The 144179-nt window shown below is 41.7% G+C and overlaps 6 protein-coding genes and 1 non-coding gene across 8 annotated transcripts; 1 reads left to right on the top strand and 6 right to left on the bottom strand.

The window, feature by feature from the left end:
- Window positions 1–52811: 52811 nt before the first annotated feature.
- Window positions 52812–56195, bottom strand: cntd1 (cyclin N-terminal domain containing 1). The gene is made up of 7 exons (XM_070927668.1): window positions 56027–56195; window positions 54531–54606; window positions 54280–54451; window positions 54037–54199; window positions 53777–53921; window positions 53058–53154; window positions 52812–52925 (listed from the first exon to the last, which is right to left on the bottom strand). The coding sequence occupies exons 1-7, from the start codon at window positions 56193–56195 to the stop codon at window positions 52812–52814; spliced, it is 936 nt and encodes a 311-aa protein (XP_070783769.1).
- Window positions 56196–56619: 424 nt separating this feature from the next.
- Window positions 56620–58323, top strand: coa3a (cytochrome C oxidase assembly factor 3a). Its single transcript, XM_070927314.1, has 2 exons — window positions 56620–56815; window positions 57706–58323. The coding sequence occupies exons 1-2, from the start codon at window positions 56620–56622 to the stop codon at window positions 57807–57809; spliced, it is 300 nt and encodes a 99-aa protein (XP_070783415.1). The 3' UTR covers window positions 57810–58323.
- An 88-nt stretch (window positions 58324–58411) lies between these two features.
- On the bottom strand, window positions 58412–98813 carry wnk4a (WNK lysine deficient protein kinase 4a). 2 transcript variants are annotated; one of them, XM_070926713.1, is made up of 20 exons: window positions 98181–98813; window positions 82472–82644; window positions 81882–82102; window positions 81128–81285; window positions 77958–78046; window positions 77235–77454; window positions 75608–75956; window positions 74635–74786; window positions 73493–73566; window positions 71671–71806; window positions 71097–71213; window positions 68879–69052; window positions 66594–66648; window positions 66140–66271; window positions 64013–64866; window positions 63261–63348; window positions 61399–62026; window positions 60490–60695; window positions 60298–60395; window positions 58412–60182 (listed from the first exon to the last, which is right to left on the bottom strand). In XM_070926713.1, exons 1-20 carry the CDS (start codon window positions 98811–98813, stop codon window positions 60180–60182), a joined length of 4560 nt encoding a protein of 1519 aa, XP_070782814.1. In that variant the 3' UTR covers window positions 58412–60179. The 2 variants fall into 2 exon arrangements, with proteins under 2 accessions (XP_070782814.1, XP_070782815.1); XM_070926714.1 differs by lacking the exon at window positions 66140–66271.
- A 1433-nt stretch (window positions 98814–100246) lies between these two features.
- vps25 (vacuolar protein sorting 25 homolog) lies at window positions 100247–106197 on the bottom strand. Its single transcript, XM_070927251.1, has 6 exons — window positions 106114–106197; window positions 104188–104333; window positions 103162–103215; window positions 102966–103054; window positions 101231–101306; window positions 100247–101056 (listed from the first exon to the last, which is right to left on the bottom strand). The coding sequence occupies exons 1-6, from the start codon at window positions 106158–106160 to the stop codon at window positions 100944–100946; spliced, it is 525 nt and encodes a 174-aa protein (XP_070783352.1). The 5' UTR covers window positions 106161–106197; the 3' UTR covers window positions 100247–100943.
- A 769-nt stretch (window positions 106198–106966) lies between these two features.
- On the bottom strand, window positions 106967–127885 carry LOC139302879 (rho GTPase-activating protein 27-like). Its single transcript, XM_070926509.1, has 18 exons — window positions 127817–127885; window positions 126275–127128; window positions 115450–115917; window positions 114167–114406; window positions 113326–113406; window positions 113043–113165; window positions 112153–112239; window positions 111170–111237; window positions 110955–111042; window positions 110378–110479; window positions 109979–110077; window positions 109569–109674; window positions 109310–109444; window positions 109021–109119; window positions 108842–108919; window positions 108553–108684; window positions 108281–108386; window positions 106967–108118 (listed from the first exon to the last, which is right to left on the bottom strand). The coding sequence occupies exons 2-18, from the start codon at window positions 127079–127081 to the stop codon at window positions 107941–107943; spliced, it is 2997 nt and encodes a 998-aa protein (XP_070782610.1). The 5' UTR covers window positions 127082–127128; window positions 127817–127885; the 3' UTR covers window positions 106967–107940.
- Window positions 127886–129810: 1925 nt separating this feature from the next.
- Window positions 129811–129925, bottom strand: LOC139303879 (U5 spliceosomal RNA). Its single transcript, XR_011599001.1, has one exon. It is a non-coding gene; the product is annotated as a U5 spliceosomal RNA (small nuclear RNA).
- Window positions 129926–131569: 1644 nt separating this feature from the next.
- Window positions 131570–140532, bottom strand: mfsd13a (major facilitator superfamily domain containing 13A). The gene is made up of 9 exons (XM_070927225.1): window positions 140450–140532; window positions 138020–138282; window positions 137516–137595; window positions 136030–136479; window positions 135810–135930; window positions 135179–135275; window positions 134466–134637; window positions 133792–133985; window positions 131570–132696 (listed from the first exon to the last, which is right to left on the bottom strand). Exons 2-9 carry the CDS (start codon window positions 138185–138187, stop codon window positions 132446–132448), a joined length of 1533 nt encoding a protein of 510 aa, XP_070783326.1. The 5' UTR covers window positions 138188–138282; window positions 140450–140532; the 3' UTR covers window positions 131570–132445.
- Between the last annotated feature and the right edge of the window lie 3647 nt (window positions 140533–144179).

Genomic DNA, 144179 nt, shown 5'->3' with positions numbered 1-144179 from the left:
AACAGCGTTTAAGGTGCGCTCATTTTCAGTTTTACCTTTAAATAAAGTTGTTTAGATGCGTTGGATAAACTTTTGGCTGGTTTACAACCTGTCTGATTGCCCCTTCCAACATATTTTTAGCGATGTGACTGTGTTCCCAGATCTCATCATAACAGATAGAAATGATGGTTCAAGTTCTGATAAAATACAAAAGGTGATTTAAAATCAAGAATATCTGACTAAAAGCAACACAAAGCAAAGCATTTGGTACCAACTTTGAGAACTTGACACAAAAAAATTGACGTTCGATAAGAGTGAGTTGGTATGAAAAGAGCAGAACAAGCTCAGTGTTGTTTGAAATGTTTTGACTGTATCTCCAATAGCATGCCTGAATTTCAGTTCCAAAACTGAAACAATACTTGTTTGACACCTTGCTTTATGGATTATAATCATGTTTTATACAAAAACCCTGAACAAACGGGTCTAAAGTTCTCACATTTTAAATCAAAACATGAGCAGCCAAACAAAAAAAATGGTCTAAAATTGTCAAAATTCTGGTCTAAATCTGGTCTGATCAAAGAACATGTGGACAAGATTACAAACCTGACCGGGCATTCAGTATTTGACAGTTTTCTGTGGATGTAATGGGGGGGGGAAGAGAGGTGACATAATCAAGCAGAGATACTTGGTGTCATCAATAAACATGAAGACATAAAGAGCGACAGATATTACATGAAGAACACAGTGAGTCATTATTAGGAGACACTTGATCTTTCATTTCTGTCTCTCACATCATCTTCTCTTCTGACGGCCATCTGTCAGACACCATGGCCTCTGTAGTTCTCTCACGCTATTATTTATTTCAGTATCTATCTACAGTAACACACACACACACACACACACACACACACACATACACACACACACAGTGTCCATGCTTTAGGTGTGGCACGGTGCCGCCAAGACACTGATAGCTGCGAGAGCCCACTACCTGAGTCAAGGTGACACCGAGCACAGCAGCCACAACAGAGCAAACAAACCAGTCGGGGAGAGGGTTTGACACATGCTGCTGACTCCAGTCAAAAAAACACAGACACTCAATCACGTACTTGAACCCTTCACCTTTAAATATACACACTGAGACGCCTACACAGAGCTGCTGCTCAGACTTGCACTGTGAAATGAACATAATCCTGAGAAACAATTAACGGCTCACCCTGGATGAATAGTGGCGCTTTCCAAACCCAGTTTCCACCACTCCCCACATTCACAACTGAACTCACAGATTCCCATATCTACATCCGTGCAATCCACCCAACCATCCATCCACCCATCCATCCATCCATCCTCCCGCCCTGAATCATCCGGCTCACCTTTGTCAGTCGAGCGCCTCGTCTGCCCAGGCAATAAAAATCCTGCACCATAGTAAGGGAGATCCTCAACAAAAGGAGGAGATTGTAGGGGCACGGAGAGGAAAAAACAACGCGGGAAGGAAAGAAAGAAAAAAAAAGGCTGAGAGAGGAGGACAAAAGATAGAGGGAGGGAATAGAAGGAAAAAGAGGGAGCGAGAGAGAGAGAAAGGTAAAGAATGGCCCAGACAGGCAGAGAGCTCTCCACAATGTGAGCAGCGAGGGAGGGCGAGCGCCAGGTGTCAGCACGCATACACTCACTGAGCCGCCCATGCACACACACACACACACACACACACACACACACACAGGCAGACAGGCAACTCTCTCTCACTCTCATTCTCTCTCCCCCTCCTCCCCCTCCTCCTCTTCCTCCTCCTCCTCCACTCGCTCTCTGGCAGCAATAACTCTCCCTCATCCTCCTCTCTCTCTCTCTCTTCTTTCAGCCAGGGCAGAATTCCTTAACTCTTTCAAAGCCAGTGATCTCAAACAACGATTGATCTCGAGCTAGAGCCGAGCAATTCATTGATTTTATATCGAAAAAAAGCAATTTGAAAGAGGGCAATTTTCAAATTGCTTTAAGTGGCGATTGAGGACCTGCGTTACACAAAGTTCAAACATGTTAGCAAACCATTCGCGTTTTCAGTTCTTGTCGAACTCCTGAGATAAATATCTGGCTCTCAGGCTATTCAATGTGCCACTTTGTTCACCAGCTAGTTGCTGATTGCCGCGTACAGTCTGCGAGCTGAGCGTTTTCAAGCATTTATTTATTTTATAAATACATTTTTACATGAAGATTCATTCTCAGGATCTGACTACTGGTTTTCCTTCCTTGTGTTTTTCCAGTACAATCAGGATTAGTAAATGCAACACTGCCTTTAAGTGCACACGACAACATTACATGAAAGCATGTAGTCTGTGCTTGTACACAGGTAACAGGTACCACGCTTAGCTGTAGCTGAAACCATAAAGTCAATTTAGCGATTTTTAAAGCAAATATTACGTTTTCTCAATCTTCTATGATAGTAAATTGAATATCTTTGGGTTTTGGAGAAGACAAGACATTTAAAGACCCCCCCACCAAAACTAAGATGGACATTTTTCAGTATTTTTATAATTTATAGACTAAACAACTACTTTTTTCGCTTAATTGAAAAATGTAATGACAGATCAATTGATGGAAATAGTTGTTAGCTGCAGCCCTAAACTGATCAGTCAAAAATAAACATTAACGTCGAGATGAAACGGCATTTCGTATCGAGCTTTCGTAAAGTGACATATTTCCGGGTGAAACAGGATCAGCAGGCGGGACGTAACGTTGGGAGGAATTTGATTTGAACGTTGAAATGTGCGCGTGTCATAACCGACGTACTGCGCTGTTGCTAGCTAGCTCACTTATGAATCTTAGCTAAAAGTTGCAGACTGATTGACGGGTGGATGTCTTGATATTACTGGTCGATTCCAGCTTATGTAAGCACACGACATATTTTGTGTTACAGGACGAAAAGACGATTGGATTTTGATATAAGAATTCAAAGAAACTAACATTTTGTATTTTTTTTCCATATATTGTTAAATAGGGGCACAATATGCCCGGGGATGTGGTCTAAATGGGTTAAAAAGGCATTTTTAATTTCATCTTGACTTGAAAAAGCTACAGATAAGACGCAGTGTTTCTGTGTTACCACATTTTAATGGTTTTATGATCCTAAACATCCAAAAGTTGTGTGTCCTGCTCCGATAAGACACTGTTCACGGCAATTTACAGAAACAAGCCGAGCATTCACTCAAAGCGCAAATGCATGCACGAATAGACAGAGTTCACATATTCAAGGCTTATCACTTTCCATGATCATAAAACACTGCCAACATTATCCCTGCTCAGTTGCCACCTAAGAAAGGACGCCATATCTAGGTCACAGTAACGCCAACTGCTAAATATCAGTCACACTTCAGCCTTTAATCAAGCTGTCAACGTTAACACAGAGGAGAGAGTTGACACGGAGCCAGCATGAAGCATCGGATGCAACAAACGCTCTCATATTACAATCAGAGTCTGATTTTTGTACAACTTCCTGCCCGGCGTCAGCGTGAAAGACCACGAGGAAATGAAGGAAATGAAAAAGAGGAAAAGGCCATAGAGGGATATCAGGAAAGTAGAGCAAAAGGTAAGGGAAGGGAAACTGACACATCGAGACGAAGTGAGACTTCCCACTATTGACGTTGTGATCAGAGAGTGGAGGAGAGGTTAGACCAACGCTTCTTTACCCACGCATCGTGCTGCCCACTCCCTACTGCTAGAACTGGATTGCGCGGCTCCCTTTTACAAAAGAGCTGCATGGGAGAGACACAGCCACCGACTCCTGCGCCGGTCTCCATTTAAATGTCACCTTCCTTCACACAGCGAGTGAAATTGCCCGGGACATTGTGAGAACAGCCGTCAAAACCACCGGCAATGTCAGTGTCTGTCAGTGGGGTATTCAAGACCCCGCTGTGAGCCGGGTTGATGGATCAAGTCTTACATGCACTGTACTGATTTTAGACATGCATCCGGCCTTTAATACAGATTTTAAGATGGCAATCAAACTAGAACTGCTGAATAGAGAAGGCAGACTGGTGGCTCGACAAACGGAGACATGATTCACGCCATCTTTCAGAGCGTACTATAGCAAAAAAAAAAGTATAAGCGGATGTGCTTCACTGTGATTATTGCAATGACGATACAAATGGAACAATGTGCAGCTGAGTACCATTGGCAGCAGTGAGTGCTAGCTATTACAGCAAAGATAGCACTCAACAGTATTGTGTTTTTTATTCAGCAATTGAAATGCCTGTATACTTTCTTTAAAGCTTTAAAGTACTGCACGTACTGAGTAAAGGAGAGGTGACAAATTGAAGGAAAAAACAAAATACATGAGCAGCCATTTTGACTCGTCATAGCAGGAAAAGCACAGGTGTTACTAATTACAGTAGTGATGGCTGGTGTCCCAGTAAGCCGTGACGGTGAGCCGGCACGCACAACACCAGGACCCTGAAACTGAAGCAGCTAAATGGAATTCAGCCATCGTTCGTTTTATTATTCACACCTGTGCTCCTCCTGCTGTGACATGTCAAAATGTCCTCTGTGGAAAAGACACGTAACGACTGCAGGTGCTTCCAAACCAAAGAAAGAGGGCTCACTGAATGTTTTGACGAAGATGATGTGATTCATATGTTACACAGTCACAGTCACTCACTTCACATCACTCTCCACCACATTTGTGGAGATGTATTTCTCTAAAAAAATATTATTCTTATTATCTAGGGCTGCAACAAATCATCATTTTCATTGCTGATTAATCTCTTAATTATCAACTGATTCATCATTTAGTCTATAAAATGAAGATTGAAATTTCAGTTTGTAACCCACAGATCTGCAATTTAAAATGATATAACAGGGAAAAGAAAGACATTTTGACATTTGAGAGCTTTAAACAACTATTTCTTGATAAATTACCTCAATGATTAGTTAATATTAGTTATTTTTCCGTCAATCAAATGATCAATTAACTGACTAATCCATTCAGCACAACTTTTGATTACAAAAGTACTTAAGAAGAACGTAACATCCTGTTTCGGCTTTAACACGACCCTTTTAGATATAATAAAATACGTTTGAATCAGAGGCTTTTCAACCACTGCGTCTCAGTAACAATCAATACGGCTGTCTATGCTGCATGCATAACCGCTCACACATACCTACAACCCACCTACTGTTAGCTGTACGCGCTTAGTCTACGAGGGCATGGAGCTCAAGGGGACGTCACAGATTTTGTCGATGTAATGTGTAGATGTGAAGAGGACAGAATTGCTCAAAAGACCACCATTGGACACTACAGACTGGCAGTAAATCAAACACATAATAAAGTGACTGCACACCCAGAAAAGGGAACTTAAAGTTAAGATAGTCTTTAATATCATGACATTGACTTCCCCCACATCACCCTGCTTTAACCATGACTCTCAGGATCTCAGAAGAGGTTTCTGGCCGTCACATTCTTGAGCCTTAAGGACTTAAAGGAGGTAAATCAGTAGAGGCACATGGGTGGCTGTGACAAGGGCGGCATGTGCATCAAGTGGCGCCACTGAACCATAATGATGGACCCATAAGTGCCTCCCACACGCCAGATAGGGGAGTGCCACTGCTGACACTTGGTGCCCCGTCGTCTCTCAGCCACCAGGCCTCTCGAGAGTCCGTCTGAATTGACTTTGACCTTCGGCACACTTTCGCTTTGCTGTAGCTTTGTTACCATGGTTACCAAGTGGCGAGGCCACAGGTTGCCGGTTGATGAGGTCGGCTATTTTGTCTCCGACCCGACGCGAGGAGCAACTTCTCCCGCTCTTTGTTGTTTTGAGAGGATGTTGCCAGGAAGTGATGAGGTCTTCCTACTCACGGGACCTCACGGGACTACTCATGAGACCTTTACAGACCAACTCCACACCGAGGTTTGTCCATCAGACTTTTATAAATGACAATGAGCTTTTTCAGACAGGAGAAAATACACAAGACACTCCTCCGAGGAAAGAGACCAACTGAAGAGCCGAAAACAAGCCCTTTCCGACAGCTCCTTAAACACTTGATCTCACCAACTCTGATGAGGAAAACAGATTATAACCATGCATATATCTACATAAGAAGGCATCTCAAAGCTGGAACAGCATCTTGATACAGCAACTTTACTCTGGCAGACAGTATCTGGTGCAGCAGTCACCACTGCATAAAGGGACCTCAGAAATAAATGTCAACAGCTGAAGGAAAAAAAGCTAAATGACACGTTGCAGCAAAGCTCGGAGAGGTTGTAGACATCCGACTGTTGTCCTTAGTAACCAAAGGTCAAAGCTCCTCATGACGGCTGTGCACCATATTGATTCACAGATTCATTGTCTGCTTTGCGGTCTGCAGCCCGTGTTTATACAGCATCATAATGTTCACAGATTTTTACAGATGATATAATAGAACAAACCTGAGCTGAAATCATCTGCAACTATTTTGATAATTTATTAATCATTTATGTCATTTTTTAAAGCAAAAACTCAAAAGATTCTCCAACGTGAGGATTTGCTGCTTTTTTTCTTTCTCATATCATTGTAAACTGAATATCTTTGGTTTTCTGGACTGTTGGTCGTACAAAACTGAAAATTTGATGGGTATTTTTCACAATTTATTTTGGGCATTAATCAATTAACCAAGAAAATAATCAGCTGATTGATAATAATGACAATAAACATTAGTTGAAGCCTCAAAATACAGCATCGATCATTTCCGACAAAGTCAAAAGTAAAGACTTTTGGGTCTACAAACACATTTTGTAATCTGCAGTGAATGGGGCAAATGAAGAGCTGAATGTGGTATCCCTCTGCAGGAGTACACTGTCCCCGTTATCAAAACCTGGTCCACTGAAATCCCTCCATTCATTTTTTTTTTCCTCCCTTGGGTTCATTAATACAGGACGGAAGGGGACATTCTGTGGAGCAGTAGGTGCCAATCTGTCGCTCTGTGGAGATCAGCCAGACTCAGCACATGTTAAGCTGCTGCTGCTGCTCCTCCTGTAGCCTCTTACATCCATCTGATAGGTGGAATGATTAATTTCTACGCAGTCACTAATGTTCGCTGGATATTCCCCAGCTTGCCTTGCATGTAAGTAGCAATATATATGTAAATGCACAACATCTGCATATACATGTTTTGCCATTGCATTTATTAGATTTCAAAGTGCACTGACTACCGAACAGATCAAATCATTCATATATATATAAGCAAACATAAAAAATTAAATAAATAATGGGTGCAAGTGTGGTACCACTAACTAGATCTGCATATAACAGTTGATTTTTACAACAGAGGGATTGCTCATGAACTCAGTCCACATCTCCATAGACCTGTAACCTAAAAGTTATTTTAACAACCAGCTGTTTTTGAAGGTATTTCCAGAACATAGCAATTGCATGTTTGGTTTTAAATGAACTGAAATGTATCATGTATTTCTTTACAATAGTCCATACCTTCCAGTTTAGTCACAAAATGCAATAATGGTGGTCAAAGTGAGCCACTACCCGTGTCATATTCTACGCACAAAAGTTTCAATTTTCAATTTCCTTTGTACGAAACAAGGTGAGGGTAGCAGACTGACCCATATAAATATTCACATCTAAGTAATGAAAGCAAGGCAATAATAAAAACTACGACCCCTACAAATCGCAGTCACGATCATGAAAGATTATTAGTATATTATTATTATTAGAAGTTAAGATGTGAAGATAAATTAACAAAAGTATACTGATCCATTCTACTGCTTATAAAACAAATTAGGCCAATATGCTTTAAATCTACTTGCTTGAAAGGAGAATCTAAAAGTCCAAGTTGACTTTACGAGAATGACCCTGCGCTCTTATCTGCAGTTTAAGATTGACAATAATTACGCTCACACTGCATTAGGACGGGCTGTTGTCTCACTCCTCGTGCCTTAGCGCTCGAAGCATGTTTGCTGATCTGATGATCTCTAATTAGATTTCTCCACTGCTGTGGAAAATGAGCCATCAATTAGAGTGCTGTGATTAGAGGGACCGATTTGATTCCTGTCAAGCACCTGCTGCCTTCAGACTTGTCGAGTTACGGGAACGTTCCTCGTCTGACTGACGGGAGGAACATGGCAGCTTCTCTGCTGCAAGACGAAATTAAAGGTTTGTTCTGAGGGTATTCGAACATTTTTGAAAACAGGCCTTTTTATTTTGAAATGAAAAAAGGGTGTATAAAGTTAGTATATATATATATATATATATATTCCTGGTGCTAGAAGAAAAGAACAAGAACAGGTTGACAAGAGTGCCTTCTCTTCTCTCAGTGCATCAATAGCACAACACAGACTAGTGGTATTGTGATAGAAACAGTTTATGTATGAATAAATCAGAATAATTGCTTCCACACCTAACCCGTTTGATTCGGTTCAATCGAACTTCAGTGCGTTTGCTTGTTCATTTCGGTTTGATTGGACTCGTGTCAAAGCTGTCAATCGAACTGTAACAACCGGACCGAGACCGCGTCCAAGCGAACTCTGGTGCGGTTAATTTGTGGTGTGAAAGCAAAGCAGGCCAATCACAGGATTGTGTGAGAGAAGAGAAGCTAAATTTAACTACTATTAAATCCACCTGCTGACCGTGAACTGTCACTAAGTGACTTCCTGATCTGTATAAGCAACATGTAGCCTTATTATGAAAGATCTTTTTGTAACCGTGGTAACATGTATGTACGATGGCTTATTAGGGCCATTGTAGGTAAAAAAAAATAATAATTACGGAGCCAGGGAAGTGGGCCAATATGCAGAGAAAAAACTCCAAGATTAAAGTCGTAATTACGAGAAATAAACTTGGATATTCTCTGAGAGAAAAAAACACATTTGCACATTTTTAGATTCACGACTTTAATCTTAAAATGCCTCTTTTTGTTTGTCTGTTATTTATGACATACCAGGTCTAGTTGCAGTCTGGACTAATAATGCTCATAATCAGTAATCTTTTTAAACACCAGAGGAGATAAATAAAACATTAAGGCTCAGTAAAATGAAAATGACTTGCTGTCAGCCTCTGGAATTTTTATTCCCCACGTGGGCCCATTTAGCACTTTTCAGGTGAGTAAAGCTAAATCTCGTTAATCCAAATGAATTTCAGCTCCTGGTGCGAGCATGTGCGAATGTGTGTAAACTACATCTGGTCTGCTAGACTGCCACGCTCAAGCCCATCGCTCTCAGTGCTTATTAGTCATGCAACAGCTCCCTGTCCAGACACCCCAACCTCTCAACCCCATTTCTCATTTTCCAATCAGCCAGTGCCATAAACTGTAATTGCAGTGTCAGGCAGTTGACTTTGTTTCAAGTCTAGACCCACTGATGGGAGCAAGAAGGAGATGGCAGTCGAAATCTTACCCATAACACCACAGAAATGAAACACACGCCTCCACACTTTGGAGCTAGAAGGCACAATGTAATATCCGAGACCATGAGGGGACATTTTCCTTCTCATTCACATTTTAGCTTCCCAGACGGGTGTACTTGTACATGAAACTGCCATCGGCAACAGTAACAGAGGGCCGCTCTGTCACAAAGAAAGCCTTACATATATACAGACACACACACACACTGGTTAAAGTCTGATCTGCCTCTTAACGAAAAGACTCAGAGCAGATCTGATATCTAAACACTGCTGCTGCCGTAACTGCAAGACATTTGTCCCTTTTTGTTTAAACAGCCTGAATCTCAGAGTGTGAGATTAAACATGCACTTAAGTGAACATTCAGGCGTCTGATTAATCGCACGGAGAAGAATGGCAGCAAGTTACAGACGGACTCAACTATTAATGATAGTGTCTGAGAACAAAATGTTGTTTTCCTCACCGAGATAAATAAAACATAAAGCTCAGGAAAATGCACATGACTTTCTGTCAGTCTCTGAAACTTGATTTCACCTACGTTGGGTCCAGCGAGCAGCGATGATGATGCAGGATGACAGGCAGCAATGTATCTATGTATGAACCAAACTACGGGTGTGAAAATGTTTCTCATAGGACAAAACAGTGAAGCAGTGTCTTTGTAGCCTATTATATCTTTGAAAACAGACAAAACAGGCGACACAGGCGCAGTTTCCAGAGAGATAGCACCCTATTCCCTGAGTGTGCTGCAATAGGGATTCGTACAATTCAGCGTCACAGCAATCAGAGCAGCTAATCTGTGTTATTCAATTTGAAAAATGCCATTCACCAGCTTAGTAACTTGGGGGCTCACACAATTTATCCAGTGCAGATCAAGGGACAGCTGGCTCATCTGTTGTCTTCAGATTAGCGGGTATATTCCCCTTCAGAGCCCACTTGAAACCGCATCAAAACACGGAGGACGTCTTATCTCACAATCTCACATGTGAACTAAAGACCAATTTCAGCAGCCAGTGCATCCACACATAGGGGCTGTTTTTTTTTAGGAGTGACAAGTCCTCTATTTGAGCCAAGTGCTCCTCCCACAGTAGCAGGAGTAGGCTGAGCTTTCTAGCGCTCCCTGTCTGTCATGAGCTGATAAGTCAGGGTTGCTAGAACAAGTCCTCCAGATGTCCTTGGACGGCAGGGAGAACATGTACACATAGTATTTCTTGTGTTTTGTGTCTTTAAGTGAAAGTGGCGGTGGAGGCAGTGTGAGCGTGTACGGTGGGATACAGATGTTTCAGTGGAGCAGCCAGATTGTGAGATCAGCACTCGTCTGCAGGGAGGAGTGGATTCCCCGCAAAGTGACAGCAACAGATATCAAAACACTGCAGGGTACTCCAGTCATGTGCTAACGCTTGGTCTCCTCTCCACTTCACACATAAATACACAAACACACTGAAAGGCAGAGAGGGGGTAGGTTGTGTTAGCGGCAAGTTCCCTTCATCCTTGAAGCCTTACAGTGAAGGACAAGTGAATGAATCAAAAGATGCGCTGACTATATACTGTATGTATATGAATTCACTGACAAGAAGTCCCACCAGGGTCTCACGGTTTCATTTTGATTATTGACGCCCAAAATGAAGGAGCGGCTTGCTTTTTTTTTGTCATATTGTGGCCAAATGTTTATTGTTTAATGTCTCACAGCTGTGAGTAAAATGTGATTTCACAGACAATTATAATATGTAGTTATTGTAAAAGCTTGAGAGCAGCCAGTTTTATACAGTAGTTCATGAGCAGTAGTCTAGTAACAGTCAGCAACTTATAGATAACAAGAGCATTGTAGATGACCTGTGCTCCATGAGGAGGAAAAGGGGTTTTAAATCGAGTAAGACTGATAACAAACAGGAAGTCAACTGTCAAATGAGGGAAATGAAGCCTGGTCTCCTGAAGTCTAAGATAATGAATTAACACTCAAAAATCTTTTCCAACAAGTAAATCAAGCCAGTGAGCCTCCCAAACCACTGCAAAAAAGTTTCAAATTTTTCATAAACACATCCATTGAAGTCGTGAAGTTGAGATGATGAGGGATGGTGACATATTATAATGTGGGATATTTCCAGCTTTACAAAATTATTTCATGTGTGCAAATCGAGTGGGCGGCTGGACGAAAGCCCTTAGAAGACCGTAATAAAAGACCCTATCCTGGGGAGGCATTTAAGAGAGTGGAGGTTGTTACACTGGCTTGGCAATAACCCGAACTTTATTAGATTCAAATAAGAGCGACTGTACTGTTACAAAATGAACGCTCGCAGCTCTCCCAAGTGCTGCTTTAGGTCGGGATTATCTACCACATCAAAGGCCCCGTTCCTCTAAGTGAGAGCTTTGTTAGGCTCGAGTGACAGTAATGCATGTGTAGGAACAAAAGGTTTCAAGTGGCTTCACCGAGGACCTCGAAGTAACACGGCTACTGTGTTTTAATAGTTATTTCACCTGATGTACAGGTTGGTCTGTGAACCACAAGAAGAAATGGTTTTGATTCAGCTGTCTACGATGTGTAGCAGTGAGAAGCTGAGAAGTCGATAAAATGTAAGATTTTCTAATTAACATTAAATTAAACTTAATTCTTGATCATACCGGAAGAATGATGGGAAACCAGTAGGGTCAATAAGGGCTACAATTATTTATTAAGTACATGAATTTATTGACATTTATATCAAAGTTGTGTCAGTAATTCCCAGAAGTAAGTCACAATAATTCCTAGTAATATGATTAATTAATTAATGTGAACTGGACCCAAATAAGAGGCAGAAAATGGATGGCTGGATTAACCAATTAAAAGCCAATTAATTCATTTTAGTTACTTTACATTTTTACCAAAATTGGCACTGGCCCATTATGAGTGGATGAGCTTCCTAGCTACTGTAGCTAGCAGTAGTGAGAGTGTTTGCTACAGGTCCGATGGTACTGACTGAAAGTCCACAAAAAAGGACTCAATCCACTGCTGGAACAATCACCAGTTTATAAATGTATCACGTCTCCCGAAAGTCAGCAGATTCGGATACAAAGAAAATATAACTGTTACTGTCTACAGCAGGCAAGAAGAAATATTCAAATTAATGACATTTAAGACTTTTTAATACCTTCTAGGCCTTTGTTGAGGCCTTTTTAAGACTTTTTCAGACCTCCAGATACATGCACCCTATATAAACGTATAAAATCTGATCAGTTGGGAGGTTTGAGGTACATCCAACCTGCAAAAATGTACTCTCTGATGGGAGACTTTTATTGTAAGTACCAGTAGATTAACACTGCGCCCAAAGGAAAGCGATCATTAAACAGTGAGGTTCAAACCTCCAGCCTTACATTAAGTAGGTGTTAGAAAACGACTGACTTAATGTAAAGGGAGCTCGGTTGAGCCGGGACGACAATCAACTGCTGCGAATGTATAATGGAAACAAACATCTTTCTAGTACAGCATGACATTGCATGACCAAAGCATATTTTAAGTGCCACTCTCGCAGCAGGAGGTAAAGCTATTCAAGCAGCAGAACTGATGAGTTGGCTTGGATCTATTTTAAGCAGAAAACAGGTTTTAAGGGGTCTTCAGCAGTCACCGATTACTCTTTAAGAACTAAAATACATTTCATCTTCTGAGCTGCGTGTTCCTAAAAATACACCCACGGAGCGAGTGAACACCTTCTGTGTGCTGACAGGCAGCTGCGTCATTGTTTGTGGCGGGCATCAGAGGACACACTCACCACTGCTGCGACTCTTGCGGTTGGCCTTCCCTCCCGTCAGCAACATCTTCAAGCTGTTCCTAAACATGACTGCAGCAGATGCCCTGGACTAGACTACAGACGAATCTGTTGGGGAAAGAAAAGACAATAAATATTAATATTTCTGGGAGTACTGTGTGCTGTGAGATCTGACTGACGTTGTTAACAATAGAATTCAGTAGCATTAGAAGCATTACTGGAGATATCGGAGCAACACAAAAAAAAAACAAGATTGTCGAGACAGGAGAGAAAAAAGAACCTATAAAAGAAGTTAATGGGAGTTATGAGTCAGAAAACACTGAAATGGGGGAAATCCCATTCAAGTTTACTCAAGTATACTATACAAAAATATGCAAGATAAAATACTAAAATACCAAAAAAGTAAAATCAGGAGTGATTAGGGTTCAGTGTCTTGCTGTGGATTGGAGGAGGCAGGGATTGAACCGCCAACCCTGAAACGAATGGCTGACCCGCTCTACCTGCTGAGCCACACCGGACCCGTTCCTCCTTATTATATCCTTGTTATCAACAGTTATTAAGTGGGTTATTAATCCACTATTTACGTCATCAATCCAAGAAGCTTCCATTGAAGTATATTCTGGATTAGGAGAAAAAGTAGAAGGATAAGCAACAAGTCTTGCTATCTATATGCATACTGACAGGAAGCGATGATATGGAGGGGTATCATAAAAACTATGTATGTAATGCTAGCAAAAACTAGCATAAAAACATTCCCCGTGCTACAAGAGCAAAAGGGAATTTTAAAGGCAGCACAACTGCATAAAAAAGTGAATGTAAAGATGTGAGTGGACGCCAAGAGACATGCATTTCCAGGAGGTAAAGACGTGTCCGCACGAGTTAGAAATGTTTAGTCTTCAGCAAACAAAGACTACTTTCCATGAATGCACTGAGACATGAGGAAACAGTTGAGGGTCTGTAGAAAAACAACAGAAAGAGTTGTACTGTACTGCAGCGTAAAACTACAGGCTCAAACATGGAGATTCATAGCTAGCAGATAACACCATAAACCATAAGATTGGCTTCATTTCTTGACTGCAGCTCGGTCCATCCCACTAATTCCTCCCCTCGAACCCCCCCCCAACCCCCCCGAACAGGCGTACATATCTCTGCTGTGAGTAGTTAAGAGCATGGCAGCAGATGTTCTCCATTAGGTGGGAGTGACTCAGCAAAGCCCTGCAGACGAGCTCCAGCTGAGGAGCCAGCTTTGAACCCAAACAATTAAAAAAAAAAAAAATCTCTCAAAAAGACTCCCCCCTCCTCCCCCAACCTTGCTTAACCAATGCTTTTCACAATCCCCCCCTCCCCTGACCTCGAGAGGGGTCTAAAAGGCTTAAAGGCTTCCTGGATCAGACACTGCAGGGGACACTGGGGAAACGGTAATGGCAATGAGGCAACACACGATTTTATAGTCAGGTGGGATGAAAGTGAGCTGTACACCTATATTTGGCTTTAGGATGTTTTTGGGGGATCTGAAGTCTTCAGAGTAGTATAGGGTCAGGTCAAAGACTGTAATGCAGGTGCATTGTGCACAGGTTGCACCTTTGAACTCCAGCCTTCAGACAACATTTTTAAAACTTGTTGGACTTCATCAGACTGTGTCTGGGAGGCCTTTGTAGAATGAAGTCGTCTACAGTAAGTCTCAACAAAGATTGAAAACTCAGTCCTGGCAGTTGCCAATTTGGAGTTTAGCTCAAGTGTGAAGAAAAAGAGAAAGAACTGAAAGAGAAGGCAGCTTGAACAACAACAACAAATATACCAGGGGGAAATAATTGAGGGGGAGCTACTGTAGCTGCCAAAATGAGACCAGACTCAGCCTCAAATCACTCACATGCTTTTTGGAGATGACTCCAGCTGTGTTTGTTGTTTGTTTTGAAAGAGCTGAGTGGTGACGCCCTGACCATTTTTCCATCAGTGACCATTAAGATTATTTTCTAAATGTGTAATTATTCTTATTTTGCAAAATGTTGTTTTAAAGGCAGGAAGCAGAGAGAATCGTGCACTGTGTCGTTTATTTAGATTCATTTTTGGGATATAAGGTTGTTACTGTGTGTATAGTGTGCATACCTTTCCAAGAGTATGTATTTAGTGTATTATTCTTGCTGTGACTTCATGGCACACGTTGGTTGAAACCCGACCAATCATCGCCTGCCGTCTTTCACAACTGCGGGTTCACTGAGACTAAATGAAACATCTCAGAAGTTGTCAAGCAAGGTGAGAGAGTAAACAATTCGGAGGCATCCCAGATGCTGAGTTGATTGCCTTTTACTACGACAAACCACACGGGATTAAAAACGAGCAATTGTTCCCGCCAGATGCTCATTGTGGTTCTCGGCGCCCCACATCTGTCGGGTCAAGCCATTATCGGGCTCATATGAAGAGTAATCTCAGCTTTACTCTTCTAACCACAACACAGCCTCCAAAATATAATGAATTTTACGTCAATTCAGAGTGAAACACGTGCTGCACAGAAGACAGTGCATGCAGTAATATTACTACTATTATTATATGTCAAATTTGGCAATAAATATCTTTCTGGCAGTGACGATGATAAAAAATGAGCCCTGATGTGAATGAGTGGGTCTTCGAGGAAATGGGCCGACATTTTTCTCTGTAACGTTTTGGCCCAGATCCTGATGCAACTATTCTCTGGTGAACTAAAGAGAACCCCAACAGCATCTGAAAGAGAGCCTCCTACAGGGATGTCTATTATAAACGTGTTATCAGCACCTGATATGATTGTCTTGGCAACTGAGCTGAGGCAGTGAGTTAACTGACGCTACATGCAAATATACCCACAAAACACATGACACTTCTCTAAGTTAGGGAAGAGGGCAAAAAAAGTAATATAATGGTTTAGAATCATAGAACCAAGCAGGATCTTAACAAAAGGTTTGCTAATGAAATCCTGAAAATACTTCCTGCATTCCCATGTTAGGCTCCATGTGTCCAATTCTTTCCAGAGTTTTGCATGTATGTAAAGTAATCTGTGTGAGATGGGTCTCTATGCTGAGACACCGCCCGTCCTGAAGACGCTGATTGGAGACGCAATTTCGTCAGATAAACTATATATTTTCGGCCACGTTGTCTGTCGCCGTGGCTGTGATTTGATGCGTCTGTAGATCTGTCTATATTCCACACGGGTTAAACTACTGTATAGATTTTGTTTTGATGTGGAACTGAGGCGCTTGGTTAACTACCCGGAGACTGAGCCAGGTTTAAGCACACTTATACAAACTATGTTTAGAAACAGAAGCAGCTGCTTTAAATGTCTTTGACCTGCCTACTCTTACCTGTCCAAGAGCAGAGAGTTGAGGTTTTATTTTATTTAGAGTCAGAGAGAGTTAGAGAGTTTATTTGGTTTAAGCAGCCTCAGGCCCTTTTTCCTTTGTAGTTCGCCTTCTTTTTTGTTATCTGTAAATCTAAGTAAACTACGAGCAATCCATGCAATAAATATCTTCATTTTACCAAATCCATCTGGTTTTATGTTGTTTCCCTTTCCCCTACAGAGCTGGGTTGTAACATCCCACATTTGCTAGTGTTAAATATGACTGTATGATACTAGAATAAATAATTGACATTAGACCAAACGCTAAATGATTGGAAGTAATGGGGCTTGTAGCAGTAATAGTAAACCTTAAATGTAGCCTCTTCCTAGTGGAGGCTTCTATTAGCTGCTTGACCTCATAATATTTTCTATTTTGCATCACTTTTGCAATTTCCCTCTCCTTCTTCCTTCTCAGCTCTATACAGTCACTTCACTTCAATTGGATTAACTGGCACCCCTCCGCTGTGGGATAGAACTAGTTAAAAGCCAGCTTAATCACATCAATCATCGCGGCGGCTTTATGATACGGTGACACAAGTGATTCTTACACCTACCAGAGGGACGGATGAAAAGCATTAGTCACATGAAAAGCAGCAGTGCTGGTTCAAGGTGGCTGAGCTCATGACACATCCTGGTGTGGGCTGAATGGAATAGTCCAAGCTTTGTTTATTTATTTATTTATTTATGTGCCTTCCCATGACAAGCTGTAGACAGTGGTAAGGGAGTGTTGGGTGGCAGTGGGTCAGATCTATTGGCATGCATGCTCATCTGCAGAGATACAGCCAAGCCTGTGCAGGGGCATCTACGCGAGTATCCGTGCAACTTCACCTCAGCATAAAATATGAGCGGGGAGCAGCTTATTATGTCTGGTCTGGTTGGCCTACAGGCCAGAAGGCATTCTGTGATTATAATACTAAATCAAAATCTTAAGAAGCCATGACTCAGTAAGTACATATTGTAGCTTCCTGTCAGCTCTCCATAGTGAAGCTGAAAGGATTAGGGATGAAATACAGAGGACTTCACAGTCTAGCCCAATAAATCTGTTTCCATATGTGTATGTATGTATAGCAGTGAGCTAACCAGGCAAGACTAGAGCAGTTTACTAACTGCCAGAGCAGAAAATAGGGAGAGATGCTGCTGTCTGTTTCTAGAGGAGGCAATCAATGTATGAAATCTTAGAGGACAGGATACTGAGTAGGCAAGTGAGCGCACACACATAAAGACTCGCAGGTCGCCATAGAGAGACGGCCACGCACACAGAAAAATGTACCCGTATACACAGCTGAGGCAATGTTTCATCTGAGGGTGTAAGCATACACATCTCTCATTCCCACTCTCTCTGACCCTGTGTACCGGCCTTTGTGAAGGGAAGCCAAGAAGCAGCATGCTCTCACAGATAATGTGCGTAAGCGGATGCAGCCCATCTCAGGCTCTTCCACAGCTCGGACATAATGCTCCTCCAGTGTGTTAAAAACCACTTAAAGGCACATTCACCAGCCCTGCATGATGAGCCACTTTCACCCGAAGCTTGTTTGTTCTGATGAAATATAAAACACAGACTAAAATAGGTCTCAAATGTGCCTTTTCAGCTGGACAGACGGGCTTTAAACTTGCATTTAAACCTGCATAACAAGCCTTAGTCATTAAAATATGTAGGTTTAGCTATAAGCCCTGCTTGAAGAATTGCTTTGTCATGGTATAATTCAGGATATTAGAGGGGTAGCTTAGCTCTCTTCACACTGCAACCCTCCTGTAGAATGAATTAAATGTTTAATCACTAATCCCCATCTAAATTTTTAAACATAAAAGAAATCCAGCCGGCAGCAGGTGCAGGCATCCCCCCTCTGAGTCTAAGCCTGGACTGAGAACCGCTGCGACCCTCCATTAATTACAAAAGCTTATTTACAATCAATAAAGTATCCTTTAATGGGGCCAGCGATGGCAAAGGCCAGTGTTGCAGGGCATCCAATAGGATTTATCTCATGTTACCCCTGGCCTCCAAATTAAAGCGCATCTGAGAGGAAGCCACACAGACGCAGTCATAGAATTAGAGAGGACACACGTTTCCCATGGGAGTGCTCTTACTGTGATTACCCATAACACACAAGTCACAGCAGTGAAAAAGCAGAGAGAGGTTTTAAATTGGGAGGAAACTGTCCAGTTTTAAACAGGGCAATTCTTTAGTGACCACCGTTTAAATGTAATCTTTCAGAGAGGTGAATGACTTGGGACATTTCAAGGTAAAAATCTAATTTCTCCTAAAAGATATATTAAAACAGGTAATTAGGAGTCACGCATGACAGAAATACAGCTCAATATTTCTGCTGCAAGAGTGGAAATCCCTCAGCAGCCAAAGCACAACGAAGCATCAACAGTTTGACGATGACAAATGGACTTTGCCCCGAGGGACACACATTTCTTGGAGCAATTAGAGTAGAATCCGGCGGTCTGACTGGGGAACATGAATGTCAGACCTTAATCAAATAAGAACAGTAGCAGAGACAGCATCGTTTCAGAATATTTATCTTGAAACGGCAGTATAATTGAAGCTGAGTCATCCACAATCCATTGATTTCCTCCGCTTGTTTCTATACACTGTCTTGCTTTCAGGGCTCAGGGAGAAAGAGTGATGTGAGGAGAGTGGCACATGGACCTGTTCATTAAAACAAAGATCCTGCTGCAGAGGTGCATCTCTAAACACAGCAGCAGAGAAAATATTCAAAAAAACAGGACTGAAGCTGGAGGCTCGTTCAGTCAGAGCCTCCTCCCTCATCTCGGCAGCTGTACACACCCTGCAGCATCAGACGGGGATAAATCACACGCCCATCTCCAGTTTGAGGATGGCCAGGGGGGCGCGCTTCCATAAATCATACTGATATCAATAAAGGGAAGTGTCAGGGCCCGGCTCACGAGGTGAGAGCTGCACAGGGCGATGCAGAAACCACTTAAGGTTGCTGGTAACAAAGTTCCACTCCTGCCCCGCGGTAGATTATTTATTAATCTAGATTAATGCCACTGCACTCATTGCTTTGCAGGGGAAGGTGTTGATATCTGTATCACGATGCACCATATAAGGGTATGATCAGTCATAGATGAGACAGTTTTGGATCCCAGTTGTTGCCAAGATTGCCGTCTAAAAGTTCCTCAGCTTTCTATTACTGGTTCTACTCATAGTTCAAATCACACTTAAGAATGGTGTCACATACCAAAGTATAAAAGTTTCATTTTTCCAAGAATGGGAACATAAAACTAAAACAGTCTAACTGCAGATATCAAAGTGTCAAATGAAACAAATGTGTGCTGTATAAGAAAGACACCCCTTGTAAAATATGGAAAGTTCCCATTTCAAAGTATTGTTTTAAAAAATCATCAAACATGAGAGTCCCCTGGATAATAATAATACTGTAGGTTGTGGCCATGAGTTATAATTCAAATCATGGCTATAAACACTACGATACCCTTGAGCCCAGCCGTCTTTGCTATGGAGAAGAAGTCAGTCATTTGTCGTTTCAACTTGGATCAAAAACACCAAACCGGAGTTACTGAATTCATCCAAAAATGGACCCAGAATCTGACAATGAACCAATTTAAACTGCTGAATGTGTAATATTGATGTACCATGGGAGTCGTGGTTGACTCCTCTCTTTATTTTTCTGTACACACTTGACTTCTGACTTTTATTTCGATCTGAACATTGCTAGTGCTCCAACTGTCAATCACCTGACATTGTCTATGCACAAAACGAATGGTTCTTTTTACTTATGGACTCCTGAAATAACTCCTCCTGCTTTGCTCAAACTGAGAACCAGCCACTCATCTGCTCTCCGTTGACACATGAGCTGTCTTTCAGACCTCATGTCAGCACACCATCTGCGACCTCTAGCCTTGAGAGTTCAACGCTAAAGAGCACAGACGACATTTGGCACAGGTTTCAGGTTCCCAAGAGCACCTGAAAAGTGACACGTTCACACACAATATTTCCATGTCTTTGCTGTAAGCTTGGCTAATACTGCTCATCTGACTTTTTGAAGTAATGTTACAGAGCCACAGGTTGTGAGTCTCTGGTTTGTCCTCCTCTATACTGCTTAGGCAAAGTTGGGCTTAATGTGTTACTTCCCCACATATAGCCATATGAATTATTATGTGCTTTGGTTGTGTCATCTCCCTGCGGGGAAACATAAGTCCTCCTACACAGGCCAACTGGCACACCATTTCATTACCAAATCTATGCCCAGTTTAAACCAGCTTAGACCTCTCTCTGCCCTCTCGTTCAAATCTACTCAAAGGAAGCGACTGAAATAGCATGTCAACCTTTATCAGAGTCAACGAGAGCCAAATGAAGGAGGACATAATTCATTGCCTTTTATCTCCCTCTGTTTGTTTTAGTTGATGTCTGGGCAAGACCAAATCATCGGATGAAATGCTGAGAGCCATGTAGGCAGGTGTAGAAAATTCCCCTTGCCAGACAGAGGAGGGAAATAAATCATCTAAATGCACAAAACCTATTTATTCTCTCAGAGCTGCATGACCAGTTTTTTTTTTTTGTTTAAAGTTCAGTGGCATGTCTTCTTCGTAATCTCTCCAATGGCAGACAGTGCGGAAGTAGGCATTTGTCAGTGATTAATGAAAAAGAAATTTTCCCCCCGCAGACATCAAAATGACAACAGCAGCCGAGCTCTGATTCTAATATGTTGTGAATGTGCCACTTTAATGCTCCCTCGCTCTTGTTTCGTTGCTGCTGTGAACAACAACACAAGCAGCAGCAGTGAATGTGTAGAGTAAGCTTTGCCACAGAGCGGTGCTGGAGGAGGAGTGAGCTGCTGCACCATATTCCTAATTATGATGTTTTGGGACTATTCGACTGATCTTACCAGGTTAACACATAAGGGAGCGTTCTTAAATGTTGACCATTTCAACAGCAAATGAAGCTCGATGACGACGTGAAAGGTCAAACTCTGAGAGAAGGATGGCTAAATGAGACAGTTCGATCAAGCCCACCGACTGCTGCTTCCAGTCCTCCCTCCACTCCCCATCTTCATCCTGCCTCTTCATTCAGAGACCTCACTGCTACACCTGCTGGCCATTTGGAAGTGCTGCTGCACCAACTGCATTGACACACTGAGCAGAGGTGCCAGGAGTTATATTAATCAAATGATGGATCTAAACCTAATCTAAATAATAGCCTTTCATCTTTTGTTGCTGACATATGACACTGACATGTCCATCATCTAGTAGGCAGAATACACAGGAAATCTAGTTTTGCATTAATCCTCTCGGAGGCTCCCATTTGTATGCCTCAATGATCCTGTTCAAACAAATAGAGCAGAGCTTCAGGAGGAAGAATGGTTCAATGTTTGACAGGCAGCTTAAAGGGGCAAATAGAGTCATGACACGAGGAGGGAAGGTCGTTCTGCAGAAGGCCACTAACGGCAGGTAATCAACATTGGCAGAACTGCACATTTGCATTGAGATAGAGGCATTTAAAAATCAGCCCATGTCTCCGGTCCGGGCAGGCGCTGAAATTAAATTCTTAGAATTAAATAGGCTGAGGTCCTGCAGCATCGCCTGGTATCCCTCACTTAACTCGGATCTTCTTGTTGGTACTTGATAGATGCAGTCTCAATCCATGAGATAACAGAGTTACAGGGTAAATAAATGATTATCTCCATGAAGTTAAGTTCCATGCAAAAGGAGATAGGAGGAGAAACATCCACCCCTGACGTCTTGTTGTATTGTTTTACAACACTAAATCACAGTGAGTGCAATCAAGCTTCATTTGACACTGATTAACAGTTAAGTTCAATCTACGGGGCGGGAGCCAAATTCTCCCCCAGCACTGCAGAGACCCTAGATTTGATTTGTGGTAGCTGTACCTCTGGATTCTTTTTATTGGAAGACACAAATAACTGGCCATGTTCCTCAGTGGGAAGCCAGCAGGGGATCGTATCCTTGTCACTGCAGAAGTGACTCCTACAGGTTGGCCAGGGGGGCTGCACAGAGGGTGGTGGGACCTGGGAGAGAAACCAAGAAGCCCCAGTCCTGCTGTGTCAACTGGTTTGTGCTAATTAAGCTGATGTGCTTGAGAATCTGGACAACAGACATAATATCAACTGACACGAAAAGGACAGTTTTATTACCTAATCATACGGTCTTATCTTAAAAATTCAGTTTTAAGACCTTCATTATTTCAGTTTTATGCTTACATTAAGGTATTAAATCAAATTACCAATCAATACAGGGGATTTCAACACTCCAAATTGGGGTTACAAATTTAAATTAAGGACACCTAACATTTTGTTGATCAGCGCCAAATAATCCTGTGATTCAGTGTCGTGAAATAAAAGACAGACAGTCAAAGAGGTGTGAATCCGTCTTTCTTATAGGACCTATAAATCAAAGAATAAAATGGCTGTGAAAACTTCTCACAACATCCCCCCACATCTCGTCCTGCCTTAGCTGTCACGTGCCAGCCTGAAGCTGGTTTCACACAGGATTGTAACTGCCTCCTTCCCCCTGCGCTGTCAGTCCCGTCTGCCTGACAAAACTGGCCCTCAGATGATACCCAAATGGGTTGATTTGGCCACTTCAAGGGAGGCATTAAACAACTAGCACAAGCTCCCACTTGCTCTCGTTTCATGTCGACGTGTGTATCCCAGTTAAATTCATTTTCTTAAAATGCTTGACCACACAACACTTAGCCAGAGGCCTGTTGAGGGCTTGTAGTAACTTTGTATCTCTGAGCAGCAGAGCCAGATAGCGTGCTGGACTACCTTGCCTGGGGCTATTGTGTATCAAGTGCAGCTGAGTGGTTGGTAGGCTTAGCATGGCTTCTAAATGGAGTAAAGCCACGGGGAGACTCCTGGGTTGGTTTCCTTCATGAGTCGAGTTACAAAAGTCTTCATCTTTGAGTACCAGAGTAGAGACACTGCAGCTGTATGGGATGATATCTAATCTAACCCGCCGTACAGACATTTGCATGCAAAATGCTTTGACAGACCGCAAGTCAAAGCTTCAGCCATCATTGCAAAGCTCAGCTGCTTCAACTTGCATCGCTGCTTGTGGCGAGAAAATAGCACAGTGTCATATTTTTTTTTATGTTGCACTGCAGCAATGCAACTAACCAATCAGCGACAGTTGAATGCTCCGACTTGCTGTTTGCAAAAACAAACACACATGAGGTAACTGTAAAAAGTAATTAATTAGTAAGGTTAGCTATGACAAAAAGGACAATTTCAGGTAACTGTTGCTGGGCACTAGGACGTCAGATTCATTTCAAACCTGTCACCAGAAAAGAATGACTTTTGAATGAATTTTTAAATTCTTGCTTTTTACATGATCTGCACATGGAAACTACGGTATCGTTAAGTTAGAGTTTGGATTAGGCCTTAGGTTAAGGTTAGGGAAACATCGTGGTTATGGTTAATAGAAAGTTAAATGTTAATTGCAGCTCTGTGTTGGGATTCTTTGTCTTGGTATTAACTTTTCCATCGACTGTTGTGTGAGACAACAGAAATAGTTGTCTCTGAACGTCAGTCAGGTGAAGGTGAAAGAAACAGGATGACGATGCTTTCTATTTATGACATCTACAGATGGCAATAGTGACGTCAAGAAAAGCCACAAGGAGTCCGTGTACCCAGCATCTCCCAAAGGTGTGGGCAGAGAGTCATCAGACATTCAGAGGGTGGGTATGGTTTCAAAACCACAGGACAAGAACAGAACAGATCAATAAGGTATTGCCACCCATCCAAACAGGCAGAGAGAAGAGACGGAGCATCTAGGTATGTCAAAAGGGTAACCATAATGACATTTGGTGCTGACCAAATGAGTTTCTGTCCTCATCTGGGCCTCGCCGCTCATAAATGAGACAGAAAATCAGGTCCAGCTGCCAAAAGTGATTGTTGACAACGGCCTCGGTTTTGTTCATGTCTGGGGAAATATGTCTGTGAATTACACAGTGGTTTCATTTAAGCAGAGGCACACTGACTGAAACAGGAGATGAATCTGTTTCCCAACGAATTATGCATCGTTCCAGTCCTGTATTACCACCATGTACACCGCCATCATGTTCACATTCACTCTGAGAAGAACTTCATTGTCCACTGTGAATTAGCAGCACCTCTCATATCTGCTTTCATCTCATCATCCTCAGAGAGTGTCTACGGGAGATGTGTACGCCTTTAGGCTGCAAATGACTTCATATAACAGTGAAAAAGAGGTGCTGACAGGTTCCAGGAATGTGCTGTACTACTGTTTTTTATCAGTCTTGCTTGTGAAAAGCAAAAAAAACAGGATTTAGGTCTATAACCAACTCCAGCTTTGTCGTTACAAATAAGATGTGTGCCTTAAATTCATGTTGTCTGACATGTATCTCAAGCTTTAGAAATCTTCTTTTCTTTTTTCATCCAGACTCGCTATTAATTCCAGAGCCAGCGATACAATACCACAAAGAAAAGAACACATTAGTGTGCCTCACAAGGGCAATGATACCTTCAGGGTTGCTATTTGTGACTACGAATCTGGATCTAAGAAGATGGTATAAAAAAGGATAGAAGGGAGCGTGGGCGGCAGAGAAAACATCTTAAATTACTTGCTCTTCCAGTTCAACCCACCGCCAGATTGCTGTCAGGCCGGACTGACTCTTGATTGAAAGCGCAGACAAGACCACGGGAAACGGAGAACCAATTAGCGTGTTAGCTGGCTACCGACCTCTGATGGCAATTTGATGACCACCAGTAAATGTCTCTTACAATCCAGCCACCATCGCACCATGTGTCAATCACTCCGACTCAGAGTGATGGAGCTGCAGTTCACTCCCACACTCACATAGTACCATGAGCTTATAAGAAATGTTTGGAAAGAGAGTCTGGAGATGATATTAAGTCTCTCATAGAGATGTTCGCAATCATCCATGCTGTTCTCACTTCAGCAGCAACGTGTTTTAGTGGCTTTAATTGAAAAATACTTATCATAAGTCATTTCATTAATTGACTTTGATTGTTTTCATGTCACATTGCAATTATTTGTCTCTTGTTATTATGACTAATCCAGAGTGTTGGGTTGATGAGGATGTGTTGAGAAGATTAATGAGCTATACACACAAGAAAGGGCATCATCTTTCGGTCTAGTCCCCTTTTAATTTCACTTTAAACAAGGCAGTGCGTTCTTAACCGTAATGCTCCATCCTCTCCTGGGTGATAATCAGAACAGAACAACAGTCACTATGCATCTACAAGATGTCTGTATGTGTGTCCTCACACACAAGATGAAGACATGTGAACCTGCCAATCAGATAAGAGATGATTAAGTGGCAAATACAGGCTAGTCCTCTGCCGTGTTCAATAAAAGAACCCATCAGCCGGGAGCGAAGAGATATTATGTAGATGCAAACATGCAGGATCACCTCCAGTCCTTCCCCGCTGCTGAAGGTCACAAGCCGACAGATGAGTCTGCCTTTCGTCAGGCCTTCTGCCACGCACATTAGCAGGCTGAGCCAGGCCTTGCCCACATCAGCAAAAGAAAAAGGCTAGGTGCTATTGCCCTCTCGAGATACAACGTGTCAGCCTCACACTCGCTATCTACACTGAGTGTAAATACTGCAAAAACAGTGAGGCCGGGGGGAGCGTTTGTGGAGATAGGATGGAATTAAAAAAATAACCAAACGTCCACCAGTGACCCTATTGGATCAAACTACTGATACACAAGCATGCATACTGAATTAATTAAACAGTCGAAAGCTGCTTTCATTTTGATTTAAAGCCATGCAGAAGCCAGTTTATACTGTAGGCCAATTGCAGGTGATATGAAATTACAATTGTCTGTTTGATCAGCAGGAGCCTAAACCCATAATCGCAAGTGCACACTGACACTGAAAAACACAAAAGCACGTGGTATTCTTTTACATTTCTCTTTCCACAAAGTATCAATGATGTCTTTGAAACTGGCCTACTGAAGATGAGAATACAAGGTGACAATGTAATCTCAAAAAAAACAACTAACACATGAAAAGAAGTTGTGTTGTCGCCTCACGGTTTGGTTTCATTACTGAACTTTGTAGAGGCAGGCTGCCTAGGAGAGAACGCCTTCATAATGGACCCCCGCCAGGCACTTCGTCCACAAAATAATTGGCAGCGGCCACCACATGTATGTGTCTGCTGTGTATGTGGGTGGTTTCAGAAGTCATGTGTGTCACTGAGGTGAAAAGCTTTGGCTAAGTGAATCTCACAGAAATCTGGATGTCTCTTACGTCTGGATTCAAATCAAGCAAATCAGTCCATTTTATCATCATCGTCATCATTTAAAAATATATATATTTATAAATAACTGTTACTGCTTAAATGTAATTAATATCAAATCTGCCCTTGGACAGTGATGGTTAACCTGTAATGAATTGGGCTAAAATGTCATTCAACACTAAAATGATCTGTGAATTTGAGTCACTTTTCGAGAAAAAATGCCAAATATTACCAGCTTCTCAATGGTGACGATTTGCTGCTTTTCTTCATCTTTATCTTTTACACTTATGATACTTAACTAAATATCTTTGGACTGTTAGTTAATCGAATAATCAAGAAAATAAACGACATTAATTAATCAATAATGAAAATAACTCTTGCAACTCTAAACCTGACTAACAGGGACCACCCATGAATTCACAGCGGCTTTACAAAATAATTTGCTCCCCTACAAAAGCACGCTTGCTGGCAACTCTTTTTGTTTTCTAATGTATTAGATTCTGGGGGAGGGGAGAGGCAGCTGTTAGCCAGGCCCAGCTGTCAATGATGGCTGGCAGAGATGAGCGGGGAGGAGCTGATTTTGAACGAACCCGTGCATCCATGGTCCCAAAGGAGCGTCACTTTAAAGAATTCCCTCAAAAGCCCAGATGATAGCTGGATGTCTCTGTTTACCTCTGCGTCCGCGGCATAACTGCAATCCCACGCACACGTTTAATTATGCTAAATACTGTGATGGAGATAAAGAACGAGGCTCGACATGACATGTCTTAATAGTTTGCAATTTAAAGTCGATGGTTATGAAAATGTTCTTGAGATTTGGGAACCACTATACACCTTACCAAGTCCATTTACAAGAGACACCCACAAGCTGTTGCATTACGTCCAAACACAATACAACAAATTGCAGAGGAAAAATTGAGGTTGGGTTAGGCCAGGCATTGAATAGAGTATGATTTATAGGCCAAAACTGCAGCCCTGAACTTAATTTGACAGGGTTTTTGAGAGGCGGGGTGGGAAAGAAGTCCCAATTTTGACAGAATGAAAATTAATTCACAACAGTTTTGCTGGGCCGTATCTTCTACCCCCACAATTATTATGCATGAAGTGAAACGAGGAGGGAAAAAAAAAGTGGAAGAGGAAATTGTGGTTCAGCTCGGTCTAGACTACAATGCAGATTGGCTTTTCATGCAGTTCACGCCGTGTTATTTCTCAAACCATACATTAGCACAGACTGATTTCTGTGCCCTTCATTTCCTGTGTTGGAGCCCGGCAACTACGCTTAGCTGGGCTTTGCTATCCTTTAGCCACAGGCACTATTATACTTAATGACACGGCTTTAAGGTGGACAATTGAAGTCTGTTGTTAAATTGAAGGCTTTTAAGTTGTACTATCCTCCTGAAAAATGACTTTTGAAAATATTCTCTGCCACTGGAGCATTGGCAAAGTTATCTAACCATTAACGCAATCGTCTTCTGCCCATCGGAGCTGAAAATATGTACATTTGCATAACTCTACCGACAAGGCAAACACAGAATTCCTCATATATCCTTTCATGTGCACCTTTCAATATTTCCCCCCTGAAAGAGTGATTCTCTGCTCAAAGCCAATGCAGCTGCCTCCCCATCTCAAGCCACTGAGTCCAGAGCTAACCAATGTGTCCAGCTTCAAAGCCACCAGCCTGAAATGTTTTAATGAGCTGCATGACAATTAGACTAGCTTGTAGCTATAAGAATACAAACCAGAAGACACGTAGAGCATTTATTTTAAAACCAACAGCTTGTTTGAGATGTGACAGACAACACAGTGAGTCAGAAGCACTGGTTGGTTGGTTGGTTGGTTGGTTGTTCCCCCAGATAAACATGATACCGTTGTTTTTGCCAGCAAGGTACGTCACAGGAAGGTTGAGGTCATCCTGGAAGTTCAAGCTATTCATCCTGGATCCCACGCCTCTGCGTTCAGGCTGGAGACGTGAACGCAATCCGTCACTGGCTTCCCACTCAACTCCCAATGGTGGTAGCCCTACCGGGGTCTCTGTGGGTGAAGGTTTCGCCTATGTGTCACCCAGCCAAGGTCTGTCTAAGTGTTTTACATTGAACAAGACATAGAGGTACTAGATGCACCAGCCCCTTTTGACTATGAGGGCAGCTAGAAAGGTTTTCAAGCATTCCTCCGCCTATCTACCGTTAACAACAGGGAACATTTAGTGATCAAAGTCTGTGGCTTCTGTGTTATGTTTAAGATAAAGTAGCAGTGTGCATCCTACCCGAATCACGTTCCTTTAACATTCCAGCTACTCGGAAAAATAAACTATCTCGTCTCATCTGCTGTGAATCTTTGGCAGATTTGCGACAAGTCCTAACGGAGCCCGAAAGGGAAACTAGCCTACTCACCACCATACACAGATGACTTAAAAAAAAAAAAAAACACTAAAAGCAACAAGATCAAGCCAGGGAGGACAGCTCCCCCACAATTCAAACAGAATTTATCTCGCCTGTAAATTGGTTTTCGTCACAACTGGCTGTCAGTGTTGGCGTTTGTGGGTTTCAGCGTGTCAGATTTGACACAGCTCCCCTTCAATAGCTGGGGGCTATAGCTAACCACCCACACACCCCACTGGGGAGCAACCATCTTCTTCAGATCCCCCTCAACAACTTGACAACACTGATCACTCTCATCATCGTCCCCTCCAGTACTCAACAGAGATTTACTGCCTAAAGCATCTGATTGGTCAAAGCGTGACTAATACTGTCGGATGAAAGCCTATAAACGCGGTTGCTTTAACTGTAACGGGAACCTGAGGCATGTCGAAATTAGTAGCTTCTCCACGTTGAAAAATATACAGAAAACCACCACCACCAAAAGTTTCCAGAGGTTAACAGCACATCACATTTGATGACATGCACAATTGGAGGGCTAGAATCCAGTGCTTTATGTGCCTGGAGACACTGTCATGTCTCTGCATCGCCGCACCAGTGACCAACACAGGAGCCATGACCCGTCAATCACGCGCTGACAGATCAAGGCTGCATGCCAAAAAAGGGACAAGGCAGCCTTTCTCTGGTCCAGGACACTTGGGAATTACAGGATGTGTGCATCTTTGACTAGATGTCGAAGAACACACTGTATATGTGAAGCTGTTAAACAAGAGAAAGCTTGACAGAAACGCCTGCAGAACAAAATCCATTTGTTCCCCAGGCTGTGTAACGTGCAGGAGACGAGAAAAGGTTTAACGCACATAAACCCAATTAGCTGCTCAAACAAAGAAATTCCTTCCTCACCCCCCAAATGTGAGTAATGCAGACCTTTGCGCCAGTTTATGGTATGATTATAATTTATGCCACCTCCTAAGCGGCACTCGCAGACTGTGTCTCTTTTGTGTGGCCCCGGCTTTACGGCGGTGGAATCTCAGAGGAAGAAAAGAGCCAGTGTCATGCGGTCAGAAGGCATTTCAGTCAGACAAAAATTTGTGTCAGCACTTTCTGCCAGGGAGCGAGAGGCCAGCGTTCAGAGCTGTTAGCCTCTTTCTCAGAGGAGAGCCAGGGTTTAATGGGACTACTCTTCCACTCCATTTGCCGGCCCGCATCTTGCAGGCCACAGCTGCATACATGTGAGCTACCGAGTGTCACTCTGCATACCTCTCTGCAGCCTGCGAGCTCCACACTCCCTTGAACAGCTGACAGGAGTTGTTCGTCTTCAGACACACTCTTGCAAAGCTGAACAGACATAATGTGCGTGGCTGACACAATGTTGAACCCTGGTAATGAGATTGCAGAGGTCACTGGCAGATGCTTTTGTGAACTCCTTACCTTATTTATCGGCCGAGCCAATTATCTTACAAACTCCTGGTGCTGCCACAGTCATATTCATTCTGATTATGGCAGAACCAGAAGGTTTTTGCTTTAAAAAAAACTTCTTATGAAATGGCTTTGGATCTATTTCAGAGCCAAACAACAATTTCATGGCTGGCCAGTCACAAAGTAATTACATATGGCCCCAAGCCGACACATCGATCAGCACTCGGGACACTTCTTAAAAATAAGACTTTTTCTGACAGACAGTTTCTTGAAGAAACGACAGCAGCTCCGCAGTACACATTGTAGAAATTCACAATGAAAATAGAAGCAGGCAACATGAATTTATTTCCTGATGATGAGTTTTCCTGGATAAACAGCAGAAGTCTCCTGCAGCACCGGCTTTCCTCTCCCAAAAAGATGCATCACGATTAAGTACATGTTCAAGGTAAATTCTCCAGCCTGTTTCACAAAAAGTCTCTTTTTCAATTTGGCAGCACTGCTGATAAGCATTGAAATAAGTTTCTTAATTATCTTGAATGATGAAAAAGCTCAAGCTTAAATTAAATTCAGAAAAATAGCAAATGGAAAAGTAAAAGTTATTTCTAGTCCATTTCTATCATGCTAAAAGCTTCTTTTCTTTGATGACGAACAGTATTTTTAACAAATGATAAAACATTAATAAGGTGTATCTAAGTCCTGCAAATTTACCCATGCAGAACTCAATTTACATGACATGCTTAAACAAGTTCAAATGTTTTCCTAAAATGTCTAGATGGAATTGAGTGATAAGGCAGCCACACAGTATGTTTTACCTTAATCTAAAAGGTTAAACAATCATTTTAAAAAGGTAGCCTACTCGTGGCTGCTAATTATAGGGCTGAAAAAAGAAAAGAAAAATAAACACAGTCAAACATGCAAATGCTGCACGTTTACTCATGCATCCATCAGAGCTCATAACAATGAATGTTATGTACATGTATTCTTGTCCTTTGCGTACGTGCAAAACACAAAGTCAACAATGCGTCTATTGTTCTGTGAATGTTACTACCACCTTGGTGTGACGCAGCAAAAGGTGTAAAGAGGTCGCCACGATAAACACTGGTTCAAGTGCCGTGAAACTCGAGAGATGACTCACCATGAGTAGACAGCAGGCAGGTCTCCAAATCCGGCTTTTGAGGGCAGCGAGGCGCTACATTTCGCTGGGCTGACCCACAGTCCCGATCCCTCTCCAGAGGGGACACCCAACAGATTTCTACAAAGGCAACCACAGTGAAATAAAAAAAAAAAAACTTTAACTTCAGGCGAGCAATGGACTGAAAGAGGCTTGTATTGACACAGAAGCAGAAGCAGCAGACGCAATTTGACATCCGGCTCAGTGGTGTGGAAGTCTGTGACTGTCTGGCCCGTCGCTGTTCACTCTGCTGATGATCTTTTTTTCCAACAGAGAACAACAACAGCGGTTGGTGATGCAAACAACGCCGTTTGGGGTACGTACGAGGGCTGGTTGTCAAAGGGCAGACTGGGACAGTAGACAGTTGTCACCCTCTTCAGGGGGCGGATTTGAACATAAAGTGCTGCTGTCAAAGCTGTGATGCAGAGCCACCGAGTCTCTAAACACTCTGACCAAATGTGTCATTATGTCATTAAGGACGGGGGAGAGGGGGAACTCAGATTTCTGTGTGGGAGATGTCATGTGATCAACACTAAAATGAGGGGGAAATGGAATACTGAAATGTTACGTTTGGTTGGTTCCTTCTAAACAAAGTCTATCAAAGGATTTTAGACATTGAGCCTCTAATTTGGTTCCTGGTCACAAAACAGTCTTTGACGTGTATCTTTCATATTCTCTTTCATCCTGCGCAATAAAGCAAATAATGCCAGAAAATAATCTTTATAAAGATTGACTAGTTAAAGCTGCACCGACAGAAACATATGTTCAGGTTTTCAGGCAGTTACATAAACACAATTGGCAGTTATGTTGCTCTATAGAGAATTAATTAACCCACACTTTTGGGAAAGAGGACATTTTACTTTGTTTAAAATTAACTTGAGAGCAATGCTCGAGCATTTGTTAAACAAACAATTCCTTAAGTGTCAACACCAAACAAACATCTCCCAGTGTAATTCAAGAAATGAAGCTTCGCAGAGTCCTTGCACCGACCCGCAACGTCCTCCAGTGTCAATGAAGCTGATTTCCTCATAAAGGACAACTAAGACGTAGATTTTGAAAAGGAGGCAGAATGTCATTTCTGCACAAAAGAAGTCTTCAATAAACAAGTTTCCTCAAGGGTGTCGCGTGGACTTTATACTTTTTGTCCTTCTCTAATTATAGTTTGCATGCTGCTCTCTGTAGGGAACACTTTATAAGACTTAATCTGAGTTTCACACTGCCACTGCCAACACATTAATTAAGCTGAGCCAACCGATGGGAGTCTAAATAAGTTACAGCAATAATAACTCTCAGTTTGATTGTATTATATATTGATTATATATTGAAATATTGCTGTTTGGGGCTTTGAATGCTTGGAGGGGGGGATTTTAATAGCTCCTGTGAAGCCATGCTTTGGCTTTTTTAATTCAAAGAGAATAAAATGTTCGTGGAGTCCCACACAGTGATCTTTTAATGAAATGCCATCTCCTCAATCAAACACTATTTCCGTCTATTTCGGAATATCTTTTCTTGGTTTGCTTAAACAAAAACATGTCTGAAAAGGTTTGGTTATGCAAGTTTTTATATGTGTATGTGTGTATAAAACTCTTTACTGGATACTGGAGAAGATAGCTAAAGGTTTGGGGTTAAAGAAATATGGCACGGAACATTTCCCGAGGTCGACTCCCCTTGTCACTTGAACCTAGATGGGTCACAAAGGCCGGACAGCTGTCCCCCCAGCAGATGATGATTAAAAGAGAAGCAAGGGCAAAAGCACTCCCTGTGCTGTTCGTCTGGTTTACGATGATATGGGAAAAAAATAGGGCATTAAATTGGAAAAAAAAACATCCATTGAAATCTCAGTCCCATAGAAAGTCTATTCAAATCTCAATCATGTGGCAGAATGCATAATTCTCATTTGTCCACTGGGTTTCTGTATTATTAACTGAAAAGGCCAGAAATAAGATCAAAACAAATTGTGCGACCAACACTCAAAGTCCCCATTTCACTGATACGGCATTTAAGCTTTCCCTCTCATCTCCTTCTCAGAGGCCATGAGTGTTTAAGCTTTCATGTAATACAAATGCCTCTGTGTAAAGTCTAGCGGTTCATGTTTGCCTTTTCACGCTGGCCAAAGCGTTCTGGCTTCACATCATGAAGAAACCACTGCTCTGTCTCACGACTCTTCCTGCCAGTTTGAGAAATAGGTTCTCGGACAAATTGGCCTGCTTAGACCAGACTCAGAACAAGGTGTCTGAGATCTCCCCTGGCCATATTTTCTCTTCGCCGAAAGGTCTGGGAAATAAAACACAGGGCACGGCGGACCAATTACTTACATTAAAAAAAAAGAGAGAAATCACCCACCATTGTTATCATCAATTAATTACATTGGCCAAAGGCGGGATATCAAGAGGACAAGCGAAGATATATTTGTTGGTAATAAGACTCCTTGAATTGTGTAGTGAGAGTAAAATCAATGCTATCTTTATTCCATGTCTCAGGCTGAGGTCATACAAGAGGGAATAAGTTTTGGGAATAAACAAGCTTTAAAAATCTCCTCCATGAAAATGCTTTTTTTTTGTAAAAATATAAGAACCAAGCAGAGGAGGGGAGAGCGTTTTCAGAAAACCGTCATTACTCCTCATCCCAGAGCTGTGAGAGGGGCTTATTCACTTATCGTGAGGTATTTCCAAGTGAAACAGGAAAGGCAGGTGGGACATAAAGTTGGGAGGAACCGCGCTGTTGCTAGCTAGCTAACTTATGAATGTTAGCTCTGAATGCTATAAGTTGAAGATTGATTGATGGGTGGATGTCATGATATCATTGGTTGAAATTGGTTGGTTCAAGCTTATGTAAGCTTTGTTTTATAGGACGAAAACATGATTGGGTTTTGATACAAGAATACAAAGAAATTTTATCTTAACTTTATGAATTTTTCAAGAAGCGTCTGGTCACTTTGACCAACATCAAGATTGAATATTTTTCTGAGTTTAATTCATTTTTGTTTTAAACTTGCAGGTTTTACTTACAATTAGTATCTACCATCATTGAATTTAAATGTTTACTGTGTGCTAATACTGTTCTATCTATCACTGTAACTGATAATCTCTGATAATAAAGTTTATTGTTCAACTGTAAAATATCTTGCCCCAGACATGTCTATCACTCTTAAATAATCATTTTCTCAATGGCTTCCTTACTTTTTTGATGACTTATTTACATAAAAAAACAAATATCTGCTGATAAATTATCATTGGTATCAGCCACAAAGCTGAATGTTACGTTGAAAACCCAAGTGAACAAATTGCTCAACATCGCCTCCGCCATTTCTCATTAATCGTTGGCAAACACTGTGTACATAAACAACCTGCAACGTCCTCCAACAACTTACGTGACATTGTACCCAGCAGCACTTTGTTTTTGTTTGCATCTGTTATCTTGAAGGCAAGGGACAAGCAAAGACGGATCGCAGGAACATTGACTAAACTTCCTGACCCACCACTGCATCACTTTCCTGTTGTCAGTTTTTCAGCTAATCACCAAAGAGCTTCCTGGCAAATTTCACCCTCATTTGCATTGAGTTTTTCAGCGTCCACCCCTCCCTTTTATTCGCCCCGCTTCACCTGCTGTCCCACAATGTTTTGAGAGGCGGCAGTGTACTCCATGTACAGGGTAATCATCTGTTCACATTCAGCATATTGGAAATGAATGCAGCAGAGGTGACACTGCCTACCGTGTGTCAAGCCCATTAGTCTATTAGCTATGCAGATCTACTCATCAGCGGACACAAGGTATCTGCTGCTGAGCTGCTTGCCCCGTTCCACGACCAAAAACGCAATTTCCAATGTAACCGTCTAGCCTTCACCCCTCAACCAACGCAACCAGCTCTTTTTCACCTGCTTCAGCCTCCTATAGTGCCCAATCATCAGAGGCCCAGAATGAGAAACGCTCGTGCTTGTTCCGAGACCGTGGCTCATTAAAACATGTTGCTAATGTTACCGTGCGTGGGGAGCCAGCAGAAAGAGGCTGAAAGGCACTCTGCACCATCCAAACACAAAGGGATTTTTTGGACTGCCAAGGCTAAGAAAATCAGTATAAGCTCTTGAACAACAACAACCACCTCCAACACTTTAAGAACCCAACCTCAAATGTGCTTACAATGTTATCATAAGAAACGAAAATAGAACATCTGAGCAGCAGCCTGGCAGGTGTCTGTGCTTTAAGTGGCAGGTACAGGTTTGAATGACAATGTGTCGAGCCATTATCCGAGCACGCTGAATTAACAGGGATCGACTTTAAAACAATACTAACCTCCTTAACAAACACTTACCAGCTGCCAGGCTTCACTCGACAAAAGCATGAAAAGTCTGCAGTTGCCTTACTGCCTCTGCTATTTTGAGCACTAGCTTGAGCTTATTCCGTGTTGATCAAGATGAATGAAGCGTTTAGGCAAATACAGTCTGAAAGCTGTCGTGGCAGAGGGGCTGGAGCCTTCAAAGCGTGGAGAATGGGATATGGTTAGGGAGCTGGTTTAAAGCATTGCCTAAGATTAGTCCCTTTCTTAAAGCCCATCTCATTACAGCAGTTACATCTCATAAAAGAGTGGGAGATGATGGGAATATTACTCAGTCCTTAATACTGCAGCTAACATGGTAGTAAAGCCTCCAGTGAAATGTGTTTCTTTCTCTCTTTTTATATCTAGATCCCAGACATACAGCATGAGGAGGCATAGGAAATATGGCTGACCAGAAGCAGAAGAACATATTAACGAAAAAGAGCAGCTAATTTTCTGCTACTTTCACTGGTGGATCTAACATCATAATAAACACAAAAGGAGAGATACTGAGTGTGTATAAATGTATTGTGTTTGTGTTATCCGCCTCTGAAAACACTGACAATCTCACTAACCAACCACTGTGTCATTACCTCTCATTACCTCTGTGACTCCGTGTTAAAAAATGTATGCTGCAGGGCCTCCTATGTCTTGTTGGCTAAATGAAGAGGGGACATAATATAGTTTCCTTGGAACTGGCATTAACACTCTGTGGGGCTTTCAGCTGGATATCAATTAGAGGCTCATTAGGCAGTTAGAGATGGCAGTCCCTCTGGCTTCCTGTCGCCCACTGCGAAACTGGCTGACCCTGACTTTGAGGGAAGGCTGGCGCTCTCTACCTCTTCTCAGCCCGGGGAGAACAGCTATCAAGTAACTGCATCCGGCATGCTTCCTTCAAATCTTGTATTACGGAAAACATATTGTTTAAAAACATTTTAAAAACACGTAGGAGGTTAAGAGGAAGAGCAACCTATGACACGCATGCCGGCACGCACAGCCTTCTCAGCGGCATGTGAGAAAGCAAATGTTACATATATTATAATATTGACTTAATTGATTGACAGATTAAAGCAGCATGATTAATTGATATGTCTGCATTTAAGAACAGCGCTGGCCTTGAGCTGCCGTACAACAGTGCAGGTGCTGTTGCCAGTAACCACCTGGAAAAAAGGAGCTCACACACCAATTTGCACGTGACATGGTGAGCATATCTAGCGGGCCTTTTCAGCCCAGTTGGACAACAGAGTTTGGTTGCGTTGCATGAAGAGACCAAGCCGAGTTTGTGCATTTTTCTGTGAAAAAAAGTCAAAGCGTCATTTCGAAACTAAGCATGAGATAAGCTTCAAAGATGAGTCCGATAAAGCTGAGTCAATCAAGAGGGCAGTGTCAAAACATGCTATTTGATGTGCCACCAGATAAAGACACCATCATATTCAGGATTAAAAACTTGCCCACGTCCACAAGAACTGTCGAGAGCCGCATTACTGAAAACCAGACATAGTGCGACTGAGAAGGAAAGGCAGGGATCGTAAGCCCAGTTTGCATTTTACTTATTAGCAGCCTACAAGTAAATGAGATAAGGGGATCCTGTGCAAATAATAGGCCTATAATTCTAGCACTCTTATTATAAATTTACAGTAATACTTTAACAAACGTTAATAAATGTTCAACACTTTTAATAGAAAAGGTTGCAGACCGCTGCGTTAGAATAAATAAAGATAGACCAGTTTGGAGTTGGCTTTTACAAATTCTGACATCTGATCATTTTGATTTGAAAGATGAAACCAGCCGCCATGTTTGCTGTACTCTCACCACAGAGGCTCCAACAGGCATCTGAATTACTGGCTTAGTTCTTTATATTTTCCCTCTTGCAGAGAAAATGCATTTAGCTCTGCTTAGTGCTGCATGTTTGCATGTTTACTCATCTAGCCCCGTGCCACTCCTCTTTATTCTTGCCCCTTGGTGTGTAGTTCGGGGCAGAGGTGGTATGGAGTATTTTTAGACGGACTCAGAGGGGACTCTATGTTCTGACTGCTAACACAATGAACTCTCATGCCTGAACAAGGACATATTTTGGTGACTGGAGGCTAAGCAGTAGACCACTCCCCTACCTTAAAAACACGCCACTGTTGAAGAAAGCCATTCACTGAAGCTGGCCCTGGTGCTGTGCATGGAGTCCATCAACAAGGCCATTTATCTTTTCATATCACAGAAAAAATCCTTAAAAAAGGGTTTAATGTTTGTGTTTTGAAGAGCAGAACATTCTGCATTTTCAGAGGCATACAGGATCTTTAAAATACTCAGTCAGACAAAGTGCATTGGACTTACATTACACTAAGTGCCACCAAGGGGTACAGTACATTAGATCCCACAGCAGAGCTAGAGTGGAGACTTTTCATTTGCAAAGGACAAACCCATGCAGCTGCAAGCACTGTGGTCAGTAATCTGACATTCGGTTGAACTGAGAAAACCAGAGTGCATCTTTTTGATCTGCATGCGCTTTCCTTTTTGAAATTTACAAGTGTGTGTGTGGCTTGAGTAAAACCATCTTGGCCTCAGTAAAATACAATAGCTTGACTAAAAGGAGTCTTAAAAATAGGCTGCATACTGTGCCACGTAGCACTACAAGGCTCCAGACTGACAGTATGCAGAGCGAGGGCCACTTCACTCAGCTTTGATTCATTTCATCAAAATGTCTTGCTTGTGGGCACTGCATTCAGCACTCTCAGTGTGTTATATTGCTTCTTTTACAGCATTTTATTTAGTTTGTTATCCTCAAATAAAATCTACAAGGACATGCCTGAAAATTACAATCTTGAAAATATGCTTTTGTGGGCTTGTTACCTACAAAAATTAGGCCACTTGTTTGGTCTGATAAAGCTTAAGCAGCTAAAATATATGAATGTCCTGCACAACAAGAAGATCAGCAATATCTAATTTTGTTTTATTTGTTAAAATCTGCAAAAGCTGCCAAATGGGTCATTGCAAACTCTGCATACCTCTGTATTTCATCTTCTGTGTAAATGAAACTGGGAACACAAATGAAGAATAATGGTAATTTCCGTTATGATTAATCTGTGGATTATGTTTTAATTGATTGTTACTTACTGATTTTACTGTAAAATATAGACAAATGTCCACGGCAAGGATGTAAAGCCCAACAACAGTTACAAATTCAGTTAATAATGATATGAATTAGAGAAAACTGGTTCTGAAGAGTTAAACCATTATTGAGTCGTACATACTGGTTTAAAACTCCGACTGGTTTTGACCTCTCACAGTCGTCTTCAGGGCAAAAATAAGGACGACAGCTAATTTGAAAAGCTGGCTTCTATAAATACTTTGCATTTTTATTTGATAAACTGCCTGAAACAGTTAACTGATTATTTGAATTGTCGTCAATGGATTTTCTGTCACTGATAATCAATAACTCTCTACTTCCTGAGGAAAACAAAACGTAACAAAACACTGGGCTGGACACACAGTGTTTTGACTGGAGGGATTCAAAAACGTGACGAAGGCATTTCATTATACAAAGAAAAGATTTGCGTGTTTTTATCCGTCAAAAACAATAAATAGATCAGATCATGTGAGCTGGATCTGGAAGTGAGCAGATGTGATGAAAATCTGCAGACTCTGGCTATAATGGTGCTAAACGAGAAGGTGAGGATTTAATATCACTGACATAATGAACATACTGATAAAGAACACCCTCCTGATAAGAAACTAAAGTCATCAAACTCGCAGAACGTGTGAACGAAACAGTGAATAATCAAAACGATGCTAAACAACTGGATTCAGCTTTCTCTGCCTGACCACACTGTAAACTGCCCTCTCATTGGCTGTTATCTCACTCCACAGACAGATGCAAGGTCACATCAAACATTTTGAGATTAAAAAGTTCTTTCTTGACCTTGGAAACAGTAGCTGGCATGCTACTAAATTATTATAGTAGCTGAGATGCTGCAATTTAATAGGAGAGTTAATCTGTTTCCCCTTCAACTGTTGGATTGGGATTATTTTCCTTAAATCCTTCTAAATTATGATTTGCAGCCATTTATTTATTGTAGCTCCTTGATTCAACGGGCATCATTGTCAACAACGCTGACCGAGACTCAAAACAATGCTACTTTTCATGAAATCCTTTTCCCCTTCACGCCTACACTCGTCGTCACACCCTGTTTTAGCACACAAAGCCAATGGAAGCAGCTGTATTAACAACAACGCGTCCACTATGTTCTACAGACACAGAAATGCCTGACAGATTATAATGAAGTTAACCCATTAATGGCGCCTCACATCACAGAGCCGAGGCCCATCTCCCACTGCTATACGGTGGAGCACAGTGGAGCTATTTAGATATGACAGAGCACTAGTGTCTCACGGACAACTTCACGCCGGCCCACAGATCACATTACAAAGCCTTGGCAGCAGCAGCGTCACTGTCCAAACATTAAGTAGGTGACATGGTGGTAACCCTATTTGTCTTGTGCTGAACCCATGACAGCACACAGTTAAAATGCACAGCTTTCATGACAAAAGTCCCTGATAATCTGCTAATAGTGACACCAGATGTTGTGAAAGCAGGGAGGATGAGTACAACACATGGATGATGATGATGATGATGATGATGATGTCTCGGGTGTGCACAGAAGGAGACAGAGGAGAGAAAACTACCTGGTGGGTGTAAAACACTTTCACCATAAAAATCAAGGAGGGGTGACAGAGGTCAACAGTTGCTCCAGACAACATTGCAAAGTGAAGGTTGTCGGTATCATAGCTGTTGTTCCAGCAGTGAGACACAGCTTTCAAGCCTGATGAATACTCTGCCATTCATCTGCCTTCAGCAGCTGGGGCTGGCTCAAGCAGCTGCCTAATAGGCTAACAGGGATCTTTGGCTCCCCAGAGGAACGTTTGAGTGGCAGACTGATTGGATGCAGCCGCATAGCCAATCTTTGTTATCTAACAGCAGAGCCATCTTGGCAGAATCAGGTAATGTCATGTAATTTAAGAGGTAGCACGCATAAAAGAATGCATGTAACACTTCCACTTGTCCAGAGAGAAGTGATTAACTAGATTTCATTAAAGCTGCAATGCAGCAATAAGCTCGGAGACTCCAGTCACAGCAGTAACTGCCAATATGAAATACATCAGCGCAAACTATGTGGAAACGGGAAGAAATGACTTCCCACGTATCCCAGGAGCAGCAAGAACAAGCTTCTGGTCTCCAGACACGTTCACACAAATACATCAGTTTGAACATGTTGTTACGTGTCAGCATCTTTCAGGCCTTATTAGCTTTTTAAAGATACTTTTTTTTTTTTTTTTTTACATCCAACATGCCAAACAAAAAGAACACCATTTAAATTTCTTCTGCAGGGCCACTTGAGCCAGCAGCTGTACTCCATTTCCACCAAGTGGCTTTCCACTGTTTTCAAAGTGTTGTTTGTTGTTCTCAGCGCAAACACAATGTGCCAGCAAGTCAATTCAGATTGTGATGATGATGATTATGATCATTAGTAGTTCAATTAGTTTTATTTGTTCTGATGTTTGGCCTCCAGAGGTAGATGTTACACACACAGCACAGTGGACTGTGCCCCCATACATAACGGTTATTTGTGCATTTATTTATGCTACATTTCCGTGAAAGTAAGTACAAATCAGGAGGTTTTTGCATGATTTTATAAATCAGATGTAGGTTTCAACGGAGAAGCAGTAAAGAAAACAGGAGAGGAGAGTAAGCAGGCAGGCCAATCAGCCCTTCTTATCTTATTACACACCTTGTCTTTTGGGACGTATAGTAGTGCTGTAATAGTTACCGCACTACTATAATGATATGTAAGCAACGACTCAGTGCAGCTGAACACATGCTTCTGCCAGATACACAAAACACAACGCTGGGAAGAGCAGGCAGACTAAAATATTAAGCAAAAAAAAAAAGACACAGTTATAATATATTGATGCAGTGCTCCCTTTTATTGTTATAAAACCGTAACTAGGCCTACACGTCATAATAGCCTCCCTTGTATATAGCAGACGAAAACACTAAGGCACTTTGATCCTGCACCGTATTTTTGGCTGCTGGAAACATTTTTAAAAAGGTGTAAATCCAACTCCTTTGAAGAGAAACAGGCAACAACATGTACAAGAAATACAAAACAGTCTCACCAGCACCTTTCTTCAAGTCTATTTTGGTTGTTTTTTTTAAATCATACACCTTTTCCATACAAACAGAACATATTCAAAATACCTCCACATTGTTGTCATGGTTTTGTTGAAAGCACTCTTCCGCAATAACAAAGCCACAGAAATCTATATGAAGTGGTATTTGTGACAAATAATACCCCAGAACAACCTCGGCTGTCTGAGCCTGAACTGCAGCAGCAGCGGGCTGATTCCTAACACAAACATCAAAATCTTCATCTAGTCAAAGGCAGTGTGGTACGTAGGTGAGGAACACAGTCAAAAACGTACCCATCAGCACTCAATAAATGTAACTGACTCCCAGCAGAACAGGAGACAAAAGGAGGGTAGCAGCAGCTAACCACAGCCGAGATGAAACGGCCCGGCTCACCTCCGGTTTTCCGTTCACTAACAAGAAAGAATGAGGCGCTGAGAAGACGCCTTTTTTTCGCATCATTATTACATAATCAAAGGGCCACACCGAAATGAGGGACATGCCTGGGGAGAATCCGTCCCTCATTAAAGGAGTTCAGTGCACCGTCGTCTTTTCCAAATGAGGCAATTTCAGGGTGTTTTACGGGCTATCAGGAATATCTTTATCCACAGATTTCTCAACGTGGTGTTTTCTCTGAGATAGCTGATTTTCTGCTGGTATACTGTGCATGACGCCGTTGCTGTGGTCCCCCTTGGCCTTTGCATTTGTAATATGACTGCCTTGCCCACTCTTGGAGCTTGAGTTACTGGCCAAGAGGGAAATAAATTATGACCAAAATATCAATTTCAATTCCCTTTACACTGCATTTTTTTTCTAAACTGATGATTACGCTATTCATACTACAGTACCCACATACATACATACATACATACATACATACATACAAAACTAAAAAGCCAAGTATTTTCCTTTTATCAATAGGCTTTCCTGGTTTCCTTGACTGCTTTTTCCTGATTAAAACAGCATAAAGAGAGCCATTTCCCTCAGCGCTCAAGGAAATGAATCAAAACATCCCAGAGGACGACACCTTTATTCCCCCGAACAGGAAACAATCTCACATTTTCAGAGCTGATAGGATTCACTGAGTGACACCCGGGATTGGTCATGGAAGCACACCAAAAAAAGAGCTGTTTTAACTCATTAAACAACAGACTTTTTCATATCTGAAGGAGCAGTCAAACACTCTTGTGTGGTTAGAAGTCTCTTAATTAACTCCAACCACTTTAAAAGATACAAAATGTGGTGTCAGATGTATATTTCTTACTAGTACAAGTTGTGTAAAACTGTCTATAAACTGCTGCTGGTGACACTTCAAAGGAAAACTTATAAAATCTATCATTTCCAATGCCTTCTGTTCTAGTTATTCTATGAAAAAGTGCTGTAATTTGCCTTTCTGATGTACCCATTTTACCTTTAGCCTGTCTTGTCCACTTTCCTACATTTCCAAGAATGACTTTCAGTGACCCACAGAATAAGAAAGTGCTTGAACATTTCAGCGTTGGGATTAGGTGAAAAAAAAAGAACGACAGCCATGCTATAAAACAAGAGCGAGTGAGTTTCACCTCTTCTGTGACTGCATTACATTATGTTCTACCTAGACTATTGTTGGTGGAGAAACTGGTCATTCTGTGTCTTCTATAACGGATGTCCCCCTCTAACAACATGTCCTCCAAAGTATCTTGTTTGTTACTTCCCTGTAGAACGACACGCTGAAGCCGATCCGACCGTAACAGACCACTGTTGAAAAATAAAATCAGTTTTATGATGTTTGGTTAGGTTTAGGGAAACATCTTGTTTTGGGTTCATATGACTACTTTGTTAAGGTTAGGGGATCTTTGTTGTCAAGGTTACAATAATAAACATGTGGTTAAGGTTAGAGAACGATCTTGGTAAAGCCTTAAAAAAAACAGCATTGACAGTCGGTTGGAAACGGGACCCAAACATCGGTCTCCTGATGTTTCGTTTATCCTCCAGCCCATTGTTTTGGGGGATTTACAGAAATGACTGATGCTGCCGTCCTTCTTCGGAGGACAGACTCCTCTGCACAATTACATCAAGCTATAAAACGGCAAGTCTGGACATTTTTGTCAAACGTCAAAGTTTTTATTTTATAGGTGGACATGACTGTAAATTTAATTTGATAATTAATCATATAATAACTGTCAGCAATAAATTACCTTATATCTGGTGCAATACTGGCAAGGTGGGTTTCCAGTGCCTTCTCCTAGAGTCAGTTTTGATTCAAAGATTTGAGGCATGTTTTATTCATACTGTACATTTCTTAAGTACAGTGTGAAACTGAAGCCTGCTTTCTGTCAACTTGAGTTTCAGAGGAATCCATTTGCCGCAGCAGAATCATTTTGCTTTGACCTTTGGCCTGTCAGCGAGCGTGACAGGAGGGACGGCGTTGGCTCGGACTGTGGAAAACAAGGCCTTGTCACTACCCCCCTCTGAGCCGAGAGCGATAAGCACAGAGAGACAAAAAAGTTTAGGGCTGGTCGACTGAAAAAGAAAAACACCATGATCTCATAATGGAAAACCTCCACACTGTGAACTAACAGACGTATGTCAGGAGTGGGGTAGCAAGAGAGAAGCAAAACTAGTGCATGTCATTGATGTGATGAGAGAACGCTTTGAGGATGACTGTCTTTTATCTATGCCGAGCCGAGCTGACAACCAAGAACTTGAATAAAAAAAAGTACAGCGAGACAGCAGTCATCTCCAGCCTCATACAAAAACCATGAGTGCTGGAGCTCAAATCTTACCAGTCTGCAGACCTATTTTTCTGATAAATGCTTTATCACAGCAGTTCTCTGGATGCCATAAAAGGCGTAGCTTGCAATTGTAAGAGTGTGTGTGTAAACTATGCCCTGAAAATTACATTTTTTTTCCCCGTGACAGTTTTGCCATTTTACAGATCTGCAGCCTGTCTAATCCTAACCACATAACTGAGAAACATAAAACATCTAAAAACAACTGCCAAGGTTTTCACATCCCATAACATTCCCCATCCAAAGCAGACTTAGTTTCCACCGTATAACGTGCTGAATGGTGATCATAGGGAAATAAGCGTTTTCCCCGTCCAAACAACAGACATTACACAGATTAACAGCCTTTGTTGAAACATACTATTACCACATAAGTCCCTGTCGAGAAGGACCAGATGTCAGATAATAGGCTGTGCAGAGTGAGGTAGGTGCTGGCCTGAAGCCACTGAACAAGTAAGAACAGCTTCTTCCATATAAACCTCTTCACTTTATGGACACCTTGTTGTCTGGGTGGGCAACCCCCCTTATACATTGAGACCGTATGTGTTGAATATAGGTTACATAGAAGATGTAACTATCCCCTAACCTGCAGCATATTCACCATACAAGATAACTATATATTTGTGTTCAAATGAATATCCACTCACCCTGTTAGATACAGCCAGGGTTTTAAAATCATCTGCAAATGTAGAGGCAGCCTCCCAAGTCTTTAAAGGATATGTATGAATGCCCCTCACCAAAAAAAACATCTAATGTTGGAGAAAAACACACAACAATGTGTTGCACAGTTCTAATATGAAAGTCGTGAAAATACATTACACATGTTGCAGCCTACTGATAAAAAAAAAAAAGAAATAGCTTGTTGTTGTGTACAAAGGAGCAGCTAAGTCTATCTCATTAAACACTACTGGGGGTGTTTATTGGCTTAGCTGGCTGGCTGGGCTTTGCCTATGAGCAGCGGCAATATAAAGGCATTATAGGTTATAGATTGGCTGCTGCAAGAGCCTGACACCTCCAACACACACATTTTTATAAAAGGTGTACTGTCATAAACTTAAAATGCAGATAGGCGCAGCGGAGAAAGAGCAGAAGTTGCTGTAGAAAAGAAGGACAGATTACCTCTTCTAGACTTGAACCTTTGTTTTTTCTGGCCAGCTTTGGCATCACATCGGAGCCTCCTCTGCTGCCGCTGCTGCTGCTGCTGCTCCGGTACCGTGTCTGCTGCAGCGCTCCGTGCGGCGCCTCAGTCCAAATTACCCCGACCAGCCTGCACGTTTCCAATCGGTCCGAAATAGCTTGAGCGAGTGACTCTGAAAATAACTGCACCGATCAAAGCGGCTGCATTCAGTCCAAACGCAGAAGACGGTCACAGTAGCGACACCCATGGGTGTACGCGGCGCAAGCTCGGTCTGCAGCAGGTAGCACCGCCCGGTCTGACGGCTACTTCTCGCCCGCCAAACGTGCCAAGCGTCGGGGCCACTCACAACTACGGTCATGTGCGAGTGGTGCAGTCAGCGCCAGTCGGTGCCCAGTGCCACGCAGCGCCGCAACACGGAGCGCTGACCTGCCTGTCTCTGGGTCAAGTCAGTTACATCAAATAAGATACTTCCGGTGCTAACTTTCAAAATAAAACACTTAACGGGTGCGACGTTTACAACGGTTGGTGTAAGCCACACAAACTACAATCAAAACATACCTCTAAAATACACGTGTAAATAATGAAAATAGATATATTTTCATTTATGACGTTTTGGGGAGGATCACTTCCATACTTCCGGTATGAATCGGTTTTTCTCTCACCAGCTTGACGCAGCTGAAATCCCATGAGAACAGACGGAGCACAGGAACAAACATACGGGGGGGTTGAAGGCAGGCTTAATGAATTATTTATGATGAAAGAAGGCACTAATACCTAAATCATTCATAATTATTCAAGAGAAACAAGGTCGATGCCAATCAAACTTCAATTCCTCTCCCCTGCAGATCATGCCATTTGACATCTGAAAGATAGATGGAGAAGAGGTTGGCGAGTGTCAGACATTATCCCGACCTCCTCCTCAATCACTCAGTAACATTACAGGCCTATCAGCCAGAATTACAATCAGGGATTGGGTAAAGTTAACTATACACTGGGCTTGATTGTGACCCCTGATGAACTATAACCACAAGGCATCCATTTAATATATCATAATTAAACTAATACACATGTTAAAGTTAAATGTTTTGAGAGCTAATTATATTGATTACATGTGTGGTTGTAGTTGTTATATATAATGACTGGTGGTCATAGTTTAAATGCCTTTTTTATTCACCAGCACATTAGTGCTGATTCGTACTGATTGAAGTGAATGGTAATGTAGGCTACTTATCTAGTATTAGCTGTAATCTACTTATTCTCTTACCGTGTGTTTAAGTCGCACAGTGTTCAGATATGAACGTCTCTCTAGTATATTTACTCCTCAAGCACCTCTGAGTTGTATACATTCTCCTCCACACAAAAGAGTGCAGAAAGATCTGTTGGACCTGCACTTTTTGTGACCGTTTATATGGCAGCAAGAAACAAAAATCAAACAACTCCCTTTCCAGTATTTAGTAACTTCAATGCTCACTTATCATTTCATTAAGGTCAGGCTTTTCACTTATTACTTTGCTGGTTGGAGGAAGATGTTCTCCATTATATCTAAAGTCTTTAACAAAGGAGGTAATCCTTTGCCACCACGTTTGCCAGGATTAAGACATGCCAACATCATACATCTCAGCTTGTAAGTGATGTAACTAAATATATCCGTCAGTTGGCATACATAAAGAACCCACCAAGGGATTTGTGGACATATTTGTTCTTTAAAAGGTTCCCTCTCTGCAGAAGGTAATGAGAAATACCTGAGGGAGGCCCTGGAAACTGGCTTTGGTGCAGAATTCCTGTCAGTGTGAGTGTGATGGACGAGGTGGCAACAGATAGCCCTGTGGTTGAGCCGCCCACCCCCTAACCTCTGGAAACACACAGGCTTCCACTGGCATTGAATCAAATCCTGCCAGAGCTTCCTCGGTCTCTGCCTTCCCTCGTACTTTCCTGAATATAAAGAATCAAAACAGTAAAGGTGAGTGTGCAGCCCACTCTCCCTCTGTCAGACTGCAAGGGGAGGTGAGATTAATGGGGCCTACCACGAGATTGCGGGCAGATCAGCAGAGTGGTGGGGAGCCAGGGAAGTAAAGAGGGTGACTCAATGAAGCCTGGCCCTGGATCTCCTGCTAATCTACAGGAGCTCTATAGCTCCTCTGGCACAGTGAGGCTATATGTGTGATGGCAGTCTTTTAAACCACTCTCAGATGTTATGCCAATGTCAGACTGCAAGATCACAGCGTCTATGCCTTTATCAGCTATATGTGGTGATGAGGGAGCAGAGATCCACACAGATATTTGAGCTGTTCAGTGTTTTCAAACGTGAACAAGAATAAAACGCCACACCGAACATGTAAAATGCCAAAACTAGAACATTAAAAAAAAAATCTTTTGTGTGTTTAATTTAAAGAAAAAGACTCATGTGACAGCGTAGTTGCAACTAACAGAAAACGAAATGCTCCGAATCTCTCCGAACATACAGTAGCAACAGTGAGCATAGCAACAGTTGCTAGGGAGAGACAGGGCAGATCCCCGAAGAGCTGATTTGGTAAATCAGCCATATAAAAGGGTAATTCCCCCAGGACTTTATTTCCCAGAATGACAAAACTAAAACAAATATGTTGGCGAAGAAAAGGACTGTGTAAACTGAGGCTAGCTTGTTTTAAATTAAGCAACAAAACGCGCTCCCGTGCGGAAATTGAAAAAGTTCAGTTCTGTTCGTCTCCATGGAAACGCGGCATTTGGACAAAAAAAACTCCACTCCACATCATCCTGTAGCTAACTACCTTCATCTTTCACATCGATCCGTCTGAAGAGTGAGTCTCTCTTAAAGGTGTCATGGTGTATTTTGAATGTAATGACCAAAATATTAATTTAATTGAAGCTAAATCGATCTTAATGGGGTTTCTTTTTCATTAACACGTCGATTTTCCAAAATAATACGGTTTATACTATGTTTGTACAATGTTTATACTACGATTGTATTTTTGAAAACAAGTGAAAATCAATCTGCCATTGTATATATATATATTTTTCTTTCTTTTCTGTTTTTGTCTTCTTTCTTTGTTTCTGTCAATTTGTATGTTTAATATTAGTATGATGATACATGTAAAATAGTAAGTTTAATTTGGTGGAAAAGAAGCAGGCAATGTTTCCTCACAGAACAGCTTGTGGATAAACTGTGCAGGTCTGAGGTTGTAACATTATTCTGGCTTTGTGGCTGCGAAGTAGCACCCAGTCAATACACCTGACAGTGGATACAGGTGTTACACCTTGCTGCAGTCTTCCTTTCTCCAGGGTTATTTCACACCTGATGGTATCTGAGCCTGCAGATTTCCTTCCACACGAGCTAGCTGCCATCTGTTATGTTGTAATTATGTCCCAGACACTATTGTGTTTCAGGATTGCACCTCAAAACCAGGAGTGACGGGGCGTTGAAAACCTCAGAAGCTCTGAATATATTTGGGGTGCAAAGGGAACGAGATTTGAGACATCAGCTACTGAGAGTTTAAAATGAGTTCATGAGAAAAGATTCTTCCCCGCCACTCATCGTCTCACTGCCTCTTTTCAATCTCTGCTCTGTCAGAATCAGGATCAAATGTGGGATAGAGAGAAGGTAGACGCAGAGGTGAAACGAGAGATTCCTGGCATGCAGACACTAACGCAGTCCATGTCAGCTGCGAGGACGGCCTCAAAGGTGACAACTCAAACACCACAATAAGAACTTACCCCACGTTTAGAATTAGAAATGACACCCGCTGTGGAGCTTACTCACAGCATATTAGCACAGTTTCAGTATAGCAGCATCCAACACCCCTCTTCAGTAATACAGCTTTCCAAGACACTCTTACACTCCAAAACCCTCTTTGCTTGCCACCTGCAGTTGTCCCCCTGCACCTCTGGGAAAAGTGCTTCATCTGAGCCAGGGGGGCCATGTGGCTCAGTGTCCTGCCTTCAAGCCATCTCCAGTGGAACCCAGAGTGTGACTGCAGAGCTGGCAGTGGCTTCAAAGACTCCCCACAGAGCAAAGCCCCCCCTGGCATCCAGATGTAAGTTATACATTTTGCGCTGCAGGTTGTAGCAGGATGCGACTGGCCAGTTTTCTCACTACCATGGTGTATTTTTTTTTTTTTTTAGCATCCATGCCATTTCATAATATTAACAGTTATTTGATATGTGCTGAGTTTTTATTGCAAGCCAGTATGTTATGATTTCTTTTGGTCTACAGCTTTTTTGCATCTCCTTTCCCAAGGCAATAAAGGACACCCTGCACGGTATCACAACAAGCACAGGTGTGAGCATGGGAGAGGCAGAGTATTAAATGGATCCACCCATGGGGAAGGAAGCAAACAAACACAAAGCCAAGACATCCTGAGGAGCAAGATGAAACACCTTTTCAGCAAAACAAACGTCGAGGAGATCATAGACTCCGAGCGTCCCTCCAGTGCTGGGATCCTGGACAACTTCCTGGGTGGTACGGCCACTGTCCCACGTCTTCCCACATTTGATGTACTGTCCAGTAAATCTGAAGAGGAGGCTGATGATGGCGTATTAGCCTCCTGGCAGGATTTGATCACCTTTCCGAAGACAGTTTATCAGTCAAGCTCAGCCTCTACCAGCCTCTCTCACAGCCTACATAGCCTGCAGTCTTTCAGTTCACAGTTAAGCACATCAGCAATTTCAGGTGGAGCCCCTCTTAGTATTGATGGATGCAGCCTCACTTCTATCGTGGAGCAACCTCGTGTGCCGCCTACCACTGACAGTGTCGAAAGGGGCTTCGTGGCTCTGTGGCAGCATCTCCCAAAGCTTCAAATCAGCTGGCGAACATCACGGTCAAGCCTGGCCTCTTCGCCCAGGACTAGCTTCTGTCAGAGGCAGTCTACTCTGGTCAAGAGGGGGGAGGACGCTGTTCAGAAAGGAACCAGTACCACTGACACGGACGATATGATGACGTTTAGTGATGTCGAAGAGCTAATACACATTCAAGAATGTCAAGCAGCACAGGGAGGAGCCACTGCTGCCCGAAACGCCCCAAAAAACAGCAACAAAGAGATTGTATGCAGACCCAAACAAAGGTGATCATATGATGAATAGATTATTTTTCAAATACATGTACAAATTGTACAAATACATATTTATTTGCCAATCTGCAGGACTTCTTACCTAGCCAAAGGCCCGGCTTTTAAATAAAACACTGAGTAACTACAACTCATTGTACAGTTACGTTATTGAGCCATAAATCAGCATTCAAAATATTCATCATATTAGATTAAATAACAAGATGCGTATAAAAGGGTTAGGAGTAAAATCTTGTGAGGTAGAATTTGAATTGTGTGATCTCCGTCTCTCTGTAGGCTGTTAGTCGAGTTATCTAATGAGGAGGAAGAGGACCAGTGTCGGATCTGCCACAGCGGCTGTAGTTCACCAACCAACCCACTGCTCTCACCCTGCCTGTGTTCAGGAAGCATGCGGTTCGTTCATCTCGACTGCTTGAACAAATGGATCCAGACAAAAATACAGTCAGGTCAGTAGACAGCTCATGGTGATAAACAGTTACACTGACCAAGAGAAATACAATCTGCAGATTGGTGTATTTCCAGGGTCAGAGCTCTTTGTTGTCAAAAGATGTGAACTTTGTATGGGGGGTCTAACACTGGACCCGAATACGTTTGACTTGGACGATTATTACAGAAGACATCAAGAACAGCAGCAGGTAAGCTGAGACAGAAAGAAAGTTTAGAGCAACTTGTTGCTTGAAGAATCGTGGCTGTACTGCATGACAGCACTTTTGTCTCCCTCCCACCTGTTTTTAGGTGAACATGATTGAACTGTATAATCTCAGAGAAGTGGCTGAAGTGTTGACCTTCAGGTCACTGCTCTTCAGAGATTCACTGCCAGCACTGGTGACACCTTCCTGCCCGGTCCCCAGGGTAACTATACGTTCTTGAAGCACAGTTCTACTTATTCATTCAACATACTTTTGCACAGAATGCATGTCGTTAGTCGAACCAACCTGAAGCATACAAAGAGAATAACTCCTAATCAGCAAGTATGATCAGCACTGAGGTATTTGTATGTAAGGTAACTGCAGTTACATCATAGAGCCACCAGGACACCCCCAGAGGCTGTTGTTGAATGATCACTCATAAATAATATGTGAAGGTAGTTGCCTTGAACTATAAATCAAATGAAAACTTGATTGATGTGATGAAGGTTATGATTTTAATATTCTAGTATTTGTTTATTTGTCCCCATTTGGAAACAGCACCACATTAAAACGTTATTTCTCGTTCCAAACATATCTTAAATGTACAATAGAAACAGAGTTTTGAAAGAGAAAATCTCTATTTGGTTTGACGTGGGGTTATTAATTCTGTCCTCAGATTCGGGTATGGCCAATGCTTCCCTACCTAATAAGGATGAGACTCCTGAGAGGAGGAACTACTCACCAGAGACCTGACACTTGATCCTCAGCCGTACTCCATTTCTTGAACATCTTGATTAACGTGGAACTAAACACATGGGAATTACAATAAACCACCACGCATCTAATTCAAGTGAACGGCTCAATGTGGCACAGGAAATACAGTTTATTAAGATTAAGTTATTGTTTAATACAATATTTTGGGGAGATTTACACAGATGCTGCTTTGTTTTAATCTAGTCATCTCCATTAGGTGCACAGTACATGTTCTGCATCAACACCTACAACTAGAAATTACACGTATACCATAAACAGTAAGAGTATAAAGCAGTATTCAGTGAATGAGTGTTATCGAGACTTAAGTTAATGTTACAGGGGAACTGGTTCTCACAATGTGCATCAGTGTCACATGAGCAAAATCGCTGATGCTCCTCCTTGAGATTCCTGTGATGTGACTCAGTTCTCCCACAAGCTGCAATGCATTAAAGGAAAGCCTACATCAGCAAGAACTGCTAGTATGCGATGCATTTGTGACAGATTAAGTACACACGAAACAATTTAGACTTTTAAAACATAAAACTACTTAAAACATCAAGTGTTTCACCTGCTCCCATTTTCTGACATAGAGGATGAATGTTGCCACGGCGATGACACCAACACCAAGAAGCATGCAGTCTTCAGTCACGGTCACGAACCTCTCTCTGTTTAGAAAGGGTTAATTCAGTATTAAAAGCAGCTATAATCAATAGTTTTACATCAACAATGGATCTATGAGTATGTTTAATATGAAGGGGGGTCGCTGGTGGTGATGAACCCCCATCAGAGAGTTATCACCGACTCTACTGAGCTTTATAACATCTTCAACTCATCCTCATCCTCCTCACTCCACCATAAATAAATTATTTTATGCTGGTTTTGCACATTCACACACCACTACCTTTGTATAATATATGAATATAAGTAACGGTGTATATTGTTTTTATTTGTATTCTATTCTAATTTTAGATATTTGTATATATGTTTGTAGCGTGAAGGGAGCTACAACTTTCATTTCATTGTGCAGCCCTGTGTTACAGAATGAGAAATGTACCCTGAACCTTTAATATTCTACCCCACCAACAGTATGAGACTGTGCTCAGTCCTAATTTAATAACTCTTGGGTGCATGCGTTGCAGGGGGGCCAGCCATGAGAAACATGATGGCACAAGACAAAACAACACAGACAGTTCTCAGCTGGACGTAGTCAACTCCAGCAGCTTGTCCATGACAGTAACCACCTGTCCCATAAAATCAGAAAATGTGGCTTGAAGAGAAATGTAATACCTGTGTTCTCTGGATGGGCTGACACACTGAGTGGTAGTCACTAACAAGGAGTCGTAGATGGCAGTCCTCTGTAGGCTGATGAACTGGAGAACATGGTGGCACAGGTGATACAGGCGCTCCACAGGGATGGATGGCTCATTGTGTCCTACAAACGTTAGTCTCTCAGTACAGCTCTTCAATGGATATGACTGAAATATCTTCACAGAACCTTTGCCTAATACTCCCCATGAGTTGATCTGTGTTTAAATATGACATCTTACCAAGCACCTCCAGAAGGATTTCCACATATGTCAGAGGGTTAGGGGTATTTAGTCTGAACTTAAGCCCCTTTAAGACCATCAGTTCTGATTCCAGGATAGTCTGCTTACAAACACTGTGGCCGACTGAATGCAGAAAGCATACAGCAGTATTGCTGTCGATTATCTAGAAGATGTTTGGAAAAACAAATTATTTTTAACCACATGCTACTGCAAGTTATTAATCGTAGTCAGCGCAGAACTTACATGACTGTGCAAAGATAGTTTGCTTGCAAGTTGCACGCAGGAGAAGATGATGAGGGGGAATTTCTCCTTGAGCTTGTCAAACACAGCATCCTCATAACTTGTTGGTGGATCAGCAGCTGCACCTTGAGGCGTGGGTGTGGTCAACAAATCTGTAAGGTGCTTGACCATGAACCTGGGGGAGATAATTATTCACATAAACCAATATCATGCTGGGTGTGGCAGCATAAGGAAAATATGCTACTCCTTCTTACCTTTGTAGTAATTCAATGGCATGGTATCCAGCCAGCGGATCAAGTCTCAGTTCTTTAGTGATCAGGAAGATGTATTCTAAGAAACAACAGAGAGGGATGCAGGGCGTTAGCAAAAGCAGAGAACAACAATCTTGAGTGGAAGCATGAGCTCAGCATGTTGGAACAGAGTTCATAGACTTTAATCAGAGCATACAAAATACATTTGCAGAAAGGAATTTATAAGGCAGTATCATGCGTCCATTAAAATGGAGGCAGTAAATGTGTTTGGGCAATCCTTTGTAAAGTGACACAGGGAGAGATCTTCATGTCATTTATGAGCTCTTTGCAGTGATGCTAATTGGACATATTGGAAATGAAAAACGATGTATATATATTGCATCATATATCAAAGGAACAAATCGTCCTCTAGATGATGAGATAAAATAACACAAAGGCCCAGATGGTCCCGCAAAGACAGGAAAAAAAAGTCCTGGAAAGATTTATTTGAAATTCTGATTCTTTTTTTCTTTATTCTTTTTTGTTTTTTTTCGTGAAAAGAGCAGTGCAAGAAAAACATTTAACACTGAATCATAACCACGCTGGGTTCTCAACACCACCCACCAGCCAACACTAGCAAAATTGTATTGTGACCAGACAGTTTTTCTATTGACCAGTCAGTTCGACAGAAAGTATTTATCATCTATTCACTTCTATGAGAACAGCAGCAGCAGACAGAATATCTAACAGAGGCCTCCCCATTCATTTATTTAAATAACTTGTATTTTTGCTGTTATGTGAACCACAAGGAAGCATATGGATGTTCATTAGGAGTCATTAACACTGTTTTCCATCTGCTCCCCCTCACTGGCTCTGCTGAGGTGCTGGCAGCTGGGAGACTTTGAGGGGCTTGTATTGAGAATTGACCTCCATAATAACAGGACTCACAAGTCCAGGTGATGACAGAGTACAGTGAGGCTTACTGGGCCATTCAGAGATAGACCTGTATAGCTCAGTCAATCCCACCTGCTGACATAATTATTAAAACTATTGCAGAATGAACCAGTCTGCACAACTCTACTGTACGTCTACGTATAAAGACTCGTTTATCTACAGTAATTGTAAATATAGTAGCAACCATAGAAGACACAGTGTCACATTATGTTTTAAATGTATCTCACAGTTGAAAAGTAAAATGAGGAAGTATTTAGCTTGCTACACACTAATTGTCACAGCTGTGTGTGATATACATTTCAAACTCCGTAGAGATTACACAAAATACAATAGATGGCTTATTTCGAATATGCGCAATAATGTTACCTCTGCAGAAGTAAACAAATAAATAAGTACATTTTCTAAACAACGTTTATAAACGTGGACACAATTCAGATTTTTGGCGTAGTACGCATTTAAATTTGCGTTACAAATAAGCAATTTAACATAACTTTGTCAGCTAAATTGAAAAATCATAAACTAGCTACACAACGTTAGCTCTCTATGGCGTAATTAACGTCACTTACCCACTACTCTTTTATCTTTGAAGTGTCCGCTACATTTGGAAACACTGTGGAGGTTATCTTTGTTTCTCTTGTTGAGATTAACAAGGAAATCTGTGAGCAGGTCAAAAGAGGCTTCCCGAAACTTGAAACTTATACTTTTGCTCGGGGAACAAAAGAATCTTTTGGCCATTGACACGGACTAACGGCTGTAAGTTAAGTACGTTACATTTACAAACAACCAAGTCTATATTTAGGTATTTGTTGACTTTTATAAAAAAAATAATAATAATAATTGGAAAACCTCAAATAAATCGTGTCTGAAGTTTATTTTTCCGGAAGATGGCGCTGTTCCCGCGTGTTTTCACCCCAGGACCGATTCAACGTCTCTTAACAGGAACCATAGCTGCCATGGGGACTTATTTGGATGTTGCACATTCATGTATCGTTCGCTCAGTACTTGGTGGCGCTCGTAGTGCTCTCAGCGCAGATCTCACAACGTGCCGATGGACTCCTCACAGCGCAATTAGACGCCGCCAACTCAGTAGATCATTTGAAATACGGCTGTGCGCATGACTGTTGCGAAACAACCTTCCATGCCTCACTTGACGGTAGACATGGCCGACAAGACGCCGAAGGTGTCCGATGCTCCCGTTGCAACCAGGATAGACCCGACTAAAGAGGGTCTTTCCCGCGAACAGTTGCATTTCATCCGGCAGGTAGAGCTTGAGCAGTGGAAGAAGAAAACGCAGACGCTGCGGACACGAAATGTTGTGACAGGACTCGCCATCGGAGCTCTCGTTTTGGGAATTTGTATCCTTGCCAAGCGCGCTAGCGTCAACGCAAGGTGAACTATGTAACGTTAGCTTAGCATGCTAAAGTTACGGTGTCGGTCCTGGTTGTTAGATAACCCGCTATAAAGCCTGACGCTAGATCATCTCTGCATGTTGTGTTTGAAACTGTATTGACAATACCAGTATTTGATTGGCTGGTAAATGTTGCTGAAATGTATTTCCGTGAGGTAGAAAGTTTCCCATTCATCAGATGCTAACGTAACAGCTACGGCAGAAATGACCAGGTAGCTACAGTAAAGGTGGTTTTGGGTGCATTAGTAGAATAATAGATTAGAAGTTAGACGTGATAAAGATAAAAAAAAAACTGCTCTTAAAAAAACGATTTACATAATGAAAATTATGAAATACTGCTGTAACTCACAATTCTAAAATGCTAAGTCAATTCAGACAGCTCATGATTTTGAATTACCAAGAGTATTTATTTTCCTGACTGAAATGTATTTCCATATTTATACCAGTTATACCAATATCAACTAAATATTAGAAACACCTACCAGTATAATGCAATACAATTCAACCGCACAATGACAGTAAAGATGATTTAAACTTTTTTAAGACAGTTACATCTAAACTGAACATTATAACCTTCATGAAGGTAGGAACTGTTGCAGGGCTGTTGAATTAGACTGCATTAGTTTTAGCTAGGTGTACATAATAAACTGGCACCTGAGTGGATAAGATGAGGTGTTCACACAGACAGCTAAGTGTTCTGTTTTCAACTTATGCTGCAGTTAAACACAAATGCCTGACTGACACAAAGCTGCTTGCACCGCTCCTTGTCTTGCAAAGTTTGCCGTGTTTTTCTTCTTGCTGTCGAATATTTGCCTTGACCGCTTGCTCCCCCGCCAGACGGCTACACGTTTTACTCAGTCTCCCAGGAGCGGATCATGGATGAAATGGATGAGGAGGCCAAGCGAGCAAGAATGCAAGGACCCAAGACTGGTGCCAATTGAGATGCATGTGTTGCCTGCTTGTTGTTGGACTGCGTGTCTGTCCTGCACTTAACTGAGAAGGGACTTGTGTGGACACTGACGCCACTGAGTTATATTCCACGACTGGCCGCTGTTTTTCATGTTGAGAAAGGACTTTATTTTAATTTTGACTGTGAAGGGTAATTGTGTGGTTCTGCTACTGACTCAAAAACTACATGTGTCTTGATTTTGATTGAGTTTGACTGTCAGTGGAAAGGACTGACTTTAACATGACCTTACATGCTACCCAGAAGGCCCAGACTGTAGAGTAATTACAACCCTTACCTGACAAGTTTCCAGCCCTGATCATGTGATGTGCGTACAGTCGGAGGGGATTATCCTAAATTTCAGTCAACTAATGATAATTAAATCTACAGTGGCCTTTAACAGCAGAGAATGCCAGTGACGCTGCTGAAATGACACACGGATCAACCTGTTCAAACATATTTATGTTGATAAAGTGATGATTTGTAAAATAAAAATCTAATGTATTTGATTTTTTTTTTTTAACTTCAGCACGCCTCTGTTATTTATGCCAGAGAAAGACACTGGGTGAAGCAGTAAGGATGACAAAAGAGCCGTGGTATTTACAATCGCTTTTATTTTTGTCAAAATTTGATATACGGAGTCTGATCTAGCCACCAAATCTTCAGAGTAAAAATATAAAATAAGACATTGTAAGGGAAAGGCACAGATTCAGCATGGCAGGACAGCAGCAGCTTCAGAAAGCAATACAATTATATATTTACATTAGAAACATCTGAAACGAAACTTCTTTGAATATATTATGAACTTTGGAAAATCTTACAGGAGTTCCACTGTCAGAAAGATTCAGTGTGTTGTGAGTATTTTATAAGGCAACAGCTACACATTCACAGCTTGGACTGATTTCTCTATATCCCACAACGTACTAATTATTTAAAACTGTGGGAGGGTAGATCATCACCACAGTGATCCAATACGAAATATCGTGATCAAACTGGAGAAATACGCTCTACCTCCCTTATGGACAAAGAACAAGAAACACACTCTTCCTCGAGTGAATACAGTTTCATCCACAAATGTGTTAAATGATTGAGAACTAAAGTAGAATTTACTAAAGTGCACAAGGTGCTTGATCTGTGGAACAAATATGATTTTTGCTTGAGCAAGAATTAAGGTTCAGTTTACTCATAACTTGTAAACATGATCTATAAATGCACTCTACTATGTACAATCAACAGGAAAGCCAGTAGTCTAAAGCCTAGGTGGATCTTTTACAACTAATCAATACAAAGTTATTTTAAACCAGCTATAGTATCTGAAAGTCGATGTGTAAAGTCTTCTGCACCATTTAACCAAACCTCTTCCCATCTAACAGTTTGAAAAACAGGTTTCCTTTCTGCTGAAGCAAGCTACATGCCTACATTTATAACTGTTGTTCAACTTTCTTCTTTCTGAAGCATTAACATCTTCATATGTATTTGTTGATAGAGACGATATCTTTGTATTACACCTAATAATGTCCAGACTGCAGTCAGACTTCTCCAAGCTGAGCCTAGAGAATGTAAGTTATCCTATTAGGTGATCAAAATCACTAAAGAAACCAAATACATGTTTTCATAATACATACATGAATGAATCAAACTGTACAATGCATCTAGACTGCTCTCATCAGCCTCTGGAAGGCAACAATCGGAGTTTATTCACTGAGCAGTCAGCAGGTGCCGAGACATTGTTAAACTACAGCAAATAAGTTGCGAGATTATCAGAAATGTCGTCATACGTGTGTGACAACAGTCAGTAAAAGTGTCAGAGCCTCGCGGCGGTTCACATTACTGTGCTCAGATTGAATCAGACAAACAGGAAAAACAGTAACTATTGTCATTCTGGGTCAAAGTCATAGCAAGTAGCCACCGTAGCAGCACTTTGTACCATCACTTGACTGCGTTAATGCTAAAAGTTAGCTCGGAGAAAACATTTAAAAACAACCTGTGACGTGACATTTTGCAGAGTACTGTGCGTTTCATCCTCAACCATTGAGTCTGACGGTTTATTTACAAAAGAGCAAAAATGAATTCATCATCTTCAACATGAAACCAGACCGGAAGGTGTTCTGTGCTTCATCAGCAACAAATACACCAGATCTGACGGAGGGCGGGAAACTAGATATTACAGTTCCTGTGTAAATCCAGCTTTAATGATGACAGTATATATATACACTGAGGTAAATGACCACTGGCAGAGGGAAGCAGTTTGCTGATCGGTGTGTGCCAGTGTTAAAGCGATCCTCCTACAGGACGGGTTCGACCACTGCAGTCACACTTCATGATGAGGTAGTCCAGATATACAGCGTGCTTGGCTGAGAGTTTCTTACTAGGAAAATAAGAAGAAAAAAAACAGTGAGACAGTGAGAACAAAGCCTTTTTGTGTGGAGTTTAACAAGGAGAATAATAGAAACATGAAGTTTGTTGAGGCAGTGTCCACTCACCATTCTACTGATGTCAGTGGCAAAGGTGACGCCTTTGCTGGGTTTATCCTGGGAGCCGCCGCTGCTGCTGCCTCCAAGGGAGTTTCTCCTAATGATCCCTGGGAAAACCAACATAGTGAAACTCATTTAGAGATACAGTCGTCACATATTTACCAGGTAATAACTAAAAGAAATGTGGCTGTTCTTCCTCACCCTGGAGTGGCAACATGTCCAACCGCTGCAGGCTGTTCCTGCGGGACGAGGGGAAACCGTTCCCCTTGGACAGGCGGCGCTGTCGGCTGGACAGCATAGCAGCAGGAGAGACGATGCCCGGAGGGGGAACCTTCCCCACCCTCTCGTACAACTCCTCAATCTCTCTCTTCTGGGCGGCCTGCAGAGCCTGCACCTCCGTCAGATGTCTGATGAGGGACAGAAAGTAACAAATGTAAGTGGTTAAAGGCTCCCTTTTGTTGCTTGAACATGTCAGTGAAACAGGGCCATTGAAGTCCTTGAAAACCAGTAAATTAGTCAATTTACAGAAAATTATTTTACAATATTTCTGATCATTGTTTAATAGTTTTCAGTAAAAAGTTGCCAAACATTTGCTGGATCGAGCTTCTTAAATGTGAGGATTTGTTGCTTTTCCCTGTTTGATGTATTCATAATTTGATTATCTTTGGGATTTAGACTATTTGTTGGACAAAACAAGCAATTTGAAGACATCACGTTCAAACTGGGAAATTGTAAGAAGCATTTTTTTCAACACTCAACATTTAATCAAAAAAAGATGATTTGAGTTCATACAGGAGAGTTGTTCAGTTTGTGACTGATGAATTGACTTCAAACATACAGTGTGAAGACAGAGTAGAACATTTATGATGGCGTCAAGATGTCACATTTTCAACTTAAATCTTGTTTAGATCTTCACCAAAGATCCTAAAAGTCTTTGAGTTTGCTTGAATTTGATGTTCATGTTCATGTGAGAGCCCTAATGAAAGTTCTTAATATAGTCGTCACTTCTGTTTTCAGTTTCAGAGGCTGTGTTGTCCTCTGTCCTCTGTTTATATCCTGTTTATAGCACCTATCTGCTGTATTTCGGGCCTCTTCAGTGGTGTCACTTACTTCTCTCTGAGCTCCTGAAGCTCCTCCAGCATGTCTTCGTCGTCGCTGTCTGAGTCATCACTGCTTAGGTAGGGAGCGTTGCGGTTGTAAGTCATCATCCATAAATGGTGAAGGGCATTGCTGTACTGAGGGCTGCCCGACGCACCGTCCCACAGCCGCCCCTCCATCTCAGCAGCCGTCACAGAGAGTCCGCTGTCCGCAGACGTTCCCATCAGGCTCAGGCTGTACGCTCTCCTCCGACTCCTCTTCCTCGTCCTCTGTCGTTCCCCAACAACTTCTTCCTCCCCCTCCCCCTCCTCATCCTCCTCATCCTCCTCCTCCTCTTCCGCATCCTCTTCTTCTCTGTCCTGCTGCTGCTCTTGGCTCCACCCCACCTGCCCATCGGCCTCCTGGAGGACCCCTGCCGACCCCCTGTGAGGGTGTGGGTGAGGAGGGGACATGGTGAGTGAGGTGCCCAGGCTCGTCTCAGACTCCCCCTGCTCCTCGGTGCTGCTCTCTGACGGGGTGCTGCCGCTGTCTGCTGGTTGTGGTGCGGCAGGTACAGCACCTACTAGCACAGCAGGCGCAGGGATGTCCATGCTGGGTGTCACCTGGAATCGCCCAACAGTGACTGGTGCAGACTGGACTTCTGCAACATGGAGGAGAAGAAGGTCTTTAGTCCTCTACAAAAATCCTGCTGGTATTTTTAAAAAACATATCTACCTTAAACAGTTCCCTTCAAGATAAAAATGTATGTAAATGACCTGATTAAGCATTTAAATGTCGCTCTAATATAAAAGAAACAACAACACCCTCTCTACTTACTTCTAGTGTCCATGAATAAGAAGTAAGTAGGAAGTAACATCTGGACAGCCTGTTTATATGAGTGACAGCCAATCATTGGCTAAACAGTAGTGATTGTTCTGTAATCTGATCAGAGCTGATTGATCATTAGAACAAAGCCTCACACACAGTCTTCCTGACTGCCACAGTTTGATTAAAATCAAATCATGTGTGTCATGACAACAGTCCCAAAAGAGGTCTCACTATGTTTTCACTGCATCTTATTTCCTAAAATAGTAATCTCCCAGCGTGGGTGGATATCCTCCACTGAGCCTTAATTTATGGCGGTGATAATAACTGATAATTGTGATGGAGTCATTTAATGGAGTCACAAACAAGTGACGCATGCACTCACATCTGCAGACCATTTTAGGGTTTAAACTCCTGCAGTGCCTCAGTTCGTCCACTGCGTGTCGTTCTAACAGTAAACACAGAAAGCGTCTGGGTCTGTGCCCACTGAAACAGAGGGACTCTGTTGAATGTGGGCTTCTGAGGAGGGTATAAATACTGACAGGTGTGGATATGGGAGGAGAGGCCTGTAATGAGCGTGGCTGCTCACTGATTGGCTATTGCCAGTGGGCAGGGTCGTAATCACACCTACGTTTGTGTACGTTTTGAATGGAACATTACATCCAGGCTCGCGGTTACGCAACAGCTCCTGAGGCACCGCTAATAGGTGATAATGTCACCACGGATACAGTAGAGAGAAAGAGAGAGGGAACTGAAAACAACCCGAAAGGCAAATTGGCCGTAACTGAGACATCAGACTGTATTTAGACCTAATACATCATAAAATGGAGCAGAGGAAAAAAAAAACTTACTTAATTATTTAGCTGTGGGTGCATTTGTGTGTATACACAAGCATGTGTGTGGGTTTGTTTGGGGTGCAAACATAAACATCATACAGTATGTCATTTTCCAGCTCTTCCCGCCCCTGGCTAGTAACATACAACACGTTAGGTGTTTATGATCCAGAGACGGAGGAGAAACCGTTTCAGGAACATGAGAACGAACATGAATTAGTAAGAATTTCTTCTTACCATATTCAGTGGAAGAGGCTTTTGGTTTTGGGGTACTGGCATTCATCTCAGGTAAAGCGGGGTGCAAGTGAGAGCTGAAGGATGATAACTGGACAGGAAGAATAAATATTGTTAGCATTAGTGCTACAGGAGACTGGGTATTGGACCAGATTTGACAGATCCACATTAAATACAGTTTCTTCGTCAATGTCTTCGGTGGTTCAGTCATCAGTCATGGCAGGCCACCAAATCACTTTATAGTGGCACAGAAATCCTTAACGCTCACTTAGATAAAATTATCCAAATGAGTTCCACACAGTGGCAGTACACCGATTTTAAATTAGGGAAAAACAGAGCACTTGTATTGGATTGGTAATCAGTACTGGCAGATAGCCTGAGTTGAGTATAGAAAAAGTTGGATTGGTGTATCCTTATCCTTTTTTATTAATCAAAGAATTGTCTATAACATGTCATAAAATAGTGAAAAAAGCCCTATATCTATATATATATATATATATTTCCCAGAGCCCAAAGTTGACGTCTTCATATAACTTGTTATCAGTCTAAAATCCAGATATTCAGTTTACAACCATAGAGAAATAGAGAAAAAGGGCAAATCCTTCCATTTAAGAAGCTGTGACCAGTAAATGTTTGGCACTTTGGCCTGAGAAATGACTTAAATGTCATTTCAGAACTAATTTGCATGCGAACAACATTATTTCAAAGGAATCTCTGAGAGACACTTAGACTTAAAGGTAACAACAGGGACTCACAGTGCTGTCTGGGCTCTCTGGGGGTGATGGGGAAAGCTCTGATGAGGAGTTTGAACTGGAGACCTCTGATTTGGGTTCAACCTGGGCTGGAACCTGTGCTGAGTATGGGGACACATAACTGTAGAGACTGTCCTCCTGGGTCAGGCCGGGGGGACTGGAGAGTCCGACCTGCTGCAAAGGCTCCTGAGGAGCCAGTGGAGGAGTGGAAGGCATGGAGGGTGGAGAGACCGGGTGCAGCCAGCTGGGATGACTGCTCTGGGGGAAACCATCCATTTGAGGCATATTCTCAGGGCTGTTGTAGATGTTGTTCTGCGCTGAGATGCCCGCTGTCGGGTAAGGGACCTCTACTGGTGAGGTGTGGTAATGTTGCGGGTAGACGGAGGGGTAACCGGACTGTGGGGCCATGTGAGTGGGTAGCTGGGGGTGGAAGCCTGGAAAGGAGGGCATCCCCTGGGTGGGCAGGTTCGCAGGAGGGATGAAAGACTGTGCCATGCTCATGGCCATGGAGATGACATTAGCTAAGGAAAATAGGGGCTGCGTGTGGGGGGGCCACATATTGGGATGCTGAGGGGCGGGTGGCGACATGGCGACACTGTCACTGCTGCCAGGGCTTGGGGTCTCATTCAGGGGACTTGGGGAGCCGGGGGCTGGGGAGGGAATAGAAGGGAAGGTGGGATTACTGGCAACACGTGTGAGGGGAGGATGGATGGCTGGCTTGGGGGAACCAGGAGAGCCTGGGTATGGGAATGGGAAGTGACTGTGGCCGATGAAGGGCACGTGGTAGTGCTGATGGTGGGGCAGGAGAGACGCAGGGTGGTGGTGGTGGTGATGGTGCTGATAGTGGAGGGGAGATCCTGTAAGACAAACATTACAAATGTCAGTTATCTTGAGTGTAGACTGTGCAAGGAAAAACATGTACAAAAAAGTAAAAGGTTTGTCTTATTTAACTTGTACATCAGTGCGTCGCACAGTTGCAGTGGAATATTGGACAGAGTTGATCCAGAGACACAAGTTAGATCACACATTCTTCCTCTCTCGTCAGGGTTTGGTCACTCTAATTCTTTCTTCAGCCCCCTGCCAAGACATATGCCATGTGGAGCATAAATCTTTCCCGTACTTTGAAATAAAAGGGTTTCCATGGTGAACAAAGACGTTTTGTTTAGAGCAGTATCCGACTGTAATTGCATCCGTAAGCCGGAGAAGTTGTACACCGGGCTTACATGGCTGTGAGGGATTCAGCATCAATGGAGCGAGTGAGGCTTTTACGTATGACTTTTTCGAGGAGTTTAAATGGAACACACGTGTGGGTACACAACTTTGTAGGTCTGATTGTGAGATTAAAGTACTTTCTACATCACTCCCTGGGGAGTTGTTTAGGATGCCAGTATCCTAGCCCCATCCATTGATTTGACGCTTACCTAAACAATGGCTCCTCAGTTATAAAACCACGCCTCCTGCCGCTGATGATGCAAACCAGTCTTTTACTGTTTCCATGCTGACGGAAACATAGGTTAGGCAACACTCTATAACGGTGGCGGGTGGCCAAGAAGCATTGCGAAAGCGACCATGCAGTGGACATCCAGCAGGGAGGGGATACAGGACAAGAGGGGATGAGGATATTCAGATGGCCGATGAGGCTGAAACAGGGGGCATATGGAGGATATGTGTTCTTTAATTGACTTCAAATGTCCCTCCTGTGGGGACGGACACTTTGACAGGGGGAGGAGGCCTTCTTGGAAATTCTGTAGGAGTTTGTGCTGGCAAACAGATGTTGCCGACTATCGCAGCACTGGAGAAAAGCTCATGCTTTACAGCGACAGCATTCACAGCTCCCTAAAAGCCAGAAAGCGCCCTTCAGGTGAGGTAATTACCCAAGAGGCCCTGCTGCAAGGCAGACACAGACGAAGGCTTTGAGGTGTGGGGATGGTGGATGGCGCCATGCGAATGTCTGAACAATACCAAGAACGGGCCTGAGAAGAGGGGAGGGGGGGGTTTATGAGGTAGCTGAGCTTTGCTTTGACTTATTCTTTGCCAAAGGACTGTAACAATTTTTCAGAGTGCTGAAACAGTAAACAATGCTGGGCCTCTTCATGTAGGGACCTGAGGGAGGGCCGGAGGGCTATTTACCTGGGGCGTTGTGGAAAGACTGTGAGCGTATTAGAGGTCGCCCAGGTGAAGTAATGTCTGCACCGAAGACGTCTCCGTTGGGGCACGGGGGAGAGCCACGTACCCCAACGATCGGGTTAGCCACACTGAAGTCTGAGACAAGACACACACATGCATGAGTGGATGCACACACGTCAGTACACACACACAACGATCATGCACAGTTAAAAAGATGCAACAAACAAATGCAAGTTAATCTGACATGTGATGAGAAAGACAGACTTTCACACACACACTTAATGTTACTTTGTGAGTTTCAGACTTTCCTGAAATGATTAAAAAGAAGGCAGGGGGGCAACGTCCTGACACAGTCATTCACTTTAATTCAAATCATGTTTTATCTCCTCGAGCGTCAAATTATCCACTTTCCTCTTAATGGGTGAATTAAATTCATCAGACCAGACGTGAGACTTACCAGGCAGAGAAGAGGAGGAGCTGGTTCGAGGCAGAGTGTGACTGTGCAGATTCGGCTGTAAGAGAGCACATTTGATAAAACTCAATCTCCACTTCTATTCATTACTCACAAAAACGTGCATGTGTGTTTAAACTTGCTAACCTTTGTATGATTCAGCTGCAGCACAAAACTACTCTGCAGGTTTGAGCACCAGCAGTAATAGGTGGACTGCAGATAATTGTGTTCATATTAAAGTAGTGCTACTGTAGTATTAGTACTAAATATATCCTGCCTGTTGCTGCTTAAGTGTCTTTAAAAGAGAGTATTTAAAAGAGAACATATTTTACTTCCATAAATGAGACACAGAATGGACAAAATCAATGCTGAAGCAGTCGGGTTATCAGAATTTTGAATCCCCAATATGGGTCAGGCTCTGAAAACAATAGATCCTACACTTCCCATAATGCAACTCACTGACTGAACAACTGTTTTCACAGGTTGTGTAGTAATGCCTCATCAACTGACTTATAAAATCTATGAAATTCTCCTTTAAACAAGGGACTAAAACACTGGATGCTTCAGACCTAAGATGGCGTAGGTGACCCTGAGGCCTGACCTCAGGTATACGAGTATGTATAGCTCGTCAGTGTGGTACAGCGTGTATTAAGTGGACAATAAAGTTAATACTAAGACGGCTGTAAAGAATTTATCGTTCATTTGTGAAGAGCTGTTTCCATCCCATGTTATTAACCAGTTAATGTAAATATTATTACGTCATTTAACCTCTATAATCTGGATAACTGGCTGCTGTAATCTGGCTCCATCAGACGGCAATGTCTGTGTTGTAAACTGGAATACCTCAGATTCATTTAAATTGACTTTTCCCTCTAGCGCCACCAGCAGGTCAAAGTTTTCAAATACCGTGTGAAATATCTCAACATCTTCTGGATGGATTGGCAGAGCTGTTTGTTTGCGTTTAGTGCTAATTAGCAAATGATAACATGCTAACGATCTCAATTAAGATGGTGAAAATGGTATTCCTGTTCTACATCAGTATGTTAGCATTGTGACTGTGAGCATGTTAGCGTGCTGATGTTAGCATTAAGCTCAGTACGGCCTGCACACACTATTATTCTTGTTCTTCAAGCGGTGGGTAAAGTAAACTAACAGCAGCTCGACAAGCATGGCTTTCCAGGGAATCAAGCTCCATTTATACTCAGTGTCTCTTCCCAAAACTCTCAGAGTTACAACAGAGACAGCTGAGTCTCTGTGCTTGCGGGTTTCTGTCCGGTTTAACTAGCTTAGTCTGGATTTTTTGGCCGGACTGTGGTGGGAAGAGCAGCCATAATAATGCTTCTTGGGGGATGTGGTCCATGGAGGGTTTTTAATCAGGTGCTGGACTGGAGCCAGGAGAGATTTGTCCACAGTGGTTCGGGGTAATTATGTAGCTAGGGGGTCGGAAACATGCACCATGAACAAGGTAGAAAGTTGGCGGTGGAAGTTTACTGCTCTTATTTGTCTCTGGTCCTACATGAAACCACACAATATTCTTTTCTCCATCATTTATGAACATCTTAGATCATTTTCACTAGAAGGCACAAGGAGATTTTGTTTGGTGTGTTCCACAGAGTGGAACATATCCTGGCAGAACAAACACTTCTTTTCTTAATAAGCAAACTGTACCTGATTAGGCATTAGGTCATATCTTACAGGGTGGCACTGCTCCGAACAACTATTTTTTTTCTCTCCCCTGGAAGTCTTCATTTTACAGTTTCACAGAATCTTAATTCAGAAAGGCTTCATAAATCCAAGCAAATCCAACAATCATTTCATCCACTCAATGTGGGCAGATTTGCTGGAAAGTTCATTATGGTGTAAGCACTGGAAAGGATTTGTGGTTGTGGGAACAAATACATGTGAAAAAAAAGGAGGCATGGGGTATGTTTCCACAAATCACAGGGTTTTCATGACATTAGTGCTTTGAGTAACATTATGTTCTAAATGAAAGCACTACCTCAGGTGGCTTCAGGAACACTTAACCTTGTGTCTTTAAGGGCAGGTCTCAGGAGGGATTGTGGACACTGAGGAAAGCACTCCACCAAGGTTTTTCCAGTGTAGGAAGCACTACTCTTTCCATTTGCACCAGATTTATGGGTCTGCCTTAGATAAGCACAGCTAGACACACTATAGCCGATGTAATTTATGACGATCAGACAGCACAGTAAAACGCTCAGTTACAGTTACTTCCTTTGTTCTCAGCTAACAAATGCTGTGATGTGGATTGCTGGCAAGGAGCGGCTGCTGACCTGTGAGGAAGACAGCGAGTTAACCCCGCCGTGGAAAGCAGGCTGGGGAAGTCGGTGTCCGCTGGAGTGGACCAGCTGCTCTTTGGCCATCAGAGACTCTGCCCGTTTTATGATGTCGCCCATGCGGTGGATGAAGCCCTCCTTCTCCGACGGCAGGATGAACTCATTGTGCACCTTGAAGACAAAAGGACATTGATGGAAGAAGTAGTCAGAAAAATGGCCACTGAGAGTTATGTTATGATATATTATATCATTGTATTGTTAATACTAATGCATTAATGTGTAAGAAGCCTCTCAACCGGTTGAGGTGGCGCTAATTTGATCTACTTTATGTAACGTTGGGGAGTTAAATCAATAAAAATGCATCATATTTCACATGTTTTCTATATAAAAATATATAAAAAAGTTTAGAGTAACCACAGCTGTCAAATAAATAGATTACAAAAAAGTACAATATTTAGCATAAAAATGTACAGGAATAGAAAAATCCCTTAAAACTGTACTGAAGCACAGTACAGTAAAGGAATAGATAGAAAAACACATGCTTCTAAGTTTACTAGACATACTTGTTGTTCATTTGTGTGTCCGTCTACGAAATCTACCCCCCAAACACACACCCACCTAACCTCAGCTCATGATTATTCTTAGGAAAAAATACATAAATCATCTCATGTAAATCCACAATACAGTTTGTTCGAGGAGGTTTTGAGTTTTTGCATATTCATGCAGTTTTGAATGTGTGCTGTGCATTGTGGGTTGGGGCGTGGTGACCCTTTCCTGTCAGCATGGCATAACTCAGCTCATTTAAAACCTTGCGCAGAACCACGGGGGCTGTTGTGATGCCAAGCACCCCCGCTGCGCCAAGACTCAGTAAACAAAAGCCTACTGTGTTTGAAGAGTCAGGAAAACAGCACATTCACTGCTGCACACGCTGCCTCATCACGCCTCGCTCACACAGGGTCGAGTATGTACGCTACCTCTCTCTACACTGCAGCCTCTAATGAGGCTTAAAGGCAACAACAGGGGAGTGGGGGGGCTGCTTACCTGCGTCACTCACTTGACAGAAAGTTAGATAAATTATAGGATAGGAGTTCGGATCGACAAACAAAAGGCTGTTAACTGGAAGCAGGATGAATCATGTGCACGTCCAGCTGAGATAGAGGAATCTGTCAGGCTTATCAGCTGACAATGACTTCATTTATTTACTTCTGTACAAATCCTATGAAGCTCTAGGAGATTCAGTGTCTAACGGAGACCCTTAACCCTTAACATCCTCTTAATTTCTCCTCAGGCGGCTTTAAATATTAAGAAATATTAGAGATGTCTTGTGGATCATTTTAGACACAGTTCACCAAACTTCAGCCTGACATATTTGGTGTCTGGAAACTTTAGGATCTCTCCTAAATTTTAAAAAGTGAGCAATGTTTGGCTGCACAGCATGAGTTTATAATGACTGACCCACCGGTGTGTCCGCGGGGATCAAGAAGTCAAGCGACCGCCATGCAAATGTCCAAAGTAAATCAAACATCATTCTCATATCATTTATGACTTGTCTTTCATCTTGTTTAAAGCGAGATTATGGAACATTTGACAGAAGACATAACACATTCCTGCTCTTACAAATTAAAAGTTAAACTCCTAACCAATAAAACTACCTTTGCTTAATTCAATATACTCAAGGTTTTTGCTGCCACTTGGTCTGGTATGACTAGTAGCTTTTGGTGGCTAACGTTGGAGGCCAGCTATAGGTAGATATTTCTGTATTTACTGAGTCAGTTTACTGACTTTCAGGCTTTTGTCTACTTGTCCTACTGTTACACTAAGTTTTAGTTTTCACCGTTATCTGGTCACTGCCACTTGTGACCAGCATGTGTGCTGTCTAGCAAAGGTTCATTTTAAGAGTTTAAACTTCTGCCACCGCAACAATTCTTTGTTTTGCTATTGTACCCACAAAGATAAGATTTCTTGTCCACAAATTAAATGAAATTGATTTCTTATGGAATAGATTAAAGACTCTATCAGTACTTCTTTCACAGGTTCAATGGTGGATTTCCCTAATCAGAATCATTAACCAAATCTAATCTTAGTCCAAAGCCAAATTTCACAAAAATCAATAAGAGGAAACAAAAGAATCCCCCCCCCCCCCCCCCCCAGTTTTTAACCTCGTTTTATTATCGACATTGTAAATACGGTGCCTGTTGATCATTGCTCGGCTCACCATGACCGCAGCGATGTCTTCAGGGTTATCTCCATCCAGGTCAAACTTGAAGGTCACCATCTTGTCATTGTGCGTCTGCAGCTGGCACTCCACCACCCGGTCCACTTTATCAGAGAGCTGCAGAGAAGGACAGGATCAATGCTGATGACAGGTGTCTGTTTACCCTCTAAAACACTGAGCAAAGTTAAACACCGGAGGAACAATGTGTGTGTGTGTGTGTGTGTGTGTGTGAGTCTACTGTAAAAAGCAGTGTCTTTATTCTACTATGCACTGAAGCACCACTGTATGCACATGCGGTTATGCATGAGCTGTTTGTCTCTGCCTCTAGTCTAAACACGCTCATTAAAAGGCCACAGAGCATCCTGATCAGAAGAGAAATGTACTGCGGTTGCCGGGGGGAGAACAGCATAGCTACTGATAACGCTATAATCAGGGTGGAGCTTCACCGCACGCTCATAAATAAAATGAATCCACTAATTCAATCATTCAGTCCGGCTGGTTGATTTATTTGTTTATGACGTGCTTGAATGCATCCGCAGTGTTGCAATGAAATAAAACTTTTGATTTATTGTACCCCAGTGATGCGCAGCCTTGAGCGAGCCCTCCTCCTGAACAGCTTCCCAGCAGTTCGCCTCGCAGCCGTTTTCTCGCTTTTCTCTGATAGGCCCTCGTAGCCGTCACTCAAGCCCGAAGTCACATCGGAGGCGTAGCTGCAAAGAAATAAATGATACATGCTTCTGGTTAGAAAATACGCCCCTCCAAAAAAGCCACTGATACATTCCTCATGCGGTAATTTCAAAGTACATCCATCATCTACAACAGAAGCGTAAAAGGAACTGAGTATCCATCATGGCTGATTATCTTGGCATCACACATAATAACAAACAGCACTCTGAAGTGTCAAATAAAGTCTCGATGCATTACAGTGGCATGTTTCCTGGGTGTAAACAGCAGAGTTAAATACAACACATTTTAAATAAGCCTGTTGAGAGTCTATGAGAAGCTGGTGTTCATCCAGAGGAAGCAACGCGTCCACGTGATGCGTTGTATTTATACAATGAACGAGTTTTAGGTTTCAGAGAACTGGAGAACATTCAGCGTGTTTTATAAAAAGCTTTGGTTCAGCTAATTGCATCTCCTGGGCTTTTTTGGATCGCTGTGGTCACAGACTCCCCTCCATCCACAGGCTGCAAAACATTTACAGGCCTACTGGTTGGCAGCGTCCGCCTTTCTCTATTTAAAAGCCTCCACCTTACGGGTAACTTCAGTTCAAAGTAAAGCCTGTTTTCACCTTTAAACAGCGAGTACATGGAAATTAAGACTACATAAGATTAAACATTGGTGTTGATATTGCAAGTGATGCCTCCATTTTGATTAAATGCAATTCTACTCATCAGTAATCCAAGGCTTTTCTCAGAAGACGAATTAAGCATGTTTTGGATCCTAAATAACGAGGGCCTAAGCTGTTGTGAAACACGATGCTCGACTAGACTTGGCATTTATTTCAATCTGCTATGGACAAGTCAGATGAACTGTCAATCATGGCAGAGAAACTGAACTGTAAAAGACCTTTTGACCATCACTGTCTTTGGTCTATAATACTTTGTAAATCCCACCCAAATTCTACATTGATAGACAACATATTTTGAACTAAATACAGAAAGTTAACTGTGTTCAAGCACACAATGTTGTTTAGTCAGGATTCACTGCTTTTCTTTATTTCATATTATATTCTTTGTGTTTTGGAAAACAAACAATTTGAAGACTTTAAAACCATTGAAAATGACATTTTCACCCCTATTTTTGAAAAGGATATGGACTAAACAATTAATCTATGAATCAAAAAAATAACCAAGAGATGAATCGATTATGAAAACAATCACTATTCGCAGCCTTAGTAAGCATCAGAACTCAGGTTGTGCATGGCGACAATATGATTATGAAAAAATGATGAGGAACATCAGATGGAGCCCAGACGGCCCCCCCCCCCCCATCTATCGTCCATTGTCGGCTCTCATGCCAAGAATAAAGGCGCTCTCTCCTTAACATCCCACCAACATGGAAAACAGGGCCTCCACAACATCTGAGAGCCACTCAGAAACCTGCAAGGGTCCATTTGGCTGCACTGTAATAAAAACACAGAGGAGCCTGGTGATTGCCTCCAGCTTGTTGTCGCAGCCCCACAGATGTGGAGGAGGAAGAGGAGGAAGAGGAGGAGGAGGAGGAGGAGGAGGAGGAGGAGTTACAGAGTGAAGACCAGACATTTCTACTAGATTCACATTGATTGTCAGGTCTATAACTTAAATAAAGAAGGGACTATTGAACTCCATTGTTCCTTGGATGCTAAAAAACAAAAAAGAGCAGCTTGAGGAGAAAAGAAGGCCGAGGAACGTTACCTGTCCACAGGGGAGTTGAAGCCACTCGGGGGCCCTGAGTTGCCATGTTCTATGTTGTTGGATACAGCAATACTCTATGAATAGAAGTGAGAGATGTGGTAAGGTAAACGTGGATAAAGACTTCCATTTATTTATTTTTCTTCTGAAGCTTTATTACAAAAATAGCTGTCAGGAAACATTTGATTTACTTCTAACCGGTTATGTCAAAAGAAAATGTTTCATTTTTCTTCATTTGGAATTACTTGCGTTTTAATTAACCATAAAAGTTGGCAATTTGTGTTGATAAAAGTGTGGCCACGGTTTTTAACCAGGGATTGCAATGCTGATCTGTTGGTCCACCACTTTGGTCCAGATTAAATTATTGATTAACTACTGAATAACTACTGGAGGGATTGCCATGACATTTTGACTTCCGTTGTCCCCAGAGGATGAAACACACTGACTTTGTGATCCCCTGACTTTTCCTCTAGCGCTGCCATGAGGTTGACATTTCGGGTTTTGAGTGAAATATCTTGTCAACTATTGGATGAATTGCCATGACATCTGGCTCAGACATTCATGTCCCCCCACAGCATGAATTGCAATTACTTTGTTGATCCCCTGACTCTTCATCTAGTGCCATAATCAGGTCAAAATGACAAAAACTAATTCCCATTCCCATCAGCCTCAGCTGTACTTTGTGTTGAAGATGGTAAACATGGTATAAAGTATACCTGCTAAACATCAGCATGTTAGCATTGTCATTCTGAGCATGTTAGCATGCTGACGTTAGCATTTAGCTCAAAGCACTGCTGTGCCTGAGTGCTGCCTCACAGAGCCACCTGCATGGCTGTAGACTCTCGGCTTAACTACAAATTACGTCCGTGGCCACGTAACTGTAAAATCAAATATGTGCTGACTTAAAGAAAAACACAAGTTGGACAGAATTGTATTGCTCAGAAGGAAAATAATTAAACTATTAAAGCAAATTAACAGTAAGTTGTGATTTTTTCCTAAAGGTTTTGTATACCTTACTGTGTTACTTTCCAACTATACATTGTTTACATAACTCTGCGCTGTATTAGACTCAGTAATGTTGATGAAGGAGGTCTTGTAAAGTCCTCCTTCCCGCCTCCTCCAAGTTCTTTGTTGAGGCCACTCACCGAGGGGAAGCGGAGGGCTGGGATGGGGAAACCGTTTGCAGTCGGGGTGTCGGTGTGCGTGGTGGGAGGGGTCGCAGGCGCGTTGAAGCTGCCGGCCTCCAGTGGATCCTGAAGCCCAGAGGAGCTCAGATAGCCGTCCGTCTCGCAGTCAGCTGTTTCAACAAAGGCATGTGACCAACCGTGTTCTGTATAACTGACACGAACTGTACTGTCCTCACACAAGGAAACACACACACACACACACACACACACACACACACACACACACACACACACACACACACACACACACACACACACACACACACACACACACACACACACACACACACATCTAACGACCCCAAACTGAGACATGCCACACACACAAACATAAACCATACAAACTTTGTAGGGTTTCACTTTGGATTCGCACTGTTCTGGAGACACACAGGAGATTGAACTGATTCACAGGGACCACCAAAAAAAGACTTTTGTTTTCGATAAAAACCAAGTTATCTATGTTTGATAACTACAGCACAGCACGCGGGAACACACACACACACCATGAGACTTACAGGGACTGAATAATTTAGTTATCTACAGTTTCACATTTCACTGTATGCCTCCCATGTGCTCTGACATCTGAGCAGCTTTCTGTTCAGTACAATTGTAAATCTAATGCCCCATAATAATATTGCAAAAGCAAAGCTGTTAAATGTATTATTTTCTTGTTGTTTTTTGATTTTAACAACATCCATTAGTTCATAAGAGTCACCACACTAGAAATGTAAGGACTTGTGGTACTGCAAAGCTATTTGGATTAAAGTTGTCAGGTGAAATCTTGGTGTTCATCCTTGTTTTAAAGCTGATGATACAATTGGTTTAGAATTGGTGTGTTTCATGAGCCTAATGAAGTTTAGTTTTAAACCTTGTACTTGAACTGAAAACATGATGCAGAGAGACGTGTGGGATGTTATATTAGGCGGCTCACAGTTAGCAGAGGACAGGCTGTTGTGGCGGATGTGGAAGTGTTGGTCCGCCTCGGGCTCCTCTGGCTCTGCAGGGTAGTTGGAGCTGACGCCAGAGTCCACAGAGCTGGTGACGGGGGACAGAGGCGTCAGGGCCGGGGTGGGGGACTCTGCCGCAACAACGTCGCTGACTTTGGGTAAAGGGGGCTGAGGCTCTGGTTCTTCTTCTATGGCTTCCTGCTCCTGCTTCTTCTTGCGCTCCTCTGCCTGACGCCTCAGCTTCTCTCTCTGCCGCTTGATGGCCGTCACCCTGTCCCGTATGGCCTTGGCCACGAGCTTGAAGTCTGCCTCACACACGAAGCCAAGCACGACCTGCATAACAACACACAGAAATGGTCAGGGCACAACATGAACATATGTGTATAAGTCACGGTCCATGCTGTGTTGCTGCAATATGGAGACCATTTACGCAGGTCTGTTGCACTTAGTGACCTGATCACGCAAGCTGTGACATCCACAGTCCTTTAATGTGACAGAAGCTTTTGTGCTAACAGCATTAGTTTTGTAAAACCAGCGCACATTGACTACATTCTGCCGTCAGTTCTGGAGTCTTGCACAGCCTCTTGTAACACCCAGTCCAGCAGAGTGGGACACTCAGTCCAAACCTGCCTCTCAACACATAGTCAGATTACAGCAGATCGGCCGGACTAGATGTCCCCTGCTGATACCAAATTTGATCTTGATGAAAACTACCACAAAGAGGTAAACAAGTAAGGAATTGTGGCTTGCATTTTCATTAAAAGTGACCTCTACGAAGGGGGCTCAGGAGGACATCAGGGCCTGTTTCGTAACAAGCAAGAGAGCCATTATATTATTAAAGATGTGACCTCGGCTGCTTCCTGAGACACGTTCTCACATTTCGAACCGCTGATGATTAAATGTTGAGCCGTGCCCTTGACACACTCTGCAAGGCGTTCCCATTATGGGCTGGAGTGCATTTCAAAGCTTCTGCTGTCATAATGCGATCGTAAAAGAAGCATAATGATGTCGAGGTGCATTAGAGAGGCTGCTGTCACTGTTTGGGGTCAAGTGTCAAAAGACTAACTCAAAGAGAGAAATGTCTGTTTCACTGATAATGTCAGATTCTGTGATGTGATGTTAGCTTAGCCTGTAACAGGGTCTGCAAATCTAATATCTGTGTGTACATTTAGAATAAATTCCTATTCAGAAGTGACCATATAAGCGATATCCATGGACTTATTGACACCTTGAACCGGTTTGATCTGTAACTCAACTTAGAATATTTCTGCTGAAGGGGGAAAACAATTAGCTACAGAAAACATTTCAACTGAGTCCACATCGAAGCTCATTGCCTGTTCTTAAAAGCATCCTTCTTTTGTGAAGAGGAATTTAGTGCTTAACTGCATTAAGAACATCGGGGTCAATACCAACTACATATCCAGTCAGTCTTCCTTACAGAAAACCTATAAAAAGCTATCATCATAAATCAAGGTCAGGGTGCAGAGAACATGTGGGGATTGGCTGAAGTTATCTGTTGATCTGGGATCAATTACTCAATTTCCTCACTAATGGCGGCTACAAACTGGGCCAGTGAAGCAGTAAACATGGACCTCACAACAGACGGCCTACCATCTCCTGAGACACCTCCTCAGGCACGTCTTTGTAGAGCTCGAAGAGGAACTCAATGGCGTTGTTGTCCTTGTACTTCCCGTGGAGCTTCTTGGTGTCGTCCATGCGAAGCCACAGCTTCAAGCCCGGCTTCACCATGTCGTCCTCCTCCGCCAGCTCCACGTGCACGCCATTGTTCTCCTGGAAGAAGGGGTGATCCAGGAGGTCCTGAATGGTGTATCTGCAGTTAAGGAAGACAATCAGTCATATGCTTGAAGCTTGTTCTACTGATGAAAAAGGGTTGCAAAACATGCTTTGCATCAGGTTACGTTGATGTTATTTCTCTTATTTACATGTTGCTGGATGTGCAGCAAGGACACATCTACCAATAATGTCAGCTTCCTGGTTTTGCAAATAAAATATATGATTGTTTTTGAAGGCCAATACTACCGTGTCTTTGGATCCTGATTATGCTCAGTCAAAACTGAAGTTATGCATAACTAAAAATGACAGAAATCAGCATTTTAATAAAGTCTGGGTTAAAAAACAGTGAAGCAGTCCTTTAAAGAGCCCTTTTATCACTTGCACTTGAGCCATAGTTTGAACTTTTTTCCCTAACATAACATTTTAGTCCTTTTCTGGCTCTGTTAGGGAGTATTGAGCTAAACTCTAGTTAGCTCCTGTTAGTATACTGAAAAAAATAATGTTATTTCATTATTATTGATCACAGTGTATGTTTAGTACCTTTCATCTTTGTTCATACGAATGCAGCCCTCAATGATCTCCTTGAGCTCTGGGACTTTGACTTTGTAGAAGCTGTCGGGTTTAATTCCCTGTGAAAACAATCAGAAGAGTTTCACTTTGCTTAAAGCAGAATAAGTGATCAGCAACAATAATCTCTTTCTTGTCCATGTGTTTTCTCACAGCAGTAACAGCCACTCCCACCTGCACTGCATATTAACATAATCCTCTGCTTTGTGACATCTGCCACCAGCCAGCATGACATTCGGCTCTGCAATCATGTCAACACCAGAGGAGAACAATACAGAGAGCTCGTGAAAATGGAAAAAACCCAAGATGCTCTCCTTCCTTTCACTTAAACCGAACTTTTTTTAAACTCCTGACAGCTGGAGCTTCTATGCAGCGTTTATCCCAAGAGAGAAAATGTTCAGGCAGGACTATTCACTACTCACTTAAAGAAGAGAGTCTTTCTAAATGCTATTGTGAGAATGTACATAGATTACAGCCGAGCTCCCATCCCTGCAAAAACACAGATAAGAAAGCAAAGAGCCGAGGTCACAAAGATGTTTGGCCTACAGATACCCAAGCAACCAGCTGATGTTACATCAAGACACCCAAATAATTTGATTTAACCGAAAAAAAAGGCTGAGTGATACACTTTGTTATCGCATTTAAAGACCGACATGTCACACAGTCACGGCTGCCTTTTTTGTTATAACCATAAATAACTTTTCTGCTTCCTGTTTAAGCGAGACAAAAGACAAAACTGTGAGACAGTAGAGAGGAGAACATTTGTTCTTTTACAAACTCTGACAACTGTGTCTGACTTCTGTTACTGTCTTTAGAGAAAGCATACTGATTATATAATAGTGTTATATAATAATCTCACCCAAACTGTCACTGAGTGCAAACACAAATTAGGGAGTCCAGAAAAAGCTGCAGTGCAATCACTGAAATGCTGTTATCTCATACGCGAAATGTGATTCAGAGGATCTGAAGCAGAACACACACGTTTCTTTGTTGCAGCAGTTTGCTTCGGTGTCCTCACAGGCACCTTCAGAGTAAATCAGTTTTCCCTCAATCCAAATCTAATTTGTGACTCTGCTCCTTTCCTGTGGTGACAGAGGTCCAGATAAGATCTTGAGTAATAGGCTGGTGTCATATTCAATTTGTATCATATTCACATTTTAACATTGTTAAATATACTTATTGCAATGATTATTTGGCCCAAATATAATGTAAAAGTAAAGCAAAATGTGGTTCTTTGACATTCTTTAACAAATACACTATATGGCCAAAAGTATTTGGACACCCTTGCGTCTATACCTTTGCATACTTTTGGTCTGAGGCTATTTTTCAAGGTTTATTTTCATTTCTTATTTTAGACAACTGTGTGCTTCCAACATTGTGTTAACACTTTGAGGAAGTTCCTGTTTTAACATGATAATGTCTCAAGAAATGGTTTTCCCATGGTTTTCATTCTATAAAGCAAAAATGCCAAAAAATGCACCGGTTCCAGATTCTCAAATGTCAGTGTTTGCTGGTTTTCTTACGCTTACATGATAATTAACTGAAAATACTTGGTTTTTGGACGGTTGGTCAGATAAAACAAGCGATCTGAATATGCAAATGTGGACTCTCTCTCTCCCTCATGTGACGGGCATTTGTCATTATTTTTTGATATTTTACAAGCAAATGAATCAATTAACAAGGAAAAGAATCTGAGCATCAATCGATATCAATATAATCTCGTTGTACAGACTTCTCAGAAGAGTGGAGGCGGTTATAGCAGCACATTAATGCCCATGGCTTTGGGATGAGATGCTCAACAATCACACGCGTGTGTAATGTTTGGGTGTCCACATACTTTTGGCAATGTAGTGTATATTAGAAGGCATTTTTCCACAGTAAGCAGGAATTTATTTACTAATCATTCTACTTATTTGATGTGAAATTAAAACATGTTTTGAACAAGGCCATAGAGAGTCTGCAGACAGTCGTGACCACCCACATGGAAAATAGTCCTTTGCAACATTTGTATATGTTCTGCCTTTCACATATCAAGCTATATTTCTTATTCTCGACACCTTAAATAGAGCTCCGTCATATGAGTGAAAAGTTACATAAAGTTTATAGGTTAATGTTTAATGTTGTGAAAAAAAAACCAATAAACTGACAGATGTCGTCTGCACTGCACATAAACGTAAAACATAAACAAATCATGAAAGGCGCAGCTAATGTGACTTTAATTAAATCTGGTTGCACGGGTAAGCTTCTCCGACTGCACATGGAACATTATTATGTTGTCTTGTTTGTGGAGGAGCCAGACCCACTCGGACTTGTTGGCATTGTCGCTTTCTCACTTTCCAGCCTCCGTCAGACACTGTTTACTTTGCATATGTGACACGCGAGAAAAGAAACAGCCCTCTTTTGTGGAGCAAAGGGTGAGACGCAATTTCCAAAACATATAACTCTACCATCGCCTGCTTTTGCCCACCGTGGCGTCATCGGGAACGGCAGCCTAAAGCCACTGCTGTAATGCGACGGTCTTAAAACTCACTACACTGCTTCTGGTCTTTTTTTTCTAAGAAGTCCCACATTTTTGTCTGTATATAACTTTACGATACGATCTGAATCCAACATCAGTTTATGTCCTGTAAGTGGCTGGGATTCAAGCCCTCTTCATCATTAGACAGATGTCTGCCAATGCAAGAAAAAGATGTCTCTCTGCAAGGCTTAAAAGCAACAGTGTCGGTGGTTCACTTCAGTTTTCCAATCAAACCCTATTTCATGGAGGAGGGAATATTCCAGTGAACATAATAGCCAGAACCAGTTAGGCAGGATCTTTAAACTGGTAAGTATACTGGCAATCAGTGAGTGAAACATCTGCGTCATGATTGCGGGCTGAGAACAGGTAATGGTACGGTTGTACACCCTCAGCTTGTAATGGACAAAACTGAGCCTTTAATAGACAAAATGCAGCTTTCATTCCATGTGGGCCCCACGTCTTTCCAAGGATCCAGGATATCCAGACGTACACACAAGATATCCTGGTTCCTCTGGGTTTAATTCCACGTTCACATGGAGGAAAGCGAAACACATGTGGACGATTATATTAAATACGGGCGAAAAGACGAGGTGCCCCCCCCCCCCCATCCTTTCCCTCTACTCACACTGGTGACTTTGCGGTAGATCTGGGCGGCGTTTTGGCACTCGGAGTACGGGTACTCAGAGGTGGCCATCTCCAGGATGCACATTCCAAAGGCGTAGACGTCCACCGCCTCGTCGTACTTCTCCTCGTACATCTCTGGGGCCATGAACTCTGGTGTTCCTGTCAGGGTTCAGAGGCCAGCAGTTATTCTATTACTGCTACTGAATCAGTCAAAAGTCCAGTTTCAATGCAATTAATTAAATCTTTATGGACCTTGAAGAAAGATCTGGTCTTACTGTGCATACTAAGTTAAGCTGTTACCACCCATAAGATACTAGCACAAGCACACATTACATGGTTCCCAGTAAAAAAGACAATGGAAAACAAAAATAAACTTATTTTCTACATCACTGAGCACAACTCCTTTTTGTAAATGAATTAAGCGCACAGTGTTTGATTTGGACCTGGTGAATTAAACTCAACAAAAATCAAGTGTCCCTTTCAATAAGAATCAAGTACCAACAAGTCTTTACGCTGCTTCTCTTGGCATGAACTTGATGGGAAGGGCAAGTTCCCAATGAAATTAAAAGTTATTTGAGTAATGATGCCGCTTTTATAAATGCAGGCAGGAATTTAAACAGAGGCACCCATGGTTGCTTGTGTGCAGGAGAAAGAAGAAGGTGTTTTGCATGTTTGTGCCCATTTCCAAAGAGTTTTTAGGTAGTTATAGACGCAATTTGTTTCTGATATCAGTGGAAGGAGATGTTTTATCTTACCAATGACACTTTTAGCAAAAGAGGCACTTTTGAGAGTGGCCAGCCCCAGATCTCCTATCTTGACGGAGCCTGTGGGGCCAGTGATGAAGATGTTGTCGCACTTGAGGTCCCGGTGGATGATGGGAGGAGTGCGCGTGTGCAGGAAATGAAGCCCTTTGAGGATCTGACGACTCCAGCGCTGCAGCAGCTTCAGCTTCATCTCCTTGAACCTCTTCAAGTACCTAAAAATAAGACAGGAGGACAAGAGTAAACACCCCATTCTAAATCTATCAAGACACTGGAAGTACTTATTTATTAAACACTTGACAGCTAAGAGGAAGTTTCAAAGTGAGCTAGTTTCCAGAATTCTCTCCCAGAACATTTCATCCACAGTGGAGCTTTTCTTTGGTACTTATTCCTTTTATCATAACTTTAAAAGCAAAAGAAAAGCTGTCAAACATGACAAAAATGTCCTCTTCTATGGAAGATTTGAAAAAAGGATATCCGCCACTTGAGAAATGTAACACCTTCTGATAAAAAGAAAGAGAGCCAAAACTGCTTTTAGGTATTTCTGTCTGCAGTTTAAAGGGGAATTGGATGGAGAGACTCACGTTTTGAGCGTGCCCGAGGTCATGAGTTCAGTCACCAGGAGGATGCACTTGTGGCCTTTTACCGTCGACTTCCAGGAGTCGTGGAAGCGGACGATGTTCGGGTGCTGCAGGCCCTTCAGCATCTCCACCTCCTCACTGAAACGCTGTCGCTCGGCCTTCGTCAGCTTACGGGTCTGCAGAGAAAATCACACTGTTATGAGTGTGTTTACATGCACAGTAGTATCCTGGTTTTGATCAGATTTGGGATATTTACACACACAAAAAAAACAGGGTTATTCAGCTCCCTGTATACATGAATATAATCATATTGTCTGTGTGCAGGTGTGCCTGTGATTCTTCGACATCTGAACTGCTTATCATTTGCACTGATAAAGTTACCTCAGCAGTTGCGGATAAACCCAGTTTGGTTTGGATAAGTTAACATAAGACTTTGTTTCTGAATAAAAGGGTTTATCCAGGTTTGTAAAACTAGGATATGATGTTTACATGCATGAGTGGTATACTCCACAAATCTGATCTGAACAAACTCTATAAAAGTGTGAACGTAAACACTCCAGAACAGCTAATAAATGAACCTCGAGGTGAGACTGTTTTGGTCAGGAATGAACTCTGAAGCTAAACCTCTAATCTAATATGGACAACTGCACAACTGGACAAACTGCATCTGCTGATGAAGGTCATGTAATTCTATTGAAAGCTCCACAACTGTGACTAACTGGACCTTCAGGTGAGATTGTTGTGTCAACCATAAAAACGCACGTGTTGAGTCGTAGAGCTCCGGTCTTGTCAGGGTTATGTACGGTTACGTAAGGAGGTAGCAATAAACACAGCACGCAAATCCACAGGACCAATTTGATAAATCACTGTTGCTTTAACTAATGAGCTCGCTGCGGGACTGGAAACCACAGGTTCATCCATCTGGGTGACCCTCCGATTACATAATCTCATTTATTTTCCAAGAATGGGAGCTCCGACTTTACAAATTTAAGGAGGAGGTTTCCGAAATCCATGTAAAACTGAACCAAACACTGCAATCACGCTGGATGAACAAAGACATTTTTGTGCTTCCTCTTGGATGAATGGCCCAATTTAGCTGCTGCTGGAGTAACTCTGGCTGTGGTGGGTGGTTAGTGGAAAACTCCTGGGAGACTTCAGGACCATGAATCCTGCATTGAGGCAGATTTCTGGGAAAAATGTTATGCATATGTTTATGCTTACAATCAACTTGACCGCTGCTCTCTGTCCTGCCTCTCTTGCTTTTTTTCCCAGAAAGTGAGGAGGTGCTGCTGCTGCTAATGCTGCTAATGCTAAGCTGCCGCATCAACACAGGAGACAGACTGTCTAAAGACCCGCAAGACCTCTTTTACCTGCGTCAGTCACCTGTCAAACTGTCATATTACTCCAGTGACTCTAACGTGAGGCCCTTGGACTTCTGACCAAGTGGTTTGCTTTTAGGTCGATAGTGATCAGTTTATGATGCGAGTACAGGCCACAGCTTATTCCTCATATGTAAGACTTCTGTCAGAACCAAAAAGAGAAAACAGATTGAGTTAAAGTAAGGTTTAAAATGTCACCATGTCTCAAAAAGGGCTATTAGAGCATACAAATGAACGTCTATCTTCTGAATAAGTCAGTTCAACTTTAATCTATTCTTCATATACTCAGTCTCATTCTAAAGACACACATTGAGGTTTATTCCTTCTATAGATCCTGAAAAACACACGCAACATGACACAAATGAATGAATGTCCGGGTGTGTGTGCAGTTTGTGGATGAGCCCGGGTGAGTGAGTCAGTGGGTTTATGGGTTGCATCTGGATATTTATGTATCTAAGCGCGACAACATCAGACCCCTGCGTAGCGAGCTTTGTCTCCTGTGGATAGTCGCCTGCTTGCAGCTCACAGAGTCGGTGTAACATGCATTATTTAGCTGTGGCATGCAGCCGAGCCACTAGAAGACCGTGACCGCTTCCAAAACCGCAGGATTTACTACAGCTTGGCATGCTGGATGGCATGATTGCAAAACAGTAAAATGCAAAATGCAGACGTTTGGCAACTTCAGAGGGAAAAACTGAAATCCTGCTGTTGCAAAATGTGAGCTGTTGAACAAACTGCAGTTGATAGTGGGTGATTTTATTTCATGTGAATCATCAAAACGTGTCCTCGATCCAAACCACCAAACTGAGAAATTGTTCATTTAAAATGTCAAAAAAAAGACAGAGTGGAGAGTCAAATGTAGTGGAAAATTAAGTACAGATGGAAATAACAAGAGCACAAGTATGAGCTGTGATAATAATGCGATGCTGTCATCTCATTGCATTGTTATTGGTGCTGGCTAATTTCAGGGTAACGACGCCTCCTCCCAGTAAACACACGCACTTAAGCTGTGACTAATAGCAGAAATAAAAATCAGCCATACAGTAATTTCAAGCTTCAGTTTGAGAGACTGTTTTCACATCTCGACTGTCGCCAGTTCATCAGAGAAAAGTCTAATAAACATGATTATTTCTTTCATTAGTGCAGATAACTATAATGTGTTTCAATTAGACTTAACGATATCTATATTTAGTCAGAAGCCTTCTGCCATTTCCCAAAGAAGGACTCCTCTGTCGACAGCTGTGCAAGGCTTCTATCTAACTTTTCCATGGGATATTTGACTGCATCTATCTGCCCCCACCTCCCCCTCTTTGAAAAATGAGGCCAAAAAACATTGCACAACACTGGAGAAAGCGATGCAGGGGGGGGAGCCACAAAAACAAACTCCATTTTGGAAAAAGACAAGCGGGTCATATCCATAAAAACAGTCTAGATTCAGAGGTGTGTGAATGAGCCTCGGATAAAAGTTTTCTTATACCGTCGTCTCTTCCAGTTGGATGTTTTATTCTTAGCTGCTGGGAGGTGTGGTGTGTGTGTGTGTGTGTGTGTGTGTGTGTGTGTGTGTGTGTGTGTGTGTGTGTGTGTGTGTGTGTGTGTGTTGAGTTGGGGGTCTGCAATAGCTGGGGTTGGAAATACTTGGGCTTGGTGCCACATAAGTGGAGTTACATAAGCAGTGTTGACGGTAGAGGAGCCACTGGTATTAAGAAATCCCTGTCAGCGCCCCTATTATGACAACCAGGACATGGACACGACATGTCAGACGACATTTGCACCGAACCAGGTGGTGTGTACGCCGCGGCTTAATACGGCAATGAGCGGTTTGCACTGTCCTGATGTCACACTCGAGCAGATAAGTCCGACCAGGATTTGAGTAACATCCAGACGGTGCGGACAGACTGCGGTATCTGTAGGAATCTTGACTAAATACGGAGAGAAAAGTAGGGCAAGTGAAAAAGTGGATTCAGTCATACTACTTATAGCCTGCTGGGACGTGAAGCAGGGGATTCAATGCATGTTTTCATACCCATGTCTTAAATATTTGGATCTGCATTCAAAATGATGTTAAGTATAGTGCTGAAATGATTCGTGAATGAATGGTTTACTCAACAATTTAGATATTTGATTATTTATTTAAGGCTGGCTTTATTATACATTTCTCTTTATTGGCAACAAATCTGAGACTTAACTCTTTAAAAACAGGTCACAAATATGTAGTTTCATTTAAAAAGAAATCAGCCCTTGAAAGCAGTTGTTAATGGGACGAAGGCAGACGGAGACTATTTTAATAAGAACAATTTTTTGTGTAATTACAGCAATAATCAAATTCCTCTGGCATACTTTTTCCATCCTCTTGACCTCAGTTTGAACCCTTTTAAGATACTAAAAGGTAAGCCTTCCCTCTTCTTCCTGTCATTAACTTATTATTGAAAGTGCTGTTAACAGGCCATAACTCCTGTGCTCCAGATGCTGACAGTGAGGATCCCCGCAGATAAAGACCAGAGATCACAGAGACCTTTTGATGACAGAGTAGGCGGGAGAGAACCTGCACGGCTTCAGAGGCGGTGACGACTGACTCGCCAAGCTCTGGGATTGAGGTCAAAGGCAACAAGAAAGAAAAAAAAACCCAGCCTGACCTCACGCCTCTAAGACTGACATACCCCGTCTTGACTGACACTCGCTTTGTATAAACACGCACGTAGGCACTTACACTGGCACAGTGTTGCATTTAGAGGTTTGCAGGTGAGAACTGAGGCGGCAGTGTGCTCTTTCCAAGGAAAACCTGACATGTTCTGTAAATGGAGCGGGCAGAGGGAGGTTAGCCATTAATCTCATAAGGATTGAGGACTCAAACCAGCCTCTGACTGCTGCTCTCACACCGACCGCCTGACCTGACGTGTGGCGCCCGGCTAATTACCTGCACGAGTCAAAGAGACCTGGATGCAGGATTACACTATCTCTCGTGTATTTCAGTAGTGAGTGTGGCCTGTCGAGCACGTCCTTTTCCGTCAGGTTTAAATACTTTTTCTAGACTGATACTGGATTTTTGAGGCAGATACCGATATTGATATTTGGGAGTTTAAAAAAGCTGATAACAATATATTGGCCGAGAGTAATTTTGTTTTTAAACATAAACAAAATAATCTTGACACGGATCCCTTAGATTTCTTTATCTATTCAAAAATATACACTTGTGTGGTACATTTTACAGTTGAAAAATCATCTACTCTGCCATATTTGTACTGCTATTTCTTGTTACTTATCGGCCGATAAACCCTGTTAAAAGGGCTTTTTTGGGGGGAAGTTTTTCCTTATTTGAATCGAGGGTCTAAGGACTAAGGAGTGTGTTGTATGCTGTACAGATTGTAAAGCCCCCTAATGTAAACTGTGATTTGTGAAATTAGGGTTACAGATATATCTGCAATGAGCTTATCGATTTATCGGTCTAGCTCTAATATATCTGCACAACTACAAGGCCGTCCTCTGAACGGTACACTCACACTGTTTTGTTTGAGAGCTGGGAGATCTTGTATCTTTAGTCTGTTTACTTTGTTATTCCCAACATCTCTTAACCTGTCTGGTGTTTGCTTTTAGTGACTCACTCAAAACCTCTGCCTCCTATAAACGTCTCTGCGCTCACTGTATAGCTCTCCTTTAATAATCCTCTTGCCTTTCAAGCTGAGCTTTGCATTGCGCAATGACACTAACCGGTAACTTCTCCTTGCACGCTACCCACCTGATTCCTTCTCATTTATAAGCACTGTCTTCTGTTTTGCTTCTTTTATGGCCGCTTGTGATTATGGAAAGGACAAAGACTTATTCTACACTTGCTTGTAGGTGTCCATTACTGCAATGGCTGATATGTCAGCACAGTAAATATCAATATGTAAGATGTTTAGGGAATTACCCAGGCAGATCACAGGCTGTAATTTATCAGTAATTCATGGACAATGCCCCCTTTGTGACTTTAACACTAAACATGAATGGTGTGTATGCAACAGTTTGACCTGTGGCGCTTTTCAGCAGACCTCTTTGCCGTCTCAGGTCAAAGTTAAATGGTGATGAGAGGATATTCTTGCTCCTTGTGATGGCATTTGAAGGGAAGAGTGTGAATGGAACAAACACTTTGTAGTCTGCAGCAAACCCATCAAACCACAGAAAGATCACAAGACGCCTGGAGGACACAGGACGAGCTTAGTCTTCGAGTCAACATGATGACTTGGAAGTCAGGAAAGGGGTGAAAAGAGCTTAGTCATGGGTCCGAATGATGGCCAAGGTTTAAACAATCAATCAATCAGCAATTTGAAGTACTAAAATAAAACAAATAGAAAGTTTCTGAAAAGCTAAAGCTGTAATTGGAGCTAATATACCAGTTCACCCCGACTGATGTGAAAAGCCTACTTTATGGAGCAATTCAACAAATGTGTCACATGAGATTCTTCCATAAATAAACAGCATATATTTAGCTGTTCCTGCATCCTTCACACTGAGGGCCATTACTGAAAATTGTGCATTTGGTACGATGTCACAGAGGACATAACAGCCGGTCGTGTTCCCTCACAGTTACGTCTTCTGCTGCTATAAAGGGCCGAGGCGAACCAGTGGGCTCTTAAACCTGATTAAACTGAGTCAACTGTTCAGGCGACTGTGGCAGCCACAAACAAGAATCCATCTTTACAACAGAGAGTTACCACTACTGAAATATGTGACTGTAAATGAGTTCACGTCTTTTGCTTTTTGGGGGTTACACTTATCTAAAAATAAAAATAAAAATGATTTATCTGGTACTGTTTGACTTTGGATTCTGTTCTTGACCTCCTAAGAAAGAGTCTGGGGGTCACAGCAGCCACATATTATATGCTATAACATGAAACCCAACATGAAACATAAAACTCTAATATTTCAACTGCTTCACAATTACCTCTGACATTTTTAGTGGCAGCATTGTAGTACACAGATTCTCTCTCATCATTAACTCACAATCTGATTACAAGAATTACAACAGCTGTAATTATCTTCAAATTTTTAATTTTCATCATCCGGGGTGCCGTTAACAGACTGCAGGCCTCAACAAGTTCATGACAATACACATCTGACAAGCTTTAAAGGTATGTCCCTCTTGGGCTTACTTCTTAGAACTTATGGCGCCAAAAAAGACATGAGTCAAACAGTATTTGCACATACTTGTTTTTATAGATTGTTTAAGCCTACTTGGGTGTCACAATAGGTGGGTTTTGCCAAAAACGTTAAAGGAGAATAAGAGTACCAGAAGGTCTCGGCCAGTGGTTCCCAAATGTTTTGTCTTCCAGATTGTTTAATTTCGATAATTGTCTTCAGGAAAAGAAGTATAACTAGAAGAAATAGTGGTACCGCTTCATAGAAAGGCTTATAAATGTGACTACTGTAATTTGGGTTGTCAGGATGTGAAATAACGGTTTGGCTGGTATTCAGCAGTTATAAATGTTGGTAAACTATTAATAAATGCTTATGGCAATAGGACATAAAAACAGCAGTTACAAATGTTAGTAAGTCAAGATTAAGTTTTTTCAGTAATCCATCAGGTCTGTAGTTGTACTGTAGGTGTCATGCTAGAGGAGGATAAACATCAACCAAAGGGATTTTTCAAAACCTGGCAACCCAAAAGTTGTTCTTATAAATGGCTTATAAGTGAATTGTAAAGTATTTGTAAATGAATCATTAACAAACGGCTGGGAGCCACTGGTCGAGACAATTATAAGTATATAACAAAGCAGTCACTGTTTGAACTGTCCAGATGCTGAGAGCTCCACACATCTGGCACTGCAAGCCGGACGATATGCTAAGCTTTGTTTGGGTCTTTGACTGAGATCTGACCAGGAGAGCGTTAGAGCGAAGCCTGTTGAAGTTGTTATGCCTCCAGGCTCAGAAACAGACAGCAAGCCGAGAAGGTGATCACATCTCCGGGGCAGTTTTGTCTTTTTCAATATTCTTTTTATAAAGCTGATAAACATCCTTGAATATCACTTGAAATACTTCAAATTCCACAAACTATCTGGAAAGAATCGCCACATCTTTTTATTGACTTTATAATCAAGAAAATATTTGTTTTGTAATGATGTTTTCGGGAAAGTCAAACAAAAAAGAAACATTTAACTGAAACATGAAGCAAGCTGTTTATTTGTACTCCACTTCAGCTCTGGTGCGGGAGGGGTGCAGCCGCGTAGTATTACACCGACAAACAAGGATGTGCTATCAAGTGCCGCTGGCAACCAGGACCGGATATAGTTTACGAAGTGATGGTATGCGAGTGGTGACCTTGTCACAGGAAGGCAACAACGTGAAAGTTTTATGAATGCTCGACTGGTTCCTCAACTCTGTCCAATAAAGACTCAAAATGACGAATATTTGGAGAGCATGAATGTGAGCTCTGACTTTAGAAACCGGCAGAGGTTTAAGATAAATGTGAACTAAGACGGCACAGGTCACATCTGGGAGGAACACAAATTAAGGTTTTCTGTTGACTGAGAAAACACATTACAGTGTTTGTTGATGGGTACTGCGAGGTGCCGGACCCCAAACAGGTTCTGTACACCAACGACCGATTCATCCCAGGACTCACGTGGCAACTTAGAGCACATTTACACTCCTGACACCTCCGTCCTGCATGCTCCGACACACATGGTCAGTTCAGAAATGACCAGAGGTTACCCCGCGGGGCAGTCTTTTCCCTTACCAACTATGGCTTCAGAGCCCCAACAGCTATTAAAACTTGAGATCTTTGGTTTGTTTAGGAAGCAGGACTCGGGCCTCTCCAGGGCCCAAACTGCAGGCTGACCACGTGTTTTCCCCTAAAGGAACGGCAGTACAGTCACACGCTGTCGATACTAAAAACACTGTGCAGAGTGTGTGATGTTGGACTGTCCTCCGCATAAGTTGACAATCGTCAGAGAAACGTGGTGAAATATTTGATAACAAATTAATCGTTTAAATCATTCATCAAACAAGCTGATTCCAGTGTCTTAATATGAGGATCATTGTAATTAGATATATGTTTGGGTTTATGGACTTCACTAATTTCTGATAATCTGTTGACAAAATTAGTTTGAGCATTGTTGGAGGGAGACTGAGAATTAAGAATTTCATTGACTGCTTCACTGTAATTGTTGTGCATATGACAATAAAAAATAACTTGAACTTCATTTAAATCAATTAATTGATCGAATAAGTGACAGATTCAATCGATATAGTTGCAGCCCCATCGTGGTCCTTGATCAAACTGTGAGATGAGTTCAGTGATTTAAAACTATAACAGTGTCTGAACATCTACAGACCAACCAATCAGAATACGGCGTGAAATGATGCAAGATACATTGACTGACTTAATTTACTGGTTTATCTAACGGAGAGAGTGTACATTAATTGAAACTGCAGTAAATGCGTCGGAGTGAAGATTAAAATAAAAGTTATTGAAAATAGCTTAAAAGCATACAGAGAAATATAATAAAAAGCAAATATTAATGTTAGTAAAGACATCATACAGTCTATGACACAATTAATCTGACACAGATTGCGACCAAGCTTTTTTTAGTGTCATCTCGCACAGTTTGACATGCAATTAACCTGCAAGATTGCTGTTATCACACTGCGTGCAGAGGCCGTCAGCGTGTCATCTTTATGAAGGATAGTTTTAAAATGCACTGATAGAACGAGGATTAAGAGTCTAATCTGAGAGTTTAGGACCAGTAGAGGAGAGAAACACATGAGCATCCAGGACATAGACAGATTCTTCTAGAGGAATCGATACTGATGTTATTTTGAAAGGGGAAAATAACAAGCTTTCCATTGAGCTCCGTCTGACAAACACGAAGCAGAGCTGGTGATTGTATAAAATATGGGTCACAGTCAGAATACTGTTACTGGAAGCTGGAAAACATTAAACAATCCTGGATCACTTGAATCGATCTACAGGGGGATCCCAATGAAAGAGGAGACAGAGCCTTTGCCAACAGCACACTTGTGTACGTAAAAGTACAATAGCTAAGTCATTACATCTGGCAGACGGAGAACCAGTGCCTAATCTGCTTTTTCCACTTAGTGTTCCCAGTCTGTGGCTGGCAGAGCTGCATGTAACTCCAGTGGAGAAGCTTTGTGCTGCCGACAGATGAAAAATAATGACTATGATAAGTGGCAGATGAAGATTATGATCGTTTTAATAACATCTTTACGTATCCTCTGTTATGACTTCACAGAATATTCTGGATGTTTGTTGAGGCCTTAAACATAACAGAAAAACAAACAGAGTCAGATTACTGTGTTTGTATGTCTGACTAACATCCGCTTATCTGAGACATTGTGTTTAACTTTCTATTAATCAAAACTTACAGAAGCTTGCTCAAGCTGTTGTAAACGCATTATTGTATTAATGTTCATAAACTGAATAATAAGTGTTTAACTAATATGTGGCCTACATCTGAACACCTTCAGTGACAATAATACCGAAAAAACAGGAGCATTTTACTACTTTTTATAGATTTGCTTACTGCATGTGTACTAAACATAATTTAATAAAGTAAGTACACTACTAACAAACTACTTAGCATGGAAAAAAATGTAGTCCTAGATTAAATACACTAATAAACTAGAATTTAAGCTTGTAAGACAACAAGAACGGCCTTCAACAACACTGATTCTTTGATTCTTTGACACGTAGATTTCTCTGTGTGGTTTTTACCATCCAGCCATCTACTTTCTGGACCCTCTTATCCTGTTAGGGGTCTCTGAGCAGGGCTGCAGACTCCCCCTGCATGGATTAGGTGAGAGACAGGATACAGTCACCAGGCTATCATAGGGCTAAAACACCTACGAGCAACTTAGTTTCCAATAGAAACTCACAAACACACCAAACGGCCCCGGGCCCCTGAACACGCAGCCGCCATGCTGCCCCGGCTTGTATCTAACAGCATCCACCCTAACATACTATCAACAGCAGCCAATGAGACACTGTTATCTAGTTTCACTCTGAGTGCATACTGTATGATACAGACAGGCTGTATCTTGCAGGGCAATCACCAAATGAGTGCACATTTAGTACAGTACAAGTTTTATAGGTGACACAGTGCGGCCTTCCTCTCAGGACTGTGCAGAGCTAACGCAAATAAACAAACAGCCCTCACGTCAAAGTGACGCGCTGCCATGTGCAAATGTAGGCTATCATTGTGGGCCTCCTTCGCTTTCTCCTCAGAGAACATTGGCAGGCCCTGATAAGCTGGATCTCGCTGCACCGAGGGCCCTGCGAGGAAAGACGGTGTTGATGTTGGCTACAGTAGAACTGATAGGAAGCCCACTGCTTGTGTTATGTCACCGCACACTAGCCACATTCAGATAAAGGTTACACAGCCAGGCTTGTATGAGGCCCAGGCGAGCATGAGAGAGAGAGAGAGGCTAACAGAGATCTAGGGTTTGTGCCAAACTAGATTTATGTTTTGTTGTTTAACCTCATAACTCAGAACACAAACTGTGCGGATGTAATAGCAATAGTCAGTAGCAAGACGTTAGTAAGGTTTTACAGCTTTCCTTTAATCTGCTGCTATTATATGAGCTTTAAAACTCTGAGCTGAAACGTAAACAGTGCCCACTTTCACTACAGTAATGGTTCCAACTCTTACTACCGCAGGGGTGATGTAAAACTCCCACCCCCACCCCCCGTCTCATTTGTCCTTAGGTAACTCTGTTTCCTGGAGACGAGTGACTTTTAAACATACAGTTGATCTGAAACTAACAATTCTTTTATTACAGATTAATCTGTCGATGATTTTCTTTTACGATTCATCAAATGTTTAGTACATAAAAAGGTCAGAAAATAGTGAAAAATGCTTGTCATAAGTTTCCAAAGTCTTTGCAAATTGCTTGTTTTGTTCGACTAACAGTCCAAAAGCAAAGATACAAAAACATACATTCACATATGAAACACCAGGACCAATAGAGAGACTGGAACCAGTGAATGTTTGACATTTCTGCTTGATGAAGTAACTGAAAGCAATTAATCAGTTATCACAACTGTTCTGCCATTAGCCATCAATTTAATGACTTCATTAACTTGACTGTTGTGCGATTATTACATAGGTGTGTCTTGGTGGTTAAAGCACTAATGCAGACAGACAAAGCTGAAATGATGACAAGAGCTAACTGCTGACACAGTTTTGTTAACAAAATGTCGAATAATTCCTTTAAATGCTCTCTAAACAAGAACTATACCTGAATACAACACAATCTGAAAGTGGCATAATTATGATTTCAATCAGGAACTTCTACATCTGAATAACACGATTACAAATCAAAACATATTAAGGTCCGATGACGGTTCGTTCGACCGTTAATAAAACGTACTTTTACTGAATCTTGTTTACGTCACACAAGTGATCCTTTGATACTGATCACTTCTACATTAGAGTTTTAACTGATACTGTATGTATGCTAGACTTGATTCTGTAGTTAAAAGCACCAAACATACCAAACAGCACTAAGAACAACTGGTTAATAATAGCCAGATATCAGTAGAGAGTTTAATGTGTTGCAGGAAAAAGTACTCATTAGCCAAAACAAACTTGTTATGTCATTATCATCAGAAAACTGCCTCTCCGTCTGTATTTATGCGTCCAAGGAATTGGCTAATTGTTCTGGGTTCTGCCGTGTTTGTAGATCGATCTGGCATTAAACATGGCTCTCAGAAACACTGAGGAAAACACATGTGGCATGGTGAAGATGTTAAGACAGAGCAGGATTAAAGAATGTGCGTTAGGTTTGAAAAAGAAACATGGGAGTATAAAAGTGTCCGAGTGTCTGCTGCAGGCTGGAGGAAACTGCTGGAAGCTGCCCTTGAATAAGATCAGGTATTGTGCAACCAGTGCCCTTTAAAAGGGGCTCACCAAAAAGTACATGTGCCTCAGTGCACTCATGCACTCATTGCTATCAGTTACTAAGTAGCTCACTGTTGCATTCACGGTTAGCTGAAGCTTCGGGACTGATCGGCATTTCATATTTATTTGCAGTTTTGTGCAAGCAGCAATAACAGTGACATACAGTGGCACACACAGCAGGTCATAAACTCCTTTTGCCTCCGTGTAGATGAATGGAAGAGGGAGGGGACCACACAATGGCTCATCCATTTTTTATCACCTCTACATTTCCTCCAAAGCCCAGTTTATGTTGCCTATATGGCACCTGAGTCACCCGTGAGCCTGTGTGTGTGTGTGTGGGGGGGGGGGTTGCTAGGTAGCTGCCACCTGGGAAGTTTTTCCTTTTGTCTCGCTTCTTTTAGAAACAGCTCTAAACTTACAGCCACGTGTCAAAGTTCTTGATAAATGAATCCACTACACTACAGCAATTACTATAAAATGCATGATAAAATTGGCCCGATACTCAGATACTTCCTATCTGAAGTGATGATAAATTGGAGATGACTGGAACCAGACTATTTGATCACCATTAGAATCTATTTTTTTTTACACAACACAAGAGAAGACAGCAACAGTAACAACGACAAAGAAAAAAATAAACAAAGGAAAACATTTGGACTGTGTAATAAATTTGGACAAGGAGAGTTTCTTCTGTCAGTAGTTTTTGTCTAAAGACTAAAGAGTAAAAATGGTTTGTATCCACAAGGCATGTGTAGAGTAGATAAGGAAGGACGCAGAGGGATGCAGAGCTCATGGCTGCCGACCAAAATGTCTAGATTTTTGTCCAAAGCCAAAGGGCGTGGAAATAATCTTCTATTGAGGGCAACTGGATTTTTGAGGTTGATACTGAAATATTATACTGAGTTTATTTTCTCACATTTTGATAAGGGCCCCTTAAATTATCTTATTAGACGTTTTAAAGTTGAAAAAATAAACTTGTCAGTGTTTAAAAATGACCTAAAACATATAATTTCTGTACTTACATTTCCTGTTTTATCTAGCCTACATATAAGCTGGTGCTGGCATATCTGTGATAAACTGAAATTAGCTGATAATATTGTCCATGCCGATATATTGCAGTATGACAATATGTGCATGTGTTAATGGGAATATAAATATATGCACACATCCACAAGACGTTGAAGTAAAAAAGAATGTAATAGACAAGCAGCTGCACCCTGAGTGTATTTAGTGTTCATAACCCAAAACTAGTCTTCTTCAGGCATTAGACATGTTATATATTGTGTTAATATCGGCCAGTTGGTAGAGATTATGAGCCCTGTCTTGTATTTTATTCTGTCCTGGCTGAGCTTCGGGTGTTGCATGTCATGGGAGAATCTAAATGTATTGTTTACTTTTTGTGTGCCGGCACAAAACGTTCCTGTGGACACCGCCCAGACAGACCTGTGTTCAATGTAACAACACTGACAATATACTGTACACAGGAGAATACAGGAGAGCGTCTCAGTACAGATTACGACTAATTCAAATGATGATCTGCGTATAAGTGGGAATCAGATAAAGCAGATGTTTGACCCCCCCCCCCCCCCTCACAATCTGAACAGCTGTTGCTAACTGCCTGCAGATTACAGCTCAGGCTCTGTAATACATAGTTCACAGAGCTTAAGGCATTTCTACCTGCCTTGTAATGACGCACCTTCAGCTGCTGCTCCGTCAACATTACGGGAGTGATTGTGTTTAGCCACCAACAGCCAGCTTTTGTGTTCATTCAAGCAATCAAGGACACATGTGGAGGACGGGGGGGGGGGATTTCAGTTAAGAAATGCGGCTGCAGCCGAGTCGGTGTCTTTGAGGTTAACTTCTCACAACAGTAACCATATCAACAATGGCCACCTTTAAGCTTATTAGGAGCGATTAAGGAGCTTAACTGGGCCCATGTCTCCAGTAAAGAGATGAAATAGCATGCTTGTTTCTAATATGGCCCCTGGCCAAACAGCCGCAGCGCAGTGTGTCGCACTTTTCACTCCACAGAAGTTAAAAGAGCTTTAAAAGTCAGACCACAATTATTGATGGACCCCCCTCCTCTTGCGTTTGACTTGAGGGTGTGAAACATCCACCACTGTGGTGGCGTAACAATGCAGGTAAAGAGACATCTGTGCCTCTCTAAGAGCCTGGGACTGACTCTGCTTCTACCTCCCCCAAACAGACACCTGTTGTGTGAACTGACAGGTGGGCTCTCGAGGCAGACGTCCCAACCTGCTGGTGCTGGAGCTTGAGCCTTGGGGGAAGATTCACTTCACCCTGTATAATCCCTGACTGTGTGTGCGCCGGTGCCTCCTGCAGAGCTTAAATGCAAGACAAAGACTACCTCTGTGCATCGTTTATTGCGCAAAGGGAGAAGGGGGCTTTCATGTGCAGCAAAACAACTTCCAATAACTTTAAGATCGGACTGATAGAGAATAAAAGAGATTGCCAGTGGCTATGTAGTCCAATGTCAGTGGCACAGAGTTTAACTTGAGGTTTAGAGGGTAAGAGGGCACAACTTCGCACCTAAGAAGGCTTATAAGGCTGCCAGACACTGATACCAATGCACGTCACACACAACAGCAAATGTTAAGAGTGGACTTAAAGCTTAAATCTTTAAATCCTCCGCTGTGCTATCAAACCATGTAGGCAAGATAAGTGGCAGCTGTTACCCAGGCTGTTTGGGCCTGCATGCCAAACACTGTGGCATTAAAAAAAAAGGAGTGACATCGCTATATGTTTTCATCAGACTGGACAGACAATACATGCTACATATGAGCATAAACCCCCTCGCCAAACTTCTTAGTCCAAACTCACAGAGTGGAAACAGTTCAAAGCATTATTATCACACACATACTGATGGTAGATCATCAGAGCTGAATATAAATCATCTATTGCCTCTCGGTTGCTCTTGGTTTGCACGTGAGGAGGTTCAGAGAGCCAGCCTTGGTGTCACCGGTTGTTAATGAAAACAGAGATTAGAGGGGATCATGGCAGGCAGAGTGGTTCAGTTGGAGCTGACTGCTGACAGGATGACCTGGGTTACCATGAACGGGCCGACACAGCCCAACTCAAGGTCAACAAGGAATAATATTCAGCAGATTAGCTGCTTCACATCAACTCTGATGGCCTGAGTGGGGGATTAGAGCTGAGAGGGGCAGGAAAGCAGGGAAAGTATCAGCCACCTGAGAGGCTTGTTGCAGGGGGAGAGAAAGGAGGGTGCACTGCAGTTGGTCCAGGGTGAACTTTGGCGTGATTTACATGAAGGGAATTCATTTTATTCTGTATTTATCATTGCTTTTATCCGCAATAACAATAACACTATTCCACATTTTAAACTAATTAAATGTGATCGACTTTTCCATCCAAACTGGCAACTTAAAGTTTTGGTCCACAGTGAAATATAAGCCGTCCTACCTGTAGCTCACACCAGGCCACCTCCACTGTTGTCTCTGTGTCCAGTCCTTTATAGACCGTCTTGAAAGATCCCCTTCCGATCTCTATGTTGAATTTGAGGTATCTTCCATCGGGCGAGGTGGCCACGGCCTCGGTCTCCAGGTCGTCTTTCTCCTCCTGCTCCCACTGAGTGTTAAACGTGATGCGAGACAAGCTCTTGTGCTGTTTATTCTGAAGTTCATTTTCAGACTCCGAGCTCGCGTCCTGAGCACCGGATCTCGGGACTGGGTCCCAGTTCCCACTGAGAGACCCGGCGTCGGGCAGCTGGCTGCAGGGGGGCGTGTTGGAGCTGGTGCCCGGGCTGGAAACTGGGGAGGGCGACGGCGGAGAGTCGTCGGTTTTTTCATCCTCTGCTCTGGACTCTGGCAATGTTAGAATATTCTCGGCGGACCAGGACAAGGCTTTGGAGAGGACGCCGCTGTAAAGAGACGAATCAATGTCCATACTGATCTTTTGCAGCCCATAAGAGTTTCTCCGTGCGCCCAAACCGCGCGTCCTCAGCACGGATGGGACCCGGGATAAGCAGTCGTCGGTCATATCCACAGAGAGGCCCGGGAAACCGCGTCCTGGTATCTCAACCTGTGCGTGTGACATTGTAGCCGGTTCAACGCCTTCTTGATTGAGAGCCTACATGTGGAAATGACGTTAGGACAATAGAGCACCGTTACTTTATGTTCCGAGTTACTTTTCCATGATGTCAATGAAGTCAGTGGCTTTAAACAAAGGCTGACCACAAAATAACAGGTTTAACATGAAGTACACCTATAAATAGTATCTGCGCTGCCATTACCTTTAGATATAATCCACTTTAGAAATGCCTTCTAAATGTGTTTAAAAAAACACAGAAAAGTAAGAAAAATGTACTCACTCATCACAGCTGCTGCGTGAAAACAATTCATAAACGCATTGCGCTCATACACGCAGAATAACGCATATTTCTTATCAAATAATCCGAGTTGTTCTCTTCTCTTCTCTTTACAAAGTCCTCAGCCATAACCTCCAGTGAAAGGACGGGGCTGCCTATATCAACAGAGCTGCGGAGGGCTGTGCGTCCTGAGCGCTCCGAGTGCGCGCTCCCAACTCCGCCCCTCGCAGCTTTGACGCGCTAATAAGAGACGATCCAGAGGGAGGAAATGCTGCAAACTGAGGCTCTTTATAACCCACATTTTATTACAATGTTTTTCTTCTCAGTTGTAATTCCTTGCGGTGTCCGAAAACACCTGTGGAATATGTTTAAAATCTAAATTGTTGGGTTGAGTCGCATGAGATGTCATGGAAATGAAGTGTTTCAGAGTGGATCCATAAACTTGTGTTGTTCTTTTTGACGTTTCCTTGTGTGGATTACCTGGACAGGTGCCAGACGTGGTCCAGCAGGACATGGTGTCCCCTCTTCTAATTGGTCCGTCATTAACCAGCACACCTTCGCTAGTGTCTCTGAGTTAAGATAACTGATGAGTCATTTCACTACAGACTTCTGTCAGTCAGTCATGTAATCAGCCTGAACGAGAGAGAGAGAAGTGCAACCCAGAGGGAGGAGGGTGGCTGCAGTGCGCGGGGCTAACCTGCAGGGGGAGCCACACCGCGGAGAGTTGCTGCTGCTGAAACAAGACACTGTCATCAGCCAAGGCCACACTGGGCCCCACCTGTCCCACAAGAGCGCGCGCACGCACGCACGCACGCACGCACGCACACACCACACACACACACACACACACACACACACACACACACACACACACACACACACACACAGGATTCCCCGGAGCTGTATCATCCCCCGCGCGCAGGGACACGCAGCACGTGATGTGAGTGGACCAGCCACTCTGCAGTCATTCAGTACAGCTGTAGGCAGAAAGTAGAGCACAACATCTCCATCACTGTGGTTCCACTCTGCACGTCTGCACCCCGTGAGGTGCTGTTCACGTTATCATTCATGCTTTTTCCCCCCCACACGATTCAAGACCTCAAGACATTTTAAAAAGGAACAAAAAAACAAGCACATTTAGCAAATTTCTAATTTATTTTCCTACAGGATATGAAAAAGGAGGCTGAATATTGACAGAGAGAGAGAGAGAGAGAGAGAGAGGGGATAACAGGAGTGTCACAGTAGCTACTGCACAATAATAGGATGACAGCAATCTGTACATAAAGTCCTCTATTATTACACTCAGCCGAGTCGAGCCAGGACTGGTGGTCCGGGTCTCTGAGGTGTTCCTCTTCTGGAAGCATTTATTCTCAAAATAAAAAGTCCCCCCTGGTGTTGTGGGATTTCTTCTTTGGGATGTCTGGTTGGAACAGAGGAACAACAGCCGAGCTAAAAGGTCCAGAGCTAATTATACCGAGGACACTTGTTAAAGATCGGGATAAAACTAGTCGTATTTACAATAAAGAAAGAGTAAAGTTACAGCTGGTGGGGAGAGATTCCCCCAAGAGTATTCAGACATGATAGGGTTTACCCTGAAAAGACTCATTGCATGTTTAAATGGCAACAGATGTTACCCCTGACAACGTTAAACACAGTGGCACCTCAAATGTTAGGAAATAATATTGGTTCTCTTTCGATAAGAAAAGGCCTTGAACAACAACAGTTGCAGGACCAGCATCCTCTGGGCCGGGTACTGAGGTGCACATTGTGTAGCCTTAGATGGCTAACTCTCAACAATTGCCTGTAAGGTTGAGTATGAGGCCTCCCAGACAGAGTGTGTGTGTGATTCCAGCACCGTTTCAGAAGAATTTGACCCCCTTTCCATCATCCATGGTGATGATCTCTGCTTTGCCATCTGTCTGTAAAGCCTGCAACGAGCGCAGCAGCATCCACTCCTCTAAACCGTGGAACTCTGCAGAAACAGATTGAAGTTATTATCAATAAGAATAATAAACTATCTATACAGCACTTTTTAAAACAAAGTTACAAGGAAAGTCAAGACATTTCAGAGCTACAATTAAAGAAATAAGGCCAAAAAAAAACAAATAAAATTAATTCAAACTGCAACATATTAGTGGTGCCATACCTTCACCTTCTGTGTCATCACCATTGGACAACTCGTACAGTGTAAACACAGAGTTGACCATCCCGCATTTGGAAACCTAAAATGTGAAGAGAGCAGAAAAATAGTCACTGAGGAAAAACAGCCAACATCAGGTGTTAGAGAGAAGGTGTTATTCTTTATACTGGAGGGACGAGATCTGGAGCACGCGGCTATAAATAGAGCACTTAATAAGGTGCAGCAACTTAAGTTTGGACAAACTCTGCAGCCACTCTGGTGTTTATACTGCTTATATATCTACTGCAGTTCTGTCTGACAGTCATGTTCTAAATGTGTTCATTTAAATTGATTTTAAACTGAATGCTACGTTACACTATGAATGATGTAAAAGTGAATATATCTATATAATATTTACATAATGACCCTGGAAATGTCAAAGCTTAGACTTGGTGGTTTTTTTCCAGTAGGTTTGGTCAAGTTTGCTGGACATTTCTACCATTTATCCATTTCTTTAGTAGTTTATTGATTATTGTGACAATAAATGTACAAAAGATCAGCTTTGCACCAATTTGTAACCCCATTTGTGTGTTTTATGTTCCTCCTAAGCACAAATATGTGGATATAGGATATAGTTTCTTTTCCTAATTTCTATTTTTTTTCAAATTAGCTGAGCTTCTCAGTCTTTCCACGTACCCACTGGCAACTGAAGAAGTCCACGCGTTGTCTGCCTTCTGCTGTTGATTGTAAAGAAGTATTAGTCTATTTGTTTTTATGCATGTTGCACCTGCTGAAGCGTCAATAGCCTTTTAATTTACAGCGTTTTTAATTAACTGAGTTTTTTTTACTGTATGTGCTCTTACATTTTTACATTTATATCTCGTAGTCTGTTGTATAATTTACTGTTAATCTTATTTACTGCATCGTCAGACATTAGTGTGCTCGAGTGGTTGTGTTGGTCAGGTGAAGTCTGATGAGACTGGCGCTTCAGAGTATTTTAATGTAATGAACTTTCCATATTTAGGATTTTAATGCATTTCAGTTGTAGTCCATTTGTGGATTTCATAGGTCAGCAATTTCCATGATACTGCTTCAGATGAGGCTTTATTTTAGAAGTATTACTTTTATATTTATATTATAGTAGTGTTGTGTGTCAGTTTTGGACAAAGGGCTCTTTTCCTTGCAGCCTGAATGTGTCAGTATTTGACAAATAGTCGACTGTGCTGTAGTGGAAACTGTTTTATTTAGACTCAATGAGGGTGGTTTCTGTTTTAGTTGGACTTTGGATTGGAATTATTTGTCTCAGTGATACTTTCCCTGTCTGAAGTCTTTGTCCTGCACACGTGTACATGTAAAAACCTGATTAAAAACCTTGTTACGTGTTCTCCAGGAGAAATGTAGCCGGCCCAGTCCCTCGTTTATATGACATTTAAGAAATCAGGTTGCTGCAGAAAGCCGACTGTAACCCAGTTATTCAAATACATGTGCAGAGTGCTTATCTTTTGTATGTATATATCATATAAAAAGGCTGTATCAGAGTACACTCACTCTGTGATTATCTCACAGGCTTGAACAACATAACAAAAATATTGTAATACTGAACAACATGCTCTGACAGCAGCAAACAACCCTGTTTTTAAATTTCCCTCTTCTTTATTTGAACATTTTCTTCTTTCCGTTTCTCCTTAATCAGCCCCACAACTGTACAGAAATGTACAGTTTCACAGAGAGTACAGTGTGTGTCTGCAGTTTGATGACTCACCCACTGGTATATTAACTTGCCCCATTCCTCCGGTCGTCTCCACATGACTAAACACCGAGACTTGTTTTTGTCCAACCACTCGAGGTTGCCTGAGGTCAGACAACACAATGATAAAAAAAATGTTTACTGCTGTTGAAATGAAATGAGATATCTTAATCTCAAAACTGTGCAGACATCTAGACAGAACAAAACTTACCTTTTTTCCTCAATTCCTCAAACACAACTTGAATTGCTTCCATTGACAGTTTCCCTGAAATTCAGTTAAGGGCAACAAAGAAAGGAACAAAACGTACAGGAATGCAATCAATGTCTTGACGCTAGTCTGAATTTCAAAAACATCTCATCATGCTTTCAGCACATAAACGTACAAATAAAGAAAATATTTGCACTTCTATAACACTGTTTAACAGGCAAGGGAAAGTTTAAAAAAAAAAAGGATCAAAATGGTTGCAGCAGAATCAGATATATCGTCTTTTTTATCCCACACATTCCTTGTCAAAACCTGCTACCTACATTACCCACAATGCAACCGGACCGCTGACTGTTTGGTCAGAGATTCAGGTGTGTTATGCTAACGTAGCTGAGGAGCGGGCTACACATCTTTCTAACTCCACATCCCCAGATTCCCTTTCATCCTCTAGTCTTCAGACCTAACCCATGTTACCTCAAGTGACATCACTTGGTTGCCAGTAACATCTGTGACATCACCTGAGGCAATTTATCAGGCCTCACTCAGCTCCCTCTGGAGCCACAAGAGGCCCTATACAACTTTTTTTCCACACTGTTTGCAGTTGTACTCTCCAATAGTTCCCCTCTAACAGCAGTAACTCCAGGAAAAATGTGTTCAGTGATCACGTTGATGTGACTACACTTCCTGCGGTGGAACTTATTCTCACCAAAATCAAGTGGAGAGCTTCAAAATGAAGTGACTTCAAATTGAATTCAACAGCAGCCGTGTGGAAAGCAGCTAGCGAGGCGGCATTGCACTAAAAAGGTTTAAAACGCTGATTGTAAACATAAATATCATGTGGGTAAAGTGTAATTTTATATCCTAATAAAGATGGAAGCCTATAAACCCTAGACAAGCAATCCAAATCAAACAATATGGATTTGAAACTGGTGTTTTAGAGTAAACCCTTCATTTAGAGGATCTTGGACCAAGCTGTATACTGTACGGTAAAGTGCTGGACTCGACTGAGCCACAGGTGGACTGTCAGGATACGTTCTATCTTCCTGTTGTTGAACACGGGGCTTTCCTGAGCCTCCATGACGTCCAGCGTGTAGAGCTTGTGATGCCGGCAGTAAGACAGAGCCAGGGAGCACCACGCCGCCAGCTGTTTCTGTCTCGTATCAACATTGGGCTGTAGCCTGTCCACAAGGAGAGGAGCAAAATGTGTGAAGCAAAATCACCACAAGACAAGATGTAGTTTATTTCATTTCATTTTATACTTTTTTGTTTTTGCACGATCAGGTCCCATGATGGGTTGAATTTGTATCTTTTGGTTTTCTTTTTTGTGTTTATGTGTATGTTGTCTATGACAGAATAAAACCAAGCCAGACCAAGCAGCTCATATTCCTGTGGTGTTGGCTCGGGTAATATGACCATATATATCAACAGATGATACTGTGAGAACTTGACTGGTATGCACAGAGCCGTGACCTCAACAATCCAACACCTTTTGGATTAACTGGAACACCAACTGTGAGCCAGACCTTCTAACCCATCATCAGTGCTGGACTTCACTTCCCTCAATCCCAGCAGCCTGGTTCAAAAATATAGCGGAAAGTCTTCCTGGAAGAGTGGAGGCTGTTACAGCAACATATTGATGAGCATGGTTTGGGAACGAGATGTTCAACAATCACCTCATTCCTCAAAGTACTAAGGAGACTACCCCAAACCACGAAAATCAGCCCCAGATCACATGGACCGAAAGTATAGTGTATGTTTCGTAATGTCAGGGAGGATAGGATCTTAGGAGAACCACAGAATGCCAATGAAATAGTGCCTAAAACAGGCCACTACATTATGTTCTGTTTGAGCCCCGTTCACTTATCTTGTGACAATTTACACAGAATAATCAGCATTTCTGAAGGAAAAGAGACGGCAGCAGATAAAAGTCAACACACTTATCACACGTTAGCAGGGATTTATAACACTGGCCACTGGCGTTTCTACTGAAACTTTAACACTTCTGTGAAGAACACTTCTCAACAGTCACAGTCATTTAAAATGGTTGCCAGTGTGCATTAATTAACAGCACGACGCTCACTGTTAAAAATCAAGATGTTCCTTGTATTTGCTTGGTATCAGTTAGATTTGTTTAACAATACTTTCAGCACTGAGCTCTTCTTTGTATTGTGTTAAACTAAAATCTGTGATCCTGGAGGATCAACTACAGAAAAAAGGCCAACGTAGCTCCAAATACTGTCAGGTGAGATATGTCAGCGCTCTTCAGACACACCTATACACTAACTGGCCACCAGTTTCTGCTGTCTTTGCTAGTTGTGACCCTATATAAATACTAAGGGTTGACAGTTCTTTAACAGCTAGCAAATTAAATTAGGGACCCTATTTATATCTGTAGGGTCACACATTTTGGTAACAGCTATAAAAACACAGCGTGTGAGCATGTTAAAAAAAAACAGTGGCATTATATAGCTGAGATTCAAAACCAGGTCACAGGATCTGATGGGTCACTGAATTTGCTGTAACACTGGTTGATAGTTGGTGGACATGTAAGTATCATATTAGTGTTTTGGTAGCCAACAGCTTAAGTTGAGGCAGTGTTGGCTATCAAAACAGGTAGCTAGAGCTAACAGCTCGACTCGCTCTCTAAACTTGCACACATCACCGTAAATTAACCAGATGTTGATGTGTATAAATATTCACCTTTACGAGTCGCTGAATGAAAACAAGTGGAGCTGTTACATAAACTTTAGAAAGCCAGTAGGTGTGTGTGTGTGTGTGTGTGTACATCCACTTCCCTAGCAATCTGTTTTGTTTAGCCAGTTAGCCCGGCTAACATGATGTTAGCTCGCAAATCAACACGTTTCGATTCAATAACATGTGAACAACAGAGGCCGATAACAAGCGTTAGTTCATTTTTAAAGCTCTCGTTTAAATATCGTTCAGGAAAAGTTGACTCACGTAAAAAACGGTGGAAAATTGTATTGCCAGGGCCACTCAAAACTCATTGCAGTTGATGCGGTGCTCACAGCTGACAGCTTCCGGAAGCGCGTCCAACCTCTCAAATGGTTCCGACTAACAACACAGATTTACCGAAAGACAAAAGACAAAAAAAAAAAAAAAATATATATATATATATATATATATATGTATATATATATATATTTGAAAAATAAATTATTTAAAACATAAAAAATGAATACAAAAATGTTTTAAAAAATACGTAAAAACTTGAAAATGTAATACAACTTGTTTATATGGAGCCTATGTTACATACACATTTACTTGACTACTGTACTTTTAGAGGTACTTGCGCTTTACTTGAAGTTTAAAGTTTTAGTACATTTGTCATCAGGCATAAAAACAATACAGTGAAAGATCTGAATATATTCAAATAAAGTGCATATAGCAGAGTACAAAGGAACAATAAAACAAACAGGCTAGTAAACTGTAAGTAATATAGAAATGAATATTTTATTACGGTTTTATGGTACTTAATTATTGTATGTATTACCCAACAGGATCAAAACTAGTTCAAAATAGTTCCACCTTGACCAAGCAGCAATATATGAAGGCAGCTTCCACAGTATGGCATCAGTAATAGTAAAACAATAACATACGTGACAAAAACACAAGTCTGCATAATGTGTACTTATACTTGTGATAATTTGATTATGTGCTTGAACTCAAATTATACATTTGATTTTACTGTCTCTCAATTTCAAACTGATACCAGACAGTTTTGTTTCTTTATTCCTGTCAAAAGGCTCATGAAAATGTGTCTGTAAACAAATAACATACACAGCTGTTCTTTTTTACAAAGTTATTTTTATTTATTATGGAATAACTTGTGCATTTTCAACAACTTTCAGCATAAATATGCCACCTATGTCTATTTACAAGTCATAAATCTCTTCTAGAATCCACTTTTCTGGTTCATGGTCAGACTGATTGAACTGTCAAAAAGAGTGTCACTAGTTTATATTTCTACGGTGTTATTAAATTGTTTTTTTCAAGTACAGCATGATTGAAAAATGGCATTTTACACTTCAGTGGAAAATAATCTATAGGTTGTACAAGTATTCTATGTCACCATCTACTTCACAGCAATATGTTGGTATTAATATCTCTTTTTATACATTTCTATATTACAATAAAATTCATGGGTAAAATGAGACTGGAAAACAAAAACACAATATTAGAATACAATCTCAGTTATTGCCATCTGTGATATACTGTAATTTCAAATTCAAAACAATATTTAAATGTCATTAAACTTTCGAAAATAAAGATGGAAGCAGTCGTTGATCATTTCTTAAAGAGAGCGTTAATGCATCCGTCCAGGTTTAACTTGGGTCCTATTATAACTGTGATTTAAGACGAACCAAAATAAACAAAAAATAATAAAAATAAACAATCAAAATCTCCAGGAAGTGACTTGTGAGATTAAGAGCTCGATTTCCAATCCAACAATACTGCCAAACATAGTTCTAACAGTGTCAGCCTCCTATGGAGTAAATCTGGACAAAACAGTGGTTAAACATGCTTCAAATATTCTCAGCAAAGACCATTTGAAGATCCCTTTATCTAACTTTTACGTGGTTAAACCTCAAATATTCTGAGCAAAGAAAACTTGAAGAGCCCTTTAACTTATTTTACAAGAGGAGTTTCATCTTAGCCGTTGCACTGAAGCTGTTTATGTGCATGCAAAAGGTAAATCTAGCACTTCAAATAACTTGAGCACATTTAGACGTTTGCCCAGGTCTGCAATGGAGGCTTATGACTGCTTTAGCTGGAGTAGAAGATACGCTCATATTCATTCAGGATGAACTCCACTATCTGGTTCTGAAAGACCATGTGCATGGTGATGTTGGCCGACTCCGTCTCAGGCCGAAGCAGCGTCGGGCCGAATACAATTGCCACATTCTGCACAGTCATGCGATTGTCCTCCCCATATTGAATGACCCTGTCAGAGAAAACAAAAAGGGATGAACACGCGAGGGGTTGTGATTTTTTAAATATATATATGTGTGTGTGTGTATCCAACAGCTGTTACAGGTTCTCAAACTGTTTGATGGAAACATGCAAAGAATAAAATAAGAAAGGAAGAAAAAGAAAGGAAGCATACCTGCGTAAATGCCCAAAAAGGAGTTTCATGGTGTCATGATTTGAAGGAGGAAGTGTTATGACCAGCTCATAAATGCAAGACAGTTTTGTGTTGTAATCGGGAATTCCTGGAAAAGCAGGACAAAATGTTATAACTCAGGTTTAAATATAATTAATATCTACCAACCACCAACTGCATCATTAACTTAAATTTAAATATCCGCTGTATTCAGACCAAATGTACAAACATATAGTCTGTTCAAATTAGATTTATGGATTGAAAAATCTGCTTACTGATGGCTGCGACAAACTTATGAAAGTGGCTGAATGGGAAAAGCGGCTCAGGAAGCTCTCGGAAAAACAACTTCAGCGCCCCGGTGATGACGTGAACGTCCTCCCACTGGCCGTCCTCGAGGTCCAGCTCCTCTGTTTTAACACAACAGGTGCATAATCCATCAAAGCACAGCAGGGGGCGCTGCAGTCCACTGCGAGATGCTGCAGTGAGCTATGAATGCTCTGCCTTCTCTGTAGTCGCTGACTGAATTATTGAGTTTAACACACGTAAACTTGTTGTGAACTTTACCGTGATCGGCCTTGAAGCGCAGTTTCTGAATGACAGCGAGGTTCCCACTCACTCTGTACAGTCCATCAATGTCTAAACCTGTAAATCAAAACATCAGGAGCAGCGAGTCAACCTCTTCACAGCACACAGCACAGAGACTTCAATATGATTCAGGCAGTGATACAAACAAGGTGGATTACCTCTTTTTTCCACTGCTTTGATACATTTCTCCACAAAATTAGGAACTGTGGTCTTCTCTTGTGCACACAGTGTGGCCAGATGGCAACCAAACACATTGTCTACAGGGAATAACAACATTATTATTATAATTAGTAGTAGGAGTGAAGTAGTAGAAAGTCTGGTAGGGTGAAACTCATGAATTTCAGGCCCTTCTGGGTTGACTCTCTCTTTGCACTTTTCCATCTGCTTCTATTGAAATGAGCCGCAGCCTGTAAAGAACTACATTATGTTGCGGCTGTTTGAAGTTACCCCGGATGTAGCCTTTCTCCTTGACAGACTGCAGCGTGGGCCGTTTCATGAGGAACTTCATCAGCTTGGTTCGAACCCTCTTCTGGTCTGCGTCTCCTGCAGAGCTGGATGAGTGTGCGACGCTCGGCCTGGAGGCTAGAAAAAAAACAATGTTAGACGCACAAAATGGTTGTAATCGTAGCTCTCAATGGGCCCGATAGAGCTAACTGGGTCAAAATGATGACATCATTCATGCCACAGTTCTTTTTTTTCAACTTACATCTTCGCTTGTCCACACCGCCTCCTAACTTGTCATCTCGCTCTGTGCTGGGAATCTTCTCATACAAGTCCCCGTCGTCTTCCTCTGAGTGATGGTCCTGGTACTCCTGATGAACAGACATTAAACAGTTTTTAATCAGCGTCATTTGTCAAAATGCAGAGATGTCTGTAATTCAGTCCTTTAAGTGTGTTTTTCTGCATTAAGAATATTTCCAATGTAAATCAACATATTCAAAGTATTTTCTAAAATGAAACGTCATTATTTTTGATTGATTTAAGTGCAGCGATCTGCGATATTCTTTGTGATGACACCTTCACTTTCTCTTATGTGTATTCCCCAAAATGTCAAACATATGACTTGATAAGCCGGAGACTTTTTTGGATCATTTTATGGACGATGAAAGGACTCACCAGTTGTCGTATGGTGTCCACTAAGACTTTGTGCCAGTCACTGATGATGCTTTCTGTATCGTACTGTATCAGAAACTCCACGCCGTTCTTGCCTTTTAACTGGAGGACAGATGACGAGACATCGAAGAGGACAATTTCATCAGACAGTCTCAACATGAATCACAAGTCACATTTAGATCATTCCCAGATGATCTACTCATTAACTCACAACAGTTATTTAAATATCTGACATGAGATCATGTTTTAGTTGAGAAGCATAAATTAGACCCTATAGGGGCTCAGTTCTTACATGGAGATAACAGAGCTAAAAATATAAGCACACGTGTTGTTTGCTTAAGATAAAAACATGCTGAGAATGGCAGACGCTGCTTTACATTCTTTGTCTACAAACGAACACACCTCTAAAACATTCTTTTTGCTGGATTTGTCCTTTGAGGCCCAGCCAATCGTCGCTCCTCGCAGGTCCACCGTGACCTCCGGGACAATCTGATTGGTCTTGTTCTGCACGGAGAAAGAACAAAAACATACAGCTGTTTACGAAACTGACGGTGCCGCATTCCAAGAAACGAGCTGCGTTCGCACACAAAAGCTGCGACTGTCCCCGTCAACTTACGACCCGAGGGCTTGTCTGTGCTGTCACTCCTCATAAAAGGTGACACAACCAGCCTGCATCGTGCTGCAGTTTAATGTTGCATTCGCTTTCGTATGGCATGAAACATGATACCAAAGTGCAGACTAAATTAAAAGAAGTTTCAGGCAATGTATTGAAACGTTAAGACAAGAAACACAAAAAAAGAAACGTCACCGGTTAATTCTGCCTGTAACTTCTCACTCAGTCACAACCCTCTCAGAAATGTACAGAATGCAACATGAGCGGGAATGCAGCATTCAGGTGTCACAGCTTCTTATTAACGCAGGATGAGCACTTTCCTCTCCTGTGAGTCCTTCTATTATTAATACTTAGCGTATATCGTACCGAGGCCCCCGTTACTGCAGACTTTGGGTCTTTGTGGAACGTCAGCACTCCTCCGAGGAGAACCGTCCACGTCTGGGTCCAGTTTTTCCTGAAATGGGGGAATAACCATCACTAACACAGAACAAAGCAATGGAGAGCTTCGGGGGGAAGATGATACATAACTCCAAACACACCCATAATCCAAAAACTGAAACCTGCAAAACGTTTTATCTTACCTTACTTTCTTGCCGTTCTCAGACACTTTTGTTTTGTTGAGAATTCCTGCTTTCTCCAAGTTCTGCACCTGAAAATGTAAAAGATCACCACATTTGAATCCTTTGTCAATGTAAGCGTCACGTATAAAGTTAAGTTGTGTGATGATGCGAGGGACACACAATTCTGGTTACAATGTTGAGCACAAACTTTAATCATTAAAAGCCATGCATGTAGATTGTGTTCAACAGCATTCACATCCAAACTTCTCTTTTACAATATGTGCACAATTATTAATCCCTAATTAATGCCTAATATGCTAAAGATCTGATCATCCATCATGTTTCAAGTGGCTGGCATTTCCTCAGGACCTACTGAACAACAGACAGCTGTATTTAACCCATTAAAGCTGTGGAGTGCACTTCTAGACTGTGACTGAAAGAAACCGCTGACGGAGAATAAAAAACACTATGTTTGGTTGCTCACTGTACATTTAGTCAAAAATCTCCTCTGAAGTTTATGGCAGATGAACCCCTGAACTACCTGAATACAACAGGACATGACCTCAAATCCCTACAGGGTATACATGATGAATGGGAACATAACCAGTAGGTTTATCAGACTGGCTGTAACATGCATCCCGGTAGTGGAAATCCATCACTGAATGAGAGACAGTGAACATAACATTTGATGTAGGGAATGAAACACGTCTGTTCAAGTGTAACAAATGCTCCTTAAGTGATCTAAAGTCACACCTTTTGCCCATCATAGATAGACACAGCTATCTATGCATCAAGCTCAGGTGAACGCTCAAACCAACAACCCACATTATATCGCAGCCACCTCGAGGTCAGATAATAGGGGTTTCTCCAGGCTCTAAACCCAAAAGCCTTAAGAGAGAGACACAGAGCACCGTTCAGATACGGCGGCAGGTCGCAGGACTTTTTAACTGTCCTTTATTCAGCCTCGAGTTATTCTGGAGTTCAGGTATCAGCAGACCACTCACGTTATGCTGCGTCTCTGGAGAGTTTCCCGTACTGGAGCTGTCGCTGCTGTAGTCCGACGTGTTCCTCCTGTGAGTTGGAACGAACCTCTGAACAACAGGGGAAGAACAGCAGAAGGAGATTTTAGAATTCATAAAATCACAAGACCAGAGCATCAAAAACACTCCTTCTTTGTTTCATTTTGCTTTATTTATTATATTCATTTAATTGTCTACAAAAAAGGGAAACATTACTAGCACTTCTTTAAAGTTTTTATCATCACTTCCGTTGTTTTCATTCATAAAAACAGACACATTATGGTCAAGTGAGGACGGAGGTGTCCACATACATGCTGTTTTTCATAGTTTGACCTCAACCCCATCCGACACCTTTAGGTTAAACTTGAACGCCGACTGTGAACCAGACCTTATCGCCCAGCATCAGTGTTGGACCTCACAAATCCCTGCAGCCAGGCTCCAAAATCTTTTGGAAACTCTGTTGTAGCAGCAGATTAATAAACACCCTGTCCTTAAATGCTACCACTGTTGTGCCCTTGAGCAAGGTGTTGAACCCTGGGTCGCATTGTAGGAAAAAAACCCTTATTTGCATCCAGTAACTCCCCAGTGTTTGTGTACAATTGTAGACCTCCCTCCCCCTCCCTCCCTCCCTCTCTGCAGGTCTGTCCTCGAGCTGTTACTGTAAATACGAGGCACTGCAGTTGATTTGCCTTGCTAAATAAGGGTTTAAAAACCTGGGAGTGTCGGCTGTTAAACAGGGACTCACCTTCACTACTTCTGCCTCACCGAAGCTTTCTGTTTAAGCCGGCTGACACACCCTGGATGTGTGATACTGCATGAACATGTACATGCAGGTCTGAGTGTGTGTGTGTGTGTGTGTGAGAGTGCGTATATACCCCGTCGTCCTGGGATGAGCCGAGCTGTGCAGGTCCCATGGTGTGTCTCCAGTTTTTGATGACTGACGCATTGTCTGCCTCAACACCATTCTCCATCCTGGACAGGCCAGGAGCTACAGGGGCCTGGAGGTACCAAAACACAGTTTAGTTTAATTTATTACTACTTACTACTACAGTTTTGGCCAGGTTCATGTCCTGAATGATACATATTGCCGTCTACTGTACATCATGAACAAAGTGGAAACAGTTTCTCATTGATCCCCATATAGTTCAGGGTCTTTACCTCAGGCAGGTTCCACTGGGACTTGGAGCCGTCTCTCAGATAGTAGTACGTCTGCCCTCGATCATCCACAGACTTGATCCACTGTTACATAACGTAAATGTCTCAGTTAAATATGATTCAGAATCGCTGATGTTTCCCAAATAAGAGATTTGACTGGCTTGAAAGAAAAATGATCTCATAGGTCATAATATATAAAGTTTCTCTCCGATACAATATTTTTATATTATGTAAATATATATCCTGTAGTGTAGGTAAGAATAGGAGAGCTAGGTAGGTGACATAAAGGAAGAGTTGCATCATGGTCTACTGAGGCTATACTACTGCTGTTGGAGATTAGCCCGCTAACAAGCTAAACATGATAAACTTTACACATACAAGTCGTTAGCCGGCATTTAGCTCAAAGAACCACTGACTGCAGTCTTGTTTCATTCTTCACACAAATACTTCCGTTACTTTTCATGTGAACAACCGAATGCAACACCAGGAATGCCTGAAAGTCTGCGTCCCTCTATGACAGCAGGCTTTTTGCCTCTTTGAGAAAGACTATAAATTTGCGACTGAAGAGAGCCCCTCGCTCTTTGATTTGTCCGACAATCACAAATGATCGCTGAGGAATAGCTAGAAATACCATCTTTGATCCAACATCATGGTAGCCGTGTTGAAACTAACAGCGCCAAGCAATAAATAGTTTCAGAAACATTAATAATTCATGTAATCCAACACTTTGAAAGTGTTTTACAGGCTAAAATGAAGTCTGTCTTAACTGTATTTAAGACTTTGTGAACTGAAATTCCATCTTCCTCCACCTCGTCTGTTCTCATCAGTCAGCCCATGGAGCTACCTGCTCTGGAGAGTGTTCATTGGTGAACACCCAGGTCCCGTTGTGTTCCACAGTGAGGTTCCAACCAGTTGGGGTGCTGCGGTCCAGGTTGGCCCTCGGGATGATGGTCCGGGTCACGTGGCTGAGGGTGTACTCTTTAGGGAGGGTGGCAGGGCCCGTGGCAAGTAGCTCATCGTAGGCCTCTGGTTGATCAGCAGCTGGGTAATCCTCTGGGGGGTAGTCCTCCTCAGGTAGAGGTGGCTGAGGAAAAACACACAGCAATTCATTGGTTCCCAAATAAATGCCTTCTCACAACTCCCTGTCACAGGTTGCATATGTCTATGACCTCTGTGCAGATTAACCAATGAGTGAAGGTCTCTGTTCACATTGTTTGACTTTAATAGTTTTGGAGTCCTGAAGAGGAAAAACTGTCCAGTATTTCACAAAAAAACAAAGATTTGATTTAAAAAAAACACAACTTGATTTTGAATTTTGGGAAATGTGTTTATTTGCTTTCTCGCCAAGAGTTAGATAAGAAGATTTCTGGTAAATATGAAGCTACAGCTAGCAACCATTTAGCTTAGCTTAGCACGAAGACTGGAAACAGCCTGGCCTGACTCTGTCCAAGGTTCAAACTGTTGCTTCAGTCATCCCTTGAGGAGTCCCCACCTCCAGGCTGGGAACCATTGCAGTAATCAGTAGGCCTGACACTGACACTGGACTTAACCTCTGTTCAGTTTTTGTGTTGAAATGTTGCTACATCTCGCTGAATCATTTCCCATTGTGACCCTGATACAGATACAGAGCTCCATGACTTTTCCATGACTTTGATAAATAAGTCACAGCACTACCATGGCCTCAAAGTATTATTCTTTCTTGGCCCATTACTGTTCTCGAGCTCAAAAAAAGTCTTTAAAAGGGGCAGAAAAGGGGTCACTTGTTGAGCTGCAAACATCTTATGTGTGAAATAATTCAAGATATACAAGATATTCCTATAAAAGCTGGGCATTTAAACGTTTCCCGATATTTCCTGAATTCCCCGAAGACTCTGATTTTTTTGGAATAACTTTAAATTTATTAAAAATTAGGACAAATGTATATGTTCTTTTGAAGTTAGGGACACTGCTGTTGGGGACCTTCTGCACTGGTGCTGTGAGCTTTCCTAATGAAAATGAGCCCTGTCTGCTATGTAGGTGCAGGAGATTTAATTCCATTAAAAGCAGACTGTATTTACAGCTTTCCCCTGGGTGAAGCTAAAACAGGAGACAGAGAGAGGCTAAGTAGAGCAGCCAGGCTGTCCTTACCGGCCCGTCCTCGTGAAACCTGTGCACACTCATAGGCTCCATCAGAGGGGGATACGGGCTCAGCTGCTCTGGAGGCTCCCAGGACGTCTCCCCAGACATCGCGTTGTAGAAGTAGGGGCGACCGCTGGTCTCATCCACCAACTGCTCCCAGTCTGAGGTCCACGCAGGGGGGGAGGCGGTGGACGGAGAAAGGGCAGGAGACTGAGGAGGTGAGGGGGAACAGGGCTCCTCTGTCGGCTCAGGGTCCGTGGGGGAGTCTAGAAAGGGGTTGTCCCAGGTGGTGCGCCCCGTAGCGGGGTGGTAGTAATACTCCTGTCCACTTTCTTGGTCAACGTGCACCTCCCATCCCTCTGGGTCAAGGTAGGAAGGAGAGTAGGACGAAGGAGCCGAGGGGGGAGACTCGGAGATGCTTTGGCGAAGTTGTCCTACATTGACGTACACAGCTGACCGGAGACTTTCATTCTCCACCTGTGAAAAGGCCAAAAAATAGCAGACTGTAAAGAAAGTACATCCACGGGCGCTTCTAGAGAACAAGAACAGAAGTTAATGTAGGAACAGTGTGTGTGTGTGTGTGTGCTTTTATGGATACAATTTTCTGAAGTAAAACAAGCTTGCAAATGACAGTCTGTCACTTGTCAACTGTATTTCACAAATTAAAAGCAGTGTCAAGTAGCTGCCTCCAACCCACGGTTCTTAGTCAGTCAGTCTTCCGCATCATACAGAGCACAGGAAGTAGCCATTCAGCTAAAAAAAAACGCACACCACCACCAGCACAGAGCTGTTTCTCCCACAATAATGATCATTACCTAATTCTAGTCTCATTTTCTTGTGCACAAAAACACCCACACAAGTTTTAATGCTCTCATGTCAAAACAATGTCCAGAGTTTATTCGACTTCCTGCCAACGGAGACTTAACGTGCCACTGTGGGTTGTGTTTTGCTAAGATAGCCATGATGAGAGCTAGATTAAAAAAATATATATATATATTAACCACCACACCAGGACCACAGGCCAACTGCAGAGGACGAAAAAGTAGGTTAAACTTCCCCACTATCATCAGGCATTAACTTGACCCCCTACAGAAGAACTACCTGCCTTATAATGAATAAAAACTCTGATACAAACTGCATGTTCAGTTTCTGCCTATTAGAGGGAAGCTGTGGAAACCTCCATGTCGTCTTACTTTCACAAACAGGAGCTCCACATGATTCGACTTGCGGTGTGGCAGGAACATGGCATGCAAATGGCCCTGATCATCACAACTCATTTGTTTAAAGAACGACAAATAGAGTGAAACTCAGATGTGATGAAAGGCCGCCTCTGTCCTCTGAAACTGTGACGCAATGAAAAGTGTCACGGCTGCACTCAAAATGAACAAAATCTGCCAAAATAAAAACAATGTGATCTTTCTTTAGGTTGTTCTTTTTTTTCTCACCTGGGCTCCACTGAGACAATTATTCCTGACCGTGAGACTCCCGGGATCGACCGCCCTGCCTCTCTCATACGCCGTCATAATGGCACAAAACACAAAGACAGGCTGCCTTTTGTGTCTTCTTTTTTTTTTTTTTTTTTACCTCTTGTCTCTCAGTTAGCCACATGGTCTATATTTATCAAGACCTGAGACCTGTGTGTGTCTGTGCATCATCTCTGTGCTAAATGTGCAGAGCTATAAAGGACAAACATGTCAGAGAGGCCAATGGGCAGTGGTGGAAAGTGACAAAGTGACCTTTACTTGAGTATTTCAGTCAACTTCATACTTCTACTACATTTCAGAGGACAATATTGTACTTGTTACTGCACTACATTTATGTGACAGCTGTAATTAATTGTTACTTTGCCGTATAAGTTTGGTTTCATACAAAACATGTGATCCACATGTATTATATTATATAAATATTATGAATTGTTCAACGCGCAAAATCTCCTTATCAAGTCATTTTAGTCCTTTATGTCTTATTTTCCTATGAAGAAGTGAAATATCTGGCAGTGCAGTAATATATTCAATGTAAATCCCATTCTTTCAAGTATTTTCTACAACAAAAATGTTTTTTCATAATTCTTTTGCAGCAACCTGCCTTATTCTTTCTTGTTTTGAGCGACAGACACTCCTTTCAAGAGCATTTTTAAACAACTTCATTTAAAATAAAGACTGGTTGAACACAGTATTCTTACTGTAATCACTTGTTTCAGGAATATATGGGTTTTTAGGAGGTAATTACGTACAGAACGTCTTCATGAGATTGGGGGTTTTGCACAGCCTGGCAACAAGACGAACCTGCGAGCTCATGCTTTATTTGCAGGTTTCCATCCAGCTTGATTCAGGTCGGACCAATCACAACCGTTTATCTAATATGGGATGGGTTCAAGTGCCACTGAGGCATTTTCGTAAACAACCAAGATGGCTGCCGCTGGTGTGGAACGTTATGAATCCGCGTCAGTATTAAACAAATTGGACGGTAGGTCATGTTACATACAAATGGTAAGTGTTGGCGTCTAAACCATGTCAAACATCTGTGTATTATGTTGAACTAGAAGCTATATGAATTGGCTGTTGGAACTAGCTACCTAGCCTAGCAGCCTACCGCTATGTCACGTGTTTTGTTGCTCTGATTGGTCGTAGTGTCCAGAGGCATTTTGGTCCGCGCCCGTTGATAACGCCCCCTGGAAATCGAAAATGAACTGAGAGGTTCCAGACTAATTTGCATTTGTGCATTGGTCTGCTGATGCCAGGCTAGATTTAGCAGATTAAACTGCGCAACAGTTTCTAGAGTAGTGTTCACCACCTCAACCAACGTCAACAGTAAAATGATACGTACACATAAATACATCAGTAATAACAATCCTATAATATAATATATACAGTAAATGTATAATACAACACATTCAAAGGAACCACTTCTTGTTAGTTCAAGTATATTTAGCTGATAATACTTAGTACTTTTACTTTTACTTAGTTAGACTTGTAATGGAGTACTTTTACATTGTGGTACTGCTACTTTTACTTAAGTAAAGGATCTGAGTACTTCTTCCACCACCTCCAACCGGCTGAGGAGCTCAGGAGATAAAAGTAGTTACCGTGAATAAATAAAACTTGTAGAGCAGTGAGCAGAGAACATTTCATATTATCGATTTAATGATCATTAAATCATGTGTTTTTTTTATCTGTCCATTCAATGGAAGACTTTGCTTCATTATTGATCTCGATATAACCATGAGGCAATCGATGTGGACAACCAGACAACTGACCCTGAAACAGATTGATTCCAAACAACACGGAGAGGCAGACAGAGGAAATGAAAGAGCTGCATCATTGATCTCTGAAATAGCTACACTGGAATGCCCCATCCTACATGCCATGAAAGGAAAACTGCAGACATACAGTATATAGATGTATACATGTGTGTGTTTTGGTGTGTGTGTGTGTGTGTGTGTGTGTGTGTGTGTGTGTGTGTACAAGCAGATACATATCAACAAACAGCATCATGCAAAGTTGTGAGTTTGTCAGCACTTGGAAGGGAATACTTCTGAATACCAACATGCAAATATGTCAGATAAGTATGTTTAGTCAAGCACTGTACTTAAGTACGATTTTGAGGTACTTTGCTTGTGTTTTTTTCATTTTATGCTACTTTATACTTCTACTCTACTACTTTTCAGCAGGAAATATTGTACTTTTGGCCCCACTACATACATTTGACGGCTCTAGTTACTTTTGAACTTGAAAGTTACTTGAAATACAAAGCATTGTCAGCTATTAAACCAGTTTCTAACCTTTTTGGCCCGTGACCCCTTACAAAAAAGATGTCTTTTAGTTGTTAGCAGTTCTACCAAAGAGACATTTTCTCTCTAAACTCAGATGGTTTCATTCAATCATTTCAAAAGCATTATTATTTCACAAATAAGCAGAGATTAGAGAAGAGTCCAAAATATAAACACAAACTTTTGCAGCAGAATTTCTTTCCTGCGTCATTAACGATCTCATGACCTCTCAGATTTATCTTGTGAGTCTTAGGTGGGGCCCAACCCCTGGCTTGGAAACCACTGAAATGCCTAACTTTATATAAAGAAGTTAAAAACTAGCTCCACCTACATGATGCACCAGCATCAACAATCTAACAATGTCATGCATAAATACTGTATGTCACTCACAGGGGAACTTTTACTTTTGAAACTACATGTTGCTGATAATACTTCAGTGCTTTTATTTTCTGAATGCAGTACTTGTAAACAAGTATTTCTAAACTAATGTATTGGGGTTTTTACTTAAGTAAAGGATCTGAATACTAACACCCCCTTAGTATCTTTGCAGTGTACAGGTGAACACTACAGACAAATGACAGAAAACACATCAGTGTTCTTGAACATGAAACACAAAACGTTAATTAGTTTTGATTTAAAATGTTCAGTCGCTCTTGTATTTTGATGCAGCGACACAGTGTATATCATCATGATACTACACATCATAACACTTGCTCTGTGGTCTGGTCTTTGTGATATAAAGAGTTGCTCATTTCCCAATAACTGACTGAAATACGTGTTGACAGCAGCATATGTCAACAAACGAAACTGTCAAATTCAGACCGTAACCCGTTAATATCGAGTTTCTCGCTGCTGCTTTCACACGAAGACTGAAGTCCGTGCCATTTTAACACATAAGAACACATAAAAGGGTTCTTTAACATCCAAACTAACATTCAAAAAGCTGTCAGCCCCGTCAGTTCACTATTTATGCTACTTTCCTCAATACAGGAAAAGAAACACAGAGGCATCAGAGGTGGCATGTATATGCAAAGCCGGAAGCAGGACCGTCATCAAAACATACAAAGTACGCTGACCACAGAGACTGAAATTTTATAACGTAGCAATAAAAACTGTTTTGAGGTCAGCGTGATCACCTACCTGAGGAACCACCGGCAGAGTCAAGCCCCGCTTGGCCTGATGACTTGACCAAACCCTGGAGTACATGTCCACCATGTTTACACCGTTCTATTTAGAGGAGCCATATATCCGAATGGACACAGAACTCAAGAGACTCAAGCGTGCGACCACCTTCAATCAACTTGTGATGGGAGAGACGCGAACGCACATTCATGAACACACCCTCACGCACACGTCCTCTCGCTCGCAGCAGCTGTGACAGTTGCAGCCCAGATAGAAAGGAGAACTGTGAGCTCTGTTACAATAGCAGCAGGAAGGGGCTGTGTGAGATGTGTGCGTGCGTGTGTGTGTGTGTGTGTGTGGGCGTCTGTGTTTGTGTGTTCATATGCATGAATTCCTGTGCGCAGGATAGGGGGGTAGAGGGTAACTGTCTGTGTGAGCTAAGAGCCAAAAACAGAAAGAGACAATGAAAACAAGACAGAGAAGAGGGAGCAACATCAACTTTGCAGGTCACTTTAACCTACTTCCTGCATGTGTGCCCGTATGATAAAAAGGAACTGTCGGCATGGAAACAAACTTTAAACGTCTACTGTGTTTTCTTCTCCATGTGCTGCAGCTGCTCTAAAGTGTACAGTATTCAACCCTCTAGTAGTAGGTCACACAAAAAAGGGAAGCAATAATTTCCCACAATGATATGAGAAAGCTGCTCTGGTCAGGCTACTCTGATCGAGACGTGGTGTTGTTAAAACTGCAGAGTCCACGAGGGTGACTGCGTGAAACAGGAAGTCTGGTTTGAGGGCCAATTGTTCAATCAACACTTCCTTCTACATGGAACAACATCAGCTGTCTGCCGTCAGTAGGCAGAGCAATCTGTGGCTGTTTTTTGGGGTTAAGGTTAATCTCAAATTAGGTTTGAGGCTTGTGGGTATCTCTTGCGTTTAGACATTAATGCTTGTCTAGTGCTTTCTAAGCTCCAGTGTGCATCATAGCTGCAGTGAATTAATGTTTCCTGGAACATCCAAAGCATGTTGCATTAAGTGCCTGGACAGAAGACAGTTTGCCGTTCAAATGTGCCTCCGAAAAACCTCGAAAAGATCACACTGTTGTGTCTGCTATGAAAAACTGTTTTACTTGGAAGATTAATGACGCTACTTTTTTTTAACAGCTGCGTTTAGACCTTGAACAATGTTTTCGAGCACAAGTTAAAAATCCTTCAGCACAGAGCAGACAACTCTCTGCCCTCAGCAATGCATGAAGCAGCAATCTGCTTGATTACTTAACCACATTAGCGCTCATCCAATCAAACAATGGAGTACCAAATTGGGGCCCAAATCACGCCACAAAGCACACAGTTGAGCTATTGAATGAATCTGGCTCCACCCCCTCTTACATCACACTCCTCATGGCCCAGAATCCAGGATAACTGCCCCAATGTGGAATCCATCAGCTTATCACGGTCTTATCTTTGCACTTCAGGCCAGGTCTGCGTGCCGACGTACAAAACCTGCTGATATTGCTTGTTCATGACAGATTTCTCCCACTCAAGTGTTTTCTGTGTAGGAGGGGAAATATTCTAGTACCAGTCGTTGCAAGGCTCTCTGGGGCAACTGTGAATAGAAACCCCGCTCTTCTGCAAAGACGTCACCTTGACATTTAGTTGCAGGTGGAAGTAAATAACAGTGCAAAGAATGCAAAGAAACTGGAAACAGTTTGTCTAAAATATTCAGGACTTCAGCTGTGATTTTTGGTTGTGGGAACCTCCTGATCTGCTCTCTATATTCCAGGTGGGATTTCCTGACTGATTACTGTAATCAAGCACGTCTTTACAGCTCTACAAAAACATCTGACAAATAGTAATGACATCGAAAACATTCCCGTGCATATGACTCATGCAACTCTTGACAAAGACCTGCTGAGGCTGCCTTTATGTAAAATTACCTTTACGTGACTTAGATGTAGATCAATATTGCGAGGTGTCTGAAAGTCAAAGCAAAAGTCAAGAGAAACGCAGACTTTCTGCTTTCTCTTATATGGCTCTGCATGCTGGCTGTGAGCACTACTTTACAATGATCATACTGGTTTTTTTTTACCTGTTTTCAAGTAGTGACTGTGTTTCCTAATCCAAACTAAGATGGTGGCCGAAAATGACATATCCCCTTGCTCAATTTGTACACCGTTAACCAAAGTTAAACATCAGTTATAATGGTATATTTTGATGATTCTTTCCAATATTTTCTATTTTCATGCAGAATGACGTGGCAACATGTAGCTTGTATGTTAAAAATGAGCAAGGACGTATGTCATATCTGGCTACCTGGATTTGGAAAGTCACAACTTGAGAAATTAGTTAAAAGTCTAATTTTTAAGTGCAACAGACAGAACAGGAGAGCCATAAATGGTGTTAAATGACCTTCTGGCCTTTTCAGATTATTTTCCAGCTCTGTGACTCGACTGTAATGGTAAAACATGAGAGGCACCAACTCTCTGCTGTCACATTGTGTATGAGGTGCACAAACCTGTGTGACACACACAGGCTGCTTGTAAACGCTGGAACAGAGACAGAATGAATCTTTCTGCTTAAATAGCAAAACGCACCGCAGTTCATACAACACGCGACCAAATAATGGTAAAGATGAGAGGCTCTTCCTGGAGCGAAAGCTGCATGCACCTGTCCTTGTCCGCTTGACGGACACATGTGTGCTGTCAGGCAGGCATGTTCAGAGAGGTCTGACGAGACACTCACGCTACCTGTTGGAGCAGTTTTTTTGGCATTTGATTTGGTCTGTTTCAGCGAGCAGCAGGAATTACTGTTGTAGGTAACTCGCTCTTGATGAAGCTATAGGTTCTCCAGTTCCTCTCAACATATGGAAGAACAAGTCAGCTGTTCACTTTTAAATGCCAAAATATAAAATTGGCAGGGTGACGATGTGTACAAGGGGACAAAGCATAGGGTTACTTTTCTTTTAGATGCCAGAAATCAATGGGACATTGGACCCTTTGTGGCAATTATCTAAAGTTTAAGTGAAAAAGATCCATTGGACATGTGTTCAATATTCAGCATGGACCTAAAGCGAGGTTCTTACAAAGAGTGGCAGACACACTGGTGCCATAAAGACTGCAGCATAATGTAAAGGCTCTACATAAGCACACCAGTGAGAAGAGCACCACCGTAAATCAGAACAGGCCTGAATATGCATTCAAGTCTGCCTTCCTGCAAGTTACAACTAACCAAACTTTGGACTCCCGATCCCAACTGGATTTGACATCCACTTACCAAACTTAACATCCCATTGGAGACCAAAGAACAGCCCACATACCCTCGATATTAAGCGACCTACATTTGGGCTAATTGCAAGTTCTGCACATTACATATGCACACACACGCCAACTGCATGGCAGGGCTGGCACTAGAAGCTCTAAAGCCCTGCTTGTTGGGAGGCAGGCCAGACCCCCTCACATCACCATGGAGATGGCCCTCCTTTGTGGGGTGAGAATTAATGCACTTGAGGGGTCCTGGCACGTCCACAGTCCTGTTACAAGTGAGGGGCTCATTCAGGCTTCCCCCAGAGGAGGAGTACAATCACACGAATTATTATAACCAGTTTTAAAATGCAGGAATTTACATAAGTGGATCTAATTGTGTTAAAGTAAAACCTCCCACTAAAGCAACAAGCGGTGCCAGTAATTACAGTGTTATGGTGCACAAACAATCACTGGGTATACTGGGAGAGGCTGCAGATATTAAATGACTCACACACATCTGAGTAGAAACCTTATTAAACACTCGGATCCTGTAACCTTGATGAAAACCTGCAACAGGTGCAAAACCAAGGAAGTGAAACTTACCTGAAACTAAAGCTTTGGTCGTTTCAACTCAACAAAACTACACCAAAAAGAAAAGAAGGATAGACGAGTTTTATATTCTCAAGTGTTTCATCGCCTGGCGGAGGGGCGGATAGTCATGAATCCCCGGATCGTCACCGGTGCTGGGGAAACCAGGTAGCAGCTGGAGGTTTGGGAGTGGCTGGCAGCTTTCCGATTTAACTCCTTCCTTTCCTCAAACGAAGCCACCCAGCCGACAAGACCTGTTTGTTACCTGTTCCTGAGTTACATCACAGTCTGTACGCAGCACTGAAGTCGGCTAGAAACCCTCTAATCTAACGCCGCGTCCCGCTAAACCTCCAGCTCTTCCCAAACAATTCAACATTTAAACTATACACACCCGGTCAAAGTGACTCCACACCCGCAGAAACTTTCGCTGACCAACACTGGGAGCTCGAATCAGCTTCTTTTACTGGGATATTCAAGAAACACCTCTTTTCACCCATTGAGATGGCATGAAGGGGGCGGCCGGCCATTCATATGCTGATGAGCTGGCACAGATACTGTGAACTCAACCAACACGGGATCCCAAGTCAGGACCTTCACTGCAGAAAGAGCTTCAGTCTGAAGATCTCTGAAATCTAATCCGAGCAAGTGCTGGATTTAAAGGGGGGGGGGGGGCTACTCCGAGTTTACACATCAAAGTCTGTCAGACTTGAGAAGTAACGTTTCTGCTGCATATGTGCAAAAAACAAACAGAAAAAAGTCATATAAAAAAGTCTTGCGTGGCTCCAGAGGGAGCTGCGGGAAATTGCCTCAAGTGATGTCACTTGAGTCAGCGTGGGCTGTTGCTGAAGACTACAAGTCTGAAAATGAAAATCTGGGGGTCTGTGGAGTTCATCAGTCCGGCTCCTCACCTCCACTTGAGGCCAGAGGCTCGAGGCTACATTAGCCGCTACTGGCATAACATTACACACCTGAATCTCTGAACCAACTGTTGGCAGCCGAGTTGCATTGTGGGTAATGTAGGCGGAGAACGTGTGCAATCTAAAAGACGGTATCTCCAGTTCTGCTGCATCGATTTTCAATTTTTTTTTTTTACTTAATTGTAAGTCCAGCAATATTAGAGGAGTTCAATGCTGTATTGGTGGAGTACTCTCTATATATTTATCTATATATACTCTATTTAAATATGAGGCTCTTGTACTTTACAAGTGTGGCTCCATTTTATGCTCTTTATACGGCTCGATATCACTCCACTATATTTCAGAGGGAAATGTTTCTCCACTGGGCGGCTTACATTGATTTGACAACACGTTTGTAGGCTGAACCATCCAACAGTATATAAAGTTGTTTAGCTCCATCTCGACCAACAACATAGACATAAATGCATCGGTGATAATGATCCAATAATATAATATATAATGGTATAACACTCAGAGAAGCCACCTTCTGAACTATGACTACTTTTATTATTCATATTTAGAAGTAGCATAAGTAGATTTTGCTGACTTAAGTACATTTAGAAGTAATGTACTTTTAAATGGTAAATGGCTGCATTCATATATTGCTTTTATCTTTACAGTTCGCTTCTCATCCACACATGGAATGCTTTATTACTGTATTTTCACTTGATGAACTTAACCAGATTGATAAATGCAGATAATTCAATGAAAGTGAGAGCAGGAAGTGAAATAATTATGGCATTATTTGACATTAAGTTTCGGTGGGCTGAGATTTCAAATATGTGCACATCAGCAATGGTTTCTAACCTTTTTGTCATACGACACCTTAAAATGCAAACAAGTAATGTGTATTTTATATTTGTAATGAATTTAGATCACTCTGTAGAGACGTTTTTTTTGCTTTGACATAAAAGGGTGTCAAAAAAGCCACGTTAAATCAAGTTTGAGTCAATGTTGCACGACAATAAAACAACAAAACTTCTTTAAGCACTGTGCTGTAGTGGACATGCTGTCGTAGCCCAACTTTAACTTTTTACATGATAACACTGCGCCCTCTCCTGGCTGTAAAGTCACAATGACACATTTTGATCTGCTTCGGTGAAACTAACACAGAGTGATGAATAAAAGCAATGAAAGTAATATTGCATGAAAATCTTACCTGCTCAATGGGGGGCACTTCTGTAGAAGAAGCTGCTTCTGCTGTTTGATTCAAATTCTGCTGCTCTGACATGAATGTGTCATCTGAATCAACAGGACCTGGCAGCTCAGAAAACATGTCAAATTCGGGGACGTTTAGCTCTGGTATGGTGTCATATATAGGTGAACTAGGGGGCAAAGGGAAGTCCATATCTTCATCGAGTAGAGAAGTCTGTGGCTGTTCTACTTTATCATCCTGCAGTGGACTTTTTGACTGTTGTTGTCCGTTTCTGACCTTTGGATGAGGTTTTGCATACAGTTGCAGGCTGTCAGTACTCTGAGATGCTGAGGTAAATGAAAGGTTTCCTGTTGAATTGTGTGTTTTTATATTATCCACGGTGTGTGCAAAGCTGCTGGTGGTCTGTACTTCCTGCAGAGTCTCACAGGGCTTTACATCTGGTATGTCCTCGAAACCAAAAGTGGAGAACCGGTATGTCTCTCTTGCATCATCCTGAGCTAATACACGAATCCTTGTTGTCGCGGGTGTTACATTAGCCATATCCACTGGCTTACTGTTAGTCACACACTCAGGTGAATCCAGCTTGTTAGGACCAGGAGAGTCTTCAGTAAGTGACGGGAGCTCCTTCACATACTGTGCGGGGACATAAAAGGGCCTGGTGTGCCGGTCTCTGCAGACGTACCACCAGTGCTCATTAGTCTTGGAGACCAGGATGTAACTTTCATCGGGCTTGATGGACACAAGGCGACCATCCTTGGCTGTGTACTCAAATTCATGCTGCACCGTCACGAGCTCCATGCTCCGGTGCATCCGCGTGGCGTCTGTGTTAATGCCAATACAGAGTTAACATCTCGGAGCTGGAAAAGAAGGTAATGTGAAGTTGGTGTGGCTTTCAAAGAGTGGCTATTATAAATGTCAGTCAGCAGCTCTGAGTACACACACACACACACACACACACACACACACACACATGTCCACCTACAGGAATACTCTTTTCACCTGGATCCCTTATGGCATGTGAGTGTCATGGACGGATTGCGAGACAACGGGCCCCTGGGCACAGACATGCAAAAGGCCCCCCATCCCTCTTACATAGCAGCTCTTTGTAGTCATTTTGTGGTCGTTTTGCATCTCATTGTCCTTGTTTTGGGTCTCTTTTGAATCTGTTTGATACCGTTTTCCGTTTCTATAGTTGTTTTGTAGCTCATTGTAGTTGTTTTGGGTCACTTCATGGTTGTTTTGTGCCTGTTTGTGGTCCTTTTGCCCCCTGACCCCTGGGGCCCTTGTGCCCAGTGGGCCCCGTCCAATAATCCATCCATGGTAAGTGTTTGACATGATTATAAGGCTGCTGATTTACAAGACAAATACAGTTTGAGAGTATGGACAAAAGACTGGCAGAGGTAAAAGCCTCTATTTCTGTGCACAGGAATAGACAGGAAGTTGTTTCCATTTGCAGCAAAACAGCTTCAACCTAAACTTACTCACAGACCACTAGAGCAGCAGACTGACGACTGCTTGGCCACAAAACAGGAAGCCTGCACCAACCTCGAGTCAGCGTCAGTCCGACGTCACTGAGCAATCTCAGTTTGCCTTATCAGGCTTGGTTTAATCCAAGAATCACTCAGAGTATTTACAGCTCTTTGTTGTCTTCTGCAGCACACACAATACAAAGAAACAGGATGTCGGGGGTTAGCAGCTATTTCATACACAAAAGTGTATTGTAGCCATATTGTTGAATTTTCACATTTACATTTTATTTTTTAAAGGTGTACAAATCGTATGAACGTTGTAAAATTCACAGAAAAATGGAAACTAAATAAAATACGGAAAATAAAAAGTTAACCGAAAAAATGACATTAGAAAGGTCTATGACTCATTTCCAAGTTAAATCTAACTAATAAACTAACACAACTCTAATTTGTTAATTCAGCATCATTTCACAAAAGGAAGCGCAAGTCAGTGCAACTCAAATTAAGTAGAATACACTTTCAAGCTAAAAGCAGATAAAATCACATCCTGGACTTTCACACCCAGAGGCTTCAGTGCGGGATGATATTTAGTCTACTTGCCCGAGTTCGTTTCCAAAGAATTTCCCGTCATTGGATGCCTCTCAAACAATCTTGAAGCAGTTTTGTATCTAAGGAGCCGGAGTCGCAGAGCTTAAACTGCTGCTGACATGCATTGTTTCTGCTCGTCTGCCACACTCTTATTTCCTGTTCTACTGAAAAAAGGCAGTGATACATTTCAGAACTAAAGCCACAAGAAATGGGAAGTGTGATTTTAACCATACTTCCCAATGTATTCTTAATATTTGTGCGTTATTTTTATGGCGGTGGTGGTGAATCATTTTGACATTACAACACAGCAATACTAAAAATGTCACAAACTTGTTAAATTAAAAAAAGACAACGGTAACTGCATGTTGACATTAAAGCAGATATACAGTCATTATTAAAGAGCATGAGAACACATTAACAACTCAATAAGATATGACACCATTTTGACTGTAAAACAAGACCTAAGAGAAAATGTCTATTTGTATTTGTACATGCATTTATTACAGCTGAGCACTGCCTCACTGTACTTGGTATGCGTATATGTGCGTATGCCCTCTGCTGGATTTTCAGGACAAATACAATCATTCTCAAGGACAGAAACTCTTTTTATAAACGTCCAGTATGTCAATATATAATAAAATATAATTGTGTACTACTAAAGATAAGTAAAGAGTAAGTCTTACCCTGAGGAAATGTTTTAAGGCATCTTTTTATGGAGTTTTTAACTGGGACAAGATATGATTAACAAGAATAGTGGGTGAGTAATAAAATAGGATACATTTATTATTATTATTATTATCATTATTATTTCACAGTGTAGATAACCAGTAAAACATTCATTTTATATGATTTCTGTGGATTGAATTAAATGAATTTGCCGTATGTTCTTACGACTTCTTATGAAGTTATGTGATAAAGTCGCGTTAGTAATGGGGAGGAATTCTACACACTATATATTAATAGAACTGGAGTAACTCCAGTTTCACATCGTGAAGTTGTTGCTCTTTGAATCAGAATCAGAAACTGTTTATTGCCAAGTAACATACATTACAAGGAACTTGCAGTGGTCTGAAGGTGCAATTGTTTTGACAACAAATATGTAGAATATAAAAGGTAAAATAAGAATAAAAGTAAAAATAAAAATCAGATAAGATAAATAACAAACGTTAATATAACGTATAACTTGTGTTTGTGTTGGGGGGGGGGGTCAATGTAAGTTCGTCAGGTTTTGGTTGCACCTTTCATATGATTTTCTTTTATTTGTACACCGTTAACATGTTTAGTCACTACAAAATTACTTGCATACATATATATCAATAACTGTATAACCTTTTGCGTCATTACGCTCTACATACGTGCTCTATATGCGCTCAATAATTTCAGACATTATTACACAACGTTTAACATACGCATTTAGCGGCATCACATAAACCGCAATATTCTTCTTTAATATAGGAGTTATTACTTTTGAACATATCGGGAAGCCCCGCATAAAGCAGGGCATCAAAAAATTAGATTGAACTCATATTGTTCCTCTCCACGGAAATCTTTAGTAAAAGGCGAAAGATTTATACGATCTGAAGAGAAACATGAGTGTACTGATTCTAATATCTGAATGTAGAGGGAGTCATTCTTCGACATACACACTACAGTGATGGTTTCACTGCGCCGCTATGAACTGAAAGTGTTTACGTCTTATATATATGCTACTAATGTGAACACACGATATATTAAACGACAGTTATTTAGATAAACGCGATTTAATCTAAACGTTACATTTAACAAAACATTTTAAACGATACGCGCGGTGCATGATGGGTAACGGGGCGTTGATGTCGCGCTTGGCAGAGTTTTTGCCAGCCGTTGAAGTTAGCTAAATAAAGATAGTTGACAAAAACAGCATTAAGCTTAACAGGTAAATTAAAAGCAAAGAAATACAGTCAAAGGGGGATAAAAATGGTAGGTCTAGAAAAGGTACGCTTGCGCTGTAAAACAAAAACTCCTGCTACTTCCGTCTTCGCACAGGAAGCGCCACAACGCAAACAGTTGGTCCTCGTAGTCGTGAAATGCCGTGAAATTATGTGTTGAAGTTTACTTGGATTTGCCGTTAAAATGAGGTCTTATGAAAATGAAACACTGTCGAAACATTTTCGCCGTTAAAACAGATTCTAAAGTGAAGACGTGAAATGTACGCCACCAGCGATAGTCCACAGCGCCTCTTGTTCAACAAACAAACGGACAAGGTGACGTTTTGGATGAAGATGAAGTCCCCACATACTTCTGTTGCACAAAACAATGGATATATTTTTATTTTCCCCAAATGTTTGCCCATTTTTCTTGAAATATACTGGATGCATGATACTTACCTTTCCAGGCCTCTAAAAAACATTCAATTTAAAGAAGTGCAGAAGGAAAATCACCTTATGGTTGAACTTATCACTACTCCTGTCCGCACTTGGGCCATACCAAGTGATGAGGGGTCACAAGTCGACGTCTTTCGAGGGGTACCAAGCCAAAGTGGTTAGGAATCACTGGGTTACAGTTAAGTAACAAAGACATTGTTGATTGCAATCCTCCCAACTAGGGGAAGTGGGACCTTCAAGGCCAGCTGTATTTGTCCTGAAGTTGCAACCTGTAAATCACTGACATGTACAAAAAAATACTCACCTCAAATCAGGGCTGAGCAGAGGGCTGTGGTTTAGAAGGAAACAATGGCCTGTTAAGTTACAATCCTTCGTAAGACATTGCTGAACAACAGTGGGTGTCTTTTTAGACTAAGTATAACTGCAGTGAAGCAGACTGTACCAGTTTCTCTAGCTCTTCAAATAAAAGAATGCCTTCAGGTGTTTCTAAATTCACACTTGTTCCAGTTATCTTCATGCTGACGAGGTTCACACGGGGTGAAGTCTTTACCTGCAAGCACATGATACATGTCCTTTACATAAACAAACATTTTGGTCAATATTTTCACAAAGGCTATTTAACTGAAACTGAAAAGTGTGCCTCGTACAAAACCGGAGTAGATTTTTGCGTTCACTTCCCTACCTTATATTTTGCATAGGGAGAACAATTTCATGTTTCAGTTTTGTCTCAGTTTGAACATCATCCATCATTTCAAAAAAAGCCACTTGATTTACTTAATCTGTTGCGGAGTTTGAATGGTCTTCCTTGTGGTTTGGTAATTCATCTTATAAAAAAAAGTGTCACAGCAAAGCAGAGTTTGGTTGACGTTAAACATAAATGAGGTTTATTTGTGGCAATGCCACACATTCTTTGTTTAATCCGAAAAATTACAAAAGTGAACTGATGATATGTTGACCAGCATCATTTCCTAAATCCAATCTCCATTACTACAATACATGAAGTATGTCACAATCAGAACGTTAGAAGTACAACAGAGAAATGGCAGTTTTGTGCAAAAACATCGTCAATACTATACGTATCAGAAAATACAGTTCTCAACATCAAACTGGCAGGGTATTCTGAGTGAATATAAACAGTAAAACAATGAATCGGCTCTGAAGTGCAGGTTCCATGCAGTATTAATAGCACGCTGAACACATGAATGCAATGCTATTTCATTTTCTTCATCTTAATAACATTAGAAATTGGAACTGTGGCTCGGTGGTAAACCTCCTCTCCTGGTTGTTACATCAGGCTGATGTTACTGACACATTACCTAGCAGCAAGGACATTCAGACTGTACTCTGAATCATGTTTTTTGGGTTAGGGTTAGGGTTTTTTGTTTTAAAGAGGGCACCACATCTTTGGCACGCACCATGGTCCGTCTACATCCAAAGGATTGATTGGTTCTACTTTATCTTTTGGTCATCTGTTCAAATATAAATATAGGTCAATAATTTTAATATAAAAAAATAAGGCAGGTTTCATTTTGTTGTTTCATGTTCTTCCCAATGGCATTTGTGAACCTATTGTGCATGTTTCACTGCCCACAAAGCCACATTGTTGTGTAGTGGTTCATATTCTTGCACACGAGGCTGAATGAAGACATCAGAGCAGCTTTCTTCTTCATCTTCTTCTAAGCCACTATCAAAGGGATAGTAAAACTGACCATTTAAAAAGTGTCTGTGTGCAGCCTCAGGCAGCTCTATTCAGTTCATATGGCCTTGACATCAATAAGGTGGCCATGCTGGGCCCCTTGCCTTAGGGTCTTGATCCCTTGCAGCTTGCGGCCGTGAAGTGTGAAGCGAGACCAGGCGGCCAGCTGGAGCAGGGCACAGGTGATAGGCACAAACACCAACATGTAGAAGCAGCCCAGGCGCAGAGGCGGAGTCCCTGAGCCGGAGGCAACATCAGGCACAGAAACCAGAGAGTCCTTCACAGGTTCCCTCTCAAAAATATCATAACCTGGGGCAGAGAAAAAAGTCCTTCAGTGTACGCAAAACACAGATGAATCAATTCACCCTTTTTCAGAGTGGATGGTTCCCCCATTAAAATCTGTTGTAATGAGGCAGTCCTGCAAAAATTATGATAACAATCCCATTACTAATGAAAAAAAAAATATATATATACAAATCACATGGTTTTGGATGAATGGCTTAGCTAGTAAGGTAACATGAGAAACACATTAGGTTATTTTTGAAGTGTATAATAATGAAATTTCTCAAAAGCACAGCTTACATTTTGGCAGATATGTGTATATGAGTTAAATAAGGAGACCGATACCATTCCCATGTCTCTACACTAAACATGAAGCTACAGCCGGGAAACAGTTAGCTTAGCTTATCATAAAGACTTAAGGCAGAGGGGAACAGCTAGCCTGGCTCTGTCCAAAATGTAAAACAATTGGTAGTTTATTTGCAAAAACGTCAAACTATTCTCTTTAATTAAAATTACATTAATTTATTTTGTTGGCTGTTGGGCCAGTTTGTACTGTGGTGAAAAATAATATTGCTATCAAAAATAAAAATAAAACAAAGTTCACTGACTGTTCACGGATGAGAAAGGATGTAATTTTCCTTTGCAGGCTGTCCCACAGTGTTTTATAGCAGAGCCTGAAACAAAGACCAACTCCTCTAACTACTTTTTTATGAAATAAAACTAACCACTGAGCCATTCCACACAGTAAATGCTATATAATGAGTACGGCTATTGTTTAGGCTGGCATCTACTAACTAAACGAGATGTTTAAGCATCTTGGCAGCTTACGTATTTGCTAAGTAATTTCATGGGGGAAGCCCTGTCCTCTGAATAATACATACTCATTTGTCCAGTTCAACTTGTTGTGCAAGTCGCACTTATTTGACCTTCACAACAGTTCCACTTTCACAAAACGAATACATTCACTGACATAGAGACTGATGATAGATAGAACTGGGCCAACCGAGCTACTTGATACTTCATCTGCCAGAAAGACAAACACAAAAACTTGTAGCAGCATTTGAAACAAGATAATTAAGTATACTTCCTCATGAGGACCCAGTCTGAGTGTGTCTGCTGTACCTGTGTAAACACATAGCAGCCAGGTGCCAATGAGGGGGGCGAATGTCTGGCCTGGTTTGGTCAACAATGCAACCATGCCGAAGAGGAGCGCAGAGGCGGCCTGCTGACGTCGATTGACCACAAAATCCTCGTCCACTAGATCGGAAATGACCAGTTTCAGCAGCTTGCACGTCCCCTCTGTAAACACCCGGTTACTGGGAGGAAGAGAAGTCAGGTTACAGTCTCCAGTCCAAACAGTGCGGAGGAAAGGCAGTTTTAAATGGAGGTCTTGTTACCAGTTGTTGCATCTTTTCTTTTCCTAATCCAAATCTTTAGGGTCTATGGATAGAGGTTGTTTTGGTGTATGTTTTGTACAGATTTGCTCTTTGAGACAAATTGGAGCAAAATTTACATTTTCCCAGGAAAGAAAAAGGTCTTGTGGCAAAGAAAACCCAATATTTGGGTACAACATATAATGAATGTTGAGTTAACCTTTAAACAGGTGGTTACAGAAAGAGTCCTTGACGTGTCCTTATGAATGCTAGGCACAGAGCGAGTCTACTTGTCCTTGATGTGCTGTTTGTATATTCAGCTTTAAAAATAATGAACCTTAAAAAAACAAACAAACAAGCAAACAAAAATACAAGCTGTCACACATCCCTGTTGTGTGTGCCGATGTGTGTGCGTGGCCATACCTAGCAATGAAGATGCACAGCAGATAAATGTGGTCAGCCCCTGCCAGCAGCATAGCCACACTAAGTCCCAGTTTGAGCATAAATAGCCAGCGGATAACCTGGTAAACCCCGTAACGCTGGCACAGTGTCAGGAAATACAAGTTGTTCAGGTGGGGGGCAATGTAAGAGACGCCTGCGTGGGAGCAGAAGCAGAACTGCATTTAAAAAAAAAAGACTTAACAGCAGAAAGAAGAGTATAAAAAGACAGAGAGCAAATGAATGTAAAAATAGAAATCTATTCCATTAGATCACAATTAGATCAGTTCCTACCAATTCAGGCCACATATTTTAGAATACTACTCCACTGGGTTTCTGAGATCTTCCTCATCTTTAAATCTGGGATGATTTTTGAGCAAGACTGGATCCAATTACCAACGCTGCATCCACACATTCATGTAATTATTGGCAACTAAAATGTGCTTGTAATATAAAAAAGCTTGTATGTCACTAGCTTGCATGTAGTATAACCATCACACAACAGTCAAACCCAGTACAAATGTTTTTCAAAAATTGCACTAATTTCAACATCATCGTTTGTGATTTTCTTAAACTTTTAGCCTGAATAATGATGTGATGATTACTGCAGTATTTGTTATGTCTGTATGGCCCAGCTCTGGCACTACCAACCCTGAATTAAGAAGAACTGAATGTGCAGATTGTTTCCTGTCTCTTACCGAGTAAGATTGAACCCGTAGAGGCAGAAATATTGTCAGACAGGAGATGTTCCAGGAAAAGGGGGAAGAAGTTGCTGTTGAAATGGCAGTGAAACACCTGTAGGGGGAGCAGAGACAACAGCACAGTGTAAGTGAGTGGATAAAGTAAAAAAACAAAAAAACAAAGCTGAATGTTAAAATGAAACAAAACTAAGGACATAAGATGAAATGAAAGAAAAAGCAAATCAGCTTTTGTATCACATGAGAAAAGCTTTTTCTGATAGTGTAGTCTCCTAAAATACAGGCATAAACACACAAACCATTAATTTGTTTTACATTTACAACTTAATTCCTAGTAATGCTACTGATGAACTATATGAATAATAACATGTTTTGACAATTATGGGATTATTCTTGTAGGGTAAACATGAGTTTTGCTTTTTACATTATTATTTTTAATACTTTAATTGCTATACCATGTCTATATAATATGAGACTGCTATGATAACAAGCACAATATTAACTTTGTCCAATATGATCCACCCATAAGTCTAATTGCTTTATTCACTTATTAGAATGACGTTTTCTATCCGGTCTTCCCACTTAATCTCTACCATCACTCGCAGCACATTTAATGTGATTAGTGTCTTACCTGAACAAGGTTCATTGACACAAACCACATGAAGTTCCTGTGTCTGGAGAGCTGCTTGAGGTACTGTCCAATGGTGACAGGTCTTTCTGGGTGGGTGAGAGGAGCGTGGCCAACACCCAGCCTGGGGCAGAGCAAAATAAAAAGAGAGGAGTGAGATGGAGAGGAACAACAACAAAGTCCAAAAACAAAGCAAAATAAGTGATCTTTAGAAAATCCTTACTCTTTGAGCATCTGTGTCTCATCCTGTCTTAGAAGGACTTCCTTTTGGAAACGATGCTGTAGCAACCGAGACACTAAGAAAAAGCCCAAGATGGAAAAAGCTGCCAGAGTCACACAGAAGATACGGAAGGAGTAGAAATCCTCTTTGTCCCAGAAAGAGTAAGACAGAAATACAGAGAATGAGCCCAAAGCGCTGAACACAGAGCAGTGGAAGTTGAGGCGTGTGCGATCAGTGGCAGACACGGCGAGGTCAGCCAGCAGGGCGCTGTGGTGGAGGTCCACCATAGTGAGGAAACCATCGTACAGACACAGGCACAGCAGGAACTGCAGTCCTGGTCTGGCCCACGCCACCCAGAAGGCCAGAAAGGATAGAGCGAAGAGAGGGCCATTTGTAGAGAGGGCCTTCAGGCGCTTCAGCACCACCTCTGGGGTTGTGATCTGAGAGCCTGACCTGGGTGGGAAAACAAACAAAAGTTTTTACAAAAATCTGCAGTAATTAGATAAAAATCAAGCAACTTCTCTGGTGCAACCACATTACGACACAGAGTCAAAAGTTGTATACTTCCAAAGTTCAGGCACATTGGCTGACTAAATCAATGTCATTTCCTAGGTTACCAGTTCTACACATGCGCAGTAAGCAAGTTTACAATAACCAATAAACTGTCAATAACACGAATTAACCTTCAGTCTGTAATATTTCTAAGCAAAATCCCTGAAGTGTATTCATTATGCAGAAAATACTATACATTTCAAAAGAAAGGAAACTATTGCACCATCTATGTAAATACAGAATCACAAAAACCACCATGGACACTAAAATATACATAAATCATAAAAAGGACAAACAGAAGGGGGAAGTTGTGCACATCCTTGATGTACAATAACATAATCAACTTTGTTATGTCACCACCTTATGACAACACAGCGTCACAGTTTGCTTAATAATAACAAAAGATGGCAGCCTTATGTTTGCCAATTCTTGTTCTGACGCATTTACCTAACCTCATAAGCATTATTGCAGCTGATAAAGTTAGATAGACATTATGCTAAAACGTTTGCGTGTGCATGGGTGTATAAGCTCAGAGAAGTTGTTGGGCAATGTGTGTGGGAACCACACTGGTAGAAATCTGCAGGTTGACTGGAAGGGCAAAAACAAACTTGTCTCTATTCACAGGGAAATGAGAAAGGCACGGTTTCTTTTATTAACTATTTTAAAAGAGGATACGCAACTGAGAAAAAACACATTCTCAGAGGGAACCTATTTTCTATTGCTTGTTTATCAAACCCTAAATAGCCCTAACCCTTTGTGAAGACAAGCTAATAATCACCTCTTCTCGATGACATGGAGCCTCAAATCCCCGTTTAGGAAGCCTAATTTAGGACATTGTTTTTGGCAGTTGTTTTTTTTGCAATGTTTTAAATGCTTACTTGGGTGGAAACATTATTTACCTCAGAGTATTCTCTCAGAAAAAGGAGAAAGAACTTACTGAGGAGAGCTGAGGAAGGAGCGATCGCTCAGCCAACCGAAGAGAGGGTCGTTCAGACTGTTCCATAAGAGGAACACCGCCTGTGGTGCAGAAGAGACAGCAGATATGAAGATGCATTTCAATGTGATGAGCTTCAAATTAGACATCAAGACTTAGCCACTTTTGTTTTGCTTCACCAATAAAATTAAATAAAAAAAAAGACATCATGAGCCATAGTTTTCCCATACCTAAACAGATATCATATATACTGTATACTGAAACTAGAAAAGGGTCTTCTGGTTACCATGATTACCTTATTTTTCTGTAGCACTCAACCTCATTAAATTTTCTTCAGCCCAAATGGTTTTAAAGATTGAACACTGTGGCCACCAACCAAACTCAGCATTACAACACTCAACACTGGACTGGTAAATTAGTGCTACATTTCAAGCCTGGACTACAAGTAAACATTTAGATCACATGTTTAACAGACACAGCTTCAGACCCAAGTCTCTTCTCACTCACCTCTCCCACCCAGAAGGAGATTTTATCGATCTTATAGATGGACACAAATGTCTCCACATAGTAAAGGAGGAACACATTGTGGAGGATGGAGGTGAACAAGGCCAAAGAGCCGTAGAGCACTGCAGTAGAGACAACGCCTTGCCAGCAGCCCAGGACGCTCCTGCCCATTCTTCTTTCTCAATCACTCTGCTCCGTCTTTTCTCTGTGCCAAGCTGCAATCATCTCACGGCCTGGCCGACCCAGGGTCACCACCTCATCATAGCCTGCAAAAACAGTGCATGTGGATTAATCCATCGAGACCTGACAGAAACATTGTTAAACTTATTCTCCAATAGACGAAGGAAGAAAATATTCTCTCACCCTGAAGAAAAAAGACATGTTGTATAACTGAGCACTCTGAATATGATAAAGATGTTTCTGATTATTACTGGAAGTTACTGCAACATCTCAGGGTGAAATCTCAACATGAACAACACAAAATATTAACAAGCCTCTGTCTCTGCACAGAGCTTGAGCAGACCAAAAGAGAGCTATTTTCATAGCAATGGTGCAGTAAGTACTCATTAAAGTTAGTTAGGCTGTGGGCTACAGTTCCTTTCTCCCCTTGCCTACGCCCAGCTGTGGCGTGTGTGTGTGAGTGTAAAACTGTAATTTTCCTCAGTTATTTTTATGACCACTCCTCTTGACGCTCCACCTCACTGCCCCGGTGTCCCCATAAAAAGCTGGTCTTCTTCACAGTGAAACGACAAAAGGAAAGTCATATGATACTCAGTCATTCTTTTCAGGCCAAGTGCTTTAACCGTGCTTTATTGTCCTTTAAATGTGCTACACTACATAATATCCACCTACTGTAAATGCTAAGGGGCACAATATCAGATTTTGTTAAAGGCAGAGAAAGCACTGGCTTGAAAAGCACACATAATGTTGTGTCCATGTCACATCTCCTTGTGAAGCACTGCCTTTTGTCACACCAACTAAGGACACCGAGTTCCCCACAATGAATGCAAATCTGGCATCAGTTTGGTAACTAACTTGCATTGTTCCGCTTCCCTTTTGAAGCCCCTCCTGCAGTCTCACACGTAGCACCCTTGGGAGAAGAATTCACTTAAAAGCACCAACAGGAGGCTTCTTGCTTCACACCTGACTCCCACAAGCTCAGACTTGCCCCCAATTTACAAACATCCTCTCACATCTTCAATATGACAGTGTCTCAAGGCGATGTGATACTTTCTGTCGGCGTCAACCACAACATAGTGTCTAAGCAAAGCTGCAAAACCGCAGCTTCATATCAGGACCTCAGTGACATAGCAAACCTGGCCAAAGCAACCTCCTTGGAGAGCAACAAAAAGCTTTCCAACCCTGTTCCTATCAGATCCAAGCAGTGAAGCAGGATGACTCTCAGCTGGCTGCACCATATCACATCTCTAACACGTATCTTACTAAATCAGAAGTGGTCTACTTGGTGACAGGCAACAGAGCGGGACTTGGATCTACAAACATCCAATTCATGTCCTCTCAGCCACAGCAGACTCAGAGCTGGTCCCACCTGTGGAGAGGTTTCTTGGCAGGGAATATCTGATTAACAGGTTTTATTCACTCTGATAGCCAAAAGATATGGTGGCCAAACATGGCGACAGGGCGGGTGACACCTGCTCTCAAGACAGATTAGCAGAACACGACAAAAGGGGCATCCATCCTCCCATTTAACACTTGTTGCAGACATTACAGATTATAAATATGGACAATATAGAGGCTGGAATGCAACAATCCTGGCACAACATGCATACAACAACAGTGTTAGTTAGCAGGGCTTTAAACTACTCCAGTAATTAGCATGTTAGCATTAATAGCATGTTAAAACTAGAATAGTAATGTACCCATAAAATAAAAACGGAAATATAAAGTATTTAACTAGAAATGAAAGTTAGGCTGCTTAACACACCACACACACTGTAAAGGAACAGGTGGTATTGCTTGTCTTGAAAAACGAGATATCAACAAACAAATTATGATAAGTATTTATACACCAATTGGTAGGGTTGCTACCAGCTAGCTAGTTAGCTATTCGACCACTAAAGCTACAACTAACACCCCAAATGTTGTGTAGTCTGCCGTGTCTGCCCATAACAGCTGGTAAGATCGATAGCTATCTTTGTATCACAATCTATAATATAATAGTAATCTATAATATAATAAACGTATAATTTCCCCATCAATAAAGTATTTCTGATTCTGATTCTGATATTATTGGGCTGGAGGATGAACCAACCACCGCTAATGGTTAGCACTAGCTAACCTTAATTAAGTGCTAGCATTAGCTAGCTGGTTAACGATAACGCCAACAGGCTAACGGTACCTGTTATCTGGAGACCAACAAATGTACAACTAGCTTCAAGTATATTCATAACAGAGCAAACAAATGTTACATACCAACAAATGAGGCGTTAACCAAATAAAACAAGTCGTGTTTGTCTCGGGGGCAGCTAACTTGTTAGCTCAGGCTCCTCTGCTAGTCAGCAGCAGTGTCTCGATCACTGGACGGCGACCAGTACGGTGGAGGCAGGCAGACAGACCACGTCATGACAGTCTACAGTCGGTTACTCACATCCGTGACGACCGTAGTGTGTTTGTGAAAGGGTTTCCCATCAGTGAAGACAAATAAAGAAGAGTTACAGCGCCACCCAGTGCAAATGTTACCAGAACCAGTTGCCACAGGCTTTTAGCATGCGGTTATAGGTCAACCACGAAGAGCTGCTGGACTGGTGATTAGTTTTCACTCACTGTCGGTGCTGGAAAGTAAGTACAGAGAAAGCCCTTCAAATGAAACAATCTGGGAAGGAAAAGAATCACCTTTTGCTGAAAGAAAAAAGCAGTTGAAGACAAATCTGTCCACATTCTCAGTCTTCTTGCATAGATATGACATTGAAAGTACAGTATAATTCCTTGTGCAAAGTCTGGATATGTCTGATTTAGTAGCTTAAAGCAGAAAAGGGAAGGGGAGTTTGTTTAAGACTATTAACCATCTGCTTATAAATAAGTAAAATCCATAGAAATACTCACACAAATATAATCTGATTACGTTCTACTGATTTGGATTACTTTGTCTCTAAAATACATACACAGTATACTTCTAAATAAGTGGTGTGTTAATTCATTTATATATATATCAGTCATCAGTATCATTCAGTATCACTATTGTGCTGTACATTTCCATTTTAAAATGTAAACAAACCCCTGAAACTAATTTAAATTGTTTGTTTTTACATTAACCACTCTTATTCTAAAGGCTGCATGTTTGTACAATTAAATTATTGTATTTCTGTTACAAACAACTACTCTTCAACATGACAGAGTCAGATGTAGCCTGTAAAGTTCCAACTTAATATATTAAAAATACAGATGTTTTTGGTTTCCATCTCTACATCAGTCACAGTGTAAATGTCAAGAACCTCTGGAAGAGTGTGTTTGTATCTCCCTTTATTCTTAAATTTTAATGGGGAAAAAAAGGAAAGAATAGGTGAGAACAAACACAGGACTAGAGCTTGCGCTGTGAGAAGGAACTTTAGGAATTGCCCTGTTTGCGACAATCTGTGAACTATAGATGTGTATATATTAAATTATATAGATACATACTAGTTTGTGGCACGTGTAATTTCGACGCTTGTCCTGAAACATTTATATAAAAGGTGGATTTCCATGGGAACAGGAAAAAGACAAATACCTTGAATTTCTGTCTTTGCACCTCTTCTCCAGCAGGGGTCAGACACGAGGCACAGATCACGTTGATACTATTCAGACTATATTTACAGACACTAACATTAGAAAAAATGCAAAGAAAAAGTGTTTAGTACAGTTTTCAGGCAATCTTAAGAGACAATAACATATATTCATAAAGACAGGTTAAGTAAAATGTTGTATTTCTATGTGGTATTCATAGCTTCCTACACTAAACAATGAAATATCATGACGGTATCTTACTTTATTAGTTTTTCCTACTATGTTTTAAAATCTATTTAACCTTTATTTAATCGTGAAAGCCTGATTGAGTGTCCAGGTCAAGATAGGCAGCCATAACGGACATTAAAAACACATACAGCTAATCCTTACAGAATATTAAAGTCTGTAATTAATATCTAATCTAACCATGCCATAATTAAAAGGTATTCTTCTAACATTTGTTATATCATTTAGGAAATCTCTATTATAACAATAAATCTCTATAACGTTCGTTCAAATCAACGAAAAGCTACATGAGGAAAGTGTGTGGTCAAGATAAGGCAGGTCGACTTTATACAGGCTATGAATCCAGTGTGTGTGTGTGTGTGTGTGTGTGAAACGGGGGTGGGGGGAGACTTGGTTGTGTGTGAGCACTGGGTAACTGCAGCAGAGGAGCTCGCTGTTTCGTCGCGGAGAGGACGACTCAGAGGATATTTTTCAGGAAACAAGCAGGTGAGTCAGTCTTTAGCGCTTTTTCATGCTTTTACCTTTTTACTGGAGCCGCTGCGTTCACGTCCTCCACTTTTCCTGCGCACACGCTCTCTGTACATGCGTCTGTGCTCAGGTGAAGGTGATTAAAGAGTGCGCGGTCAGTGCTGCAGTCCAGGTCGGACAGGTGCACATGGGTGGATGTTCGCACGTTCATAGCGCGCGCGGACTCCTTACAGACGACATGCGCCTGTTTTTCTCTTTCACTTAAATCCATATTGGTGGAAGTTACGTGTAGCGATGAATTGCAGTTAGGGTATGTGCGGAAGTGTTTTTGTATCACCGGATCCATATTGATACTGAAGCCACTTATTCTCACAAGCTGGCTGCTTTGTTCTTAAAGGTACGATAGACAAACATACACAATATGTTGTCTTATATGTTTTTAAGATGTGTACCTGTTTGTAAATGTAAGCATGATGAGACAAAGTCAAGAGGAAACAGGAGGGAGATTAGTATATATTCAGTGGTTTGTTTATATGTGAAGTTAATTCAACTTAACCATTAAAACGTCTAAAATTGTCAATGGACCCTTGCTCGTAATTGGACTTTGGTCAGTAATTAGTTTAATAGATTCATTAAAGGAGCTGGGTACCACTTTCTATTGAGTCATCCTTTATAAAGGGTTTAAAAGCTGTTAACAGTGGCTTTATTAATTGCATTTACTAATGCTTAATAGATCAGATATAAGCCATTAATATGTTTTGGGGCTGCCAGGTTGGGATGAATCTCTCTGGGTGTTGAGCAGTGGTGAAAGAAGTACCCAGATCCTTTAGTAAAAGTGGAAATACCATAATGTAAAATACGTCCTGCATTCAAAATCATACTGGATTAAGAAGTACAAAAGTATTATCAGCAAAAGTCACAGTAGTTGTTATGCACAATGGACCTCTCCAGAGATTATTATTGCTACTGATGCATTAATGTGTTAACAGTATTTCAGTGTTCTGGTAGGTCTTGGTGGAACTATTTTTAATTAATTTATATACTTTCAGATAGTTTAATCTAAAACAATCAACCTGTTTTATAAGGTGATCATATGTCTTCCGTGTAAAATCTTAATTTGAATAGTAGCTTGTAACTATACTGCCAGATAAATGTGGAAAAAAGTACATTATTTCAATATAATAAAGTCATTAATAAAGGGTCATGAGTTTCTCACTTTCCAATAATGCATCAGCAAAAGTTTGTAAGTCATTTTCAACTGCTGTTTAAATGTTAATAGGTCATTAATACATGGTTCTTAGTGATCCATCATGTCTGCAGTTGTAAGTATTAATAAATTAATTGTGGTTCAGATGCCCTGCAGCCCATTTTGCAGAAGGTCAGAGGTCATATGGTCCATGGGATGGGTCTTCATGATGATTTAAAGAGCAAAGAGGATAAACACCGGCACAACCTGGCAACCCAAGAGATCTTCTTGCTACAACAAGCTCATAACTGATCTATGAAGTATTAGTAATTTATTTATTTACTAACCAATAATAAAGCTATTCTTTATCTTTACACATAAAGGGCGCCTCATGAGAGATTGGAACAGATGACTGAAGTGGTGATATCTCTGATTCAAGTGTGGAGAGGAGCAGAGGGTTTATTTTGGATTTGTTTGATACTGAAATATTTTCACTATTTCATAAAAAGGCTGACATTTGCCAAGAAGATAGATTAGAATATG

This window comes from Enoplosus armatus, chromosome 20 (genome assembly GCF_043641665.1).
Source record: "Enoplosus armatus isolate fEnoArm2 chromosome 20, fEnoArm2.hap1, whole genome shotgun sequence".
Classification (NCBI taxonomy): Eukaryota; Metazoa; Chordata; class Actinopteri; order Centrarchiformes; family Enoplosidae; genus Enoplosus; species Enoplosus armatus.
This window is presented reverse-complemented; position numbering and strand designations above follow the sequence as displayed.

Bases quoted from the DNA above. Each gene is read 5' to 3' on its own strand.
- cntd1 (XM_070927668.1), bottom strand. From the start codon at position 56,195: ATGGCCAAAAGATTCTTTTGTTCCCCGAGCAAAAGTATAAGTTTCAAG. The intron at 54,607-56,026 runs GTAAGTGACGTT...GTTGTTTCTTAG, and splicing joins CAAAGATAAAAGAGTAGTGG to AATACATCTTCCTGATCACT. The intron at 52,926-53,057 runs GTGAAACACTTG...AATGCATTGCAG, and splicing joins ATGTCAGAAAATGGGAGCAG to CTTGTGGGAGAACTGAGTCA.
- coa3a (XM_070927314.1), top strand. From the start codon at position 56,620: ATGGCCGACAAGACGCCGAAGGTGTCCGATGCTCCCGTTGCAACCAGG. The intron at 56,816-57,705 runs GTATCCTTGCCA...CTCCCCCGCCAG, and splicing joins AGCTCTCGTTTTGGGAATTT to ACGGCTACACGTTTTACTCA.
- wnk4a (XM_070926713.1), bottom strand. From the start codon at position 98,813: ATGTCACACGCACAGGTTGAGATACCAGGACGCGGTTTCCCGGGCCTC. The intron at 82,645-98,180 runs GTAGGACGGCTT...TTTTCTCTGCAG, and splicing joins TGGCCTGGTGTGAGCTACAG to ACCCGTAAGCTGACGAAGGC. The intron at 71,214-71,670 runs GTACAATAAATC...CCTTCTCTGCAG, and splicing joins CAAGGCTGCGCATCACTGGG to CTCTCTGATAAAGTGGACCG.
- vps25 (XM_070927251.1), bottom strand. From the start codon at position 106,160: ATGAGTTTTGAGTGGCCCTGGCAATACAATTTTCCACCGTTTTTTAC. The intron at 103,216-104,187 runs GTATCCTGACAG...ACTGAATTTCAG, and splicing joins CAACAACAGGAAGATAGAAC to GGAAACTGTCAATGGAAGCA. The intron at 101,057-101,230 runs GTATGGCACCAC...CTGTTTCTGCAG, and splicing joins TGATGACACAGAAGGTGAAG to AGTTCCACGGTTTAGAGGAG.
- LOC139302879 (XM_070926509.1), bottom strand. From the start codon at position 127,081: ATGCACCGGAGCATGGAGCTCGTGACGGTGCAGCATGAATTTGAGTAC. The intron at 114,407-115,449 runs GTAAGGACAGCC...GTTTTTCCTCAG, and splicing joins GGTTTCACGAGGACGGGCCG to CCACCTCTACCTGAGGAGGA. The intron at 108,387-108,552 runs GTAAGCAGATTT...CTGCTTTTCCAG, and splicing joins TAAGTTTGTCGCAGCCATCA to GAATTCCCGATTACAACACA.
- mfsd13a (XM_070927225.1), bottom strand. From the start codon at position 138,187: ATGGGCAGGAGCGTCCTGGGCTGCTGGCAAGGCGTTGTCTCTACTGCA. The intron at 133,986-134,465 runs GTATGGCCACGC...TCTTCCTCCCAG, and splicing joins CTGTGCATCTTCATTGCTAG to TAACCGGGTGTTTACAGAGG. The intron at 132,697-133,791 runs GTACAGCAGACA...TCTCTGCCCCAG, and splicing joins GCTGCTATGTGTTTACACAG to GTTATGATATTTTTGAGAGG.